This window comes from Homarus americanus, unplaced genomic scaffold (genome assembly GCF_018991925.1).
Source record: "Homarus americanus isolate GMGI-L3 unplaced genomic scaffold, GMGI_Hamer_2.0 scaffold50564, whole genome shotgun sequence".
NCBI lineage: Eukaryota > Metazoa > Arthropoda > Malacostraca > Decapoda > Nephropidae > Homarus > Homarus americanus.
Genome location: NW_024715014.1, coordinates 5,644,063 through 5,779,888, shown reverse-complemented (window position 1 = coordinate 5,779,888; position 135,826 = coordinate 5,644,063). Strand labels below are relative to the sequence as shown.

The 135,826-nt window shown below is 37.2% G+C and overlaps 3 protein-coding genes across 19 annotated transcripts; all 3 read left to right on the top strand.

Annotated features, from left to right (window-relative positions):
• Window positions 1–16,362: 16,362 nt before the first annotated feature.
• LOC121854165 (serine/threonine-protein kinase Tao-like) lies at window positions 16,363–68,805 on the top strand. 15 transcript variants are annotated; one of them, XM_042348628.1, is made up of 18 exons: window positions 16,363–16,446; window positions 21,929–22,162; window positions 23,619–23,768; window positions 24,978–25,173; window positions 28,579–28,691; window positions 30,272–30,487; window positions 30,726–30,891; window positions 31,600–31,647; window positions 37,422–38,017; window positions 55,010–55,171; window positions 56,557–56,664; window positions 56,978–57,186; window positions 58,169–58,442; window positions 59,298–59,414; window positions 60,210–60,443; window positions 60,690–60,851; window positions 62,119–62,237; window positions 63,527–68,805. In XM_042348628.1, the coding sequence occupies exons 2-18, from the start codon at window positions 22,007–22,009 to the stop codon at window positions 63,621–63,623; spliced, it is 3,123 nt and encodes a 1,040-aa protein (XP_042204562.1). In that variant the 5' UTR covers window positions 16,363–16,446; window positions 21,929–22,006; the 3' UTR covers window positions 63,624–68,805. The 15 variants fall into 15 exon arrangements, with proteins under 15 accessions (XP_042204562.1, XP_042204553.1, XP_042204584.1 ...); XM_042348619.1 differs by lacking the exon at window positions 16,363–16,446 and adding an exon at window positions 16,453–16,690; XM_042348650.1 differs by lacking the exon at window positions 16,363–16,446 and adding an exon at window positions 16,454–16,690 and having other exon boundaries at window positions 30,726–30,879; window positions 37,431–38,017.
• Window positions 68,806–73,664: 4,859 nt separating this feature from the next.
• LOC121854447 lies at window positions 73,665–77,479 on the top strand. 2 transcript variants are annotated; one of them, XM_042349127.1, is made up of 3 exons: window positions 73,665–73,753; window positions 75,583–75,783; window positions 76,962–77,479. In XM_042349127.1, exons 1-3 carry the CDS (start codon window positions 73,748–73,750, stop codon window positions 77,133–77,135), a joined length of 381 nt encoding a protein of 126 aa, XP_042205061.1. In that variant the 5' UTR covers window positions 73,665–73,747; the 3' UTR covers window positions 77,136–77,479. The 2 variants fall into 2 exon arrangements, with proteins under 2 accessions (XP_042205061.1, XP_042205054.1); XM_042349120.1 differs by having other exon boundaries at window positions 76,959–77,479.
• Window positions 77,480–79,109: 1,630 nt separating this feature from the next.
• Window positions 79,110–131,347, top strand: LOC121854159 (serine/threonine-protein kinase ATR-like). 2 transcript variants are annotated; one of them, XM_042348600.1, is made up of 49 exons: window positions 79,110–79,145; window positions 80,020–80,094; window positions 81,420–81,637; window positions 82,475–82,636; window positions 83,382–83,530; window positions 84,817–84,987; window positions 86,557–86,824; window positions 87,036–87,163; window positions 87,816–87,943; window positions 88,440–88,626; window positions 90,645–90,734; window positions 90,938–91,142; window positions 91,918–92,063; window positions 92,943–93,103; window positions 94,321–94,648; window positions 94,995–95,137; window positions 95,663–95,834; window positions 97,733–97,830; window positions 99,166–99,331; window positions 100,262–100,378; window positions 103,358–103,605; window positions 105,303–105,473; window positions 106,079–106,187; window positions 106,628–106,740; window positions 106,846–107,042; window positions 107,490–107,597; window positions 107,770–107,900; window positions 108,092–108,361; window positions 109,314–109,510; window positions 110,637–110,766; window positions 111,177–111,323; window positions 111,475–111,580; window positions 111,900–112,047; window positions 112,575–112,844; window positions 113,555–113,749; window positions 113,986–114,143; window positions 114,931–115,079; window positions 116,993–117,219; window positions 118,447–118,637; window positions 120,265–120,437; window positions 121,917–122,060; window positions 122,686–122,843; window positions 123,800–123,923; window positions 124,575–124,682; window positions 125,873–126,126; window positions 127,099–127,252; window positions 128,180–128,287; window positions 128,546–128,680; window positions 130,188–131,347. In XM_042348600.1, the coding sequence occupies exons 2-49, from the start codon at window positions 80,081–80,083 to the stop codon at window positions 130,359–130,361; spliced, it is 7,848 nt and encodes a 2,615-aa protein (XP_042204534.1). In that variant the 5' UTR covers window positions 79,110–79,145; window positions 80,020–80,080; the 3' UTR covers window positions 130,362–131,347. The 2 variants fall into 2 exon arrangements, 1 of the variants encoding a protein (XP_042204534.1); XR_006086494.1 differs by lacking the exons at window positions 123,800–123,923; window positions 124,575–124,682; window positions 125,873–126,126; ... (2 more) ...; window positions 128,546–128,680; window positions 130,188–131,347 and having other exon boundaries at window positions 120,363–120,437; window positions 122,686–122,823.
• Window positions 131,348–135,826: the final 4,479 nt, after the last annotated feature.

Here is a 135,826-nt window from a genome sequence, read left to right as displayed (position 1 = left end):
TTTAAATGGCACTCAAAATTTCTGGTACTTTTACTTGAGTATGGCTTTTTAATAATTTTAACCCAATACAACCCTAAAGAAAGTGTTACTTGTTTCATGCCACCTAATAATATATTTTTTAATTATTTACTTATTAACCACAGTAAAAGAGTTGTGTGGGTGGGAGCCGAAGGTTACAGTTTTGATGTGGTAAAACACCGTCGCCCGACATTACACTCCATCATTTCTTTCTCAAGCTTTCCACTACCTGCATCTGCTGCTTGTAAGCAAGTTCTTTATTCATGTTGGGCTTATTATTTATTATTTATTTAATTTGTTACACCCCTTGGGGCGGACGACCCTGGGCACAAGTCCATGTGGTCAGACACTAATACATTGGTACTCGTGTCTCGCAGGACACGCTCTGACTTGTGATATGGAGATAATCTTGATATGAATTAAGGATGATGGGAGTTAGCACCCACCACAGCGTGGGTAGCATACAAGAATTAAATCTAAATTAAATTATTACGAATAAGTAGGTAGGGAGGTGATGACAGTGATTAGTGACTCATTCTGTGGTAGGAGCTCCCTGTCCAGTATTCCCTGCTAGAGGAGGACTGTCCAGTACTACAGGTAAGAGAAGAGATGACAAGGGGGTGACTGTCCAGTACTCCTTGCAAGAGGATGACTGTGTCCAGTACTCCTTGCAAGAGGATGACTGTGTCCAGTACTCCTTGCAAGAGGATGACTGTGTCCAGTACTCCTTGCAAGAGGATGACTGTGTCCAGTACTCCTTGCAAGAGGATGACTGTGTCCAGTACTCCTTGCAAGAGGATGACTGTCCAGTACTCCTTGCAAGAGGATGACTGTGTCCAGTACTTGCAAGAGGATGACTGTCCAGTACTACAGGTAAGATGACAAGGGGGTGACTATCCAGTTCTACTGGCAAGAGATGGCGTTGTCCAGTTCTACTGGCAAGAGATGGCGTTGTCCAGTTCTACTGGCAAGAGATGGCGTTGTCCAGTTCTACTGGCAAGAGATGGCGTTGTCCAGTTCTACTGGCAAGAGATGGCGTTGTCCAGTTCTACTGGCAAGAGATGACATCGTCCGATATGCCCAGCAAGAGGTTGACTGCGTTCAGTACTCCCCACAAGAAGCTGACTCCAATACTCAGTTGTAAATTAAGGAAATGTTTTTGAGTACTGTACTCAAGTAACATTTTTGGGTAATTAATTTTTAAATGGCACTCAAAATTTCTGGTACTTTTACTTGAGTATGGTTTTTAATACTTTAACTCCAATACAACTTAAAGAAAGTAAGCTACTTGTTTCATGCCACCTAATAATATATTTTTAATTATTTACTTATTAACCACAGTAAAAAGAGTTGTGTGTGGGTGGAGCCGTAGTTGCCATAGTTTTGATGTGGGTAAACATCAAGCCGCTTCCTCGACATTACATCTACTATTTTCTTTCTCAAGCTTAACACCTCACTATACCTGCATCTGCTGCTTGTAAGTATCTGTTTAATCATGCTGGACATTATTTATTATTTAATTAATTTATTACACCCCAAGGGGTAACAGGCCTACTCACAAGACCATGCGGTCAGACACTAATACATTGGTACTCGTATCTCGCAGGATACGCTCTGACTTGTGATATGGAGATAATCTTGATATGAATTAAGGATGATGGGAGTTAGCACCCACCACAGCGTGGGTAGCATACAAGAATTAAATCTAAATTAAATTATTACGAATAAGTAGGTAGGGAGGTGATGACAGTGATTAGTGACTCATTCTGTGGTAGGAGCTCCCTGTCCAGTATTCCCTGCTAGAGGAGGACTGTCCAGTACTACAGGTAAGAGAAGAGATGACAAGGGGGTGACTGTCCAGTACTCCTTGCAAGAGGATGACTGTGTCCAGTACTCCTTGCAAGAGGATGACTGTGTCCAGTACTCCTTGCAAGAGGATGACTGTGTCCAGTACTCCTTGCAAGAGGATGACTGTCCAGTACTCCTTGCAAGAGGATGACTGTGTCCAGTACTTGCAAGAGGATGACTGTCCAGTACTACAGGTAAGATGACAAGGGGGTGACTATCCAGTTCTACTGGCAAGAGATGGCGTTGTCCAGTTCTACTGGCAAGAGATGGCGTTGTCCAGTTCTACTGGCAAGAGATGACATCGTCCGATATGCCCAGCAAGAGGTTGACTGCGTTCAGTACTCCCCACAAGAAGCTGACTCCAATACTCAGTTGTAAATTAAGGAAATGTTCTTGAGTACTGTACTCAAGTAACATTTTTGGGTAATTAATTTTTAAATGGCACTCAAAATTTCTGGTACTTTTACTTGAGTATGGTTTTTAATACTTTAACTCCAATACAACTTAAAGAAAGTGTTACTTGTTTCATGCCACCTAATAATATATTTTTTAATTATTTACTTATTAACCACAGTAAAAGAGTTGTGTGGGTGGAGCCGTGAAGGTTACAGTTTTGATGTGGGTAAACATCAAGCCGCTTTCCGGACATTACACGACTATTTCTTTCTCAAGCTTTCCACTACCTGCATCTGCTGCTTGTAAGTGTCTCTTTATTCATGTTGGGCTTATTATTTATTATTTATTTAATTTGTTACACCCCTTGGGGCGGACGACCCTGGGCACAAGTCCATGTGGTCAGACACTAATACATTGGTACTCGTGTCTCGCAGGACACGCTCTGACTTGTGATATGGAGATAATCTTGATATGAATTAAGGATGATGGGAGTTAGCACCCACCACAGCGTGGGTAGCATACAAGAATTAAATCTAAATTAAATTATTACGAATAAGTAGGTAGGGAGGTGATGACAGTGATTAGTGACTCATTCTGTGGTAGGAGCTCCCTGTCCAGTATTCCCTGCTAGAGGAGGACTGTCCAGTACTACAGGTAAGAGAAGAGATGACAAGGGGGTGACTGTCCAGTACTCCTTGCAAGAGGATGACTGTGTCCAGTACTCCTTGCAAGAGGATGACTGTGTCCAGCACTCCTTGCAAGAGGATGACTGTCCAGTACTCCCCACAAGAGGATGACTGCATCCAGTACTCCTCACAAGAGGATGACTGTCCAGTACTACAGGTAAGAGATGACAAGGGGGTGACTATCCAGTTCTACTGGCAAGAGATGACGCCGTCCAGTATGCCCAGCAAGAGGTTGACTGCGTTCAGTACTCCCTACAAGATGACTCCAATACTCAGTTGTAAATTAAGGAAATGTTCTTGAGTACTGTACTCAAGTAACATTTTTGTAATTAAGGAAATGTTCTTGAGTACTGTACTCAAGTAACATTTTTGGGTAATTAATTTTTAAATGGCATTCAAAATTTTTGGTACTTTTACTTGAGTATGGTTTTTAATACTTTAACTCCAATACAATTGAAAGAAATTGTTACTCGTTTCATGCCACCTAATAATATATTTTTTAATTATTTACTTATTAACCACAGTAAAAGAGTTGTGTGGGTGGAGCTGTGAAGGGTACGGTGTTGATGTGGGTAAACACCAAGCCGCTTTCCCAACATTGCGCGACTATTTCTTTCTCAAGCTTTCCACTACCTGCATCTGCTTCTTGTAAGTGTCTCTTTATTGATGTTGGGCTTATTATTTATTATTTATTTAATTTGTTACACCCCTTGGGGAGGACGACCCTGGGCTCAAGTTCATGTGGTCAGACACTAATACACTGGTAGTCGTGTCTCGCAGGACACGCTATGACTTGTGATATGGAGACAATCTTGATATGAATTAAGGATGATGGGAGTTAGCACCCACCACAGCATGGGTAGCGTACAAGAATTAAATCTTAAATTAAATTATTATGAATAAGTAAGTTAGTAGGTGGTGACAATAATTAAAAGCTAGGACAGTTCAAACTCTGTCTGATGACTTTTAAAGACACTAATGTTTGCTGAGCCTAAGTATTTGGCCAAGCTACCAATTCCCCTGACTATACATTTTGGAATGATTAGCATAGTAATGATGTTTCACACCTTCAAGAGCTTAGAGCAGTAAGGAAATTTTATTTTGCTGTTCAATCTTTTCCTATACAGCATTCAAATTGTACAATTGGTTGCAAACATCCATAAAGCAGCTGACTTCTGTGGAGACCTTGAAGACAAAACCCAAAACTTTCATATTTTGAAAGTTTGTGATTCGGAACAAGATATGGTGATGGAGAATTACAGAGTTTAGAAAGTACCATATTACAACTTAGGGTATATGAATTATAGAATAGATCTGTCACATTTTGTGATCTTTTATTGTTGTGTTTTGAGTGCTAGTGAATATTTTTAGAAGAACTTGCACTTTCGAGAAACAAAGTGCCAGCTATTATTATTATTTCCAGCCACTTCTTGTGGGTAGGTCACCAGCATATCACCTTTGGGTGAGCGATTCACGATGATAACCTAGCTATCATTGGGAGTCCCAAAGTACTCAACTGAGTTTCAACTCGGTGAGTTCGTGGCTTGGGGTACCACGAACGAAAGGTTTGCCTTTCGGACATTTAACCCTGGTCCGGTCCATGGCCACCTACCTCATCGCGGTGGGCCGGTGAACATGAAATGCTATTCTCTTAAGTCTGAAGATTTTGGAAGATGTCATTTCATGGCCAAAGGGTGGCCATAACTGTTGCATTTATTTTATAAGAATAATAATAATTATTGTCATAATAATTAGTAAAGTACTGTACAGTATATGCAGAGCTTTAGGAAGTCTAGTTTGTCAAATCAGAGTTTGATAAAATTATTTGCATTTTCCATTATTTATATATCATTGGTTTATAATATTAAGAGAGGAATTATCGAGTAAGGCATCTAAATAACCTAATAGATAAGTTGATGAAATGTCAGCAGAATCTGTCTTAGTGAATGAATTACTATTCTAGAGGCCAAAATTTTGGTACAGTATTTAAAATTTTCTTTTATATTAACAGATTTCACTACAACTTTGGCACCAGGTTCTAGAGGACCAGACACCTCGAGAAGAACTAAATGCATCATCTTGAAGAAACATAAACGCAGTTGGCCGGTGTACATAAAATGCCAGTGTCCCAAGAGGATTTTGGAAGGTGTCATTTTATGGGCAAAGGGTGGCCATTACTGTTGCATTTATTTTATAATAATATTCAGTACAGTACAGTATATGCAAAGCATTAAGAAGTCTAGTTTTCTCAAATCAGAGTTTGATCAAATTACTGTATATGCATTTTCTATGATTTATTATCTTTGGTTTACAATATTAAGATGGATTATCTAGTAAGGCATCTAAATTATCTAATAGAGAAATTGATGAAATGTTAGCAGGGTCTGTCTTAGTGAATGGGTTACCATTCTGGAGGCCAAAATTTGGTGCAGTATTAATATTTCTTTTATATTAACATATTTCACTGCAACTAAATTTAGCACCAGGATCTAAAGACTAGGCACCTCAAGAACACTTAATGCAGTATCTTGAAGAAAGAAACATTACCTATATATTTGTGTGTGTGGTCAGCATGCTTGCCTCGCAAGCGAGTAGACCTGGGTTCGATCCCCGGGCAGGGTGACACTATGAGCAAGTTTATTTATGCCATTTGCCTCTGTCTACCCGGCAGTAATTGGGGACCCGGATATTAATCGATTTGCGGATCGTGTTATGGGATAATGGTTAGCCAGTGCAGTTGGCAAGTTGTCCGGTCTTCTCGGACTATTCCTTGACACTGGGTTATGCAGTTCGTTAACTCAAAGTGTGGTTGTTGTGTTGGCGACAGCTTCTACACCTTAAACATTCAAGCCTAGGTGGCCCTAGGACCGGCCATCTTCAATTTCGAGGGCCATCCATTATTATTATTATTTGTGTATAGTATATGGGTATTTAAAATAAAAACAAAAAGAACAAAGACACAAAATACTTAATGAAGAATAGATCTTTTAGGAAATCACTCCCTTTGCCCTATTTAGTTGTTCCACATTATGTTGGTTAAATAATGTAAAGGGCCTAATTAATATTTTCATTAAGCCCAATATTTGAGTACAGTACTGTACATGCATTATGTACTTTAGAAATGCCAATATTCCATTCATTATTCAACTAAACATTTGCTTATTTTCGTGAAAATAAAATACTGTTTTCAAATTTAAAATACTATTACCACAGGTTAATGTCTTAACAGATATACAAATTCCAAAATCTATATTCCTTCATCAGCATATAGGTCACACAGTTACAATATATCAGAATATCTGTACAGTACTGTGTATAAAATGATGAATCAGACTTATTTGATGCCATTGCCTTGAATAATCTTACATAAATAATGTTGCTCAAGCTGGTGAAGAACTGTTTTTCATTAACTTATTATTTAAAGTAGATTCTACAAATTTGAAACAAAGATTTTCTGCCTTTTGTTTAGTTTCTAAGATTTTGTCACCACTTCTGTTGTTCAATGTTATTAGATTATTCAGAGAGACATGGTGCTGACAGATTAAAAAAGTAGTGCTTCTGGAATGCCATCCCCTCGAAAAAAATAAGGGCAGAAACACCGTTCGGTTACAGTCCAACGCAGACCCTCTCGGATAACCAACTCAGGGCCCGAGGGATGACGGTAAAATTTATAAGCCCGTGAAATTGATAGAAACAATGCAGATATGAATGAGTCCGTAAATTCCGAAATGATCTTTACATCATTGTGGCAATAATTGAATTTATAATGTTAATTCTAGTAATAACGCTTCTGAAAAGGGAAAATGCTTATAAATAATGCATATACACCTGTATATGCCTTTTGTTATCCAATTATTAGCGTTAATCATGTTTATTAAGTTAAGTGAAGTTTACATACTTAAGATTAGACAAACCCAAATGAGGTATTCCTGTTAAGCTAGATAAGACAATGTGAAAAGCTGTAAACTTCAATCCTGCAAATATGTGATATAACACTTGTGTTGGCCCCGAATAGGGTAACTATAATAAGAATTGGCCCTCGAAAGGTTTCAAGTTTGACACCACTGACTTAGGTTAACCAACTCGGACTTAAAAGTTAAAGTTTACACATTTTTGCATGAATGATAAAGGTACAATGATAAAAAAGCAGCATAGATTATAAGGGGGAAATTGATTTGTTATTATTTATCTTTTCATTCTATCTTATTAATATATTAATGTACACTATATATATATATATATATATATATATATATATATATATATATATATATATATATATATATATATATATATATATATATATATATATATACAGTATATATATATATATATATATATATATATATATATATATATATATATATATATATATATATACAGTATATATATATATATATATATATATATATATATATATATATATATATATATATATGTATATATATATATATATATATATATATATATATATATATATATATATATATATATATATATATATATATATATATATATATATATATATATATATATATATATATATATATATGTATATATATATATATATATATATATATATATGTATATATATATATATATATATATATATATATATATGTATATATATATATATATATATATATATATATGTATATATATATATATATATATATATATATATATATATATATATATATATATATATATATATATATATATATATATATATATATATATATATATATATATATATATATATATATAATCCTGACAGCTGTCAGGATTATGTCTAGTGACTAGTAACGATTTTAGTTAGCAAATAGACAAACTAAAGCCTAATATGTCACCAGGTCCCAATGAGATAGTTGCCAGAGTATTAAAGGAATGTAAGGAAGAGCTTAGTATGCCCTTCGCAAATTTGTTTAACATATTAAATACAGGTGTAGTGCCAGAATCCTGGAGGATAGTGAATGTAATACAGTATGCCTATTTTCAAGAAGGGAGATAGATCACTCCTCTAACTACTGTCCAATCAGTTTGTTAAACATCAGTTGAAGGCAAATTGCTGGAAGCAATAATTTCAAACCCTATTCGAAATCACCGGGAGAAGCACAAGTTACGAATGTGGATCATTGTTCATTAAGTTCTACTCACATAAACTCATAAAATTCGTCCTTCATACCGATTGAACTCACGGTATTCACTCATTCACACATTTCGTATTTCAGTGAAGAGACATAAAATATATCTCAAACTAATTCCTGAACCTCTTAGTCAGCCACTTGTTTGAAGTGTACAAGGTGGGCCGAGTTAGTAATGTGTGGTGCCGAGTTGGTTATTTAAGATGGGCCAAGTTGAAGGTACACCCACCATTCCATCCCCACAACACCGCTGGTTGTGACTCCAGACCCTGACTAGGAATGGGACCGGAGGAACAATAGCTGTACACCGATTCCTTGTATAGCACGGGGTCCCCCCCCCCCATGTACTAAAAAACGTATTTAATAAAAAGATCTTCTGTAGATAACAGTTGTGATCCTGAACCCTACAATATTTGGGCATACTCCCACCATAAATAATTCTAAGGCTAATCTAAACATTAATACAAACATTCAAAATTTATTAAATGCAGCACACTCACATCAGTACTTGCACCTGAACGTTTCCTATAACAATCTTGAAGCCACATGAGCATTGCCTCGTCCATCTTGAGAACAATGGATCTTTAAGTACATGCACAACATTGATCACAGAATATGTGGAAGTATCGGTAAATACAAGTCTTATTATTTACCCCTTAGACTAGCAGATGGTTATCACTGTTGAATCATTGACAGAAAAACGCCATCCTACAGGAGCAAACGATATCCAACCTTCCATTAGTTAATGATAAAATTTTTCTTATAGCGTGAACACACGATGCTTCTTCACTTACTTGCCTTCATCTTGGGGGCATCTGCCCTGTTTCTTTTTAGTAGGACGAGGCTTAATTACTAAATATCCAATCAAAAAAGCACAAAATAACTGGAATGTATGAGGGTACTTGAGGGAGCATTATTGTTTACAAACAGGCGTCAAACATGTATAGTAAACATTGCGTGAGCCACCTAGCGGCCAGCTCTGACAATATTCGGCACGGCCTGCAAAGTTTGAACTGGCGCACCTCATAACCATTGCAGTGGATTTCTCCCCTACAAACGCTGTTTGTCGCTGAGTAGCCGACTCCACGAATTCCCCAGTGTATGCCTTGTGGTCTAGGTCAACCAGCGCCGCCTTACATGACGGAGGTCAACTACTAAGCCACGCCTACCTCCGCTATTTAAGACCTGACCTCGAGGTGACTACTCTTTTTCTACCTACACCAACCAGCAAGCAACACCACCTCCGCCTGCCTGGCGGTCCTCGCTCCCGCCGGCGAGCATGGCGACCCACAAGCTGGTCCTCCGAGCACCCTCACCAACCAGCTCTCTACATCACGCTTGTAACCACGCTGCCACTTCCCAGCACCAAGCTGCATTGTACATCCAATACAATATGTATACAGTGAGCACATTGTGAGTTTCCTTTCTCCATCCCATCCTGAGTGTGAACACAAACCACCCGTACCCCACACCATAATTAATTATGAGTGCTAATTAAGGTAAATTGCCATTCCAAAGGCCGTGTATAAGCTTTTTTTTAAGGAGTTTAAGTAAGGAACCGGTTTATACATTCTTTCATAATTATTTATAAGCGTGATTATTATTGATTTAACATTGGAAGGAAGTGATTAATGTTACGTTCTGTCTATAAGGTTAACTAGTGTGTTTGTGCATGTAATTCCATTAGTTTACCATAGGAAAATTTTCTAAAAGTATGCATTTATAAGGGGTAAGAAAAAATAGCAAGGATTTTTTGCTGAATCAAAGAAAAAGTAGGTAGTAAACATTAAGTGGTTTCTAGGATATGAGTATAAACAGCAAGTAAAAGAAACTGTTGTTTAAATTCTCGTAGGCTTTGGTAATAGATCAATAATGTAAATGCAGTACAATAGATAGTGAAATTAATCAAGACGATACTCTTTACTTAGTTCATTTTGTTGATTGGGGAATTTATTGATAGATATATATAATTCTGGGTCGTACAATCATCACGCCGACTCGGCGTGATGATTGTAAGTACGTATGGGATATACAGAATTACTCTGCTGAGGACAGGTAAGCTTCCTGGAGGGGAGAAATTCTGACGGGTAACTCATATAAAATCCTTAGAAATTATTTGCTCGAGATATAAATGTTGATCGCCATTTAAATAAGTGGGTTTGTTCAAGTCTTCTTACTTTAGAAAAAAACGTGCTTGATAAAGAATTCGGGCTGGACATTGAGGTTGCAAGGCTGGTTCAGGTTAATTATGACTGGTTCGAGGGCCGAGTTCTAAACAAGCATGAAGACGAGGCGATTTACCTTTTCTCTTTGTGTCCCTGTTTAGGAGAAGCTCGAGAGATTACATAAAATAACTTAATGTATGAAGAAAGCGCTAAAGGAGTCTAAAAGTAATTTTGTTCTAAGTTCTATACACTTAAGTTTTAACCTTCAAGAATTCATCTGCTCCTTCTTTTCTTCACTGAATCATTTGGCTGTGCATTCTTACAAAACAAACAATGGTGATAGTGAATACTGCAAAAACTCAACTGGTTTACTTGTGCCTGCTAGTATGATTCTGTCTCCAATGACAGGTTTACAAAACCAAACAGGTTCAGAAACATCCACACAAAAGAGGAGACAGATCAAGTCTGTCTGTCTGAGGCTGAATGCATAGCCCACCTGACTGATTATCTCAACCCATCTTGTGATAACTGGTGACAGATACCGAGACACATGTGGCGGATGCTGTGGGTTGACTATTCCAACCTGTGTGATTCCTGGTACTTGGCCCACATGACTGACATGATTGGTTGTCTTGCAAATGTATCAGAATCGAGTGTCTGATTGTGCAATTAGCTGACTGTTGCCCGTGATCTTTCACGCAAGATGTACAGTGTGTGTGTGTAACAATTGGTTAAGGCCTAAAATGAGCTGAAAGGTTGATTTCAGAAGGTAATAAGCAAAACAACGGTGCAAATATGGATATGTCAGTGTCCTATTATTATCCTACTATTCTCAAAGGTTTGACCCTTCTAACATTAAACTCATGAGTTTCAACTATGGGTGTATTAACCCTTTAAAGGGCAACAGCGTACTTCGATAATTCATTCTGGCTAATGCAAGACGATTTTATTCACCTGAGAGAAATCCCTGCCCTCTACATGGTTAAAGAGTGCCGAAGAATACGCCTTGCGTCCACAATCATTGCGATACTGGGGTTCGGGACACCACGACTGGCAGACATCATAGTACTGCAAAGTCGTGCTAAACTAGCATACAACATTGAAATGAGTAGGAAATGCTAATTAAAATAGGGGGGGATTTGGGGGAGCTACAATGAACCCCATCCTTAAGGCAAGTACAGTATGTGAGTAATAGAAAGGGTAAAATTGTTGCAGGTGAGTGGTTAGGAGGGGCTCAAGGAGGGTAAGTGGCTGGGTTGATTGATGGATGGACCCTGTCACCAGTGACCCGGGTGGCTGATAATGGCATCGTGGGCACGGCTTGATCTCAGGTAGTGGCACATCACCTAACAGTGTGATCTCGGACCTACAATGAAAAGGGAAGGAGAGGCACGGGGTGAGCCATTTTTTATTTTTTAATGGGGAATAACCCACCCGGACACAGATCACCAATCCACAACGGGGGGTGATATATATTAGAGGAGAAAATGGGTATGTTAATCTACACGAAAATGCCTAAAAACCAGTTTTGGGAGTGAGATTGTAAGAGGATGGAAACACAGAAGGCAGAGTATTCCACAGTTTGGCTGTGACGAAAGGATATACTATATCGGGTTATTCTAGGGTGATCGACATCCACACAGAAACTGTGAGCACCGTGGGTAAGACGAGTGCTAAGAACCCACTGCCTTGCCAGCGGTACACAGGCTGCCAAAGTCACCGAACACTGCCCGTTAAAAGTACCTGTAAAAGAGAGTGAAGCAATATTGCGGCGAAGAGAAAGGGAATAGATATTATTAACCAAAGGAGAAGAGTTAATAAGACTAAATGCCTTTGATTCCACCCTATCTAACAGTTGGACAGAAGAACCACTCCAGATATGAAAGCAGTACTCCAAGTTAGGACGAATGAATCTCTTTCAAACCTGAAGCAACTGCTCAGGAGTGAAGTAGCTTTGGCATCTGTACAACGTTCCCAGCTTTTAGGAAGCAACTTTAGCAATGTTGTGGATGTGTCTGTAGTGAATTTCTCCCCTACAAACGCTGTTTGTCGCTGAGTAGCCGATCCCGCGAATTCCCCAGTGTATGCCTCGTGGTCTAGGTCAACCAGCGCCGCCTTACATGACGGAGGTCAACTACTAAGCCACGCCTACCTCCGCTATTTAAGACCTGACCTCGTGGTGACCACCCTCTTTTCTACCTACACCAACCAGCCAGCAACACCTCCTCCTCCTGCCTGGCGGTCCTCGCTCCCGCCGGAGAGCATGGCGACCCACAAGCTGTCCTCCTCTGAGCGCCCTCACCAACCAGCTCTCTCTACATCACGCTTGTAACCACGCTGCCACTTCCCAGCACCAAGCTGCATTGTATATTCAATACAACATGTATACAGAGAGCACATTGTGAGTTTCCTTTCTCCATCCCATCCTGAGTGTGAACCCAAATAACTGCGACCCCACATGTCTTCCTTGACACAACAACCCTTAAATGCAAATTAAAGATCAAATGAAACCAGTACCACCACAGCCGTCGATTTAAGGTCAAACAATAGTGAGTATACTGCCACTAGAGTGGTATGTGTTATATAATATTTTGTCTCACACCTAGTAATCATAAAAAGTGAGGTGAGTGATGGGGTGTGGGGCGTACAAGGCGTGGACAAGGACTGCGGCCACTTTGCTCCCCTGTACACTGGCCTGAGCCACAAGGCCGAACGCGAAAGTAAAATACAGGAGTGAGGCGGCCAGAACACCGGTGTATATGGGGCAAGAAACTGTGGGTGACCCCCATACTTAGTGACCTAATTGTCACACATCCCCCTTCTCTATTATCTAACAACTTAATTTTATATACAATAATTAATCATCCATGTTGGAAATAACGCTTCTTGTCCGATCAGCGAAGTTAAGCAATGTTGGGTCGGTTAGTACTTGGATGGATGACAGCCTGGCCCTACGAACTGCAGATGCTGGTGGCATAAGGACTGTTGGAAACAAGCTTCTCATGGGTTTTTCAGCTGTCCTTGGTCTTATTACCTGAATGTAAATTATTATTATAACAAAGACTACTGTAAGTGAGCGGTGTTTACAAAATTCATAGCAGAAGCACCTGAAATAGAAAAGTGAATGATAATACCCATTTTTATATTAGTGTGTGTGAAGGATTTATGTGAGCTGTGTGACCTCCGACTGTAAGGTTACTTGTAGTGAAATGCACCGTGTGGGTATTCTGAACAGCTGAGACAGTACATCTCAGAACGCACTACTCAGTCGAATGTACAATCTCGTTCAAGATTCTTCGAATATTGCTGGAGAGAGCTGGCAAATCAAGGCCGTTTGTTTACTATAGTGCGTAGTATAATAATCCGAAACAACAAAGCCCAACCATTACATTAAGCAACGGGGAACTAAGTACAGTAACCAATCACTGTCGACAGCAGTGTTCGAAGAATCTTGAACGAGACTACATATCCGGAGCTGGCAGACGCCCGCCCCACAAGGGGTCACAGGCTCACAGCTCAAGGTTGAAGAAGTCAACAAGCCCAGAAAACTGAGGGCAAACTTTTTCGGAGTGAGAGTTGTGAACTCTTGGAACAATCTGCCAGTGTTGTGACGGCACCGAGTGTGAGCTCATTCAAGGCCAGACTTGACCAACACTGGAGCAGGTTCAGATACACTCAGGAGCCGGTGCATTCCTAGTACTTGCCAACAGTGCGTAACAGAGACGTGACCAACTGCCCAAGCGGCTAGCGAGCCAATCAGTCGCGAAGAGGATGAAAGTAAGAGTAAAGTAAAAAGTAGGCGTTGAGATATATCGGTTACGGTCGATCACGTTCAGTGTTAGCCGGGGAAATGTGACACACACATACATAGCATGAGCGATCATGAGTCAGTTTCAGTGTCATTTGTCATATGCCACTTAACCAATGACCAACACTAGTCCCACAACACCAGAGCCAGATGGAGACAGCCTCTGAGAGCAACAGTGGAATGTAAAGTCGTGTCCAGAGGACCTTAAGGGCCCAAGAGGCTAGGTCATTCCTAGGCTGAACGTGTTCAGTCAGGTCATCGAGGCTAGCTTAATTTAACCTCCCGTTAATCTATTTAATCTACTCCTGATGGTGCAGCGGGAGCGCTCTTGCATTTCACCAATACAGCATCTATCGTGTCCCGGGTTCAGTCCCTGGCTCGAGTCAGATTTGAGAGGGATTTCAATCTGTGCCATTCAGTGTGACCCGAAGAAACATTGCAGGCTTTTTTTCCCGGGAACAGGTACTCTGGTTTCCTCCTCAGATTGAAAAAAATCACGAGTTCAGAAAATTGTTATGGCAAACTTTTTTGGAGTGAGTTATAAGCTCTAGGAATAACTTGCCTGAGAGTGTTGTGACGGCACCGAATGTGAACTCATTGAAGACCAGACTTGACCTACACTGGTGGAGATTCAGATACATTGTGTAGCCTTGTACCTGACCGAACGGCCCAAGGGCTAACGTTAGGCTGATGAGTGGCGAAGAGGATAAAGTTCATTAACACTGGACAAGGACTGTCGTTTCACTGTAACAAAGAACAGACCAAACGCCCGAATAATAATAATAATAATAATAATAATTCATAGTAAATAAAATTTATAATAAAAAAATAAATAAATGAAAATTATAAAAAAATAAATAAATGAAAATTATAAAAAAATAATAATAACAACACTAATAATAAAAATAATAAAGAAATACAAAAATTGAAGAAAGATCAAAAGTGAGAAATAATATATGTATGTTGTGTTGTCAATAGTAAGAGAAACAATTGAAACCCTGCAATTGTGTGTAAATGAGGCAGAAAGTCAGATCAGTAACTTGGGACTTGGTCACAATTTTCGTGATGCCATATGGCAGCAGGGTCTACCATTGCTAGTGAGGTCTTCATAAGAAAACGGTTACTTTCGTGGCTGAAAGGAATGAAAAGTGAACTTCGGGCAATATTGCGACAAAGAAAGCTCTCTGCACTGATCTTTAATGTGCCTAAAAAGTGATAAACTTCGTAACTTATAAGTTGATGACATCGTCAATGACTTTGCTCTCCAAATATCACGATAGAGGCTAGCCAACCAATTAGTGGCGAAGAGGATAAATACAGTAAAACAAGTAAAAACGAATCCACTAACATAAATTATGTAAATTACAATGGTGCTTCCACTTAGTAAGTGCTGCTGTTTAATTGCTCGTGTGTTACTGTAGATTAAAAGTTTTCATAAAATCATAAATTATTTTCATATGTATTATTTCATAATGCAACTATTCTTATTGCAAGATGTAAGCTTCAGTTGGGTCAATAGTTTTTTAGTGGCGCCTTCGCTATGTATTCTGAATATGCAAATATAATTATTTGATATTTATGTATAGCATTCATTGTTCCTTCTGTTAGTATAATGCACTTTTTTGATAATGCTATGGGACCTCTTAACCTTGACCATGTCATACTCTGGCCCTGATTGTTTGTATTGCTGCACTATGTATACGTGCTGAATCAGTACGAACTTGTATGGCGATTTACTGAATATCTATCTATCTATCTGGCTGAGTTCTGACTTTTTTTTTATCTAATTTTCCACCTTAACGAATCTCACGTTTGTACTGGAAAACTGTGTTTGGGAGAACAGGTATGTCAGATTAATGTAAGCAGTTTATTAAACGGTATTCAAACCTATAGTCCAATATCGAGTTAGGCACCACCAATATACAGTACATCATGAATTGTGTGATAGCCTTTTTATCACTCTAATTCAGCCCACTGTTACCTTACAAGTGACTATTATCTTTCGGCATTTTTGGTATTCATTGTATCCCTGAAACATCCACTACTTTTTTTATTTTATTTCACGAGTGTATCAAAATTATATACTAGTTATGTATACAGTACTTTGACCTATTTTCTGGTAAACATTTTATTATCATCCCTCGTACAAAAATAATTAAAATTATATCCTAAATATTATACTAATGTTTCCATATAATATAAACCAATAGAATAAACATATGAAAGTAAAGAATAACAGCACATATTAAGAGATATATCACTGAGTTCATATATTAGAGGTTAGTGGCAGTAACCATGTCTCCTGTACGGTACTGCCTCATCAAGTGACTCAGCTGCGCATGCGCTAACAGACGCCATTTCGTTCTGATCTGTGAGAGAGAGTGAGTAAAACAATTAACATTCGTGCTTGATTTCGGCGTAATACGTAATGGATTGGATATTCCTTGAAATGTGGATCTGTTAAATAGTTGAGGTATCAGAAAATGCCCCAGCCCATCATACCAGAGGAACTACAAGAAGAGAAATATTGACGGGAGGTTGTGTTTTGGCTTAGTGGGGAGGTCTTAGGAGGGGGTGGTCCGTCAATTTTAGCCGTATAACTCCTGCAGGGGGTTCACAGATGCGGTAAGAAAGTAAATTAATACATTTTTCGGTAGGTTAAGATTATATTTGTACCTTACTACTGATTATAGTGCTGTACAGTCACCCAGGAAAGGTTCAGTGATAAGGTGTACAAATGGAAGCCCTCGAAACGATTTCCTGTTTAGTATACCATTTTGATGTTTCTTATGAGATGAAACACTTCTCTATTGGTCATCCCAGAGCTGTGTATGTATTACTGTTGATGAGAGATATCTTAACTCTGGGGTTTGAGTTTTGGTTGATTGTGAGTGGTGAAGTTAATTGTGACAGGTGAATTCTTGAACCAGGCTGTCAAGATGGTTATGTTACAATTACCAGATTTTTTTATATGATCTTCAGAAAATATGTGTCATTATGATTAGTTATTTATATTGAGGTAAGAGAAATGTTGCACTGTGTTCATGGGCAGTGACTCTCCTTGGTCCAAGTATTATTAGTGAAGCTGCTGTCAGCTGGTGAAGTAAATTGTTGGGAAGTAAGAAAGTCAATACTGGTTGTTAAGGGAGACATAGTGTTTTATGTAGTGGAGTTATTACTTGATGATCTTTCTTCATGGGAAACCTAAGTTGAGAAATTAATAGATTACTTACTATTGTTTTGAAACAAAAGCAAAGATGAAATATGAAATAAGCATCCTATATATATATATATATATATATATATATATATATATATATATATATATATATATATATATATATATATATATATATATATATATATATATATATATATCACACGGGAAAATGGAAACAATTGAGTACCTTAGCTTTCGTCTTTATTCAAGACATCTTCAGAGTTGCCTCTGAAGATGTCTTGAATAAAGACGAAAGCTAAGGTACTCCGTTGTTTCCATTTTCCCGTGTGATTTTATCAAGATTTATCTTATCCACGTTTTCATTGTGGATTTACATGATATATATATATATATATATATATATGCTGAGGTATATATTACTCTAGGTATTATTTTAGTTTTGGTCATCCAGGGAATCTTAAGAATTTAGGTTAGGTTAGGCTAGATCAAAATCATTCAAAAACCGCCAGAAAAAACTAGAGTTGGCAAAAACTAAAATTTTACCTTACTCTACAAAGGGTGATATGTTTTCCAGGTTTTTGTTTTGTAACTAAATTTTGGTATTGTTACTGTACTGTGTGTGTGAAGTTATTTCCAACGTTGTTGTCCATTAGGCATATCTTGTGATCAAGGACTGTTACTTCTGTCAGTTAATGGACAATGAATTTTTCTTTTGATTTCTTAAAAAGACGTTTGTTTTCCATATTTGTTATAATTGATATACTCTGTACATCTAGTGGTAGAGTATGGAGAAATAGCCTGAATATAAGAGCTGGTAAGCAGGCTGTGTATCTGGGTACCCAGGCTAAGTGTATAATACAGTACAGCTTCTGTACAGTATTATTGTTGACTAATTCTAAACCTCACTGTGTTTATTACATTTTTATTGAGTTTTATAGTTCTGTGTATGATTCTGCCTCTGTTAATTTTTTTTTTAATTAATTAGGAGTGAAGGTTTGGTTAAGTTAGATTAGATATAGTTCCCTTTCAAGTTATCATAAACGTTACATAAATCTGGTGGAATCAGGATAAAGTACCCAGCTACACAAGCTCTTCCAAATCTGTTAGGTTAGGTTGGGTTTGTTTTGCTTGTTTTAAGAGAAGTGCACCACAAGATAGCACATTTGCCTTGGTGGAATAAGAGAGAGAGAGAGTATTATAACTACTGGTGGCAAAGATTCTATTCATGTGTTCATTTTGGATATGTAAAAATAAGTACAGTACTCCCCTTATTTACATATGCACGCATTTGGTTGGTTACTGTGAGAAGACAGACCACAATGTAAAGGAGATTGGCCAATTTACAGCATCATCACCATTTTAATGCTCTTTTAAATAGAGCTACTGTACTTGTTTATCATTGAGGGCAAAGAAAATGAAATCTACATTGTCAGATTGTGTCCCGTACCTGTTGTGAAGTGAAAGAAGAAAAAGCTTTCTCTTAAAGGCTCTATAGAATTTAAGGAGCGATGATAGACAGTGATCAGATGAGATAAGTGCAGGAATTACTTGAAGGCAGTGGACCGTATATTTGTCTGGTCACAGATCCTAATTTACTTCTGCTGTTTGTCTGGCTTTTTTTCCGATGAGTTAAGGCTGATGACAGCATATGCTGGCATTCATGCTGGTTGGTGGAGGCTAATGACATCATTGTCTGGCATTTGTTCTGATTGATGGAGGCTGATGATGTCATTGTCTGGCATTCCTTCTATATATACAAATAAAATTGCAGTATCCAGTTAACTTCAATGCACACAAAATATTAATACCCTGTACAGTACAGCATCAATTTTTCACAGATACTGGAAAATTCCAGATACAGTACTATTAGAGAGTTTCACCTAATTGGGATTCTGGTTAACGGAGATAAACTATTACTTTATTTCCAACAATATCCAAGAAAGGGTGTAGCTACTGACTGTCTTAATTTATCTTATGTTTCGTATCATGAATGACACAATACATTGAGTGCTGTAGTTGAGTTTGATATGATACAGGTTTCTCGGGCTTAATCATAACTGCACAGGGAAAAGAATTAAAAATCAGTGTTGTCATCAGATTCCTGTATTGACAATGAGAATTAAATGGCTAAGATTACAATGTCCAAGCTTCCATCCAATACAGGGATTATTAGTGACCATGCCAGCACAGTGCACCAGAAACAATTAGTCTAGATCTATTTAGGGTTTAAATTTGGTGATGATAGCCACAAAAACCTCAGACACTTTTTCCTCTCATATACCTAACCATAGACAGACTGATTGTAGGCCTCAAGTCCCTTTTTTAAACCTCTTAAAGTTGTCAGCAGTAAGAGGAATCTGAAAACACAAGATAAATTACACTTGTCTGTGTTACAGGAGGAATATTTTTTATTCTCTTGTCCTACTTTGGTATTATGCAACACCTTCATTGTTCCAAGGGACCCAAGTGTTCTTGGTGTGATGAAATGTTGCCCATCATTACTTTGCTGACTGTGTAGGTCTGTAGGGAAAGAAATATTGATAATGTGACTTGTTAGTAAACTGTATATACAAGAGATACACCATCTGTGTCCACGGTGGTTGTCAAGCTTTGGTGCCATAAAAGTTTAACCCTTTCACTATGGGGACGCCACTTTTAATATTATTTGGTTAACGCCAGACAATTTTATTAAGGTCAGGGGTGACACCGTACACAAAAGGTTAATGTGATTGCAATGCTTCTTTGTTTTGGTTTGTTGGTTATTCAGACATTATTTATGTATTATTATTTATGAGTACAGTATTCCCTTAAAGCTCGCTGGGATTAGGTAAAATGGACCCCTTGAGAAAGCAAAATCTGCGAGTTTTTCATGCCAGTCTCAGGAGTGCAAAATATATATACAGCTCCTCCCCGACTTACTACCTTACTTGACTTACGATCACCCGCACTTACGACCTGCCTCAGCCGTACCAAAATTTTGTCAAATTACGTATTTTCGAGTCCCAACGTCGGTGATTGCGCTGTGTACTGACTAAATTTTCGTTTGTAATTCACTTTAAAATGGCTGGCAAGCTTAAAAGTGAGAGTTTTGTGGTGCTGAAAAGAAAAAGAGACACCCATTTTAGATTTTCTATGTATTATTTAAGCATTTTTGACTTATGACCTGGATTTTGGTCCCTAACCCCGTCGTAAGTCGGGGAGGAGATGTAAATAGCTATATGCACACGTATAACAACACTATGTACTGCATGCATAAGACAATATAATAAATATGAAAAAAAAAAAAAAATAAACATGAAATAACACTGTATGGACATTAGGTCCACACAGTGTAGTTGTGGTGGTGAGACACATGATAGCATATAGCCAGAGATTTGGCTTTACCAGTACAGTAGGCTATTAAATCTGCTAAAGTCTTTTTCCAAAATATACCTTGTTAATTATAGGGTGCATCTTATGACCTGGGAAATATGGTGGTCTGTACCATCCTGTAGTGTTGACTCACCTTGATACCTGGCACACAGTCTCAGATTTATTTTATTTATTTTCCATGGTAATCCGTGAGTTTCCGAGGGACGCAAGGTTTAAAATCGAGAGCTTTAAGGGAATACTGTACATAGGTCACCTGGGATGTAATGGTTTGCATACTCAGCTTGCAATGGAGGGATCCTGGGTTGGATCCCCTTGAAGGGTGAAACTATGAGCCAGTTTCTTTATGCCATTTCGCCTGGACTACCTAGTAGTAATCAGTTGGTGGATTGTGTTCCAGGGTAATGGTTAGCCAATGCAGCTCGCACAGTGTACAGTCTTATTAGATAATTCCTTGACATTGGATCATACAAATCATTAATTCAGGGTTTGGTTGTTGTGTCTGTAACATTTCAACACCTGAAAAAGATTAATGCGTAAGTGGCCTTAAACATTAGGGGCATTAATTACTGTATGTCATTATCATGCAGACCTAGAGTCACCTAACACAGACAGCAAGATATTGGATAGGTATACGCAGATATTTTGTTTGACTCGTTATATTGTGAGTGAGGATTTTGCTATTATCTTAATACTGTACTGTACTGTGCTAACTCAAACCGGGTATCACAAAAGTATTCCTCAGTGGAAAGCTTTTATGCATGTGACATCTGTCTTAATCTTTGTCGAATTTTAGTACTTTACTATACAGGGGACCCCCAGGTTTGCGGATTTTTATTTCGCGGCCCTCTATTATTCGCGGATGACACCCTGGATGTACCCAAGAATGTCTGTGGGTAGTTTTAAAGTTGCCGATATTTTTGCGGCTGGGGCAGGGAGCCATTTGTTCTAGAGACAGTAATTTCCTTTACCTGTATTGTAAATATGTGTGCGTGTGTAGACACACACACAAAACACATACAAATAAATAATTATTGGAAAATCGTCTCACAAATACTGTAATCAGAAACAAATTTATTAAAAATGTGACAATCTACCCTCAAGTCCATGCTTTATAACTTTATGACTAAAGCAATATACTGTACTATTGTGTAACCTGAAAATGGTTAGTTTTATATGTCAAAATGTAAATATTAGCTCCATTTTTATGATACCGTACACTATTTTTGTTTGTAGCTCATGGTGAATATCAGCTTCTCATGTAATTATCATCTTTGTATAGAAGCTAATCACTAATTGATATGAATTTTCAGATGCAAGTTGTGTGGTGAGTGATGTAACCTGAAGGTGAACGTAGCCGCTGCGTTAGCCTCGGCTGCCTCGTCCCAAAGATGGCCACTCTCTCTCGGCCTGGGAGCCTCCGTAATCCTGAGGTGGCTGACTTGTTTGAGCGAGAGGACCCGGAGAGATTATTTGATGACCTACGTGAAATTGGCCATGGCAGTTTTGGAGCAGTATATTATGCACGCCATGTCTCGTCAAAAGAGGTATTTTTTTTTTTTTTCAATTGTCTAAGGTTACCTAAAATGATTCTCGCAGCTAGGGCATTAATCTGATTATTGTACAGTACTACAGTGAAACCTCTTTTTAATCATCTATATATATGGAGATGGAGGTCTGTTAAATTGAGGGTCCATTAGATGTGAAACATGAATCTATGATTCTGATGTGACAAATAAGAGCTAACTGCTCATTCCAGCACAGTGTGGATTGTGTTCACAAATCCATGAACCAGTGCACAGCCCAGTCTAGGACATATTGCAGCAGGGGGACCAAATCTTTGCAGTCATGGTGCAGTGTGTTTGGATATGCATTGTTCCAGTGGTTCATTGCTTTGATTCTCACATTGGAGTGATTAAGCCAGTATGTAGGATACTCAAGGTTTACTGTGTACTTTTCTCTGATTTGCTGTGACAGCCAGTTACCATAAGTTAAATTGTAGCAATGGGGAACACAAGTAGATGCAGCAGAGGCAGATCTGGGGGGGGGACCCCCACTTTTCACCAGAAAATTCCAATACTTTTTTCTTTAAAGCAGTATTTTACTGAGGCATCTTTGTGTAGGAAAAAGTAATTACTTTTGACCTCAGAATATCTCCTAATATCAAGTGCACATGGCTTCAAAATGCTCATGATATTGGTCAGATTTCCGAAATTTTTCTGGGGGACTTACAGTGCCCCCCCCTCCCCTCCCTAGCTGGGTGGGCTCGCTGTGCTCACCATGTTCCCCTACCCACAACTTCTTTGACCCCCCCTTTTAATACTCCTGGATCTGCCCCTGTGTAGTACTCTTTCTCTCTAAATCTAGGTTACTCTACACATCTTGTTAGCCCATTGTAGGTGAGAGTACAGTACGTGTAGTTGTAAAGCTCTATTCTGAGAAAGGCATCTTGCAGGATTAAACAAGATGTTCACTTTATATACATTTGGTTTTCTTAGCAGTTCTGTGCTCTAGTGTTTCAGGGATGAAGATCTCTAAGACTTTACTGCCCAGGTCTTGAGCCTGGATACAATATACTCTTTCATAGGCTTATTATGAGCATGGAACAGTATTTGATTATATAATGATAAAATGTAGGTGGATAGTCTTTGATTACCTCAGAGTCTTGCTAGCTGTTCCCACCCTGTGGATTGGCATTAGAAAGGGCATCCAGCCATAAAACTATGTTTTAGTGTGCTTGATGGCAACCCAGAGCTTTGCCCATCCTCTGGCCTTGCAATAGTGGGCAGGGGGGATCCCATTCTGGTTTTTCCCAACAGCTGCAATCAGGTAATTGCGGCTAGTACACACAAGTGTGGAAAATGGGCATAAAGCATTGGTGAATATGATGATGTAAGTATTCTTTATTTAACATTCTTAATCATTATTCACAATTTGTGTATTATTTAATGTTATCGATTTCAAATCTGATTTTAAGAAATGTGTTTAATTGTTCCCTTTTAGGTGGTGGCAATTAAGAAAATGTCATATAATGGAAAACAAAGTGCAGAGAAGTGGCAAGACATTCTAAAAGAAATTAGATTCCTACGCAGTCTCCGTCACCCCAACACTGTTACCTATAAGGGTTGCTACTTAAAGGAATCAACAGTATGGGTAAGTTCAAATAACTGTTACAAATAGAATTATTCTTATTTGTTCTTTTGCAGTGTAACTTCTTTAAAATCATCATGAAACAAACTTGTGTATTACACTATTCACTAGTTTTAGGGCTTTTACTACTTGTTGGTAGACTGCTGGAAGGGTACTGGTATATGGGCTAATGCCCTGAAGTTTGTGACAGTTCAGCCATTCACCATTGGAGTTACAGATCATATGAGTGCTTGTTTTTCATTATTTTGTTACCTTCAAAACCATTAAAAAATAGGATATTTGAGCTTGTACCAATATGTTTAGGATATGGGGATGAAAATGGTTGCTTTTGACGTAGTCCTTACTGATCACATTGAATTAACCCCAAGGCTTCAGGTCATGTCATATGACGTTTTGATCTTTTACTCACACATGAGCCACCCAGTCTCTTCTCAGCTTCTGTGAAGTACCTAGGAGTCTTGCCCATGCACCTGACTCACTTCACCATGTGTTTCTACCCCCCCTCCCCCCCAGCTCATGTCTAGTATTGTGATAAATTACTGGAGTAGTAATAATTATTATTAATAGTGTAAATAGTAATAATATAGTAACACAAGTGTCCTTTACTTCATACTGCCTATAAATTACGTAGTGTTGTTTACTTGGTAATATTGTGTCACTCATGCCACTTCACGAACATTAACTCTTCCTAGCTCATGTTGCTAACCTGTGGTAAGGACATACCGTAGTATTTATTTCCTGTTTATATCAAGCACGACCAGTTTGTAAGACTAGAATTGTTTTTTATTTGTTTTTTAAATGTTCCTGAATATACCCGCGTGGGAGGGGATGCCGACCATAGCCCGAAGCCCAGGAGCTAAAGGTGGTTTGAGGTCTTGGCATTGTCATTATTTGTACTGGACTTGCACCATTGTGTTGAGAAACTAAATAAAGAAAGACTTAAGATTTGTATTGGTAGCTAGCAGGGAGTTATATGAAAAGTATGATCAAAATGTGTGATTTAGCCGGTACTCGAATTAGTGGAGGCCGAGTTAGTGAGACTAGTGTACTGTAATTCCATATACTGTATCTACAGTCTGTATTTTTCTTCTGGTGGGTAAATTATTTGAAATATGGGGATATTATTGTTCAGTGGGAGACTTAAGGTTTGGGATGACAGACATACAACCCATTGGAGACTAAAGTAAAGAATCACTATCTTGTCTTTTACAGTTGGTAATGGAGTACTGCTTAGGTTCAGCCTCAGACATCATTGAAGTACACCGACAGCCTCTACGAGAAGAGGAAATCAGTGCCATCTGTGAAGGCTGCCTTCAGGGTCTCTCATATTTGCATTCCTTAGGAAAAATTCACCGTGATGTAAAAGCTGGCAACATTCTTCTTACTGAAAATGGCACAGTCAAACTAGGTAAGTTTTCTGTAAAGTGAATTTTCAAATGTATTATTGCAGGTACAGTAATAAGTTTTGTTTATTTATTTCATCTTGGTTTTCTGACATTTCATAATTATGGCAGTGATAGATCACTATTGGAAGTATGGTGAAAGAAGATTAGTATGCAGTTAAAAAAGGGTTGGGAACCCTGCCATTATCAGCTAATTTAGTTTATTTACTGTACACTATATGTGTTGTTTAGTTTGTTGAGAAAGGACCAGGAACAAAACATTAGGGCAAGTGTGAAAATCAAAGCCCTTGGGGGAAAATCAGGCATTTTGGGTGATGAAACTAAGAGTATTGATATTTACCAAGAACATTGAAAGTGCTCTCTGCCTAGTTTCTGTGTGTAACTGTAAGAAGATGAAAACAAGTTCCCATGGGATCAAATTTTCTGTGGAAGATACAAAGGAGACCAATGAGGTAGTGAATTCGTGCTTCACTGGGGATTCAGAATTTGGTGTTTCAGAGCCATAAAAATTGATGCTAAAAATGACTGTGACAGAAAAATTCTCCTCTCCTGAGAACATTGTTATCAAGGGCATTATTGAAAAGAATAAATGAACTAAAGAATGACTGAGAAAGGCTGTTTATTTTTCCTTTGCCTTAAAAATGTCAGAGGCACAAGCAAATTTGCATTGCTGAAAAGCTGTCTCTTGAAGTTTGTATCCATGTTGATAAAAAGGTTGAATGCAGATTCTCAGTGAATTATATTACTGTTGTTCAAAGTTTAATTGGCATATTACATCACAATGTCCAAAGATGGATGAATGACCAACTTGTGTCTTCTGTGTTGGAACCCCTGCCCTTCCCTTGATATGCCTCATGAATTGGTTAACCATTTTGCTTTTAGCAGTGTCCTGTGGTGATCTTTCTGCATCTGGGGGTGATTGAGTCAGATAATAACAATGAGTTGCTCTTCCCAAGACACATTCATTATTGTGTGTTCCCAGATACTCAGGAACAGGAACAAAGGGGTGGTGGAATGGCATTGATGTATTCCCTGGCCTTATCAAACACTGGGTAAGTACTTGACCTGATGACTTAATTGTGTCTTCCTTTGAGTCTATGGAAGTTGCCATTAACCTTCACCACCAAATTGTTAACTTAAGAGTGGTCATGGCACTGACTGAAAGTTTGTAGAACAATTAGTTCTTTCCCTGAGTCTTTTAAAATAAAAATAGGAAACTGTTTATAACTTCAAATAATTTGTTTGGACCTTTGTTCAAGCCCAGTTCTACTGAGTTTCTGGAGTTGATAGATCTCGACAACTTTTTAAATCGTGTCTGTTGCCATGGAAGTCTCGAGTCGTAGCTTAGACCTAGTTTTATCTTAGGGTGACTTTCTTGTGAGGACGTAGTCCTGTAATCTTAAGCAGCTTCAGAAGAGTGAAATCAGGAGAGGAAACTAAATCCTTTACAGTTCAACCATAAACATTTCTCTCTCTTGCGATGTTGACAGACTGTATCATATCATTTCCCTCATTTCAAGTGGTTTGAACAATCAGACCTGGAGAGAGAGAGAAAAAACGATACCATGCCGAAGCCTACATGGGAGGCTTAGCTTTTTGAAATGAAGTCATGTGATTAGTCGGAATATCCTGTTAAACTGGAATTTTCAACTTTTTGAAAGTCTGTTTTATGTGGGGCTGCAGTGTGGGTAGTAGGTGGAGTTCATGTGTTCCTGGACGGGGTTTGACTAAGCTAGTTCCCACCCAGGAGGTAAACAGTGGAAAGAAATCTTATTTCTTCATTAGAGCTTTACTATGTGTGCATCATTATCACCAGTTAGATTCATTTGAATGAATTAAGTTAAAGGCAAAGTCTGAGTGGTTTTGGGAGTCTACAGGCCTTGGCAGAAAGATGAAGGATATCAGACGGTAAAACTTGGGTACTAAATTTTGTATGATAATATGTTTTGTATTGTAACTTCCCAGATTAGCTCTTTTGGGAAGTCCCTTTAATCCTTTAAATTATTATCACCCCCTCCCCCCATCACTGCTTCCTTTCTCCTTGTCCCCTTGCACTCTACCAGTGGATTGTCATTTCTCTTATGCAATACCCATATAAGTAATTTAAGGCAATGAACTCGTATATAAAGCATACGGGTATATTGTTGCAAGTTCCATTCTTGAATTTCCAGTTACAAATAAAAATTGAGGTACAGTCTTTTGAACATCCAGTCCCAGTAAAATAACTTCATCGTCCCCATTTGTTATTCATTTTGATAGGGCATATTTTTGCCAGAGCGGTGTGTTCAGTTGAACACAGTGTTTTGTTTTATAATGTACCGTATAGGTTTACTGTGTAAACACTGTGTCGTGAATGATCACTTCTCACTATGAAAATACATAGTGTTAGGATCACCTCGTCTTAAAACCTGCACGTTGAAAACTGGTGAGGAAAATAGCACAATTGTTATTGGCTGCAGACAACTGTAATTAAACTTGAGAGATGTTAAGTTTACAGTAGGGTTGTTTGACTATTTGATCCATGTGCCTTTTAAAGCATCAGTTGGATCATGGTTGAGCTAATGTTTCCAGACCCTGATTTATGGCAACTGTTACCTGAACCCTTTAAAATGCTTTCCTCTGCCTAAGAAGTCATATAACCCTATGCATTCAATCATTTGTTTTTTCTCTGTATTTCTGTAAACAGGACGATGTTTTTTACTACAATACTTGTTTCATTTATATTTGGTACATTAAAAACTTTCATGACACATCAAGTGGGATTTTAGTGTGATTAGAACTGGTGAATTAGCATCTGTTTTTAATTTGTGGAATTTCCATAGACTGTGACTATTGGGACACTGTTAAGGAATATATATTTCTGTGCAACTATTAACTATCCTTTTTTTTTATACATTCACAGCCTACAATGGTAAACTGTCATGTTGTTAATTATGTTTATTGACTCATTTTATAATTGGTATTTTTAAACAATTGTTCTTATATAAGATGATTCACACAACTTTTGCTCATCTCTTAAGTTGCTATTTGTTTGGTTGTACAATTGGGATTTCTCAGTTACTAAAATACCAAGCACCTCATGTGGTACTTTATGACTTGATCATGTTATGTATATATTTAGGATCGGTACTTTTATGTGTTTACAAAGTTACATTCACCCAATCCTTTCATACACTATCCTCATTACTTTCTCACATACTGCTTCAAACTATGTCATTACTGTAGATATTTCCAGACTTTCTTGGCTCATTCTAGGGATTTCTACCTTATGCTGTCATCTTCATTGATTCTTTGTCCCCATTATAACTATCCATTTAATTCTTGTAGTTCAGGGGATTCCTTGCTGAATAGTGATGGTAGGTCAGGTCTCGGGGACGTTCACTGTATTTTATTGTATATTTTCTTTGCAGCGGATTTTGGTAGTGCAAGTATTGCATCTCCTGCCAATAGTTTTGTCGGAACACCATACTGGATGGCTCCTGAGGTCATTTTGGCTATGGATGAAGGACAGTATGATGGAAAGGTGAGGTTTTGTGTTGATGTAATCCAGCATTAGGCATTAGTACAGTTTTTTGGAAAGATATTTTGTATGTATTTAACAAGGCTAAAAATGTCAGTCTTATTCACCCATGGAAAAATTATTGTTCTCTCACAAAACATCTACTTCCCTCGCATTTAAAGTTTATTCCATTCCATTCTCTGTTTATTTACTCGTCGGTCTCTTTTTTTTTTTTTTTTGTATGCTGGATCAAGACGTATAGGATCCTCAAAGAAAGGGGAATAATAGTGATAATGGTGCACGTCAAGTGTGGAAGGTGGCAGAAAAGGAGCTAAGACAACATAAATATCTTGTCTTGCTATTCAGTTTGTATATGCTGTATACAAAGTGAATCCTTGTGTGCACCTCTATTATTATTATTAAAGTATTAATATTATTATTGGCATCAAGTATAAAATTACTCTACTGTTCATAATCCACAATCATTCTTTGGACTTTATCTAATTTGTCACTTGTAAATCTCACTGACTCCCATGTACAGTATAGTCCATCTCTCTCTCTCTCTATGGTGGTCTCATTTTCATAAATTTTACTAATCCTTATTTTCTTGTTATATCTTAATACCTTTCTCAATGAAATTTTCAAACAACCATAATATTTCTCAAAGTAACCATAATTCTTTCTCACAGTCTTGATCTGTGATTACAGGACCACTTCTATACACCAGAATTCTCTCTTTTTGTACTCTCTGGGGTGCTTCAGAAAATCCAGCATCAGTCTGGATGGTTTGTGTGTTTGTATGTGCGGTTGAATGTCTGTGTGGGTGTATCACTCGGCACATGTATAGTACTGTATACCCAATATTGGTGTGCTACAACACCCTTTCTTCCCACGTCCATGTACTGGGTGGAGTGAGCCAGCACGTACCCGACCACAATAATAACAAACACCAGACTGACCAAGCGTGGAGCACAGTGCAGCAAGTGTTAACCATGTGGTCAAATATGTTTCATGGGAAGAAAATGTGGGAGATATTTTGAATCCAACAGGAAGAGGCAAGTTAGAGGCATTAAGGCTCAAGAACAATATTTGTTTTGAATAAATCCAGAAATAATGAGAAATTGAAGTGAATGAAACATCACATGGAACTGAGGAGGGTTTGCTTAGGTATTAGACACATACGGTAGTGAGAAAATAGAAGGCGAACGATGGGTCAAAGAGTGTACGATACACACAATTGGAGGGAGGGGGAAGACCAAGGAGTTGTGCTAAAGTGGGGTGGTGGACATGTGGGATGCAGCACTTTGTGTAAAAGGTCAAAGAATATGGTGTTAATTTGTCTTTGTAGATGGGTGTGCTTGTGATGGGTTATACCAGGTGGTGAGAAGTGACACTAATAAACTAGACACCGTAGATATCTAGGGGACTTGTTTAGAAATAGGACATGTAAATAAACTGCTGTGAAGAAAATAATTTTAATAATCTTGACCATGATGAATCAGTTTGTCTCAGTATATATGTTGTGGATTATTTATCGTACAATATTAATATATATATATATATCCACGATGATGAAATCTATCAAATTTTATTATTTTAAACAGGTGGATGTATGGTCCCTAGGCATCACATGCATAGAACTGGCCGAGCGCAAACCGCCCTACTTCAACATGAATGCCATGAGTGCCTTGTACCACATTGCCCAAAATGATGCCCCAAAAATGTCTGCTCCAGAGTGGTCAAAAGATTTCCAACACTTTGTTGAGTCTTGCCTTCAGAAATCTCCACCAGATCGACCTACCTCGGCCAGGCTCCTCTCTGTAAGTACTGTACTGTATTGAACATCTAGAATGAGGATGTTTTGTTATCGTGTTTTGGCCTTGGTATTTGTTACATTCTGTATGTTCAGATTGGCAATATGATAATATTTACTTAGAGAAAGATTTGTAATCGTCATGATGAATGAATGTAGTTTAAGATTTAATTGTGTCTAAATAATATTAATTTCTTTATAATATATTTGGTACATTTCACTAACGAGTCACTCTTACTCTGCAGCACGAGTTCATTTTGAGACATCGGTCACCTCACATCATCTTGGATCTAATTGCTCGTACCAAGAAAGCCGTTCGTGAGTTTGATAATCTGAACTATCGAAAAATGAAAAAAATCCTCCTGTACGAAACGGAGAGCCAGCAGGGGGACGTAGAAGGTGAGCCTGAAGGTATAAATACTTGGAGATTTGTACTGTCTGTTTATATATTTATGAAGATTATCTTATCTGTCTTGTAGTTATTTAAAGGAGTATACAGATGAAGCTCAGGGAAAACTGTATTTTAATTTTCAGTGATTTTGCTGTACCTATGCACGAAGCATGTGTGTCATTTTTAGGGTAATTGATTTGTGTTTCTTCCAAACTCTTCCATTTTATTTTCTTGAATTATCAAGAAATTAGAAATTTAAATTATATTTATTTCTGTTAGATAAAGCAGCTATAATTAAGGAAGTGCTATATTTTTTCTTAGGGAATTTAGACATATAAAACTGAAATTTGAAAATCTGTGGATAGTGTACTTTTAAAATTTGTATGAATCAATTCACTAATTTGCTAAAACTTAATATTGGTTTTGAAATACACATTTGATATAAGTGTTGCCAATGGGAGTAATAGTAATGTAGATGTATTTTCTTAATTGTGTTTGATATTTATTACAAGTAAGTGAATATGAAATGCATGATGTAAATTAAACTTTAGATTCATATGGTGGCTTTTTAATTTGTATGTTGCATATCTAGAGCATTGTTTAATGGAAATTTTATAAGGTGTGATTTATTTGTTTAAGAGAAAGAGTTAGCATTCCTTTGTAAAAATTTACTGATGGTTGTAAACTGTTTCATGCAACTCGGTACCTCCATTTCCCCTCCCCTCGAGACCCTGTTACGGGTCGAGTGCGGGTCCCCTCTTGGCATTCCATCCTGGGTAAGATGCTAGATTGCACAAGTTCAGCTGGGCGGGAAAAAACTGGCTCAATTAACATTTGTGATGGGTTATATAAACAGCATGATTGGTAGTCAACTGGGCAGTGTTGTTAATTTAGATTTAACTTTCGTATCAGGTTCTTACTACACCTGTTAAGAAAAATTAAATCCTACTCATTTTAAAATATTGAAAATAGAAAAAAATTTTATCTTCATAATAATTTGATTCACCAACAATCCATAATACTTCAGTTCTTATTAAAACATACTGTAACCTCTTTAATGGATTTTGAAGTAAGGTCACATAATATAAAAGTTACTGCTGGAAAGGTCTTATCAATGCATTTATTTTGAACATTGTTTTCATTTTGTCTCGTGACTTCTTGTTTTACTCCTAGGTCACCCATGGTGTGATGCCAGTTTGATCTTCCAAGAATTTTGGTTAGTGACATGTCCAAATTTTAAAGACCAGCATAAGAAAGCAGTCGTACTTTTTTCCACATACTGTATGTGATAGAGGCCTATTCACTGATGTGCAGCCAATCAAGAGTAGGTTTACAAGATATAATTCACTTGTTTGAGGTGATATGCTCTAAGTATTGTTTAAAAACCTTTCTTGGAATACATTATAGCAGTGCCAGCTGATTAAACTAGATTTCTGTGGTCAAATCTCTATAAAGTACAGTATGGTATCAAAACCCCTCCTATGCTTATCAAAGAAACCTACTTCAATTTCTTGGTTTTGATATTAAAGCAAAAGGACTTTTACGTTATCTGTGTATGATTCATAATTTATTTGTAATGCTCATTTCAATTACAAATTTGTCCAAGAAAATGGCCTTCCAGTAATCATTGATGGTTGTGAGTAGCAGACAACAATTGATGATTTATGAGAAATGGTTTATGTTTCTTTTGAGATGGAGCATTGCTGATTATAATTCTTTGGGCCAGTTTGTCCCGTCCACTGCTGATGCTTGATAATCACACTGGCCACATGCCTCACTTAGAGTACCTGGCTCTGCATATGTGAGGAGTACACAAAATTACACCCAGTGCCTTACATCTTACTGTATATTTGTGTAAGTTTATTCAATCAATGAATGAAACATATTGGGCAAGGATAGTTGTACATAATCATAATTGTAAAAAGATTAAGTTAAATATGAGTTGCCTGTATTTCTTGAATAAAGTGTGAGATTAGTATATGAAAACATGGAAAATATGACAACAATTATAATGAGGATTGAAATGCATGTCTAATGTAGTTAGTTAAGTTCAAGGGTTGTTTGGTAAAGAGGTGAGTAAAGTACTTCATTTTGTTAATGTGTAAGCATTAAGGACGATATTTCATTTAGAAAGTATGGCAAAGGTTCAGGTAACAGAATGCACTACATTAAGACTTCACACTATTAGACGAATTCAAGTTGAAACCAAGTCATTAATTCAAATTAGTCTGCCTTTGGTAGCAACAATAGTAAATTATTATACCCTACAGTACTGTTCTGTCAACTGTAATGGCTACCTGTAGTTTGGTGTTAAGGCTAATGATGTGGGCATAATTCTTTAGAAACAGTATTTATAATGGATATACTAAAACCTTGATGCAGTAACATTACATTATGAAATGGCTCACACAATGCTCATATCACTCAAAGTAATGATGTAATTCTATACTTATCTAAGAAGAAGGGTTACATCATAAGACCTTGTACGGTGGCAAAAATAAGAACCAGAGTGTAGGGCATCAATCATACCTAGCAAGGCCTGTAGCCAACGAGAGTCCGTGTATTCTACTATTAACAGGTTGTGAGATATATTAAGGCATATAGTTTGGGGAGTGCTCTGGTTGGTGGAGGAGAGTGTATGGTTGTCACAGGGTGAAGAGGTGTGATTTTTTTTTTAATATATACAGGAATTAGCCCACACAGGTCACTGACCCACATCGGGACCTGGGGGGCGAAAATGTAGTAATAATAATAATAATACTGTAGTAATAATAATAATACTGTAATAATAATACTGTAAAAATAATTCATAGTAAATAAAATTTATAATATGGCACGAAATACAAAATTGAAAATAAAATACTACTGATAATAATATTAAGAGAAACAATTGAGACCCTGCAATTGTGTGTAAATGAGGCAGAAAGTCAAATCAGCAACCTGGGACTTGATCACAATTTTCGTGATGCCATATGACAGCAGCGTCTACCATTAGACAACACATTATGCTTTCAATATCTTCCCAGGCGGTAGTACCTCCCTGTTTGGTAGCTGCCTACTACATCAAATAATGCTGAGGGGATTGTCAGATTGGTATAAGTCTTGTGGGGTTGTCAAGTCACTGAAAGACCTGTACAAGTGGTTTGGTGATAGTGATAGAGGAAAGTGTTGGTGATCTAGATGATTGGTGTTGGTGTTGATGTAAATGGTTGGTGGTGGTATTGATGTAAATGGTTGATGGTGTAGATGGTTGGTGGTGTTAGGGGTTTGTGGTACAAATGGTTGGTGGTTCTGATGGTTAGTGACATTCTTAGTGCAATTTGTTTATGGTTCAGATGTAAAATAAATTTTTCAGGGATGCAAAGTGGGGGGGGGGGTCTGCTTCAGTTGTTTATTCATAGATACATTTCAGTTTTGATTTATGAACACACCTTAGCATATAGATTGCTTTCATTTCTCTGGATTCACACATAAAAAATTGACATTTTACCACTCTTGTATTTGTCATTTCTCTGTATTTATGGCATCATGGGAAGACCCCTTGTGCACCATGTGAAGGAAGCAAGGCCTTTACCAAAGCACTTTATTGCTGTACAAGAATTGTTGAGCTTTTAAAGGGTCATAGCCACTTAACCCAACCTGGTTCCTGGTGAGCCAATAAAAGAGCACGGTTAACAGCATAACTTCCGACCTTATTGAAGACTGGTTTGTGAGTTGTTTTATTTTTTGGGAATGAAATTTGAGTTAAGAACTGGAGAGTAAAGGCTGCAAGAGACCTTACAGCATGGAGAGCTGCCATCAGGGAATCACAGCTAATCCCTGCTAGCATGGAAAATGACCATAAGATGTTGAAGATCATGGTGATTGATAAGGGAGTGATGGCAGCATTTGAAATACTGTATACCATCTACGGTTGACATTACTGTGTCTCATTTGCTTGAAGCAACTTCTGGGCCAAATACTGGTAGTTCTTTACACTTGCCTAAACCTAACGCCAGCCCCTCCTTTAACAGAAAAACAATTTAATAGTGGTAGACTATATACTCAGTTTCATATAATAGAGATTATGGAATTTAGTTATTCATATACTGTAATATTATTGCATTACTGACTGTAGTGCAGTACAGTAATTTAAAAATATAACATAAAAGTGCTTAGTATCAAAGAAAAAGTATTAAATATCCAAAAATTTGATAAGGAAACCCTGACCAAGAATTTGGATTTCCTGATAATCAAGTGTACCATATAAAATGTGCATTATGATGGCCGAGAAACTGTGACATCATTAATGTATTACAGTGGTCCCTCGGTTAACGAGCACAATCCGTTCTAGAAGGTTGCTCGTTAACTGAAACCATTGTTTCAATGGGTTTTTGGGTAATTGGTTCCAGCTCACCGAAAATTGCCTAAATTCAACAAAAAAGGTAGAAAAGTTCACTTACTTTGAGGTGTGTATGTAGAAGGCTCCTGGATGATGATGATGATGATGATGGGAATTAGAATGGGGGTGGAGGAGAAGGGAGAAGAGAAGGCATTGGGGAGGAAGAGAGGTCACCCCATGGTGCCATTTCACCCATAAAATTTTAGTTCTCTTGGTGTAATTCAAGATTATTTTCTTTAAATCAACACTGCACTGCATTATATATTGTCAATATGTAAAATAAATTTCAAAATGACCAATAATTTGCTTGCAAACACAGAAAAAAGCGTTTAGTTGAAGAGAGTCTCGAGCAAGATGTTACCTCCACTGAAAAGACACAAAGACTGACGCCTGTATGGGGTGTTGAGAGGCTGGATGGCGAGCATAAAACTAGTTTCATTACCTTCAATTATGTTCAATAATTGTTAAAAGGACTAAAAAAATTAATATTAAACTTTTAAAATTATTGAATAGTATAAACTTCTTGATATTTGCTAAAATGGTAAGGAATTTAAGCCCTAGAACCGATTACTGTATTGGCGGACTAATACTACAGCTGGTGGACCGCCAAATGCAAGCGAAAACATGTTCAGGTCGGCTCGTAAGAAACTCGTTAATTGAGGGATTGCTCGTTAACCGAGGTTAAGAATCTTATGGAAGGTAACTCGTTAACCGAGGTACCACTGTACAGTATTTTATGTATATTCTGTACATGGGGGGATCATCCTCATAAGGGACAGAACTTGCTTGAATAAGTCTGGTATAAGGTTGAATTGTTGAGCACAGTTTTGGCTTTAAGCCAATTTAAGGAAACAAAAAATATATTTTTACCAGTTGCAATTTTCTCTGTTGGCTTGGCGAATTGGCTAGGAATTAACATACCTTGGTAACATTGCTGATGTCGCATTCCAGCTTGAACAAAAATATATTTTTACCAGTTGCAATTTTCTCTGCCTTATCAATCCATATATACTTTTTAACTTCAGCCATCATCTTGGTGTCATAGGTTTTTGAGTTGAAAAGAAAAAACCGTACTTTACAGTAATATGTTACAAACAAAAAACTAGGCAACAGTGAACCAGACAAATTACTGTTACAATGGACTGGCCAGTAGTCATCAAGGAAACAAACTTATGCACTGTATGCACTTCTTATTGTAGATTCAGTTGAAGTTTTATAGCAGTGGTCTATCCTCTCTCTAATGTAAATAGATAGAAGCATTATTCAACAGAACTATGACCTCTCACCCAGTGCAGTACGTATATATTTACAGTGAGAGCCTATTAAAATAAATGTTATTTTTAGAAGAATGGGGTAAAGCCAAGCTCCAGTATTTCAGAATCTGATAAAGTGAAGTCTTATTGTATGTAGTGGTTACAGATGAAGATGGTCTGCTGAGAAGGTTGTGGAGTAAAAAGGATGTAATAAGAAGATAAAGAAGGGTCTGTGAGTAAAAGTAAAAGAGGAAGTGGTGAAAAAATAAGAGCTGAAAAATAAAGATTAGATGGTAAAAAGTTTACATTAAATTTAAGGGTCAGTTGAGAGAAGATTGTTGTGATTAACATGAGGTGTTGATTGTTTTGGAAGGAAATAGTAAGGGAGTGATTTGTGTAGTTATGATAGGGAGGCACAGCAGAGTAATTTGGGAAGATGGATCTGTACTTGGTAACGTTATGTAAAAGAGAAGGCTGCACGAATGGAGTATCTTGGGAAGGACAAGTGTGTAGACGTGGTAAGGAATTGATCGGTGTACCTGAAATAGAGTTGGAAGATAAGGATTTTAATTCATTGGTAGTTGTGTACTGTAGTTGTTGACTTCCATTGTCATTTTTCATAATTGTTAATAGATGTAATTCAGTTTTATTCCATTATGCATGTGCTGCTGCTTAATTATTGTATTAGTTACTGTACTCAGATCACAATTTGTACCACACCTGTATTTTGGTAATCGTTTCAGTAGATGAATATTTTTTATGAATTATACTGAATGTTGACTAAATATATTCAGACCTCTGATAATTGGAATATGTACATAAGATCAATATTCTTAGATAATTTTCTTTTACTGATTGAGTTAGTAAGTATGGTAGGTAGGAGATAGAATAACATTGAACCTTTACTGACTCACAGACTCCACAGAGGAGGACCCAGCGGGAGGCGACAGCAGCAAGAGCAACAGCATCACGTCAGAGAAGTCAGTCATATCAGCCGGGGTCAGTCAGTCGTCCCAGTCCCAGTCATCCTCCACCAACTCCCTCCATCATCATCATTTACTCCACCAGCCCCATCATCCATACCAAACACAGTCTCAACCCATTTTACAACATTCACCATATATTGCCCCTCCAGTACCACCACATCATCATCATCCTTCACATCATCATCATCAGTCACACTATTCACCACAGCCACAGCATCATGCACTTCCATATCACCATCAATCTACCACACCGTCACTTTCGCCATCTCCGTCATCGTCATCTTTACATCAAACAGATTTAGGTATACCCAATAATAATCACCATCCATTAACACCACCATCTACACATATACCACCATCAGCCATTGACACCACTACCATTTCCTCCATCACTAGTACCAATGCAACAGCCTCCACCACCCCAACCCTTCTGCTTCAGCTTCCGGGGCAGAATGCTCCCTCCACCACTACCAACAACAACGCCACCAACAACGCGTCTTCTACTGTCAAGTCGCGTCGTGGACGGGTAGGCGGCTCCTCCCCTTTGCCTTCCACCACTCACGTTGCCACCTGCTCGCTAGCTTGGACGGTGCACCATACTCCCAAATTAACTCACATTTTTATTAACACAACTGTTGCCAGACTAACCAGCCAGTCCATCAGCTGCCTGGCAGTTTGTAGTTGCTAAATGCTAACCAACTGTAAAGCTGGATGGATTGACCTGCTTTTCAGTTTGCACCCTTACTCACTAACATGAAAAGGAAGGGAAATTATAATAACTTAATATTCATTGTCTGTAAATATAAGCTTTCATGGTTTCCTTGTGCAAAGTACCATAACCACAATTTTCTCAATTGCATTATTGCAATGCTTTCTTTTCTTACCTATGCAGCTCTTAATCAAATTCAAGTGCACTTCTGATGAGGAAAGTAATTTGGAGCAATGAATTATTTCATTAAAAATGAATGATATTTTAAGCACTTTAGATAGAATTACTAGACATGGTAAAAACAACGGTTTGCCAATAATATGTTAGTGAGCTTATTTATACACTTACAAGTGGCTAATTGATATATCATTATCAATAATGTTCAGAGTAGGATTAGTTTTATATTATTCCAGTATCCCAGTTGAGCTAAATTATTTTCATATGGATGCTTTTCATACTCTCTAGATTTCTTCTGTCAAAAGCCCTTAAAATTTCAACAAACTGAAAATTAGCAAAATTAAATTACAATTATCATTTGTAATAGTTCTTGAATGATGGGGCAATAGTTCAAGCAGTCCCTGCAGACAAGAAACTAAAACATTAGCAGTCATTACCCTTTGCTGCTCAGTATTTCCCTCCCTGGTTCCCCCTGACTTAAAAAATTGTTGTACATAGACGTAGAAGCCCTTAGATGGTTCTTCCCTTTATAGTGAGAATATAGATTTCAGTAATGCTGAAAAATAGAGCTTTCATACTTGCCTTGTAATGTGCTTTCCGTGCCATAATCTCAGGATACTGCATCTTTGAACGGCATTTCCTAAGCCTTTTGTAGGTAGTGAAGTGCTTGTTTTTAAAGAAGGACTATAGTCTGTTTTGATCGTTGCTAAAGTGCCTGCTTTCAGTTCATATAAAAATCTTCGTTAGGTTTTGCTATGAATGCAATTCCAGAGTCAGCTGAATGTGTGCTCAAAGTCTTCTCACTAACATGTTTTGGTTGCTGTTTAGCTGCACATCTGATGTTAATTGTGTGTATCACGGGCTTAATTATTGCTTCTTCTGAATGCCCAACTCTCAATAAGCGTATGAGTAGAAGGTGGCTGGAGGCAAATTGGGGAGTGGAGTGTTTAGGCTTGTGTCTGGGTTTGGTGGATGTATTGCAGGAGACCTTTGGGCTTTCCCTACATTCCCTAGTTGAAAATAACTAGATGGTGCTTTAATGACAATAGTATGGGAGATATGTTAATGCTCGTAAGCTTCATATGTCAGCAAGGGTCCTCCACACTGTGATGTTGGTGTTCAGTTATTAGTACTATTGTGAAAAGTATTTGGTAACTTATTTGTTCTTGGAAATATAGATTAAAATAAACAATTGTTACGTAGCATTAAGTGCACTTCGTTATTTTATCGCCACAGTGGAATTTATACTTAATAGGCATTGTAATCTGTTAGTGATATTCTAATAACAGATGAATATTAATAGATTCTCATTTAACAAGTTTTATCAATTATATATTTAAACAGTCCATAAATAATGTACCGTACCATTTTTCAAGTATGGTAATAGTTTTCGTGTAGCCGTTGTACTGTTCATTATTATTTTCTTTATCTAAATTGATAAATTTCAGTCTCTCTCTTTTTGTTTTAACTAAGTTTTGCTAGACGCGTTGGTGAAGTGGGCGTGGTTGTCATGTGGAGGCTAACTCACTTTAACCTAAGCTTATGCACATGGGATTTTTGCTATAATCCCAAATTGTGCCCAATTAAATTTAATTGTGTAAATCAAAACATTGCAAAATTTGAAGACCATGTAAACAGGTCCAGTTTCATTGTATTTTAATACATTATTTTTAGTGGTAAGTATTTTTTTACATGAGTTCCATTATTTTTATTGATTAATTGAGCACAATTTAAAGGTATAGCAATTCTGTGTATAACTAGAGCCTGCCTTGTCTATTAGGAATTTTACTTGCAGGAAAAATTTCTTTTTATTCTTTAAGTTTGCAGCATCCACTAAAGTTTTGACAAAGTGATGGGTTAATTATACAGTATACATTAAAACACTCCTCATGTATTAAGAAATTTGTTTGTACTGTAGTGGAATTTTTTTTTGGAGATGTTCTTTGGTATAATTGTTTTATGATTGGGAAATTACTCAATATTTTCTTTTATAAGAAAATTAGTGGCTAGTTAACTGGTTAATTTAGCTGCTAGCACTTTGACAAGCAGGAACATTTGCCGGTAAGCAAGTGTAGGGGTGTGGGGACGATTAATCACAGTCTACTATTGCAGTGCATGGCTCTGGGGAAGCATTTTGGTATTGTCATGTGCATGCATTGCACATAATTATATCATGTGTTTAATTTGTATAATGTATTGATAGCAAGTGTTTTGGCCATGGATAATTAATCCACATATATAGCTTTTGACTCGCTCACTATCTTTAGCCCCAAAACAACTGATTTTTTTTATATTTGAGGAACTGTTGTACTTTCATATATTGTTTTCGTGTCAGGGAGGGTTGTCTAGAGAAACAGGGATATATGGTAAGGACAGAAATTGTCTCGGCAAGTGTAGCCTATTGGAAAAGTGGAATAAAGTAGGGAAGGACAAAATAGCTCAATAATGGAAAGAACAGAGGTATAAAGTGGGAAAACAGTATTAACTGAAAGGAAAATTGTAGTGGTTATCATATGACAAACTAACAAGTGGTTCAAGAAAAGAATGAGATCAGTGGAAGAAGGGCAGCCAGTTAAATGACGTGGATCCCCTGCCCTCTCAGTGAGTGATGTAAAAGTTGTCTGGAAACTAAAAGGGTAACTTCCAAGAACTCCAAATTTATCTAACCTGATTGACATGCGAGGTTTGCCTGTAGCAGGTGGGTCCCGAGACTCATTAGGCACTACCTTTAAGTGGTGACTGTCGTTCCTAATATACTCCCCTTTTTAAGGACTATGGTTGCAGTGGAAATATATGACTAATTAGTGGAATATATTCAAGGGTTTATTTAGGTTATCAAATGATAGACTTAGTAGGTAATAAATGAGTGCAACATTATGGGCTTTGTCATAAAATGGGATATGAGAGGCAGTTCTTCATTATTTTATTTACACGGTCTTGGTGGGTCAGGGGATACAACCTGTGTAAATCATCAGCTGACTACCTGTAATCATAAGTTAGTAAAATTTGCTCATCTATAAGTTTTCTGCAAAAATTTGTGGAAGTGTAAATGTGGTGTACGGCATATGAAAGGGTGATGCGTATGTGGCAATAGGGTTTTGCACTGTTTACTTTGTCTGTCCCACATATATGGTGTCAATTTTGTGAAATCAGTTTCTTCCTCTCTTTTTGCTTGAATTATTTCTTCTTTTTTTGTATTCTGGATACATGTAATGTAGTGAATTTTTAGTGAAAGTGTCCAAGTGTTAAAAGTGGAAATTCTTTTCCATTGATTCTGTATCTTAAATTAGTGAAATCAACTTTTATACCAAGATGGTTTAGCTTCAAAAAGACTGTCCATTCATCCATCCCTCTGTACCACCAATAGGGTGTCTATAGTTTGTAGTCAACTCCTTTCACATATTTCATGTAATATATTATTTTATTCCTCTGGCCAAAGGAGTACAGTACAGTGGTCAGCATGTCTGTTTGTCTGTTAAGTAATTTTTTGAAAGATTTTTCTCTTTATTGGGGGAAGAAATTTGGTGGCTACTTTTATTCCCCATAGCTCTTGAGGAGTTTGTCCTTCATGGTGTAGTGTTAGTACAGGAGGGAACTGGATTACCTAAAGAAGACCTGCACTATTCAGTAGGGTCACTGTGGACAACACCCTTCTTATATTTGACCTGGGATAAAGCCCAGGACATGGTAAGAGGTTAGCACTGTTTAACCAAATTGACTTTCTGTGTAATAAGTTTGTAAAATAATTTTTTTGTCAGGTTTCATTGGAATTTCATACCTTTTTCTGCTGTTGTTGTATATAAATGTTTTATGAGTGTGACAAGATTTAGCTTAAATAGTTTGTCACTGCTCTTGTGGGTGATACAGACTGGAGAGAAAGAGACGGCGGGCAAGTGTGTTTAAGGGTTTAGGAATAGAAAGGGAATTAACCTGGTGGAGGTGCTGTCAAAGGAATGGTCTAGTAATAGCAAACTCCTTATGAAATGGAAGTCACGGAAGTGGTAATAGCATGATTGAAAGTGACTTGGTAACTGTTAAAAGCAGCTAATAAAGGATAGTGAGAGACTGCAATGCTGCTGTTGGAGGTAACCTGTAATAACCTCAACTTAGACTGCTGAATTTTTTAAATAAGAATTAGGAAGGGAAACCAGAAGCCAAGGTTAAGGTGAAAAGGGATAAGGTAGTGGAAATATATTAGAGACTGGAGGAAGAAGTGTAGGAGAAAACTGGGATAATTAGAGGAAATTAGAATGGAGATGGAGAGAGAATGAGCAACTTTCAGGAAGGTTTTGTGGGTACAGCTGAAGACATGTGTAACAATGTCTTTGAAACCATAGAAAGGGAAAAGAATGAATAATGAAGCACAAGCAGTGTTATAGAAGAACAAAGTTGGGGGAGATTGGACAAAGGATGTGAGGAGGAAGCATTTGTACCTGAACCAGGGTTAAATGGAGCGAATTAGTGCAGTGAAGAGAGCAGTATATAGAGCAAAAGATGAGAGAGAGAACTGTATGAAGAGACTGAGGGAAATTGTCATGAGATGGATATCATTGTTAACCCCTTGTGTGTGGGGGTCTATGTGCTGAATAAAATCGCCAGGCTTTAACCAAATAAAATATTAAAAGTGGCACCCTGTAGTTAAGGACAACAAGGAGAAGATAGTAGTTTGTGGAGTGGAGAAGGGATGTATCAAAGATCTGTTTAACCATCAAGGGCAAGAGTGAAGAGGTTGGTAGAGGTGATGGAAATAATAATACAGTAATAAGGGAAGTGGAAAGGGCACTTCAAAAGATGGCGAATGAGAAGGCTGCTGGAAGTAATGACCTCACTATGGAGATGATGTGAGCAGCCGAGTGAAAAGGATTTAAGTGATGTTTCTTTTTTTTATTTTTTTTATAGAGATATATTGGTAGAATGTGGGAAGGGATTGCTAATTTCAACATGGAAAAATATGGGAGACATACAGTATCACTAGTTCATTACACAGCCAGTCATTGAAGTTGCTGGAGTGGATCTTGTACAGGAACCCCCAGTTTAACAATGGGGTTGCATTCCTGAAAACCTAACACTAAGCTAAATTATCGCTGAACGAGGGATAACAGCAAAGCACGTAGGGCGAGCAAGTTCAAATGGTAGGTCGGTAAACACTGAGTACGGTACTCCCTCTCTTTTAAGTGAATTTGTTATGAACATTTTTTAAGTTAAATGATTGATTTTATTAACACCGAAAATTCATTATCACCGATGTGGTACAGAGTTAAATGATTTAGTGAGCACAATGTGAACCTAATTTGAAGAAATTTCAAATTGCCCATGTCAAAAATGAACATTGCGCTGAGTGAATGCCATGATGTTACATTGGCGGAGGGAGCACTGCTGGGCTCACGACACAGTTTTAGCCCTCTACCTCCACACACACACACACACACACACACACACACGTACACACACACACACGTACACACACACACGTTCACTTCCCACACATATACACCAATGCCCTTCATTTTTCTTATTTTATAGTTTTATATTATATTTTCTTTATTTCTAAGCAACGTTAGAGATTGTAATGTTTTTTTTTTTATGACGTAGCGATTGTAACATGCAAAGTCATCTTACAGGCGACCTCATCACCAGTTTTTCCTCCTTCCTCGTGACTCAAACTATTGCTAAACCGAATTTTCACCTAACATTCAGCGGGAAAGGATGTCAAAAAATTTTATCGCTAAACCGAATTAACATTAAACGAAGGATACCTGTATCTGAGAATGTGGAGAACCAGTAAGGATAGAGAATGGAAAGAGGGATGGATGTTGAACTGTTCATAGTAATACAAATAGAGAAGACAAGGGACTCCAGAAGAGATGAGGCTCTTGGGTTTGTTGACCTGGAAAAGGCATACAATAGTCCATTAAGAAAATTGGCATTTGGAGTTATAATGTGGTTTGGAGGTGGGGGAACCTGTGTTGAAGGTGCAAGAGGCAACGTATAAGGAGGGAGAATTTTGTGAGGAGTTTGACGTTGGCTATAGGGTGGGTAGTGCCTTAAACCACCTCTTGTTAATGTGGTAATGGAATTAATTGGTAGGAAGAGGACTGAGCAGGGTATAAAAACATGAAAAAGAAGGGAACTACAGGGGCCTAAATTTGTTAGATTAGGTTATGAAAATTGTGGAAAGAGTGATTGAGGAATAGGTAGGGAGAGAGAGAGTGGATATAAACAATTGTGGTTTATGCTAGGTAGGGGGACAGCAGTTAATAATTATGGTCAGACAACTACAACAGAAAATATTTAGGGAAGGAGAGAAGACTGTACTTCATATTTGTAAACTTAGAGAAAGTGTTTGACATGGTACAGCAGGAAATAGTGAAGTGGGCAGTGAGAAAGCCTTATTTGAGTGGCTATGGCATTACGGTATATGAGGGCTCAGAGGCACTGTGAGAGTAAATGGCGAGGAGTGAAGAATTTGAGGGGAAGTAAGAGATCATAAGCAGTATGAGGGGACTTCACGACTAGTCTGCCATGGGACCTGATGGCTGCTGGTGATGTAGTATTGAAGAGACTGCAGAGAAATAAAAAAAAATGGAAGGAAGAAATAGACTTAAGGGTTTGAGAGTAAATAGAGGACAATAAAATTTTGACTGCTGGCATGGGTGGGGAATCCATAATGGGAAGTGGAAAATGGCTTTGTGCTGTCTGTAAGAAAGGTGTTGACAACATCTTAATGATTATAGTGTACAGTGAATGTGGAAGGGGGTACACAAGAGGTGCTGTGGAGTGGATGGCAGACTGCAGAATGTTGCTGACTTAAGTGTTGTGTGTGTGCAGGTATTAATGCTGGAGAAACTCAACATTGGGGATATGTCCCTGGACTGTGTCAGAGAGTTCTGTTACCTTGGTGACATGATCACTGTCTGGTGTGGGTGCTGAAGTGTGCTCACTTGCAAGAGCCAGTAGTGGTTGGAGGATATTTAGGTAGTTTATGCTTTTATTAACATCAAGAGGACCTTTCTTCGACCTGAAAGGAAAGATGATTGTATCTGACATTAGAAGTGTGATGTTGCAAGTCGGTAAAATGGTCAATTAAACAGGATGACATATGCAGGCATTAGCAAACAGAAAAGAGAATGGTGAGTTGAATGAGTAATGTGACACTGGGAGACAGGAAACACTGTTCAGAGCTAAAAGGGCATTGGGATTATCGGCAGTTTTGCATTGAGGTAGGTTGAGATGGTTTGGGCAGGTGGAGAGAATGGATGAGACTATACAGGTCAAGAGATGCATGATACTTAAATGTGGAGGGGAGAAGATCCGGGTGTAAGCCAAGAATGACAAGGAAAGAGGTTGTAAGAAATAACAAAGGAATTAGTAACCTGGCAAGAGGCTCCAAGAGACCATGGTACTGTGGGTGGCAAGCGTGGTAAATGGCTGTTGTTGATGAGATAGCCACTGCCAGGATAAGACCTCATTTTCATATGAGTTATTTTCTTTATTCACATAATATTTTTATTATAATTTGCACATTTTCTAAATACAGGTAGAGTAATTCCTTTATATTCATGAAATTAAGCCTTAAGGAAGGTTAGAGCATTATTTCTAGTGGGGTATAGGATCCAGGAGTATTGATTGTGATGATCAAATTATTCTGCTCTGTGATTACTTTGCCTCTTTTGATGAAAGTTCTTCCTGTAGTCTAGTATATCTTGGTCTTGGATACAGTACTGTGTGTTTAGGTCTGAGTTTGTAGTGCTGTTTGTTCCTTGTTGCTTCCATCAGGGTTTGTAGAGTTGTATGTGTGGAGAACCAGAGTGGTGACAGACTTACAGCTCTTGCTTTTTGGCAACTGATTAACTAATGCTTTCCACTTCTTACGGACTGTAGGTAAGTTGAGAGAAATCCTCTCCTGTAATTCTCTAATTTTCTAACTGAGTTTTTGGGGTACAGGTAGATCACATTTGTACGAGTGGAGGGATTCAGGAGCCCTGGGATATCAGCTTGCAAGCCTGGCAACTCCATAATAAGCTGCCTGATCCATGCATGTTATAAATTGACATTTCAATATCAGTCCTTCATATTTTTCTCTTAATTTGTTCAGGTTTAAGTATTGTACTCACCCTTTAATTTTATTTTATTTATTTATTTTTTTTTATTTTAGAATGACGTCTGTTAGAATATTTATCTTGTCTTATTGATCTTAAGTCTTCTGCTCAACATCTTCAAGGTTAAGGTGTAATGTGTTTACCTATATCCATGGACACTAAAATATTTCTGAGCATGTTATTAAACATTGAAGTTCATAATTGCATAATATTTTAAGTTTAAAGACCAGCTCATGTCCTGAATTTTTTTTTATCGTAGATCATTGTAAGATACTTACTATATTATTCAGTTAAGTAATGTAAATATCTTACATTAATTAGCTGCAGGATATTGTGTCATTCAACTGCACTTGATCAAACCAAGAATTTTCATCACCTGGACACTATCTGATCCTTTGGCACTGTTTTGAAAAGATAAAAAAATCAGAAAGAATCTGATGTATTGCAATATTAATCCAGTCTTTTCAATAAGTACCTTGTGAGACCATTTGGTCCATTTAGACACTGCACAAAAATTTTAAAATGTTAGAATATTATAGATAAGAACAAATAGTGGTCCTGTCAGCTGGGTTGTCACATGATAGTTAAATGTTCTTGTGGGATGTGGCTCACCCTGATGGATACCTCTCACCTCAACCATTCTTTTGTTTATTAACTTTGTATGCACACTTTGCACTAGTGGTGTTGTATTCGCCTTTTTTTTTTTATATAGTACAGGTTGACAACCCTTTATCCGAAATTCTGAAAACCGAAAGTTTTTTTGTGGAGCAATTTTTTTTTATTATTTTTTTGTTTTTATTTTTTTATTTATTTTTTTTAACAGGGATTAGCCCACCCAGGCATAGATCACTGACCCACATCGGGGCCTGGTGGGCGAAAATGTAATATTAATACTAATTATAATAATAATAATTATTCATAGTAAATAAAAAAATTAATAAAAAATCCATCAAAATAAAATAATAATAACAATAACAATACAAAGAAAATATAATAATAAAATTAATAATAATAATAATAACAATAATACTGTATTAATAAAATAATAATAATAATAAAGAAATACAAGAATGAAAAAAAATAAAAAGTGAGAAACACGACCTAGACCTATGAATTATTATTATTATTATTATTATTATTATTATTATTATTATATTTTTGCTTCCCAGGCCCCAATGTGGGTCAGTGACTTGTGCCTGGGTGGGCTAATATGCATTAAAAATAAATAAATAAATAAATAAAATAAATAAATAAATAAATAACCATTCTGAAAACCGAAAAATTCCGAAATGCCTCTGGCCCCAAGGATTTCGGATAAGGGATTGTCAACCTGTACTGTACTCTCCATATCATCACTAAGCCAAGTCCAGGTGACATTGGTGGTGGTGTTGGTGGCAGCGAAAGGCCAAATGAGTGAATAAGCCTACAAGCTTTGTTGATAAACTGAAGTAGCTACAGCTTCACATGATACACCTTATGCTTTTGGAGGTGTAAACAGGTTAACTCTTACAACTTAATGGTTTTGTATGTTAGTGTTGTGTCATGTCAAGGTGTGTGGTGGCTGAATGGATACAACATTCACCTTGTGTGTTAAGGATTGCTGGTTTTGCTTGATCCTCAAGACCAATTTGCTAGGACTGGGTACCTAACATGACAATTTGGGGAACTGAAGGTATCAAGGGCTTAGTACACAATATTCTCTACCTGCACTGCCCCTAACAGGCCATCAGGCTTTTGTGACCTATTATTCACAATGTTATGTCAGTGTGTTTGTTTATCATATACACTATCATTGAACAGGATACTGTGAATGCATTTCCTGGGAATTCCAGACCCAACTTACCCCAGTCCTTTTTGGTGTAGTACAGTATACTGTATTAAGTTTCACATATTTCATATTACAGTATAGAGAAACATAAGACTTTGCTTGAGTGCAATTTTAAGCAGGTAATGTACTTTAAATATGTACTATACTGTACCCTGTGGTACAGTATTTCATTTACATCAAAATAAAGCAGTTGTATAGTTGAGGGCATCCTGCAAAGATATAAAATTTAGTTCAGTGTTAAAAGAATACCAGTAGGTCCTGTGCATAATGTATAGAGGATCATTTCTGGGAAAGGTTTCTTTAATCTGATTTATGATTTAACTGTGGTTGTCCATTATAGACACTTATTGCAAGTTGACCAAGTCTGTCAAAAGACACAGGGTTGGGGGCAAACCATGTCTTCGCTGCAGTTAGATAATCAACTAGTACATGATCATCATTAACGTTTTACTACCATTATTCATGCATGCACGTGTTATCCACGATTACCTGATGGTAGTTGTTGGGTGAAATCAAAGCAGGATATCCCCAACCCCACATACTCACCACCACAAACCCAGGGCACCAGGCCAGAAAATACAGCAGAGACTAGGGGGATGGACACAGGGATGTTGAAGCAAACTCTTATGGCAGGATTACTTTTCTGATGCAAACCCAGTGTAAAATTATATTGTGCTTATCAGTTTAACCAGAAATCAACATATTAAACTGATTGTGTTGGAATCATTGTGCTGTGGAAAACAAATCTGAGTGTTTTAAATATATTGTACTTGATCTGTGGGTGTACACATTAAAAAAAATTATTGAGCAGGGGGGGGGGGGAGTCTACTGACTTCCGTAATGATTCACACATCACCTGATGTGCCGGGAGGGTTGGTATGCATGCCTGTATGGGCAACAAATATGTAAGGACACCCTCAGGCAAAGACAGCAGGGCTACCACCATAACACAGGACACAACACACATATTCTACTTTCCCTCGTCTGTGGTGTCATATTGCTTCGCACATAATCTGTGCGGTACAGTACTTTTAATCTGTGCGGTACAGTCCTTTTTTTTTACTGTGTACCTCCTCATTCATTGGACCTCTCATTGATCATCATCTGCTTTTTTATATAGTGCATTATACTTATACCTCCTCTCTCAAGAGTCATGATTTCTTATATACTGTGCTGTGCATATACTGTATCTTTACACCTTTTGCATCTGTTAACATAGCTGGCGGCATTGTAGCCATGTTAGACTCGTCACTGTAATATTAAAACTTAAAATTGTAGACATATAAACAGCAATAATGAGAGCATTTAAAGAGCAAAAATTATACAAATTGCTGTACAAAATGCATCACAATCATCCCTGATACTCCCCTTATCACAACAGCATCCTTAGCAACAGTGCTGTGCCACAAACCCTCCAATCTCTCCACACACTCACCACACAGCTTCACTGATGTAAACCTGTGGATACATAAAAATTTATACCTTATGATGATTATTTCTTTTATTGTATTTTTTGCACTCTGTATGAAGGCTTGTGTGTGCATGTAACTAAGGAAAAAAAAAAGAACACTTGCATCTATCCAAAATTATGAGTTGAAAAATAGTTTATACATATGATAACTCCTTATTTTTACTTTTTGTATTGTAAGATTGAGTGTGTGTAACTGAGTAAAGAAAATGACAATTACATATATATACGGTACCCAAAATTATAAGTAAAAAAATAACCATACCATTACATATAGCTCACAGGTGAGAAACGGTTGGAAATATCCTCACTCAGCCCAGGAATTACTTTTGGCACTCATTTTAAATAATTTATTCCATAACATAACACATTTTTAGAGCGTTCTATATACCGGGACTTTAGATATACGATCCCATACCTGTATTCAGTATATTAAGACATTATTGTACCTATAACTGCTGAGGGGAGTCAAGATGGTGTACAGTATATCAGCATGCCAGCAGGAGACACACTAGTAGACATGATATAGACTGTTGTGTGCTGCTGTTTACTCTTACTGTATATTTATGCTCGGTTTAGTTCACAAGCACAGGTAGTCCCCAGTTTATGAAGGGATTCACCTCTCATACAATGAAGCACATTATCCCATAGACTCCCATTATATAAGCCGAGATATATTCCTAGGAAATACGAGTAAAACACTAATAAAATGTGCCCAAAATTTAATTATTATTGTACGTACAGTATAGGTCAAGGGAAGTTACAAGGAAAAAGTTAACTTAATAATACAGGTATCCCTCACTATACGAACGTTTGAGATAGGAAGATTCGCTTATATGAACTACTTAATTGCTACCTCTTTTTTGTGTTACAAAAGCTGCCCTCGCTTATGAATATTGGTCTCGGCTAAACTGTTACTGCTGGTGACATGGCATCATTATATGGCTCATAGCCACTCAAAGATACCCTGTATTTGAAATGGTGTGGGAAAAATCAAAAGTTTTATGTTAATAGGCATCTGGTCCCAAATATATGAGGTATATGCATAGGACTGAAAGAGTTAATACATTTTAGATGTTTCGATCATCTAAATCCTCCCAATCATATTCATTGTCTCCAAGTTGAGGAGATCAGGTGCTAAAGTTACCCGGAGGGGAAGAATGCCCTCAAAAGCTGATAATGTCAAATTGGCTATCATTACACCAAGGCTACAGTCCTCACACATGATATACAGACCGTCCACCATCATTATATTATGTTCTTAACTGGCTGTCATTCAAAATTGGAAGTGACTCATAGAAAATCCATTTGAGGGATTTTCTGTCTACTTTATTTTAATAATTGGCTTTTAAGGAAATTCTTTAATAGCAGTTTGTTGGTATGTTCAGATTGTCAAGTACGTAATCTCTTTAAGGCAATCATGACATGGTGAGACATATACATACAATCATGAGAAATATGTAAGTGTGAAAGTGAGTCCCTGAGGCCATGCTGTACAGTTACATTGGACAAAGTGTAGCATCAAGCTGAAGCAAAGTGTGTGTGGTACCAGTATCTTTGTGGGAACCATTGTGCCCAAACATATCTGGAGACTAATTGTATCTATTCCTGTGGTAACAGTTTATGCTTAGTGACACGAGAAATTCCAAGATTTTTTGTAAACACGCTTGTATCGTGAGTTTAGTCGAGATGTTTGTTAGGAATCTGTTGTTTTTCTGACATTTTAGAAGGAATTCAGGCAACATCCTTCAATTTGGTTTGGCAGCCAGTGAAGAATATACAGTAGTTTAGCAGCCTTTTTTTTGTAATAATGCATTAAGCAAAAAAAGTCTTACCAATATACTCCAGATCCACACTTAGTGTTTAGATTCTTGAGTAGAAATAATGCACTGTTTAAGTATCTTACTGTCTGCTTATGTAGACAGGTAAACTTTGTTGTATAAGTGATGTACAGATGAATGGTGTCATGAAACAAACACTGTTTTTGCCCATTTGTGGGTGTAATTTAAAGTAGTAAGAACACCACGCGAGTTGCATTACTTTTATGTATGGAAATCACTTTCAGAAAAAATAGGAATATTTTGGTGAGAGGTTTTTCTTGGTGCATAATTATTTATACATAATGGTTATGTAACATTAGTATGCGTCCTCATCATTTAAAGATCTCAATACAGTACTCTAGTAAATCATAAAATTTTGAAAATGAAAGTTCAGTTTGTTAATTATGCATTTTATTGTATACTCGCCTCAAAATATCTTTGTGTGAGAATGTGACACAACAGACGAAGGATTTTGACAGCTGTACCGAGACAACAGAAGTCGCGGTGTTCATTTTTAAATTTATTGGACCCCACCATAAAGATATTTTTTGGAGTGAGTGTACAAATAATGCTTTATGAGGGTTGAAAATGTCAGTGACATTGTCTTCATGGTTTAAAAACCCAACCCTTATCCACCTATTATATAATAGATTCACAATTGCTCAATTTTATGATTACCCAACCCTTTTATGGACACTTAAGTCCTTTCAGAAATGAGGGTATTTGTCTACAATATCTTGAATTACTTCAGTTTCAAGTGAAGTTAAACTATACACAGTACAGTACTGTACTCTCCTCCACATTAAAATAATTTATATTATGTTTGTGTTCAGTATTATGTTTTAATAGTTTAATATTGTACAGTACTGTATTTATGTTAATATTGAAGGAGCAGAGATAGTTCTGGTGTTGACCATGTCTCACAACTTTCAGTGCACCATAAACTGACACTCGGTCACCATTTTTAATAGGTTGGATGGCATGCTTTGTTTTTTATATTTTTAATTATCCTCCATACATTTGCTTCATAGGCACTAATATGTGTATTTAATGAATATATTCAATCGTGTACAGTATTACCTTGCTTACTGGTAACAACTCGCAGACGTAGGAGTTTAATGTCAGAAGTAAAAGCTAAATGGGAAGTGGAGGAAGTTTTAAGACTTCCCCTGGATATTTTTTTTCTGAAGACTATTTCAAACTTTTTGGTTGTATTAATTGCAACTTGAGATTGATTGGATTTGTTTAGTTTCTCTAGTGTGTCTGGAGGTGTTTATTTAGGATCAGTACCCACTTTGGTTTTCAAACTGTCTATGCTGCTTGTCAGCTGAAGCTGTAAATTCTGAAGGATTAACTTCTTGGAGGGGTCCATGATACTGTAACACCAGATCTGTTCAGTAAGAGAGCTGCTCTGACCTTTTAGTAGGTAGGATCAACTCTTACCTTGGAGCATTATGTCATTTCAGTCCTGGAGCTTTGGTAGTACGTTCCTCCCCGCCCTTTGGTTTTTGCTGGCTTTGGATTACAAGAGCAGCCAGAAGTTCCATTTTCTAGTGGACCTCATTGCCAGGTGGCTCAGATTTCCCCACCTTCCTTTGGGGTTGGTGTCTCCTTATCTGGAATTGATGTGTTTCCAGTTTGTATAACTGGATTTCCATGAATTTGTAGTGAGTGGAGCCTTGCCCTGGAATAATGGTCATCAATTAGATACCAGCTCAAAACAGACTTTCAGCCTTCTTTCCCCTATGCCTTCCATTGGCAACAGTCTTACCTGCCCACTCATTTGAGGTTAACAGTATAGGGGAGAAGGATGGTTGATCATTTAGTTAATAATTAAGAGGTCAACCCTGGCAAATACTTAGGGCAGGTCACAGGGGCAAAGAATCCCAAATAATTTTCACATTAAAACTGGTTTGGCTGTGGCTCCCACCAGAGAAATGAATTGCTGGGTCAGTCTTAATTTTTTCTCTAGAGCTTCTTTAGAAATGAACAGTTGTTAATAAACATGACAGTAGTTCGTGTTATGGACGAAGATAAAGTTTTTGTTATTGCTGTATTGACTGACTTTTTTTATGCATTAAATGTCTTATGTGCACAAATTATAGATTCCTGCTATGGTTATATGTGTAGCTAAGTAATCAAGCTCTGTTAGGTTTTTAGTTCATTTGGATGGACTGTTGCATTGGTTGGTTATCTTCATATGTTTGTCTGTATATTTTATGCTTTTAATTATTTGCTAATTTTTTTTAAAACTTTGTACAGTAGTTAGGTTCCTTGAATGATCCCTTTCAGAATTGTGCCCAATTGTGGTGATGATAATGATTGTTGTAAATGCAAAATAATCAGGAGAATTGTGCCATTTTAAAGGAATTGTAACTGTTTTTAACTATTAAATGTTTTTGATTATGTTAATTACAAATATTAAATAACTAACAGAAAATATCATGTGTAAATTTTCTGTTTCATTCTGATGTTAAAACCATATTGTTTTTCATATGTTGTGTGGAATGTATTTATTGTGTTGTTTATAATACCCAGTACTGTACATTAATTTAATGAGTTATACAGTATAACAGGATACTTGAGAAAACACACACAATACTGTACAGTAGATAATACCTGGTGGTTGATGTTTGTAATTTCTTATATCAAATGATACAAGGAAAAGTTGCTCATACAGAAAGGTTGCTTTAATTTTTTCTTTTCAGATTAGATGTTTGATGGCTTTAAGAAATTATTTTACTGAAGATTTTGTTTTGACTGTTACTGTAGTTCATTTTTAATCATCTTCATATCATTTACTGTCAGTGGGAGGATATAACCTTGTTTCTAAAGTCATTCTCAGAAATATTGTTAGACTTAAGTTGAAATTCATTAACTTTGATAGATGCATCATGCCCTTTCCTTTCCTCACAACTACCCAATATTTAGGGTACTAGTTGAAAACTATTTTGTTGTTCATATATATATAATGGTTGGAAAACAAATAACTTCACTCTGTTTGGCCCTGTTGAAGTTTGTGCTTTGGGGTGTAAAGGATTTGGCTTGATGAATCTTACTTAACCTGTCATGACTTGTACTGTACATTAGCTTTATAATTCATGTGTATGGTGTGGAAGTGCTATATATATACTGTATATATAAACTGTATCAGTATTATGATGTGGATAAAATTCAGTATTCTGAATCACAAAAATAATTTGTTGTGTAATAAAAAAAATCACCAGATTTAAATTTCAGGTGTGTATTTTAAAAGTAAAATGAAAATTGATTTTTTATTTTAATATTTATATAACTTCATTATAATCTCATTAATAATATGGAGTTTTAAGTGTATTCAACCTATCATATCATTAACTACTTGAAGTTAGTGACTGTCATTGGTCCAATCTAAAGTCATATTTTGATGCAATACAGCCTGGTGGCAATGTTGGGGAAGCAAGCACCAGCAACTTTGCTACCATAAAGACGACGTCCATTGTCAGCAAGCAGCAGAAAGAACATCTTCAGGAAGACATGCACGCTGCCATGTCCGGGTACAAGCGCATGCGGCAGGAGCACCAACGAGCGCAGGCTAAGGTACTGTAGTAGATGCTTTGTTTTGCTGACACAGTTTCAGTAATGGTGATAATTAATGTAATATTAAGACAAAAGTAACCCTCTTGATAGCTGGAAACAAAAAGTTATGCCAAATAAGTTGAGGAATGGCCATTTCCCCCATAAGGTCACAGGACATTGTTTTAAAGAAAATAAAATTGATGTACAGTACCTGTACTAATGCATTTTAAATTACACAGCATTTAAATCCAGTCTTCTGTGTCATAGGTAATTTGGGATTTAGTACCATTGGCAGCTGGGCACTGGTGCCATTCTCATGTGGTTTAGGTATTTTTGTTATTCATGCATACCTAGGTTCTGGCAGTTACCCTTAAGCTTATAACATAGGATGCCAAGTAGAGGGTTCTGTTGTCCTTAGACTGGCCTTCCAACATCAGCCAGATTTTATTTGTTTAATTATTGGGATAAAAAAAATCTTCTCCCTATCACACCAAGAGGGTGACTTATGCAGTAGCTGCTCTCTAAAGGCAGGGGGGGTGGGGGGGTTGGTATACTGTAGAGCAGAGTCTACCCATTTAACACCAGAAATAGTGTGCATATAGTCTGCCATATTGATTTCTTGCTAACCCACCATTTTCATTTAATTTCTTGCTGACAGTCCTATAGGGCAGGTGCATCAGACTAGCCGTACCCTGTTCTGTTTATTCAGTACAATAAACTCTCATATTTACAGAATTTCTCATCAATGTGACAAAAAAATAAAGGACCTTTCATCATTTTTAACACAGGGATCTCCATGTCAAAATTTTGTGTAATATTTCTATGGTGAGGGGCACCAATATCTCCTGTCATTAATTACAACCTGATCTTTGCTACATCAAGTACATTACAGTATACTTCAGCAGTTACTGCATCATTATAAAGTCCATCATTAATAGCCTATATGGGGGAATGGATGATTGTTGATAATAGAGAGAACGTTTAATGTGGAGAAACTACAGGCTGGACATTTGTAGTACACAGTTAGTACAGTATTTAAAACAATTGGATCTATGGAAATATGAATTATACACAACCTCTGGAGATTTGATTCCCTTGCACGACAACAGTGTGATGAAATCTGCTTGGCTATGGGCTCTTCTAGGGAATTAAACTCCAAGATCAATCATTAGTATATTCAGAATCATTACAGCTTTAATGTACAGTACACATATTTCTTGGTTAACAAACTTTCACTCAGTACCTGTACATCCCATTTTTACACTTCACCAATTACAGAACACCTGTTAAGAATATTAGAAAGTAATGTTTTAAGATTATGTTGAATATTAAGTGTAAGAATATTCAATCAGATTATTTCAATAATTTACTTAACTATGATAATTGTTTCCTTTCATAATTATTAGCTGGAGGAGAAATGTCGTGTTGAGATGGAGAATCACAAGCACATGCTGGACAAGGAGTATGAGGTTTTGCTCACACAGTTCAGCAAGGAGCTTGAGAAACTCAGACAGGTGAGATACAATAACTTTTGCATGATAATAACTAGATTTGGAAGGGCAGCTACATGAGGCTTTCCTAATATTTACCTCATTTCATTACTAAGATATATTTGCCAGTGCCTCGATTCAATGAAGGCGAGTATTTTTTCTTTATCAAATGTTATATACTGTATATATATAATGTTATATGTGTGTTTGGGGGAGTTAATAATTTATTTAAAGCTCATTGAAGCTGGTTATAGAAAATTAAAATGTTATGATTTCACTAGTATTTTGTTAACAAGTTAGAGAAGATCACTCATTAATGCCTTCTTTTATTGTCCAGAAACACGAAAAGGAGCAAGAGAAGAAGTTAGATGTGTGTTCGATAGCGGAAAAGAACCTTCAAAAGGATATAACCGGTAGACATTGTAATGAGCTTAAGCAATTCCAGTCACAGTACAAGAAGCAGTACAAGGAGAATATAGAAAAGTGGAAGAAAGAACACTCGCAAGATCCTAATACACCCAAAAGACAGAAAGAAGCACAGCTCCAGTATGTATATATATTTTTTCTCTTTCTTAAGCTTGACACCTTTTGCCTGGCAGCTTTCATAACTGCACTAACCAGTTGGGCAGTTTTGCCAACACCCTCCATAACAACCATCACCCTCAAAAGAGAGATGAGAAACAAAGGTTACCCCTCAAGAAGCAGAAGGTCCAATCAGAACAAAATTACTTTGCCAGTACCACATGCCACTACTATTGGTAGCCTTCTTTGATTTCAAGGCCAAAAACTAAATATTTGACCCATTTTGACACTTCAAGAGATATTTGGCCAGGATTATACTGTAGCCTTAGGTAAGACATTATTTTGTCTCATTTATAGTATATCATTTCATAAGCTTTATTTTCATTTTTGTACAACTCTCTTTGAGTCAACTGTTGTAATTGAAGTGGCTGTTGTTAACGCTGTCATCTGTCACCCACCTGAGGGGTAATAGTGGACATTATTTCAATGACTATGCATTAATAGGCCCTGGAGCTACTCTTTTATGACTTGATGTGGGTGTATGTCAGCTAGTGGTATCAGGAAAAAATGTCAGCTGTAGTTTGGGGGCCACAGGTACCACCCCGTTTGAGGTTATGAGCAGTCCTGCATATGAAGTACCTAACCCTACTTATACCTGAGGTATTTTAAATGTTCTAATAAGTCCTGTCTATTGGATAGTCATTGGCTTTAATCTCCCCCTTTGAAGGTGATGGGTAACTGTAATAATGAGAACTACCTGGTTGTGGGGTCTTCTAAAATTGTGTTTTTATTTTTAAATTACTTAATAGTTGTCATTCATTGGCTTGTCCCTTCTATATCTTCATACCTTATTGTCCTCACAATATTTTTTCTGAATAAGTTACAAAGCTTTGGATATTTTAACTCATTCATATGTAAAAATAATATATTTTAGATAAATTTTAGGAATAATTTTTTTTCTCTTCAAATTTAATACATTTTAATAAAGGTGCCTTTTATTTGATAGGAACCAGAAGGAATACCTTAAAGCCTCTGAACGACAAGAAGAACAAAAGTTAGTGCAACAACAAGCAGAATACATTCAACTAGAAATGCGAAAGTTCCGTCGACGTAGCATCTTGACATACTACGTCAAAGAACAATCTCTCCTCAAAGAGGAGCTTATCAAGAGACAACAACAGTTGGAGGCAGCTCACTCAATGCTTCTAAGACACCATCAGTTAACACAGGATCTGGAATATCGGCAACAAAGAGCTATTCACGCTTTAAAGGAGGAGCAGGTAAATTTATAATGTTTTTGGTTGATAGCAAATTTGAATAACCCGTAGGTGGTCAGTTAACCAAAGTCGTGCCGATATGGTTAAATATATTCCACATTTCTTGTGTTGGCTAAAACAACCTCAAAGGACCCCCAAAATCACATGGTAACAATGAAAAGCTCACCTATAAGCTCCTAACCTGGTTTAAAGGTCCTGGGCAGTCAGGCATTGCCATGTGCTCAGTGTTGTTCAGAGGTGCCAGCATGTCTGCAACCACTTCCACTTCCACATTTTTCTTTCTGGAACATGGGGTTGATTTGGTATTTTTTCAGCTTCGTCTTAAAATTATCCTTATACCTTTTCCGCTGCCAGTCAGCGTTACTTTTACCATTCGTTAGGTGACTGTAAAGTAGCTGCTTTGGCAGCCTACTGTCATCCATGTGGGTAAGGTGCCCAGTCCAATGTAGTTATTCATGAATAATGGTAGCCTCGATGCTCCTACAGTTGGTGTCAGCGAGAATACTGGCATTTGTTCTCTTGTCTTCCCAGTTAAGTCGGAGGATGGAACATAGACTACATTAATGAAAGTTTTCAAGTGCCTTGAGGTGCCTCCTGTATGTGAACCATGTCTCACTGCCATATAGCAGGGTGAGGAGGACCACTGCTCGATATCCGTATAACTTTGAAGATAATTTCAGATCTGTACAGCTGAAGATACGTGTACAGTCTTCCAAAGGCTTGAGGTGAACATCTGATCCAATGTTGAATCTCTTCATCGATGTCCGCAGTGGTGATGTGTGTGTGCGTGAGAGAAAGAAAGAGACTATATGTTTGTTTGTGTATATATATATTTATATTTATTTATTTATTTTTCAGATGAACAAACAACACCAAACAGAATTAAGCAGCCAACATGAGTACATGAAGAGAGTTGAGAGAGAGCTCCGGAAAAAACACGCTTTACAACAAAAGCAACAGCCAAAGAGTTTAAAAGTAAGATTAGATAAATTGTGTTGTTCTGTAATGTTTGGTTTGCTATACTTCATGGTTCACAATTCTGTGTTGGTACATGGCACAGTGGATGTGTCTTTTAATATGATTTGAAGAAAAAATAAATACGTATTTCAATTTAAAAGGAAAGTAAAATGACTCGAGAAATACGACATTGGATTAACTTTACTTAGTACAACTGATATTCTAAGATTGAGTTCATTACTCATCACTTTGTTGTAATACAATACTGTACAGAAATACCTCACTATTCGCAACCCTGCTTAAATGCAATTGATATTTTAACACCTCTGTTCAATATTTGCAAGGCATATCCTATTTATTATCAAATGAAAAATTACAATACCCTTCAGTAATATTTCAAACTGGGCCGGTTAGCCACAGCTTTCATATTCCAATGCAAGGCCCAATTTACACATGAGAGTTTTGGGAAATTTTAAAACTGATTTTAGCCATCACACAGTGGTAAATGGTGTTAATTTTTCAACATTGTAAAACTGATCGATCCATCATATAACGGTCAACACCTGGAATTGGTTCGTGTAAAATTATGGTAATGAGATGATGTAACTGAGAATGAAGTAATGATGATAGAGATGACAGATGGATAGAAATTTCTTCATGTTGAATTGTTTTGTATTGTAATACAGTACTGTACTTGATGGAAAATTGGATAAATTTTATTGTTACTTTTCTTAAAATCTATCCTAGCAATAACTCTTATGACCAAAGAAACAATATACATAGGAATGTTTATAACTGAAATTCCCATTGCAGCAAAAAGAAATAGAGATACGTCGTCAGTTCCGTGATACTATCAACATACAACGTCAGCAATATAAAGAGTATAAGGCACAAATTCTTGCCAAAACTCCAAAAGAGGATCAGCGAGCCATCATCAAGAGGTTGAAGGAAGATCAGCGACGGAAATTGGCTATGTTGGGTGACCAGTATGAACAATCCATTGCCGAGATGCTTCAGAGACAGTCACTGAAACTTGATGAAAGTCAAGTAAGTTTTACATAACAAAGTCGCTGTTTTTTGTGTAAAGTTTAAATGAAACAATTATACAGTACCTATATAGAATTTCATTTGGAAATTTTTACCGTAATTCAATCATTTAAGTTAATATGTTTAAGAATGCAGTAGTGTAAAAGGAAATATATCAAAATAGTCTTGAAAATATAGATTGCAGAGTTTTCAAGCAAATTATAGCTTGCTACAGGGTAGTGTTGCAAATGTTTGTCTATGTTGCAGGTAGTGGAACAGCAGCAGTTAACAGAGAAGCTGGAGAGAGAATTGGATATGTTGGCAGAATACCAAACACGCAATCGCCAACAAGCAGAGGCTCAACGTAACCGTGAAAAGAGGGAATTAGACGAGAGAGTAGCACTCAGGAGAACTTTATTACAACAGAAGGTTTGTTGATCACAAATATTATAGGCAGTTAAGATTAAAATTAAAGAAAGCTAAAAAAATATACAACTTAAGTTGTCTTTGTTCCAAATAGAGTTTTAAAAGTGTTTAACCCTTTTGCCCCGGGCTAGGGTGCCGCTGGCCGTGTCCCCCCACTCGGGGGTAAATCGAGAAAAATCTAAACTTTTCCAAAAATATTTTTTAACCTTTGTAAATGATAAAACAATGAAAACGATGTAAGGAAAACTATATATTGACCCTCTAGAAACTTCCCTGTGGCCACACTGGCGAGGAAGATAAAGGGACAGTGTTGTTTTGACAGCTGACGCTCCTGGTCACTACGAACTTAGCGGTCATTTTCTGCTTGCTTTTGTTTCCAGGATGGCCAGTAATTCATATATTTACTGATTATAATACTTATTTCCTATAAATAATTAATTTAGAATATTTTATTTTCATTATTTTTCTTAAAAAGTGCTCGGCAACATACACACAGTCGGTCGCTAGGTTGTCTGGCTGTCTTTGTGTTTGGTAGAGCAAGTAATGCATAAAATAATAATAATTCCACATATAAATACATTTATAACATAATCATAGCATTATTTTCCAGTAATACTACACTACAATACAACTACACTACTTTTAGCAATATTACTTTGATACAACATTATAAAATGAACAAACAATGAAAATGAAACAAACAAAAGTAGGTAATTATGTTCAGGAAGCTTCCCTGTGGCTGAGTGTGTGGCGCGACAGGCAAATAGTCACACTGGAACCTGATAACCCGCGCTGGACATTTAAACAGTGGCGGGAAAAGGCGCACATTCTGGAACGTCACCCGGGGCGCACTGGGCGGGCGTCCTGGAACGTCACCTGGGGCGTAAGGGTTAATAAATCACAGGTTTAAAAGATTAAATGACTTTTTAGTTGGAATTTTAAGTTTGAAGGGTGACAAAATGTCAAATTATACTGTCACTGTAGAACTTTAATATACGTGATTTTATTTCTTTTAAAATTTTAGTTTGAAGTAGCTTTTAAGAATACATTTTAAGTAGGACAAATTTAATAAGCATATAGCTTAAAGGTTCTGCAAGGTTTGTTATGTAGAAGTGGTCTTAAAGAGGAATTGTGACGTGTAATTAATGCTACAAAGGGAATCATTAGAATATTATGCTGAAGATAAAGAATTGGTGAACCAGTGACTGAGATCTAAAGGCTTTATGTGAGACCATATATAATAAAATTAATAATCTAAATTGTTTTGCAGATGGCTGAGGAAACTGCACGATTCCAACACGAGCGACATGAGCGGATACGGCTGATGCAAGAGAAACAGACTCGAGAATTAGAAGAATTTGATAATGAATCCTTAAGGCAGGGATTTAGGTAAGAAAGTTCATTCATGTCTCGTTGACTAAAGAAATTTGTTGCTTGGCGCCTCCGAAACCTCACTAATTTATTACCTCTTGAACTTTATTTACTGTACTTAGGTCTTATGGGAAACATGGGAACAATTCCACACCCTGTTACTCATCAGTCATGTATATACAGTGCATACAGTAGTTGCTTCACCTCCTTTAAGACCATAATACACCCAATCTTTATATTTCATGTACAATATAAATCATACTAACATCTATGAAATTAACATTCACCATGACACCGACTCTTTTATGCATCATACTGGCACACCATTTCTACCTGCCCTCCTTTCACTGTTAGGCTCCTTCATCCCCACCACTGGTCATAAGTGAGCAGCATTACCTCACTTGTTCTACTCCTACAATGCCTCACATTTTATTAATCCAAGTGGAATGTAAAAAAATATATACAGGGGGGGGGGGGTCCCCAACATATGAACGAGGTTAAACTTTAAATTTTGAGTAATTTATTTACCTGCTGACTTTTTTTTCACTTTCATGTACCGTATTTTGTCATTCTATTTCTTCTTTTCTCTTAAATTAAGTGATTTTAGATGTATATAAGGACTTAGGCTATGATATAGTGGGATCTTAAACATTGTTCTGTAAGTACGGTATGCACATAGCATGTCTTCCAACTTGCGTACATTTCCTACTTAAAAGCGCCCTCAGGAATTTGAGTGACCCAGAGTCCCCGATTTGTTGAATTAACCTAAATAAGCAAAAGTTCATCAAATTGATGCTATACCGTTACCTTTGCTACCCATGGCTTTCTGCGTAAGCTATAGCTGGCTGCATTTCAACCAATCACGTAAGCGATAACTGTGCACACGAGACCCGCGTGAAATGGGACCCCACTGCATTTTTTTTTACATAAACACCACTATGCTGATTCCTATGTTTGCACATGCTCTCCATAAATTATGGTCCTGCCTCAACAAGACATCAACTACAGTACTACTTTGTTGTTCTCCCTTGACACCTGGTCTAAGAAAAATTATTTGTGAGCATTGCAAAGGCCCAGGTGACCCCAGTGTCTGCATGAGCTCCATGTGACCCTGGGTTGGGGAACCTTTGATATAGAGTGTGAAGTGAAGAGAAATAAAGTGGAATGAATTTTCAAGATGAATTGTTACACATGCTCTACAGGAAAACCTCATTGAACCTTCAATTATCTGTTTTCTATAAATCAGTTTATGGGATAAATTTTCTAAATATCATTTAAACATTTATTCTTACTTTATCTTTTTTCAGTGCACTGCAAATAGTGGACTCTTCAAATGAACGGTGGCCAGAAGAATTCAACGTGTCGGCATCCATGCTTTCCTTATCCCTCCAACCTAACCACTGAGTAACTGGTTGATTCCTAGCTAGCTGTAGAAGCTGTAAACATTTGACAACCCTCTTCTCTCTAGGCTATATTGTTTTCCAGGTACGAATATAAATTTGAGCTCTTTGTAATATGTAATTAGCCTTATTTATGGAATACTAATGTCACCTTCATATTTATTTGTTGTAAATCCAGATAATGGTTAGGATTTCCAAAGTCTGGTCCATGTACGGCCGGAGAATTTCCGTAGATGCCCGGGCCCCAAAGGTGCTCTTGTGGCCGCAATGCCAGTGTGCTTTAGAATCCCTATCTCCCATTAAAAGAAGTTGGATTGGAGTTTCTTTGGTGAGCAAGATTGGTTGAGTTAACACAAACTTCTGTCTAAATGAAATGCCTGCTGCTTGCAAGATAGGTAAATGGTCAGAATTCAGCATTTGGTATTATATAATTCTCAGAATTTTTAATTTCATAAAATATAAATACTTCTGTCAAGTAACTGCTGTAGACATGGCTAACTTTCTCTCATGTATATACTGTAAGTGAAACTTTTAAAGAGACCAGTAAGTGTGAGCGTGGGAAGGTGTAATGCCAAGGACATTTTCCCCACTCGGCAGGAAAGACGGCCTTATTGATATACCATCTTCCTCCTGCATTTACTGTTCGCTTCATATATGTTGGTCTTGTCATAAATTATAATATGGGTGCAACTGTTTTAAGTTTGCTACCCAGAAATTCTTATAAATCAGTGAAACACAGGAACTAAACGCTAGGGTTCTGTCGATGATCACTGCAAGCACAGATTCGCCTTTCACTAATACTCCTATCTTCAGCATATTAATCACAGTCTAGGGAGGATTCCATAAGTTGAGGTAAAATGTTATTCCAAGTAATTTCCTCCAGTATAGGCAAACCCCAGTATTCTATCTTCTCTGCACTGGAAGCGAAGCAAAGTCTGATGGTCTCGGTTGAAAGTAGAGAAGCCCTCTTTGCTCAATATCATGTAATGAGATCAGTGAATTGGAGCCAGTAGTTGTAAGCCAGGAAGGTTCATGTTTATGCATTGTCAGTAGGAAAGTTTGCCATATTGATAATTTCATCTGCTGCTCATAAATCTCTGGTCTTGTCCCATGTAAGTTACCTTCTGACTTTGTATGAATATATAATCATTATTATTTGTGGCCTGGTCAGTCATTATGAGCCTTTGAGGTAAATCCACTCTTAGGCTCATATCCATGTATTTTTAATACAAAATGGATAAGACTCGTGCTGCATGTTCTCATTATGACCACAGTTAAATTAGCTGGTTTTGAAAGAATGTAAACAGTGTCCAGGAAGTTTTTCCCTAGTCAGATGAAGATCATATAATCCTCATCAGCAAGAGAAACTGTTTATTATTTATTATTAACCTCTCTGTTTCCCTTAGAGGTAATGATATGACTTTTTTTCATTTATTTGTTTTTGACAGTTATTGGGGATCATATCCCTATTTCACTATACGTATGTCAATATACATTTTAACTTTTAGATTCATTTACATTATTATGGATAGAAGTGTTCTTGGAACTGTATGGCTCATTGTTGCTGACTTTTTCACAAATATTTAGAGTCACTTCAAGGTCCTGCAATGCTCTTACATTTGAGAGCAAAAGCATGTGGTCCATAGTGTATTTGTGTAAAATGCCAACAACTTGGTATGTGGCTTAGCACAAAATTACCTTTCATTGTAGCTTGGACAAATGGAAATAAATTGCTTGATTTCAAGACTGGTATACCCTCAGAAGTAATTAATCTGAATTTGGTGCCAGTAATTATGGCAGAGTATTTTGTTTTTCCAAATCAATTTAGCTCACAGGTGCAGTGTTTAATTTGAATAATTTAGAGGCTGCCTTTCAACCAGTAATACATGGACCTTGCTTTAAATAAAAATAAAAAGATGTTGGGCACCATGAAGGCTGCTACATACAGTATTTTAAAATTTTCACTTCCCATTAGAGAGGCGAAATTGTTTGAGTTTGCTAAGCCACTTGCTCCCCCAAGAGGCATCTGCTTGAAAATGCTTTCACACCCTTGTATGGTCACTACAAGGAACAATATATTTCATAAATTAGCCTGTGGGAAAATGAACGTGGAAGCTTTCAGACTTTGAAAGAGTGAATTTTACAGTTTCACCCTTTCCTTTAATTTTTGGATAATTGAATAAAAATTTTCTTCTTTTGTCCCCTTCTCGTATCTATGATCACAAAGCTGAAATCTTTCACTTGTTGACATTTGGTTCTGTGAGCATGAGTGTCAAGAAGGAATTCATTTTCCCAAAAACTTTTCTGACCCAGCAGCATCATTGGTTTCACCCACCATGATTCCTGGTCGGCTTAATTGCAGACATTCTCAGCCTTTAGGTAGGCCTAGGCAAGTTGTTTGTATGTTGCATCATTCCAACCTTTTAATGCGTGAGTGAATTGTAAAACCTTTGTTCTTGTTTTTAATTTTTTTTATGTAATTGTAACTCGAGGTAATGTACCATTGTTTTAATGCTCAAGTTTATAAAGTCAGAATATTAAAATGTTTCCAACAACAAAAAGTATATGGACAGTGTTTTTAGGGACATTATTTAGTTTTTGGAAACAAAAAAAAATAAATATATATATATATATGATTGCAACTCCCAAAAAATAGTCACTTAATATGACAAAGTGTAAACTGGTTGTATTGGCCAAAAACAATGTTTACCAAAGCAGGTTTTTGTTCAGCAACCGGTTTAAAATCTCATGTAGATTCAGCACTTACATAAAATTGCATGCTTGAATTTTCAAAAGAGAGAGAGCAGTATTAAATTGCAAACTTGAAATTGTTAGTTAGTCAGTGTGTGTGCCTGAGGATTAAACAGTTGAATGTGTGTTTCTGGATGTATGAGATGGGTTAAATAGTCCCAAAATCATAAATAACCATATCTATTTTTCTTCTTTTGTCAGCTACTCTATATGGAAACCTCTTCAAATTTTGAAATTAAAAAAAGAATATAGTGTAAGATTCTATCATCAGTCAAAATTTGTATTTATTCTGTATTGCATTGTAGTTAGATATGTTACTTTATGATCCCAATGAGACCAAATGTGTTTATTAGCTGCTGAGATGTTCCTGGGTCATGGACTAGGTATACACAAACCTCACACCACACATGTGCAGTATGTCTAGTTCCAATCTTGCTGTTTCTTGCCTCGATGTAATTGTTTCATTTATTTCTCCATGTCCTTTATTACACGTACATTGTAAAGTATTGTACACGTTATTTTATGTACACTTGATATTACTTATTTCTGCTATCGTATTGATTATGATTTCTCAATATTTTTTTTTCATATTTGCATCCCTAACATCAGTTTTTAGTTTTCTAATTGTTCATAATGTCATATGAATTATTTTTTTTTTATGCAACTAAGTTGCATCATTGTTCTTTTTTATACAGTTGCTTGTATTGTCTTTCCCTTGCATCTTCAACATAATTATGATTAATATTTGTGATAATCAGTGATACTGATCCTTGGATATGACCCAGTTGAATCTTGGTCATATTCCCTGTAAGGTCCACAGGAAATACTGCTCTATCTAAATAGAGAATGAAGGTTCATTATTGATGGTCATGTCACAAGGGCAAACCATTATTAACTTTTCCCTCTACCTTTTCTGACTCACTGCATTCATGTGTTTCTTTATACATTGTAGTTATGGACTTACCATCATAACATCTGAGTGAAAGGACCCTTTGTTTCTCTTGGATGCCGCATTCCACATGTTCCCTCCCACCCCCTCTCCTGTTCTTTATATGGCAATTCAAATAAAAACAAATATATTGATAACCCAGGTGAGAGAGTAAGAGGTTTTTGAAAAAATGTGTATATATGATATACCATGTATGTTGTTATTAACTTATTACAGTCACTGAGGTTACCCACCACCCTGTATCAGATGTAGCTTTTTCAGTAAAAGCAAATTATATTTAGTTTAATAAAGCAATCAACAGTGTTGTAGGATTCAACTTAAGCATGACTAGTGAGCTACCTACCTTATATGGTTGGTAAAAGATGACTGTGTAACACCAGATGTACTGGGTAGGAGATGTGTTCAGTGGGACATCTCCAGATTTCTCCACAGATGGTGAGGTATTGCTGTATTCCATCATGCACACTCTTCTCAACAACAGGTCTCAGCTCTAGGATCATCCTTAGTGTTCAGTGTAACTTTTGTTATGACTAGGTATCGACCCTAGATCTACCTCTTTACATAGACCCTTCCTCTCATGATAGTCTTTATTCAGAATCCACATTATCTTGCCAATATTTTTTTACTTTTGCTAATCTTTATACTCAGTATCTCCTAAATTTTTTATTTCTACTGCCACTTTATTCCTGATTGACTTATCATTATTTCCTTACTGTCATATTATACTGTTTTTATACTGGTATCATATTAATTTTTAATAAAATTAGCTCCGTATATAAACCTCTTCTGAAGCTATTATGCTTTTCTTTGCAAGTTAATCTAATCTCTTTATGTACATAATTCCATGGATCTTCTAGAATCCCTGCTGTGCCTGTCAGTACCTCTCTTGTAACACCACTTTTAACCTTTGCAGTTGTTATTCTTTTTAGACATCACCTTATCCCACTTTTACTCTTTCTATATTTCTTTAACCACTCTACTGAACTTTACAACCTTTTTCATGTTGTAGATTCATTCATGTCCCTTAACCCTCCTCTGTTTAGAGATTCCAGGTAAATAAAAGAAGAAAGTCATAAGTATTAGCGGCGTTACAAACATGTGGTATGATCCAGGCATATCAAGATTGCATTTACCACCCACCTTGATAATATATGGCATCTGACTGCATACTACTTCATGGGTAGGTCATTTCCATATCCAAAGTACATATGTGATGAGATATCTAGGTCTAGTTGTTATAAAAGAGTGCAGTCACAATGCCCTTCCAAGACCTGGGCTTCAGTGCAAGAACCAGCCTCCCAGATGTTTGGTGCTCATGTGTAGTGTCCAGTTGGATGCCCCCTCACGTTGATACTGTATTTGTGAATTCCACTCTAATTCAGACGAGTGAGGATGCATTTTTGTATGGGTCTCTGTGTTTGTAATGTTACAAAAAATTCTGTGTCTGTATATATTATAAGAAAATACATGATGCTTCCAAAACTAATTGTACTTTTTCCATCCCAACATAAACCTAACCTTATTGAATACTACTTTGAGTGAATATACTTTACTGTACTATAGTATTTTCATGCCAACTTGGCCCTCAAGTCATGCCCACTCTTCTATAAAAATAGGAGATTGGTTCATAGAAAATGTTCGTGTAGCTGTCCATTTATTCAAACTAAATATGTTCACAATTGGTAAGCAGCTGTTTAACAGCTCTGCTTACCAATTGTGAACATATTTAGCTTGATTAAATGGACAGTTATACGAACAATTTCTATGAACCAATCGGCTATTTGTAGTTATAGACGAGGGTTAGGTTAGTGTGGAAATAGTACAGGTTATTATGTACAGGAATACTTGCTATTTGCAACCCTGCTTATGCATAATTGATATTTTAACACCCTTATTCGATATTTGCAAAGTATACAAGTACAGGAGGTCCTTGTTATAAGAGTATTCACTATCCAATGTTTCGCAGTTATGTGGTCATCTTTTTGTGACCATCCATGTAAAATGTTTCCGCATTTAAGTGGATTCCACTCTATGCTTGGAGATGAAGCAATGCATTGAATTTAGATTTTCAATTCAATTAAGACACAATTTGGCCTCCATCTTAGTGTCGGTAAAATTCTTATAACTTCCCGCCACAAGGAGATTTTAGTTCAAGAACCTTTTGGACTACAGATAGTCTGTAGCACTGTTGACAAGTGTTAGGCATGTACTGTACTGTATTGGTTCTAGAACTCCAGTGCTGGTTAAATAGCCTTAATAAATATAAATCTCCGTCATAACTGTTATTAGAAACTTGTGTTGCCCATCACTGTGAGGGTTCCACATGTAGGGGTGGGAATACTACTCCTGTGAGGAACTGTACATGTTGAATTTTCTTTACTTCACTACAAGACATACACACATACAGCCCAAGTGACGTGTGAAAAAAGGTTCAGTGAAAAGAAAACATGGATGGAAATGAATAATAGGCAGTCATGCAAGGGGGGGGGTGGGGCTAGGTACTGCACAGCTGCTACAATACGTGTTAGAATCGACCGCCATTGTTCCTTTTCTTTATTCAAGTCTTGCAACATGCGAGTATATATGGTATTCATTGAAAATAACCTTTTCACTTCCATCCATTTAGTTAAGGTGAATAAGTGTTCATTTGATGACTCGAGAATTTAGTCTTTCACTAAAATGCTTGTAATAGCACAGCTTTCTTGTACTGTACTACTTTGTGCTACATTTAACTGCATAATTACGGAGCGGGAGGTTCCTGGTGTGAATCTGGTGTCTTTCTACAAATTATGTCTGGGATTATACCGGTACCTTGTACTGTACAGTATTTCTCCAAAGCTAGGATCGAATTATACAAGAAGTACCGGTATATGAAAAACTCGCAATTCTTTAACAAAATCAGGGGTCGAACTACTTAATTATGAGATCAGTTTATGCACGAGTAATACGGCAATAACAACTTGCGCTACATTCATAAAAATTACTCAAGTGGTTTTAAGTTGATATATGTCACTGTATTCAAGTGTGTCACATTACCCCTCTGCTAAACTGATTAAAAATTTTATTTAATTCTATTTTTTTCATGCACGAGTATATGATGCTTGAGAGTGTCCTTCCTGGAAATTTTTTGCCCACATTCATCACATTTATAGTTTTTAACACCACAGTGAACAGCAAGAATATCGCCCGTATTATTAAACAACATCTTCCCTTGAATAGGGTCGTCGTGTTTCAACCCGAGTTTTAAACTAAATGCATCCTCAGGGACAGTACTATACTTCACGGGTGGTGTGACAGTAAAATTAACTAATTCCAATAAAATAAATGTATAATATTGGAGTTAGTTAATTTTACCGCCACACCACCCCGTTAAGTACTGTACTGCGGTGTCCCTCAGGACTCGTTTAGTTTAAAACTCTGGTTGAAACGCGACGACCCTCTTCAAGGGAAGATATTGTTTAATAATTCATGCGTAAGACTCTTCAGATTGTTAGAATACTTTTACTTTTATCCCCTTCAGGCCTTCACCACTGATCGCTCGTTAGCCACTTCGGCGATCGGTCACGCCAATAAGGTTAGAATAAGCCAGTTAGGTTAGGTCAGTTAGGTCAGCATAATTCAATTAAGATAGAGAGAGCATTCATTAGTGAGTCAAAATGTCCTTACGAATATTAGCAGGTTAATAAATGATCAACTATATCTTGTTCACTGTTTTTTGTAAGTTCGAGCACAGCCGCATCTCAGCTTTCCTACCATTGTTGTAGACGGAGAGGAACGAAGAGGTTGCGGGGAGGAGGGGAACAATACCTTGCCCACCCAGGCCTGTTGTGCTGCCGCCTTTGTTAAACTTGAAGGAATCACTATTGTTCACTAATTAAAGTGTAATGCTAGCTTTTGAAGGCAGGGGGGATCATTATCGCTCTATTTTGTATGCACACCGGAAAAACACTTTGTATTGAAAATATTTGTGTTGTATGTATTTACATGTTCTGTATTATTATTTTGTAAGTGGTTTGAAACAATTTTGTGCCATCTAATTTGCATTTATATTGTTTATGGATCTTTTACTTTTATCCCCTTCACCACTGATCGGCTTGTTAGCCACTTGGGCGATCGGTCACGTCTCTGATTACTTTTCCTTTTCATTTATCTTCTTCACCATTTAGTCAAGCTGTACTATTATGTATTGATTTAGGTATTTATTGTATGATTTGTGTATTATCACAAGGCACATATTTACAGTCAGTTATAAGTTCTAACAAATTTATAATGATAAAGACGCATTCAGTATTTCTACCGTTTTCTGGGTCTGTGTTCCTGTCGTGGCCGGGTGGTGGTAGGTGCCCTCACAGTATTCTGGACTTGCGGCTTCTTTAATCTTGAGCTGTGATACAGAAGACAGGGTCTAAAATATCTTCTGCGATAACAAGAGAACTAGTTAACTGAACTTACCACATGTATATTACTGAAAAGATGAGGTCGATTGAGTGTCTTTAAAAATCCAATTTCCAAATCCTTAAAAAAAAATGAGGTCGCTAGCTAGTTCCTATTGGCGTTATCTGATACTCAGTACCTCAGCTGATGTTTCCTTGCCCTGATGTCTTGTCTAGATGATGCCTACCTGATATGTGTGGGAGTGGTGTGTGTGGGGAGAGGGGGTCAGTGTAGGTGGGTGGGTGTGTATATGTATGTTTGTTTTATTCATAATATGGGTATATTTAAAGCGTGTTTGTTTGTAGTGTGTGTGTGGATAATACTTGTTTATACGGAGGCTGGTAAAAACTGTATATGTCCTTGTATTTCGTTATGTGTTTATGAGTGTTGATGTAATTTCTTGCGTGTTTTTATAAGTGTGTTTGCTTATTTGTGTGTATATATCTGCCATTGTTAGCGTGTTTACCTTGTGTGTGTGTGTGGGTGGGGGGGGTTGTCTACATGTATGTGTGTTTGGTTTTGTATACTGTATGTGTCTTATCTATTTGTGTATGATTTTTATTTTTTTTTTGCTTATGGAATTTGTGTTTGTTATTTGAGTGTGTTTGTTATTGGTGTTGATGTGTTTGCATGTGGGCGTGTTTATTAGTGATTGTATTTACTTGTTTGCATAAAGTTGTATTTGCTTGCATGTGTTCATTTATTTGTGTGTGTGTGTGTGTGTGTGTGTGTGTGTGTGTGTATCTTTATTTGTTTGCTGTGTGGGTGTGAGAGAATGTGTGTATGTTTGTAATCTTTGTTTACTTTGAGGTTGGTAAAGGCTGTCTCATTCAGGTGGAGTTGGAGGGACCTTCATCTTCCTCGCACCATTGATGTTTTATGTTTCTCACTAATTATAAGACCGAGGGGAGGAGGAGAGAAGAGAAGGGAGGAAGGGAAAGGAGGGAAGCGGGGGAGATGAAAAAGGGGGAGGGAAGAAATAAGAAAAAAAAGGAAGGAAGGAGGGGAGGAAGTGGATAAAAATGGGAAAGGGAAGAGAGAGAGATGGGAAGGGAAAGATGCTTAGGTCCTTCCACTACACATTTTCATATCCTATGAAAAAAGTTTTAAGACTTAAAAGTTTTACGGTCAAACTTTTTGAAAAAATGCAGATTATTAAAGACGTCGAATGATCAACAATTGTATATATTTTTTTCTAAGTTCAACACCAAAACATAATTTACGTGTATCAGTCTACAGTATATTTCCCTATCCATATCTTAAGTGATAATAGTGATAATTACACTTGAAATTATTCGTTAGTACGGTATACACTGATGTAGGTTATGTACAGTTATACATCTGTAGTTCATGTAACACAATACACTGTATCCAAAGCGTGCTAACCTTCTGGGGACCATTGGACAATTATTGGGAAGATCAAGATGTGTAGTCACACAACCCTGAAGATAGGTGCTAGGCTGCTTGTACCACTAATCTTGAGTATACTGTGTAGATGCACACAGGGACGAAGAAACTGCTTTAATAGACATACATACATACATACATACATACAGTCTTTAGCTTGACTTTGAGAAGCGCATATTATTATTACTAGTAGAACTGTAATACTATCGGTAATAATAATGATAATAATAATATATTATTCTCATTCTTGCTGTACTTATTCTTTTTATTTTCACCAAATCTTTTTGGAAAGTTTACCCTTTATCAAATATAAAATTCAGTTACGTAATATGTAATCTGGTCACAACACATGATACATCTCTACATTTCCAATTGGCCAGGAAGGCATGGAAGATACTATGGTGAATATGATTGGTGTAGCAAGACAGGGAGGCGGGACTCGGTAGTTTTCTGCGCTAGTGTGGGTGGCGCACGAGGGCGGGCCTGACAGGGAGATAAGGTAAACCGGCTGGGGTGGGCAGCCTCACTTGAGCTGAGTGTCTGTCACCTGCACCATCTACAGGTCGTACTCCCCTCTACGCTCCACCATGAAGGTCAGCTCTACCTTTACCTGTGCCATAGCTTCATGTTAACACAGTGTTAGTAGTTGGCAAGTTAGGACCGTATTATGCCAAGGGCCTACGAAAGTTAGGGAGCCAAGGATTTTGGGTTCCAGAGTACCGAGGGATCTCCACGAAATTTATTTACTTTTACTTTTATCCTCTTCACCACTGATCGGCTCGTTAGCCGCTTGGGCGATCGGTCACGTCTCTGTTATGCACTGTTGGCAAGTACTGGGCATGTACCGGCTCCTGAATGTACCTGAACCTGCTCCAGTGTTGGTCAAGTCTGGTCTTGAAAGAGCTCACACTCGGTGCCGTCACAACACTCTGGCAGATTGTTCCAAGAATTCACAATTCTCACTCCGAGAAAGTTTGCCCTCGCAGCATTCTGGACTTTTGGCTTCTTCAATCTTGAGCTGTGACCCCTTATGGGGCGAGCGTCCGCCAACTCTAGACATGGGCACTTGACTTAGCAGTGCCCTCTGATATATTTATACATCTCAATTAGGTCACCCCTTGCCCGTCTTTAGTATAAGCTTGGCAGTTGCAGGCACTCTAATCTCTCTGGATAGCTGAGGTGCGGGCACCAGTCTGGTGGCCCTCCTTTGGACATTTTCAATCAACTGACAATCTCTAGCATGTCTCGGGGACCAGACGGGGTGATAGTACTCCAGACGGGGAAGAACCTCACTCTTGAAGATAATTTAGTTGCTTGATTCACCTGTAAGTGAGCGATGTGTTCAAGCGGCCGCCACAACCCAGCCCATGTTAACGGGTAAGTTCTGCTAAAACTTTCCCAGTCGACGCTGAATCTTGCTGACATAACCTTGATGAGTGGACCCGACATGAAGTAAACCTTAGACAACTTGTGTTATACTATATGGTATAAGTTAGGTAAAGGAACCATAGTTGTTTCATTGATGGGTTAGATTGTGTTAGCCTTAAAGAAAGGAAGCGCCTGCATTCTTTCTCGAAGAAATAACACAGGAACTTAAGGTTACGACGATTTTACTCCATTCCAATTTAGATTTTATTGGATGAGCCTTATGACTTAAACTATTGAATTGTTTTATAAAAAGAGAGAACTCCGAACTCAAACAAAACACCGAAGACTTCCCTTATGATAGCTGTGAAATTAGTCCATGATTTGACCAAGGTGTTTCATATGACAACTTTCACCTCATTGTCTTAGGTTTACGCTTTGTTTTTTGCTTGTTCCCCTGGTAAAAATTATACTTTTTTGTCGTTAAAGTAAGCAGATTGGCAAAAATCCTGTGAAGAATAGTATGGAAGGAGACTAATTACATGGTTAAAATGATACCATGTTGTGGATAGTGTACAAAAATGACTATACGCCCCACTTAGGGAAGCTTAACATTATACAGTAAAGTTGTTGAGAAGAAATTTTCAGCTTGATTCAGTTGGATTATATAAATGTGCACCACATCCGTCCACTTGTCTTTTCCTCCTTAATAACTCTTTTGCTCCATATGTTGCAAACATATTTATAGACAGTACAGTACCACTATTTGTGACAATCATGAACCGATATTAGCTGAAAATTACCCATCGAAAATAATTTGCTAAAGTTAGATAAGTGAGGTTGGGTTTGGTTGGCTCGTTTTCCCGTTCTGCAATTGCCAATGGAAATGGTCGGCGAATTGATAATTACCAGTCGGTATTCTTATATATTTTTTCCATCTTCTTAGTACTGTATTGAATGTATTATATGAGTGTGAAAAAATGTCTGTAATATGCTACACTGCGGGCGGAAGTATGTAGACCCTAATGTCACTTGTATTATTGTGTTTGTTGTACAGGACTATCAGGTTGGTGTGGCGGTGGTGGGGGTACTGATAGTGGCCATGCTAGGGAGGGCGGCAGGTCACCCCGGGTCCTCCCTCACTCACATGGATGATGACCAAGGAGTCAAGCGAGGCTTCTGGTATAAGCGAGCTCCCCTTCTTCATCGCGACCAACACTACGACGACGATGACGACACGGACGATTATCCAACCCAGGTGACGCCACCGCCTTATTCCTTGATATTATTGTAGAAAGAATAATTATTAATCACAATGTTTAAGGGTATCTAGGTTAAGTAACTCTTGTGTCAGTTTCGTAGTTTGAAGTTTGTCTCGATTCCACACACACACACCTACTCAGAGAAGAGGTTACGTACAATGAGTGACCCCACATTGTATCAGTTTAGGCAAATAACAGGAGACCCACTAATCCCCCACCACACCTCCACCACAAACACTTTGCAGAAAACTTTTAACCTTAGACCACTGACAAATCTATGTTAAATAATATCAGTTTTGTATTGACTCTCACTATGGTATATAGAATTTGTCTCTAATTAGACCTGATTCAACCAGAAGTGTTTGTGACAACAAGAGAGTTATACACATTTATAGCCTACTGTTGTTCCAAGTCATGGCATAATTATTATCCCTAATATGGATGAAAACTGACTACGTTCTGCTGTTGTCCTAATATCATACTAGTGTTGTTTTATCTAAGTTGTTATGCTTTCCTAGTTTGACACACATAATTTCCATTACAAATCCTACATGGAATACAATACTGTAAACGTTTCCATTAGGCCACATGTCAGTCATTTGAGTCATACTTGAAAACGACATTAATGTTCATTAATTTAAAGAGCCTGAACCAGTGAGACAAATACCTTGTAAGGTAGAGACAAAATATTCATAAATGTAATATTTTGCCAAGTGTGGGTATAATAAAATAATTTTTTAACTGGTTCAATCCTGGGGCACTCCAGTCTACCCAGCTGCAAAGGGGCACCCAACTTTACAAGTTGGAGAGGTCAAGGTGTTCGAATGCAGTGCCGGCCACACTGTCTCCTTGTGTACTGAAGGCTTATTAGTTATTATTACAGTGTGTGGTACAGTATCGACATTGACCAAAACGGTAGATCATGCTTATGGAGCCCACTTTCACACTACCCGTATCTGTACTAATTTTCTTGACCTTTCAACATTTCTCCTTATTTCACTAGACTCCGTAGCACTACAGGTTTAAAGACCAACCAACTAATTACAATATATATATATATATATATAATATATATATATATATATATATATATATATATATATATATATATATATATATATATATATATATATATATATATATTAACATGGGGTTGTGTGGTTGTCGCCAGCAGGCACTGTGGAAGCACTGGGCATCACCAGACAAGCGAGGGTTCGGGTCCATGATGCCAGCCTACCTGGTACACCTCTACCGCCCGGCTCAGCCTCTTCTCAACCCCGCCGCCCTTTTCACCTCCACCAGGCGAAATTCTGAGCGGGACAAGATTGATTACAGCAGTCAGGGATAGGTGACGCCCCATCCCTCAACCACAAGGGAAAACTTCATGATATGGTACAAGACTAATAAAGCCGGTGCTTCCCTGTTGGACTCTACCAAGTCCTCACCCAGGCATGATATCACCAGGAACTCCGGGTCTTTGTGTCCATTGCGGAAGCAATTGTATTCCATATGACTTTCTGACATATTTTAGACACTTGAATCACAACTATAAATTGTGAAATGTGTTTTTCTACAAGGAAAAAATGAATCATACATAGGTGTTCTCAACATTTTCCCATAAATATAACGAGAAGTAATAAAACAAAATGAATCATGTACATCTAATATATAAAGAAGCTTTTAAAGTTGAAACATTGTTTCATTGTGTTCTTTTCCTAGCACAGTATGTGAGGGCTATGGTGTCCCGGGTGGTCCTACGACACGCTAAACGCAATTATGGTGACACTGTTTCCTCCCATTATCCCAGATGACACCATGACCCACAACCATAACGAGGTGCTGGTGACAAACTTGTATAATCCTTCATAAATTATTATTCTGAAAACCTTAATTTAATTGAGTAAATATGAGTTGGTGAGGAGACATGACAATGAAACATAGTATTCACTCACACATGGACAAAGTTGTTACAAATAAACAAGGAGACGAGGCAAATTATAATAAAAAAAATATTCTCACTCATATAACAGAAGATAGTGGGTCTAATGATAATAATAAGTAAATATAATTCAATAATATTAAAGATACTACATTGAATGTAATATCTTAGACAATACTGTATTACTTTTACTTTTATCCACTTCGCGACTGATCGGCACGTTAGCCGCTTGGGCGATCGGTCACGTCTCTGTCACGCACTGTTGGCAAGTACTGGGCATGTACCGGCTCCTGAATGTACATGAACCTGCTCCAGTGTTGGTCAAGTCTGGTCTTGAAAGAGCTCACACTCGGTGCCGTCACAAGACTTTCTGGTAGATTGTTCCAAGGGTTCACAACTCTCACTCTGAAAAAGTTTGCCCTCACAGTTTTCTGGACCTGCGGCTTCTTCAATCTTGAGCTGTGACCCCTTGTGGGGCGAGCGTCCGCCAGCTCCAAGTAAGGACACTCGACTGAGTAGAGCCCCTTGAGATGCTTATACATCTCAGTTAGGTCACCCCTTACCTGTCTGTAGTATAAGCTAGACAAGTTCAGGCGCTCCAATCTCTTGGGGTGCAGGCACCAGTCTGGTGGCCCTCCTTTGAACATTTTCAACTGACAGTCCCTAGTATATCTCGGGGACCAGACGGGGTGACAGCACTCCATATGGGGAAGCACTTCACTCTTGAAGATCGTTACGACCTTCTTATAAGACCCAATAATTTATTTGCCTGATTTAACTTGTTCTCGCAATGGCCCGAGAACTCATTGTCAACATACACACCTACTGTACTGTAGATCCTTCTCACATTCAGTCTCAAATAGTGCAGTTTCTTCATCCCGTTGGGACATATGACACGCCTCCTTACCGTTGGTACGCCCCAGGTGCATCCTCTTACACTTCGTGACATTGAATCTCAGCAGCCATTTCTTCGACCATTATTGGAGCTCACAGAGATCTTTCTGCAGCTCTTCACAGTCCGCATGGTTATTAACGGACGTAAAATCACGAGCGCCTTGTTTAGGTCTCTAAACATTTTATAGGGCAAGGGGTTTCTTTCAGCTGAATAAAATAGTCCGACGTTAGCCAGGTTAAAACACCTAAGTGTGAGGCTGCTCTCCTGTGTGTGCTCCTCATAATGTGAGTGTTGTATAAGATATTAAATTAGAATCAAAGTTGTTACTATTTATTTTCATATATAATTGAAAGAAATGGCAAATGAGTTAAATATAGATCGATTCATGTATTTATTTTAAAGATCAAAATCTTTAAGTGTACAAGTATAGCAGAAGTAAGTCTTCACAACCTGGAGTTAATGATCAGCTGGCGCGCGAAGGTTTATAAACCTGACACAGGAGGAGGGAGACTGGCTAGTGTTAGGTGAAGGTTATTTTGGATTTTTTCTGGTTATTTGATTGGCAAATTTTAAGCATAATTAATGAATGAGGTATTCACTGTGCAAGAGAGTAGCCTGACTCAAAGGCAAACTTTAGAAGGTTACCTGAAGTACTGTACAGTATGTTAATTACCTGTCTGTAGTACTGTCGCCCCGTCTGGTCCCCGAGATATGCTAGAGACTGTCAATTGATTTAAAGTCAATGGATATTGCCGTGACCGGCTAAGCTCCTACTGACGCTATTTTACCGTGAGTGCACTCTGATTGGCTAATCGTCCATTACCGACAAAAATGACAGGTCTTCTGAATAGAATATGAGGACTCAGTGCTTTCATCGGGTTCCAAATCAGTTGGAATCATACTCTCTTTATGGTTGTCTCTGGACACTAGATATAAATCAAACCCATAGCTGGGGGGAGGCCTTAATAAAGTACTGCTCCCCTAAAAATAAAAAGATTCTACCCAGTCAATACTACTGTATTTACAGTATCTTGATATTTTCCAGCAAATATCATAAGCTGAAAAATAGTCAGTATATACAAAGAGTTTTGTTCTAAGAATCCACAACTCATCAACCACCCTTAACTTTATATTGTTCAGTGTGTCTTGTAACATGTAATTACAGAACTTCATTTATAACCAAAGTGTAGGATATCAATTATAATGGAAGATTTGATTCAGGCGTGAAGGAAAGTGTTAAGATACCCCCTGACCACCTTTATGTGCACCATATTGTTTCCCTGGGTTCTTTTTCATTACCTTCCCATTCCAATTTTGCTCCATAAAATTTGAGCCCCCCTCCCCCCAGAAAAAGCTGGCCGGTAAATGAAGAATGTTTAAGAAAACTTATTCTTTCAGGTTGAATCAGCAGCAGCACAGCAGTTTACTTTAAGAAGATGCACCCACCATAGATGCCAGGATGGCAGAAAATATGTATGTAACCTTGTTGTATGAAAGGTTTCCAATGCAGTACAGTATAGTACAGTACAATACTCTACAGTAGTTTCCATCTTGTGAATGTCTATTACATCATTGCAGTCAAACATTAGCCTGAATGATGAAAATTTTAAATTTTTCTTAATTTAAGGGACAATTGAACTTACTTTGCACTCTATGATTCATCATCAACATTTTACAGTTACTTTCCATGATTACCTGATGGCAGCTCTTCATGCTGCACAGTCTCTTGCAGTCCCTATTGTTAGACTCTAATATCTTTTCTTATAACCTCTTCTTATATCATTCTTGGCCTGCCCTTGACTCCTCCCCTCCACATAAACAGTACTACTGTATATGCTAGCTTTATTGGGTCTTCTTTTATTGACTTTCTTCTCTTTCGGGGGAGGTTTATTGGTCCTTAAAGTTGGATTTGATTCCTGGATGATGTAGGTACTGTACTCTTCCCAGCAGTGAATCCCAGTCCCAGTTGTTGGTGTTCATGAACATATGTTTATTTATAACCATTTTAATGCCAGTTTCAAGATGTTTAGTTATGTTTTCAAATAATCACAATTTCATTTTATAAATTAAAGCCCAGACTAATAAATATTGAAGTTATAACCGTGGTAACATTATAAGATATTCTTATTACCACCATGCTATTGTACTATTCCGTAAGTTACTAAATGTTACATAATACTTCCTTGAGATAAATGTATAGTATATATCAGGTGCCTAAAAGAGAGCCCAGGTTCTCAACTGGCTCAGCCATGTTAATATTGTTATTATTATCCACTCTGTATCTGTGTTTTTTTGGCTAAATAAACTGTTTCAATTCATGCCCAGTATTTGCCAACAGTGCGTGACAGAGACGTGACCGATCGCCCAAGCGGCTAACAAGCCGATCAGTGGCGAAGAGGATAAAAGTAATTCAATTCAATTCAATATGATTCGTAATTAATTATTCTTTAAAAGAATTTGTTGGAGTGATTTTCTGTTAGATTATGTCTGAGGGAGTTTATGATTAGGGTCTTATCCTCATGTCTCTACTTGTCTCATTTATATAAAGTCTTAGATGGAGTAATAGGTATTAAACTCAATGGTTGTAACATACAGTACAACAAGTACTGGATATAGAAATTCATAGACATACAGTACTGTACAATACAAGAAACTAATCATGCTGTCAGGAGTTTAACTCACTTTAATAGTACAGTACTGCAAGTTTCTTTTGCTATACATTTTCATAAAAAAAGTTTGTAAGCATCAGTTTTTTAATACATTCATTTATTTTACTTCTAAATTTTTTCTCTTTCCAGGTCTGATAGCCAAAACACAGCTTTGCGAGACAAATTTGTTTCTGTGGTTGGATCAGTATTTGCAAGTGGCGATGAAGCAAATATTTTAACACTCTTGACTTCATTAACAAATGTATGTCGACGTGATGAGTGGCTGCTGGTTGTGCCTACCTCTACTGGCACCACTAGTAATGATGACCAGATCGTTACTGATACTTCAGACAGACATAAAGCATCAGGTAGGAAATTTGATTAATCTTGAAAATAGTGTACAGTACTGTAGTCTGACTTTTCCATCACATAATTGGTCATTCATGAGATCAGTGCAGAGCCCATGTAAAAAAAGAATTGTGGATTTTGACCTAACCATTGTGAAGATACTGAACTAATTTACAAAGTTGAAAATAATGAGAAAAAGGGGGCAATGTCACAAATTAATCCCGAGTTAATAAACACAGTCATCCATATATACTGTGTTATCTCTCTTCACCAAGACTCGCTGTACAGGTGTAGGTATATAGCTCTTGTTTTGTGTTAATTCACTTTACGTAATTTCAGTTTCGTGATAAAAATTTGTTGACACACTTTCTCACTATATGTTAGGTTGAAATTCGGTTTAGTAATAGCTCGACTCACTGGGAAGGGGAAAAACTGAGTATGAGGTGGTCTGTGAGAGCATGGTGCCATTGTTACATGTAATGAAACTATGAATGTTGTGGAAAAATCATTACAATTCTGTTACTCTAATGTGGCATAGAAATAAAGAAATATAATGCAAAACTATAAAATAAGAGAAATGAAGAGCATGCATTGTATGCGTGGGAAGTAAAGGTAAGTGGTGGCAGTGAGCTGTAACTGCATCGCTGACTCGCCACCCACCCGTGCTTCCTCCCCAATGTGACGTCATGGCATACACTCACACACTTCTCAGAGTCAGCTGGGTGACTGCTCGGCTGAACTGTGTCGGGTCGCCCAGAGGATGGTTTGAGTGTGGAAGGAGCTATTTTTTTTTTACATAAAATATGTGCTTTTGTATTTTATAATGTGCTGTGTATAGATTGTTGTATTTTTTGCAGAATTCACTTGCTGGCTGCTGGCAGAACTAGTAACAGTGAATGGATCAGCAGTGGTGTGTGAGGCCAACATTAACCTTCAAGTTACCATCATGCGTCTACTAGCTACTCGAAATCCCCAGCTATTTTCTTCTGTCATCAAAGATTATGTAGATATTGGCTTAGGTATGATATCATAGTCCCATGGAACATTCAGTACAAACAATTATTAGAGTTATTAGAATTTAATTAAAAATCAGGTACAGATTTATTATTATTTTTGATAATTTAAAGAACCATTCTGTATTTGATAACTACAGAATCTTCCCTCTATAGTTGTCAAATACAGTATGGTTCTTCCTCCTCTGTTTTGTAGCAAATACATGAGACAGATGGACACTACAGTACCAGTTTATTGATGATGTGAGCTTATCTCTGATCTCTGTACACAAGACCCTACCCTTGATCCAAGATAATTCATGATGATTCTCATGAGGCCCAATATTTGGTAGAGAGTGTTAATAGGGAGTGTATACACTGTTAGGATGGTAGGAATACAGGGGATCCTTGTTATGCATTGTACCGATATACAGTGCCTCATTTCACATATATTTCGCTAATAAGTATAGGAAGAAATCTTCATTATATGTCTTTGTTACAAAAGCTATTTTATCCATTTTTAGAAGGCTGCCTCTTTTCAGTAGTTTTTCTTTTACTCATTGTTTGGCAACCACCATAATAATGAGGTGAGGGAATGGAAGGAGATGATGCACTTCTTAAAGCTGTTTACAGTTGTATTTAATTATAATTCCCCTTTTTACTGAGAATTATGGCTAAGACAACCATGATTGAGGATATTCTTGAATATTTTTGTTTAACTCAAAATATTTCTAAGTGTTTGTATCATATATTTTTATTCATACGTTTACAGAAGGAAAAGAAGTTCTCTTTGATGGAGGAACAGTTTCATGTCAGTGCTTCTCATCTGTAGTGAATAGGAACAATGCTCAACCAGTACCTAAGACTATTGTATTTACTGATGATTCACAGCTTGAACATATTCTCATCAACATCATTATGGTAAGTTACCTGAAATTTATTTTTTCTGGGTTGTCTGTGAGTCTTTAAATTCATTCATTCATCCATGCTCATGGGTTCCACTATGTCTTATTAAAGGTTATGCATACATTGTTGTGCATTATGTACTGTATTTTGTTTTGACTTTGACCTTGCCATGCCATCTCATATTTTGGGTTTCAACCTATAGACAAAGTGGATAAGACATGTGTCACTTGATACAGACTTACTCATCAAATAGGACATCAGGGTCAGCTCTCTTATTTTTTATTTTCAACTGTAATTATTGTAAACTAAAATGGGATGGATCATCTTAACATCAAGTATCACTTATAAAAAGGGATCAAAGAATGTAGACGACTCTGTATCTATATCTCTAAAGAACTTACTCATTCTTCAAACTTTTTTGAGAGAATAGGATAAGGGAAAAGTGTCCATGCCATCCCTTTATGACATTATCCACACTTCCAAAGTGCTGTTTGTTTTCCCATCTTATGAAGCCATTTAATTAATTCCTGTTTACTTTTTGAGTTTTTATCATTGACTATTCTCTCTACTCTGTGACTTCACACCCCAATCATCCCATATCTTTTTACCTCACTAAAACTGTCGCTTCATTCCATTTTACTCATGTAGGTCAAGGTCAGAAGGACTGCCATCTCCTCATGGCTTCTTTACCTAGGTCCTAAGATTCCCTTACAGGTGCCTTTCTCCCTCATACTACTTTCTCACTGATAGCTTTTTCTATTGGGGTGTGTTTTAGCAGTACCAAGCTCAAGTCTTTAAATTATATAACCACCTTCAGTATATCACCTCTCCTTGCAGTTCATCAAAATTAATGGCAAGTACCTAACTTCCTCCACACAAATAACATCACCTAACATTTCCAGTGTTTATTTTTATCTTTCCTTTGTTGCTCACTGTTTATAATTCAGTTACCATCTTTTGTAATTAGGTATCAGAGATATGTATTTTGATTTTGTTAAAGTTTTCTCTTGTTCTATTATGGGCAGTACACTGAAACTGAATGGCCTGCTGGGCTTGTGACAAGTTAATTGTGGTTTGGGGCTGTTTGAAACATCAGGCTGTATTCATAAAACTTTCTCCTGCAGGCCAGACTGTGTGCTGACAATCTGTGCAGCCAGTTCAGATCAGTAGCTTGTTCACTTACTCTCTGTATGGTTGACTCAGAATGGCAGCATTATCATTGCCATGCTAGTCTTATGGTTTGAAAAGATATCATATAGTGAAGAGATGACAAGCTCACAAGTCATGTCCATTCTTTTCAGGTGATAGGAGACTTAGGAGACTACTTGTGTCACTGGGTTGGACCTCTTCATGATCAAATATGGCTCCTTGTTACTACTTGTTTAGAGGGAGGAGACATCAACCTCAAGGCTGCCTCTCTCTCCACCATCTCATGCCTTTTGGACATATGTGGGTTACCCAAGGCCATTGAAGTAAGCATCTTTATATATTTTGTATATCATGCACAATATAAGTAGTAACATGTCATTGGCTCACTATAATTTTAAGTATTATGTTGGAGGACAAAAAAAAATTATGTTAAAGTTGGAATCCTGGGAATTATTAAAAATTAGTAAATGCAGAATAAAATTAGTTTTAACAAGAGAGTTTAAAGGTAATAAATAATAAATATAAACATGTAGGATCTAATTTTGTGTTGAATGTGACATTTTGAATTCTTCCAAGGCCTTTAGTGTTATGGGATATAGTATCAGGGGCAGAGTCAAGAATAACATAGACTCTCCTCTCAGTTGCTTCTCATATATATATTTTTTCAACCTATATAACAGATGTGTTCTGTTATATTGAGAGATGTATGGATGAACACTGTGCTCGTACAGTTAAAGTTAGAAAAGAGAATAAAAGAACAAAGATTGAGCAAAACTATAAAGAAATACAGTAATGTAAAATTCCATTTTTGCCAAGTGGATTGGGACTGAATTCATTCTGTATAAATGGGTTTTCCTTTAAGCTGGAAATGGGTAGTACAGTATTCCCATAAAATATGAATAACCTTGGAAAATAAAGATGTATTATTAGATCTTTCTGTCATTAAAATATATGTAAACAGTATATAATTACAGTACTGTAGCTTATTTTTATATACAATACACACTGGACCCTTGATAAAGTACGATATTATTTTATTTTATAATTTTTTTTTTTTTTTACAGGGATTAGCCCACCCTGGCACAGGTCACTGACCCACATTGGGGCCTGGGGGGCGAAAATGTAATAATAATAATAATTCATAGTAAATAAAATTTATAATAAAATATAAAAATAAAAATAAAATAATAATGATAATAATAATAATAATAATAATAACTCTTTAATAATAATAATAATAATAATAATAATAATAATAATAATAATAATAAAGAGCCTCAAATACAAAAATGAAAAGATCAAAAGTGAGAAACAATATATGTATGTTGTGTTGTCAATTGTAAGAGAAACAATTGAGACCCTGCAATTGTGTGTAAATGAGGCAGAAAGTCAGATCAGCAACCTGGAACTTGGGCACAATTTTTCTGATGTCATATGTGCAGCAGGGTCCACCATTAGACAATACATTATGCTTCCAATATCTTCCCAGGCAGTAGTACCTCCCTGTTTGTTAGCTACCTACTACCTATTAGGTTCCTGAACTCCTCGATCATATGGGAAATAGGGGTTTAGGTTCTTGTCTCTGACGTACAGTACTATTGTTGGTACAGTATTTATTTATACATATAAATACTTACTCTATACAGTACTGTATACTCTGTTGTTACTGATTTTTGTTGTACATTACTGTATTTGTTAAGATGCATTGCCTTAACAGCTACTACACTGAATGACCCTGCTCTTAATATTGTTTTCTGTGTGATCCCTGCTGTCTAACAACAAACATTCCAATTTTTTAATTAACTCATTGAAGGTAAAGTACAGTATAAATTATTGTATGAAATGTATTATGTTATCACAATTTAATGCTGCTTTCATTCTCACTCTTACAGAGGCAAGATTATTTGATTCAGTGTATTGGAGCAACAGTCTTGTTAATTACCGATGAATCTTATGTAGTGGAAGAGGTTAGTGTTCGTGTAAGAAAGGAAACCAGAACAGCTTGCCAAGTTGAAGGGAATGATTTTGAAGATTGTCTGGCTCGTGTCATACTCAATCTGCAGCAATACATCTCTCATCTGATCCATCTCTTCAAAGAAGAGTTTCTTTTAATGCTCTCAAAGTGTCTCAACAAACCAAATGTGTTGGAAAAGATGTCAGGTAAGATATGTTTAGAATAAAACTGAAAGGTACCTGGTACTGTATTCAACAAAGATGGCCTTTTTTATCCTGATTTTTCAGGCTGGCCTCTATTCTTGTCATAACCTAGTACAATGTGACTTAAGCTACCATCCTGACATTAACTAATTTGGCATACTCAATTTTTTGCTGTAGCTACTTATGGTATGTCTGCAATTTTGTACATTTATAGGGTTGTTGAGGAAAGCTGTTCTCCAGTGTTTTACCATGTTAGTGGACATGCTGGGCACATCTCCTCACCTAAAGAAAGCTACCACTGCTCTTCACACTTGTGTCACTCACAGTCTTCTAGTACCTGAGGTGAGTAAGTTAGTACTGACCAGAGAATACACTGTCAAGCTGGGAGGAACTGTTAACTCTTACTAGGCTAAATAATATATGAAAGCTTCATTTATTTGTAGTAAAGATTGTGAATGTGACTTTGAGATTGCCATTGGCTTGGCTAATAAAATTTGATAACTACTATATGTAAAGATGATAACTACTGCAACTTAACCACTCATTAAGAGCAAACGTCTAGGCTTATCTTGTAAATATACCTTGTATACCCTGCAGGTAGTAGCATTTATGCCTCTGCCATAAACCAGCATCTTTACTAACTTTGGTAATGAACTTACTGGTGAGTTCAGCCTTATCATCCATAGGGGTAAAGGTTAGCGATCTATTAAGGTGAACATAATAGGCCTTCTTGATGTCATCCAGCATTAGGACATAGGGCCTGATAAAGAGGCATGGTGAGTGTTTTTCAGAGGATGTGGAGTGTCATCAAGTGCTCATTGATCCCAACAGTTATTTTGGTAAGTCAGCATGTGATATTATTGGAAAAAGTATTTACTGTCAGCTAAGTTTCTTTATACTGTATAAAGATATAAATTTTTTTGCAAATATTTATATTATATAGTATAATAAAGGCACAGAAGGAACCATATTACTGAATTTTGATAAATTACAGGTTTCGAACACCATACTGAGGAAGTTGTTACTAGAAGAACTACTTAAGGAGTTACCAACAAATATTTTGGACAACCAACATCAGGAATTATCTGAAACTCAGGCACGGAAGCGAAGATTTTCAGAAATGTGAGTTTCTGCATTACACTCTTGTTTTTAATGATCTGTACACAAAGTTAAGTCCTATCTTAGCTTTAGGAAATTGTTCAGGGATTTGTTAAGATAAGGTTTACAAAGACACTTTATGAAATGTAAATGAAAAGACTTACGTCTTGCCTAAAGCAACAATAAAGGGGTACTGTACTGTACTGTATTACCCATACAGTACAGTACATCATACTCCTTGATGTAATGGGTGTTTTATTTCATATTTTAGTCTATTATTTAAGGTGATAGCTGTTAACAGATTTTGTCCAAAAGCAAATACAGAAATACCTCACTATTTGCTTTAATGATAATACTATTTTCTGTTTTAAGCTTAATTCTACTTTTTATGACACAAGCAAGTTCATTCATTTGCCAGCCACATTTAGGGACAGATCTGCCTTCTGTGGTCCAGTGCCAGTTTTATCTGCATGGTCAGTATTATGCAGAGATTTATTTATGAATGTTTACTTTTCACCAGAGAATCACCAAGACCCTCTGTGAGTGTCATGAACCTAAGCAAGTGGTGGAAGATGACCTTACAGAAGTTGACTACCACATTTGTAGAATGGTCTGAAACTACTTCTCTGCTGCTTGGTCAAGTTGAAGCTGCTTGTGAAATTATCTCATGTGCAGGATGGATTGCTGCCAAAACTGAACAGTCAGAGGTAATTTTTTTGTCCACCTTTGTCAGAATAGTGTTGAGTTACAGGCTGTTTGTCTCTTCATAATGGTAAAAGTTTTTGTCATTACCCTTAAGCCATTCCAACATGTGAGGCCATATCTGATAGATCCATGGACCATAGATTTACTCTCCACTCACGCATTCCTTGATCCTTTGGCGTTCATGTCCGGGAGCTGGTATACAGACTGTCACTTCCTCAAGTCCCGGTCACCCCAGTGAAAGTGCCGACTGTGGCCCCATGGGACCTGCCAGAGGTGCACTTCTGTTGTTACTTCCAAGGGAGTAAGGCTGATGTTAATGAAGTGATGGCCAGGATGTATTTCCAGGAACATGCAACTCGGCAAGATGGCTCCAAATCCGATGCTGGTGTTGGGTTTGGAGCCATCTTTGCTGATTTTAGCTGCAGTGGAGGACTTATCACCTTTGCATATATTTTTACTGCAAAGCTCTCTGCTATGTGCCTAGCCCTTAAAGAAATCAGCACCCATAAGTTGGGAGTTCCACTGTCTTCTCTGGAATCTTTTAATCCCATCCACCCTCTCATTTTATATATTTTTAACTAGCTAATGGTCCTCTGTCGGCAGAGCCATGTGGATTTCTGTTGGGTTCCTGCTCATATGTCTATACGAGGTAATGAGAGAGCTGACGAGGTGGCCAAGTCTGCTGCCTCTCGTCATGTCCCTTTATGCTTCCTCCCTCACAGATATTTCTTCCCTGCAGTCAGGTCAGCCATCCAGACATCCTGGCAGCTACAATGGGACAATTTATCCGTTCCCAACAAGTTGCGAGAGATTACAAAAAGGGTCTATCCATGGGAATATCCTTGGATTCCCTGCCACTATATAGTAAGACTGCCCTTACCCGTCTATGTGTTGGACATACTCACCTCACTCACAGTTTCTTAATGGCCAGAGGACCACAGCCCTATTGTGATGACTGCCTGGTGCCACTGACTGTGAGACACTTGCTGGTAGAGTGTCCCAGTCATGGGGACTTGAGGAGTCATTTTTTTGCCGAGTGCCGGCAGGAGGATGGATCTTTCTCCATCTCACAGGTGCTCAGTGAGAGAAGTTCAGTACCTGATGGTGAACTTTAAATTTGTAATTGTAATAAAGGTACTTACCTGTTTGTAATTTTAAATAAATACAGGATTTTATATGATTTTAAATTTGATATTTAAACTTAATTGGATTTTAGTGTACTGATGAACAGTGTAGAGTGTATTAAGACAACTATATGAAGGTATACAAAATTTCTCCACACTGTGCTGGACATGTCTACCTTGAAGGCTTATAAGAAACATATTGTAAAAATTGGTAAGAAACCAGAACTAATAGATTTCAATTAGGTCATCATACATAATATGATTAACAGTTATTACATGCATCCAGCTTGTGGGCAGGTAGATCCTTGTCACTCATGCTTGGTGGGAAGGCATTTCATTATACCTTTGCTGCCCTTGGCAAATACTCTAAGGCCATGTCAGAGATGTCATATGTGTACACACACCACCAGAAAGACAACACCAAACCAGCTGAAATGATACGAGGCATGTTCTATCTGAGTGGACAAAGTACCACTAAAGTCAAAATTGAGATTTATTCACAAAAGGATAGGGAAACCACCTCTATCCTGAGAGAGACTCAATTACTCAGAAAGGAAGTGGCTAATATGGTCGATTTTGCTATTAAGTAAAACTACCTATGCGGGGTGGGATGGCAGTGAGGGTGGCGGGCGGTTGATCACAGAGAGGAAAGTGCCAGAGGTCTCCATATTTTTTTTCTGCTGCTTTGTCCACTCTGGTCGTACTCACCTCATATATGTACCAGAAATATTCAATTCCTCTATGTGCTAAATGTGAAAGTCTTTTATACTGTCTTAAGGTAGAACTTTCATTATACATTCATATAAAATCATATCTTAATTTTATAATCACCATTGCCTGAACTCATGAAAAATGGATATTATATAATAAAAATCTCATATGTTCTGGATTTGTAGGTTTGCCTCCGGTTCTTCCCTGATTCCTGGCTTCAAGTAGCTACAGACTCCATAACCTCTGTTATGATGAATACAGAAGATACCAGTCAGGTAAGGATAACTATGTAGTCTGAGTTTAGAACATTTGATATGAGTAATATAATGTTTATGAGAGTTTTCATATTTTGCCTCTAATAAATTAGTTAGTACTGTTGATATACATGAATTGGTTTATGTACTCACTGCATTCCATTATTTATTTGCGATAACTTTTTGTGTTTGTTATGGTAATATTAATGTTATCCTTAAACCAGGTGATTGGAATGTTGGAGCTTATATGGAACCTAGCGTGGGCAGCAGGTATTACTGAGGTTAACAGCCAAAAAATACAGCTGTGCCATTCATGGTTAGCCTTAGCAACTTTGCCATGGATGGCTTCTGAAGTCAGCTTGATGGACCTGAAACCTATCAACATCAAACAGTTTCCTACTTGGTCATCAAAGCTGAAGTGGATTAATGGTAGGATTTTTCACTTTTTGTGAAAATTTCTTTCTCTTATGAACTTATGTCTTTCTTTAGTGGCTTGTATGTTGTCCCACCAAGGTTAAGAGAAATTATAAATGTCTTATGCATTCTTCTTCAGATAAACCTAATTACAGTGGAGTCTTGATAAATCATGAAATATAAATTCACATTCTTAAATTCGGGGGTACCTATATTACTGGTTTTTTAATAGTGCCGGCTCATCATTTACTCTTGGGACACAGTTGTCTCAGTACATACATTTCTCAATCCACCTATATTGCTTTCTTTGTATGCACTACTCTGTGCTTCATCATTTATTGTTGTACTTACTGATTTATCACTCATATATCTGAAATACTCCATCCTCCACTTTTTATCCATCCAAGTTCACATTTATATTCTCTGTTTCCCAGATCTACTTACTACGGTATATCACTTTTCTGTTGCTCACATTAACTATCAACTTTCTCTCGTCACACACTTCTCTAAAGTAACTCACAAACACTTGTAATTTTTTCTTTTGAATCTCCCAAGCACAGGAGCTGATTCATCTCTATTTTACATCCCATACTATTCATAAATCTTAAGTCTCTCTCTTTCACTCCTGGTTTCACTTCTCTTAGTACAGTACTCCAGCCATGGCTACACTGTACAGTATTAAGCAAACGTGGTGGTGATCTAACACTTCCTTGACATAGTTCTATTGTCACTGTGAACCAGAATCAGTATTTTCACTTTCTCTGTTTTCCAATTATTTCTTCGTTTTTAGATTATAAAGTGAAATCCAAGAGTTTAGCCACTGTTGCCATCATGTGTGAAGGTATAGCTCCAAGATGGCGGTGTCATGTTATCCGTGCTGCCATCAGTGAGCGAGACCCTCCAGTTATGTTAGAGATGGCACGCTGGTTTCCTGTGGTAAGTATTCTATGACCTTTAGTTCTTTTTCTGTAGCAATGAAACTGAGGGGAGTTTTAAGGTATAAATAGATGCCATATATTAGAATGGTGCAAATTATTGTTGGTCATGGATGAAGAGTTAGGAGTGATAATGAATGAATAAAATAGTAATTCATACTTTTTAAATTGAATTGCTGCTGTGATGGTGAAAGGAAGCCAATTGCTTTTCTAATCTCTCCTTTGTTTCCAATTAGTTTGTTCTTTATCAAACATTGTTCTGGTGTTAGTGTGGGAGGAAACTGGAGTACCCAGAGAAAGCCTGCTATGTACAGGAGGGTGACAATTAGATAACATACTTTTCACATTTTAATAGGATCAAACTTATGATATGGAAGTGAGAGGCAAGTGTGCCACCACTGTACCAGCAACATGTTTTCTAGTAAAGTACTTACAAATGCTGATAAAAGCTTTCTTTAAAATGATTCAAAGTGAGAATAATTAATTGTAGAAAGTTGTCTGTGGTGATGTGAATGTCTTACCATTTTTGAAAATCCTGGAATCAGGATCCTACAAGAGGAGTAAAGATGCTTATAAGCAAGGCATAGAAAGTACTGTACCCGATTTCATCATACATTGACTTTGTAAAGAAAAATGTACTGATGAGGTTTCCCACAGGAGTTTATGCCAATTAAGGAATTTGTTGTGCTCTGTTTCCTACTGAGCATTAAAAGTAGACTTATCTATTTGGGATGTGTGTGTAAAGAAAATTGCCATAGGAAACTAAGAGAATACCAATTTTTTGAGTGAGAGGGAGTAAATGCATGGGGAATTTGAAAGAAAGATAAGAAAAAAATTGCAAAGGTCTCAGATTTGTAAATATGTGTTTTCTTATTATTAGATGGTTCATCAGCTGGGTGGTGCAGGTGGTCAACAACTGGTAGGAGAAGTTATCGGCTCAGTACTTCACTCCCCAGATATCAAAACAGTCCTGGCTGGAGCAGAATCTCTTCAACAACTGCTGTGCGCCCTTCTTAGCCTTACAACTATTAAATTTTATCGGTAAGCCTTTATGATGTTTGTCAGGGACGTATAGTAATTGTGACTTGCCTTTCAAAGTACAGTAGTCAGTGGGAAGAAACAAAGAATCACTTAAATCCCATGTTGAAGCCTCACGGGTAGACATGTGGCTCGTGGAAGCTACCCCAGTATTGTCAGCATATTTCTCATCCTTATCACTTAAATTCCCGAAGATTCACTAGTTAAATCTCGAGGAAAGTCACTGTCTTCACTTGTATCACTGTCACTATGCATTGGGGGGGGGGGGTTCATCCATGTTTCCAAAATCATATGTAATGGCATCAGTTTCCTCCTGCATGGGACATCTCACAAGGGGATGCAGCATGGCTATGGTTCGGCCATTACTTATGGGCGAGAGGTCTACACCTCCTCAGGGCAGTTTCCAAAAGCCTCCACAAAGATGCTAAGAAAATACAAAAGGGAAATTTAAATTGGGCCTGTGAGAAATATATCACAATAGAATGGTGCAACCCTCTGTACTATATCTGGTCCAGGATATGTCCACAAAGGGTTAATCACCACATGTCCCACTGAAAGCTCTGGTGCTGCCATCTTGATTTTGACATTCTAAATTTAATTTTTCAGCAAATGCCATTGAGAATGGAGCTCCACAGTCTGGCACTCCTTTGGATTTCATATTTATAACAAAATGCTGAGTGTCTTGCCTTTGTTATGACACATTATGATTTTTACTTGAAGCACCACAGTTTCTGATATTATCAGCTGAATTAGATAATTTTAAGGTCTACTGTTGTATTAAGCTCTCTGAGCCTAATTAGCCTTTATCCTGAGGAAGATAGCCTTCCAGCGCCTGGCTAGTGATGAAAGTTTATTAGCACTGTTTATATGTGGTTTTTGCAAGGTAAGGCTGGGCCTTGATCTTGATTTGAGCTGTCTTAAGGCCTTAGGAAAACTGAAAGTTAGTTGCTGGCTGGGGGTTTGTTGGATAACAAGGAGTGATTGGTTAACATACAGTATTTCCATGTTATATCTCTTTTTCACATGTTAGATGGTGTGGGGGATTAACAGGCTTACATTATATTTTTGGAATTAAATGATTTGTAAGTAATTCAGAGGGTCTGTAGCTAGCTCAGATAGGTTTATTTTGATCAATAATGAGTTCCCTAGATATTTGGGTTATATTGAGTGTAAAGAGTTGGGTATTAATGTCATATGGTGATTATAAATTTAATTTACAGACAAGAAAAGGAGGACAAGAAACCCTATTCAGGTATATTGGAGTGTAGAGTTTGCCATAACTCCAGCTCCATCAATAAGTTGAACACTCAGCGTGTTGACCCCACATTAGTGTCCAGATTCTTGGAGCTGTTAAATCATGCAGAAGCAGATATTGTTATTGCACTGATAGAAGCCCTCCCAGCAGTAGTCTCCCATACAACAGTTAACAGTCAGATGATGAACCAGTACCTGTTACTTCTCACTCACCAGAACAAGACTGTAGTCACTGCCTTCTGTAAACAACTTCCAACTCTTGTTTGCTGCCAAGGCCAGAATCCATCAATTCAGGTAAAGTTCTTTGTGTCTTGTTTTGATTTTTATAAAGTTGTTTATAGAAACATGCTGATACAGTCGTATTAAATGAATTTATGAGGAATTTTTTATTTAATTTTATTTGATCGGGAATACTTTTAATTTTGAATAATAAAGTCTTGTTGAAGGATAGGACAAATGTTAATAATGTAGAATTAATGATCAGTGGAGCTGTATATTGTATATTTCTAAAAAATTATATCTTATTGTGATGTTCATAAAGTACTGTGGGAGTGAGTGAATAAGTCATTGAAGATAAACCTGCATTTTATATAAAGGTTGATGTGATTATTTACACTACATAATTTTGTTTTACAACCAGGACCCAAAGAATGCAATGATGTCAAAGGAAGGAGAAGCTCTTCTTTCATTTTTTAATGACTTAATGAAGAAGAATAGTACCAGTGTGACAACATCCAGTAAACCACTGCTGGCCATTTTGGAGGCTTCACACCATCTAGTGAAGTAAGATATGACTTACTCTATATTGATGGAATATATGAGTGAAACATCTTGGAATTTTGATGTTTCTTGAAATTACACTTTTGTTTTGCTTTATCAAACTTTTTGATGTTATATTGTAAGATGTTTGAAATTAAGAACAAATACACACACATAATTCCTTTATTTGTCATCATTCATTCAACCTCATACCAGTAGCTGTAATATTGTACTTTTCTGTGAGCTGGAACCAATTACCTAATAGACACTCCATCCCACAAATTCCATGTTTTGTGTATCACAGGAAATCAGTGCCCTTCCTGATCCATATGGGGCACTAAATTTGTGTTATTTCATGATAATTTTAGAAAGTACAGGTTGAAATGTATATTTAATTTTCATGCTTTAAATTGAAATCATCTAAGTTGTTGTATTTTTGTTAACAAATTACTTTTGAACTCTTGGTGTAAAAGATTCTTATTACATAGTTATAAGAACTTCAGGGAATAATTTTGAACTTTTTCTGTAATTAAAAAAAAAAATTCACAGGTATCCACTTGGAGGGTTAGCAGGGGGGATGTTAGTGTTGTTGCTTCGGTGTCTTGTCCAGACAGACAGGATAGTAACTGCTCAGGCTCATCTGGAAATCCATTCCTTAGCTAAATCTTTAAGGCTCACTCTCAAGGACCTCTACATAAGACATAGACAGTCTCTAGCACAGGTGAGTCACACAAGTTCTGAAATTCTGTTGTAGTCATTTGTCCAGTGATTTAGGAACTGGATGGATGTAGATATACAGAGTGTACACATTGAAGTGAAATAACTTTAAAGCTTTATAAATTTTTATTGAATAATGCAAACAGAGGAATATTCACATATTATTTGGGTACATTAAGGTAAGTTAGTGTAAACACTCAACATGTGCATCATTCGCAGCACGGACTAAGTCACAGTGGGCTATAACTGCTTCACCGACTTGCCACCCAACTGTGCTCCCCCCCCCCCATATGTGATGTCATGGTACACACACACACATTCCAACACCTCACCTGCGGTGTTCCCCAGGGGACCATGATGGGACCACTGTGCTTTCTCATCCTGATCAACGACGCTCTATCGGACACTCCTCACAGGTGGAAGTACGTGGATGACTGCACTGTGGGGGTTTCAGTGGACAACACCGCACAAGACTACTCATCGCTACAAGGCACCCTGGACAGGCTACAGGCATGGACCACGGAGAACAAGGTCACCATCAACCACACCAAAACCGTGGTCATGCACATCAATACCGCCACCACTCCAGTGCAAGCCCCAGCAGTCACAGTGAGTGCCCATCCTCTCCAGCTGGTGCAGTCTGCCAAACTCCTGGGTGTAACCATAGACAACAAACTTGACTGGAAGGCCCATGTAAATAACACAGTCAAGGCAGCCTCGTATCGTCTCTACATGCTACGACGACTTAGGTCACTTGGGACACCCACGCCAGAGCTGAGGACCATCTACAACGCCTTTATTCTCCCCAAACTAACGTATGCGTCACCAGCCTGGTCGTCTTCTCTCAACTCCACCCAACAACGTCAGCTAGAGAAGGTACAGAAAAGGGCCTGCAGAATCATGCTCGGCGCAGAATACTCCGGCTACACCAACACTCTCTCCACCCTGGAAATGCCATCCCTCAGTGACCCACCACCACCGAGCACTGGAAAGGTTTGGCAGGGGACTACTGCACCACCCTCGTCATCGCCACTTCCTGCCACCTGCAGCCCCCCACCCAACTTGCGCAGTCCGCCACTACAACAAAATTCAGCCCATAAGAGCCCGCACCGTAGATATAAGAACAGCACCATCCCATCTATTGTTAAAATAATAAACAACTCCTGATTTATGTACTGTACAGCCCTGTAAATGTATTCAATGCATATTATATCATTATGTCTAAATCAAATGTAAGTCTGTATATTTTCAGCCACCGGCTGCAACTCTATTAATAAACCGTTTATTATTATTATTACACACACACACACACATGCCTATGAGTCAGCTGAACTGTGTTGTGTCACCCAGAGGATGGCGTGAGTGTTTGTTTGTACATTTAAGATGTTCATGTGGTACTGTAGGTTAAATTATTGCCAAGGTGTTCTTCCCTCTCTCGCACGGATTCAATGAACATCTCCCAGGTGTTCACGCTCATAAAGTTTTTCTTTACTGGTGAATTTTACCGCAATCATAAGAGGAAAATTAGTTGCAGTGCTCATGGTGGTGAGAGCGAGAAAAAGAAAACAGCGCATACTTGTACTGTGAGAACTTTTGAAGATAAAGTCGAGGTATTAGACTTACTAAGGAGTGGTGTATTGAACTCTGAAACTGTACATTGGTTACCACACTTGTGCGGGGATACCAGGAACATAACCCTCGCTTGCTCTGAGACCCTACTGTATACATAAAAACCTATAAGGTTTCAAAGTTGTTTTATTTCAATGAGGACACCCTGTATATATTCAGTAAATATCCTTATGATTGATTGTTCTGTAAATAGTTGGTATTTTTATTCATATTTAAATTAATAAATCTAAAAAATATTCTTGTATGACCTTTTTATTTTGTTTCTTCTTGAAGGTGTTGTCAGAGGTTATTAACCCAGGAGAAGTTGGTATAACGCTGAGCCATGTTGCAGAGGTGTTTAGGTGGCCAAGCTCAACTTCCAACAGTAAGAGGTATGTTTATATCTTCTTTTAGATGAGGATTCAGATAATACTGTACAGCTTTTAAGATATGTTCAGGTACAGCAAAATAGGATGCAAAGCTTTTCATTGAAGATATTTTACTTTACAACAACACAACTCATAGCACTCCTTTAACTCAAGAAATATGTAGGTCAGGTTCTTTGTGATATCATGAGTAATTGATTCTTTTTTAACTTTGATAACATAACTATAGTATTTGTTTAAGCTTAATACTGTATGGCCTAACATAAGTGCAGCCTCATTTATGTATTTTGTGGATTACATTATTTTTTGTGTATTGCAAAATGGTGGTTTAAATCCCTCATTTTGGGTTATTAATTCAGAGGCAACCCAGGAGGATTTATTTCATATTTAACTAGATAGCACCTCAAAAGCCATCAGATGAGCCTGGCAGAAAAGTATAGGCATCCCTCAAGTTATAGAAAGACTTACTACAATCCTCAAAAGTTTTACATAACTCAAAACCCATTTTTCCATTGATTTATATTATACAAGCTGTCCCAATCCCATGAATTTATATCAGTACTTCAGGAGTTTATTTTTTAAGTCATTTCCAGTAAAAAATATTCTATGAACATGGGTCCAATTCTCAATGGTTATGGAACTGTGGTTACTTGAACTTTGAAGCTAAAGAGTAGTTTGCTCATAATTAAGGTGTTTTTTTTTAGTGTGTGCTACAAATTTATACCAGTGGTTCAGTCTACAATAAATTTTCAAAATGGCCACCTTCAGCTTGATATATATATTCTAAAAGATGTCAAGGGCTACTGCTGTTTGATTGGTTAATTTAATACAGTACAGTATATGAAGAATGAGAAGATAAGCAGTAAAGTGCCCTCCATAGAAAGAATACAGGGGGTGTAATCATGATCACTGGGTAAATTTTTATTTTAAGGTGTTTGAGAATATCTGTACAGGTACTGTTTTCATTTCTATTAAAAAATGCTATTATTTTGATGAGGGAAATGTAATGATTATTTTGAAGTCTTGGATTTTAAATTTTTCTGTGAAGTTGAATGAAGTTTAGCATCTTTCCATAAAGAAGAAATGCTGAAGTGTATGGAAGTAGTCTGAAGGTTTTGGACAAAACAGGAAAAATTCAGTAGAGCACTTGAGTACAAGCAACAGAATTTCATCTGGGTCAGGAGCCTTTTAAATTTTTCAAATGTCCATGATATGTTTTATGTGCTGTGTTTTAATTTTAAATATCTTCAGATCCAGTAATCATCCTTTTCATCTTTCTTCAGGGATGAGTTAGAGATTTCTCATGAACAAAATCTAATGTTGCACTTCTTATTTCTTTAGGAGTCAAATGAACAGTAAACTGGGGTCATTCATTAGCAGCCAGATTCATCACTTGCTGCCTGTCTTAGCAGTTCGGGCATCACAGGAGTCCAGGCCTGGATTTCTCCAAGAGCTAGCAGCATGTCTTGGACTTCGTCTTCGTGACATTCTTATTGATCATTTCCAGGTATTGTTGCTGCTGCTGGTCAAATTATGATACATTTATTACTGATTATGCTACTTGAGCCCAACACTTACCGTCTTTCTTCACTTCATGGTGCTCTTTACTTGTCGTTTGTGTGGGTACTTTATCTGGCCTCTCACCCTTGATTACGTTTGCCAGTTATCCAATAATTTTTTCACCCCTTCTAATTTACTCAAACATAATACTGTGCACCTTTAAGTTTATGATGGAACATACTGTAATACTTAGTTTTAACAGCGGATCTCCCCTGTTGGACGACAGAAACTCAGATGTACAACAGCCAACTTTAATTTTGTGGAAAAAGCATATACACCTGTGACAAGTACAGAAAACACACAAATAGTCCCCAAAAATGTTCACACTCTTTGTTATGTATAGGGATATAACAGGTGTAGCTCAGCAGAGGTAGAATTAGTCACAGATATAATTCATGAAGAAGGAACATGTGGTTGACAAATGACGACTTAACAACAAGAGGAGAGAGACATAATACTGACATGTGTATTAAAACAGCATCTCAGTGGTAATATAATCTCAATAATATTTCACACTTAAAATTTTTCAGTATTATCACCCAATGTTTTGACTCTCAGGGCATTTTCCATGAACATAACCCTCGTAATTTTAATTGTGGTTTAATAATATGGTGAAAAGAAAACAGTAGATTCAGTTGGAACCTAAGAAATCATTTCATTCAACAATGAACTCTTAATTAATAATTCTGTTCTGTTAGATAGTCTCATATTCTTCATAATTATTGTCAGTATACTGTAGTATAGAAAATAATTAATTAATGTCAATAAAAATACAGTACATGCAAGTTTGTGTATGATTTAAAATACTTTACCATAAATATGGAAAGTTAAAAAGCATGAAGAAGTTTATTTTTTATTCAGGTTAACTTTCTTTCAGCACATCTTGGCACACTTGGTATTCCAACACTCAGAGAAAGAGCAAGAAGCAGTGTTGAACTTTATTGCTACAACAACTGATATTCAAATTTATAATATCAGGCAGTGTTCTGTACAGGTTTGTTATAAGTTGTCTCTTTTTGCTTAAAGGGCTTGTATATATATATATATATATATATATATATATATATATATATATATATATATATATATATATATATATATATATATATATATATATATATATATATATATATATATATATATATATATATATACAGTGGCCCCTCGGTTAACGAACTCAATCCGTTCCAGAAGGTCGTTCGTTAACCGAAACGTTCGTTAACCGAAACCATTGTTTCAATGGGTTTTTGGGTAATTGGTTCCAGCTCACCGAAAATTTCCTAACTTCAACAAAAATGGCGGAAAAATTTACTTACTTTGAGGTGTGTATGTAGAAGGCTCCTGGATGATGGTGATGATGTGCATTTGAAGTGGGAGGTGCAGGAGGAGAAGGGAGAAGAGAAGGAAGTGGAGGTGGAGGAGAAGCATTTTACTGCTTCTTGGAAGGTGAGTCACCTTCCATGAAAATGTCAGGAACCTCTGGACTGACAGATTCTCCACCATGAACATCCTCTCTCCTTCTTGAAGTGGAAGGCTGAGGGCTAGCATCTTGTTCCCTCTGCCTTTTACTGAAGAAAGTGTCAATTGTGGTCTGTGGGGCATCTGTCCTCCTCACCATTAACTTATGTTTAAAGAAGGAGACCACTGAGTCCTCAACATGACACAAAGCTAGTTCAGTTTTTTCCACTTCTGGGTGCTTTGAAGCCAGTTCCCTGAACTTCTCCCAGTGGTAAATCACATCTTTCAACTGTGTAGCTGACATATGGTCATCACTTTCAATTTCCTCCTCACCACTGTCAGCCTCTACCCGTAACATCTCATCCAGTTCCTTCAAGTCATTAGGAGTAAGTTCCTCCTCATGAGACATCACAAGCTCTTCCACATCCTTCTCCTCCACTTCAAGACCCAATGACTGACCAATGGACACAATCTCCTGGTCCAACTCTGTGTCATCCTCAAATCCCTCAAAATCATGGACTACTGATGGCCACAGTGCTTTCCATGAAGAATTGAGGGTTCTATTGGAGACTTCTTGCCATGATGACACAATCAATTTTACAGCCTCCAGGACGTTGAATTGTGTCTTCCAGAACTGTTTCAGTGTTAGTTCAGGATCAATGGAAGTTGCCTGATGACACCTCCTAAACATTTTCTTCATGTACAACTTCTTGAAGTTGCTGATCACATTCTGGTCCATTGGCTGTATGAGTGATGTAGTGTTTGGAGGCAAAAACAACACTTTCACAAAGTCAAATTTATACTCCAAATTTCTGGCAAGGTCAGGGTCATGACCAGGAGCATTATCCATGAGGAGAAGAGCCTTTACAGGAAGTTTATTGGTGGTTAGGTAGCTCTTGACAGAGGGGCAAAACACATCAATAGCCCATTCATTAAAGAACTGTCTTGTCACCCATGCCTTACGGTTGGACTTCCAATAAACTCCAAGCATTGTTCTTACCACTTTCTGTTGCTTGAACACCCTGGGGTTTTCAGAGTGGTAGACAAGCATAGGCTTCAGTCGGAAATCCCCTGAAGCATTGGCACCAAGCAATAGAGTGAGACGGTCTTTCATGGGTTTATGCCCAGGTAAAGAGGCTTCATCCTTGGTGATGAATGTTCTTTTGGGCATCTTTTTCCAGAACAGCCCAGTTTCGTCAACATTGAAAACTTGCTGTGGAAGATAATTTTCTTCTTCCATCAGTTTTTTAAATTCAATTAAAAACTTTGCTGCCCCTTCTTTATCAGCACTAGCAGCTTCACCATGCCTAACAACACTTAAAATGTCACTTCTTTTCTTAAATTTTTCGAACCAGCCTTTGCTAGCCCGAAAATCTTCAAATTCTGTTCCTGAAGAACTAGGTTGATCTGTCTTTAAATGTTCATAAATCTCCCTGGCTCTTTCACAAATGAAATCACCAGAAACTGAATCACCTTTCATCTGTTTTTCCCTAATCCAGATGATAAGTAACCTCTCAGTTTCTACGATTAGGGATCTACTTTTAAACACTCTTGTAGATTTGTCTCTCACGTTCACTTCCTTAAATTTGTCTTTTTGTGCAAGAATTGTCGACACAGTTGATGCCGACATGCCATATTCTTTGCATAGCGCATTTGATTTAATGCCTTGTTCGTGTTTTTTTATTATTTCCTGCTTCATTTGGATTGAAATAGCTTTTCTTGATCTCTTAGGCCCCATGCTGGATTCAAACAATGGCAACACGTATTTTTCAAAGTTAAACTAGCTGTAAATAAAGAATATTTTCTTTAAAATAACACTGCACTGCACTATATATTGTCAATATGTAAAATAATTTTCAAAATGACCAATAATTTGCTTGGAAACACAGAAAAAAAGCGTTTAGTTGAAGAGAGTCTCAAGCAAGATGTTACCTCCAGTGAAAACAGAGAGAGACTAACGCCTGTTTGCTGTGTTAAGAGGCTGGATGCCGCGCATTAAACTAGTCACTTTACCTTCAATTATGTTCAATAATTGTTAAAATGATTAAAAAATTAATATTAAACTTTTAAAATTATTGAATAGTATAAACTTCTTGATATTTACAAAAATAGTAAGAATTTAAGCCCTAGAACCGATTAATGTATTGGCGGACTGAATACTAAAGCTGGTTGCCCGAGTGCAAGCGTGTTGCTTCGTTAACCGAATTTAAGAATCTTATGGGAGGCAGGTCGTTAACCGAGGCGCTCGTTAACCGAGGGACCACTGTGTGTGTGTGTGTGTGTATATATATATATATATATATATATATATATATATATATATATATATATATATATATATATGTTAAAATCATCTGGTGTTAGGTAGAATAAAATACCAGAGGGATACTTTGCCCTCTAAAGGGATAAGGAACATAAGTCATTAAGTTGCATATTATCATTTTCAAGTTTGTATTTAATACATTTTATTTCTTCCTGTTTCTTTATTAATAGAATATGTTTTTGTCTTTCAAAGAATCAGGTCAATGAATTAGTCCTTGGACTTCATGATCACCGAAGTGCTGTTCTACGAGAATTTTCCCATATGAAGATCATAGGACAGAGCAGTGATCAACAGTGCATCAAAACCAAAGAGAATGGTTCAAATAAGGACAGTGCTGCAGTTCTTGGATCAGACGACATTGCTGAATATCTATCACCACGTCTCCTTGGAATATTAGGATTTCTTGATAGCAAACTTGTGTCTTCATCAACCATGTACAAGTAAGTTTTAAGTGTACTTATTTCCTTGTGGGAAAGGGAAAGGAATTGACTTATTATTGGTTTTAACTCACATAAGTGTAATAGAAACTGAAAAAAAAAATTACTTAAAGCCCTTAGGTCATTGGCTCCTTAATAAATAACACTGTCCTTAATATATTTTTAACATTACAAAATTTTAAATTGTGAACAGTTAGATTGTTATTGTAAAGTAGATAATGTTCACATGTTTTAGTTCTCTACCAATAGTGGTGTCCCACAGTGTTCTGTTCTTTCACCTGCTCTCTTCCTTCTTTTTATCAATGATTTACTTCACACTACAACAAATTCTATCCATTCTTACACTGATGATTCTACTCTTCACTCTTCTTCACATTTTCCCCTTCCCCCTAACTCTCAAACTAGATCTGTTTCAGGAGCTGATATCATTACATCTATCAATGCTGATCTGTGCAGTATCTCCAAATTAGGAGGTAGAAACTTGGTTAAATTCAATAGTAATAAAACTCAGTACAGTATTTACCAATTACACTTTCCAAATTAGATGGTCTCCCACCAATGCTATCATTCTGCCAAATTTTAAAATAGATATGCTAGGCCTCATCATTTCCTGTAATATGTCATTGAAGCCACACATCCTCAACATTGCTAAAGCTGCCTCCTGAAAGCTGGGAATGCTGTACAGATGCCATAGCTACTTCACTCCCGAGCAGTTGCTTCAAGTATACAAGGGAATCATTCTTCCTAACTTGGAGTACTGCTCTCATATCTGGGGTGGCTCTTCTTCTGTCCAACTGTTAGAAAGGGTGGAATCAAAGGCATTTCATCTTATTAACTCTCCTCCTTTAGTTGATAATCTTTCTTCCCTTTCTCTTCGCTGCAGTATTGCTTCACTCTCTCTCTTTTACAGGTACTTTAACGGGCAATGTTCGGTGTATTTGGCATCCTGTGTACCACCGGCAAGGCCGTGGGCTCGTAACACACGTCTTGCCCGCGGTGCCCACCATTTCTCTGTGGATGTCGGTTACACTAGAATAACCCATTATAGTACATCCTTCTTTCCTCACACAGCCAAACTGTGGAATGCTCTGCCTTCTTCTGTGTTTTCACACTCACTTTAAGAAGCTGGTTTTCCAGCATCTTCGTAGTGTAGATTAATAGAACCTTTTCCTTTTCTATTTTTTATTTCTTTTTATTCTTATTTTTTTGCCCCCTAGACCCCGATGTGGGTCGATGACCTGTGCCCGGGTGGGCTGTTCCCCGTAAAAAATAAGGGGACTATACAGAGGCTGTATAGAGCTTTGACAGAATAGGTCTAGTTAATTTGATTTTATATAGCAGGGTAGTCCATGGTTGGCCTTTTTCTTGAGCACCTCAATAAAAGAAAAACAGGACATTTCTGGACGTAGAGGATGGTAGAGTTGACTAAAGTTTGCTGCAAATTGTACAGTGCGTATGTAGAGTAAAGTGAGAGATGCTGTTGGAAGTGGTAGCTTGTGAGATGTTACTGAGAGAGAAGGGTGGAACTAAGATAGAGGTGTAAGCTTTAAATTGATTAATGGAAATGGTTTGAAGTTAATAAAAGTGTGGATGGTCTTTATCCTGGAGGTTTCCATAAGCTGAATAAGATTGTTATGTCAGAAGGTTGCCATACTGTATCATTTGCTGTACATTTTCTTATACAGTATATATTTTTCCAGAGAGAAGCGATCTGCCTTGTGGTCTTTGAGTGATCTGTTGGTTGTAATGGGAAGAAAATACATTTCTCCAGTTTCTCGGAAGGTTTTAGCATCCTTGAAAACAGCTCTGAAGCTGAGAGATGAAGACTTTTATGACATTGGCTGCCATGCTTGGACAAATTTCTTATATAAGTAAGTTTGACATTTTTATAATGTTGTATTATTTGTTTACTGTAATTTGTATATTTGATAAAATATTGATAGTAAAATCATTGTACAGTCTCCCCCAAAAAGTATCATTAGATTTTCCGTCGTTACAATTTGAAACACTAGACGAAATGCTTTGACATGATCCCCAGTGTATCATGATAAGATGGTATGCCTGCTGGCCATATCAGCAACAGCTAGAAATGGGAACAGGATTGGGGGAGGTAGTTGTCCTTCAATGAAAAACTAGATACTTAAGTATAACATGAAATTCATTAAGCTATATTAATGTATATATTGTGCTAAGTGGAAGCAATGCATACCTAAGTGGCCAGATACTGTATTAGCTTGTCTGCCAGGTATCTGGTCCATCTGTAATAAAATGGGATATGAAAATCAATCCTTCATTTGTTACTCTAATGTTAACTCTTTTTGAGACAATCTTCATCATTTTTTACTGTATATTATACATTTGTTTCAAAATATGATAAATTTATTGAGCGGTATATCTGTTCATTTATTTATTTTACTGTACAGTATGTCCAGATTGTTGACATAGCTTGTTTTTAATTGTTTTTTTCTCATTGTAGCTTGGATGAGTGCACACTGGAGGGGCTACTAGAAGAAGTAGTTGTGGTTGTGACGCCTCTTGTGAGGGTACGACCCAAGGAGATGGCGCCAGTCCTGAACCACATCTTGGTAATGTCTTGATTTTGCAGGGAGGTGCTGAATATTTGTAGACACTATGTGCACTATGTTGATAGATGAGTTGGTTTGTGTTAAGATAGTTTGTTGTGGGAAGAATGGATGAATAATAACAGATGATGGGAAAATTAATGTTAAGGCGATTGCACTAGTTTTTGGACACTCTATATTAACTAGGAAAATGCCTAGAAATACTGTAAGCCTCTTCCTGCTTTGGAGCAAGCTGCTGGACAGGTGATGGTCTCATATGCTTAGTAATAGGAAAAAAAAAGCAACTGCACTTTTATAATGCTACAGTGGTTATGAAATGATTACAACATAATTCTCATATTTTATATTTTGTAAGTACTAATGCTTTGTTTGTAAATGTTGCTGATTCTATTAATGTGGCTCTTGTAATCATGTTTTATATTCATTTAAGAAACCTGTTGCAGTTGGAGATGCCTTCAATAAAACCACTTCTTGGGTACTTACCTCTTCTTCCCGATGATGTAGCTCTCTCCCAAGTTAATCAAGCCATCGTGGAGCGTCAGTTGAGAGTTAAATGGTAAGGTTAAGTTGTTCTCTTAAAGCTTGATTAAGAATAATGTATTCCAGAAAGTGTCTGTACTATGAAGGTGATACTGAATTAAGATTACTTTTCCTCATACAGTGGCAACACACAAGAAGTTATAGAGGTACTCTCATCTTTACTTCGTGGCCTCAATCATGAGAGTCTTGATGTGAGACTGAATGCCCTGACTCGTCTCCGACATACACTACAACACAACCAAGATGCTGTCCATCGTCTAACAATAGACGCTGATAATGTGCATCCAACTATATCAGAGTTATTTAGTATTCTTTTAGGTGAGGTCATTCCTTTCAATACCTGTAGTGTATAATTATATTTAATGCTTGGAGTTAATACAGTAAATCCTGCCTTGTCCACAAGGGTCAGCATCATGAATTTTACATTAATATTACCGGTACTTCTGGGAAATAGCAAATCAGGAGGATACTTTTGTTAAGAAGACAGTGCATAAGGGAGAGATGAAGGCTGTCCCATCTCAAACTTTGTTCACTTTATACTGTCTGCATAATGTCATCTTTCTTATTTACACATTATTTTCGCTCTTTGTCACTTTAATGTTGATGTTATTATAATGACCTTGTAATAATTTGTACAGACAGACTCTGCCTATTTTATAGTTCATTTACATCAGATAAGCAGTTTTGTATCCTTTGTTTTTAAGACAATACATTTTTGAGAGCTGAAAAAGAATTATATTTTGAATATTAGCATTACAACTACAGGTCAGTGCCGTGAGCTGGAGGAGGAAGTTCAGATAGCAGTAGCAGAATGTTTAGGTCTCTTGGGTGCAATAGACCCCAGTCGTCTCTACACACATGCCAACATTAAAGGTGAGGAAACATTACCAGATTTTGAATTTAAAAATGTTTGTTCTCCTTAAAGTTCAAAACTAAAGAACATTAGAAAACATCTTCAAGCCTTGTAAGTGGTGCTGTAATTTTCAGCATTTTGAAATTTAGAATTTACCCTTTCTACAGTATTTTTATTTATTTTTTCTTTCAGAGGAACTAAATGAGATCCACCTCAACATTGAAACAGAGTCTTTCATTGTACAGCTGGTCACAGAGTTAGGACGAGCTTTTTTGGCTGCCACTAATGCTAACACCCAGACTTGTGCATCATATGCTATGCAGGTAGGTGTGTGATGTACCTTCTCAAGGCAACGTAGAATGTGGTGTGTGGGTGTGCAGAATTTTTTTGAAAAGTTTATTCAACTAAAGTGGTAAACTTAAGATGTAACTCGTGTTATGTTGTTCATAAGTTTTGAATGTTGAAATTTTTTTACAAGGGATTTTTCTTTTCTTTCATATTTATTGTTATAAAGGAAGTGACTCGTCTTTATGGCATCCGAGAAAAGGGAAGTGAAGGAGCATCACCAGTAGGGTCAAGAGCCTGGGAACAGCTGGGGTACCACCTACAAGAAATCATTTACCCACTTTTGTCTTCCAAGTACATCGTGGCAACAAGTGCTGGTAGATCATCTGTCCTCCCATCTCCTATTTATGGGAGTTCTCAGGCACAGTCCTTCCACCAGTGGCTCACCAACTGGGCATGTTTTCTTGTTGATATGCTCAAGGGAAAGACAGCCAGTCAGGTCAGTTGCACACTCTTAAACTTTTGTTTTATTTTTCATTGTTAACATGTACTTATACCCATACTAGTCCTTGCATGATAAATATAATCTTATCTTGACTTCCATTTTTTGTTTAAATGTGTAATTATAAATGAGCAACTGCTCATCCTACCTTCACAGAGAGGTTGAATCTTTCTAGTTTTAAGGTCAGTAATTCATAGGTCAAAGGAACTTAATAATAACAGTAAAGTCTTTTCCACCATCTACTTGGAAATTGTTTCATAAAAGGGACTGTGCAAATTCCCCTTTAGCACATTAACTGAGTGACCACCTCATCATGTTTGACCATGTCATCACTAGTACTGTAGCTAATCTGTAAAACAAATATTGTAGCTGGACTGATCAAATTTAAAATAAAAAGAGTTCCACAGGAAATGTGTGTTGTTATGCAATATAGAAAGATCTATGGACTTGGATGGCGTAGTGACATTATACATTTCATTTGGATACCCTTCTCTTTTTAGAAATGAGTGTAGCTATAAGTTGCAAAGATTAGCTAGTTTTATAGACCAAATGTTGTGGTCAAACATGAATTTGTCCATTTTTGTTCATGCACTACAGAGCCATTCATTCATTCATTTCAGCTGCCTGCTCGGCATGACAATATAACTGTGTTGTTTACCTTGGCTTATCAGACATCACACAGAAGCATTTAATTGGATTATCATTCTCTCTCTCTCTCTCTCTCTCTTCTTTGCACTTTTTACAGGTTTTATAACATTAGTTCTCAACCTTTATACAATTACTTGAGCATCATATTGTCAGCAATTAACATTTTGTCTCTTGGCAGGATAAATTGGTTGCTGTGGAAAGCATATCTCCCCTATTTCTACAAAAATATTAGTTTTTGTGCATTTTATCTTAGATTACCTGATTCAGTATTGTATCTTGTTCAGCATTTTTTTCCCCCCAGATATTCAATGTATGTAAGCCAATTCTTCGTCGTGACACAACCACTGCCATGTACCTTCTACCTTCTATCCTTGTATGTGTACTACGAGAATCAGCTGACCACCACAATCAAATTCTAACGGAGGTTCTTGCAGTTATGAGTCAAATGCAAGAAAAACAGAAGAAGGAAGACACAGTTGCACTATCACCAGAGTTCAAGTAATTCTTTTCTCTTCTTTTAAGTCTAAATGGATGGATTGTTGCACTTATCATTTCTGTTTGTAAACTTTTCAAAATCTTATCCAACAAAAGCTAATGTTATCCAAGATGAGTGGCATTTATAGAAACAGAAAAAACCTCAAACATCCTCTTGTTCAAAGTTACTTCTGTGGTTTTGCTAAAATTGTAGGTACAGGGTGTTTCAAAAGGCTTGGTGTCATTTTCATTGGATTTTTAGGGACACTTATTGGTTCCTTATATTTTTCTATTTAAGATTATACTTTAGAGTGATGGGAAATTATCTTCATGTTTCATAAGACGACAGTAAATATGCAGGGGCAGATCCAGGGGGATGCTGGGGTCCGGAACCCCCCTTTTCATCAGAAAATTCCAAGACATTTTCTTTAATGCAGTATTGTACTCAGGCAGTTTTGTGTAGTAAAAAGTAATTACTGTAGATGTAGTACAGTATGTGAGAGATTGATAATGCTTTGCTAGATAGTGTGTACCTGTGTGACCATCAATCTAGCTTGGGTAATGTTAATTCTCAGAGCCAATGACACCAGCTTCCAGGCAGACTATGTAGGTGATTCAAACTCACCTGACTAAAAATGTCATTAAACATATAAGTTTTGATTTTTTCTTCGAAAACTTCATCCTTGCCATTATATTTTAGCACAGGTGTATATTTGAGTATTACCAAATCTATGGATTCTTGCATAAAACTTGACTAATAAAATTTTTAACTTGTATTATTTGTGTAGGAAAGGGATTGAATATCATCCTCGGAATTTCTATTGTATGTGTGAATTCAACAGCATAGATGCATATGTGATGCCATGAGTGGTAGTTGTTGCCTGGATATAATACTACTAGTTGAAGGCTGCTACAGGTGCACTCTTTAATAACCCTGACACATGACTTATGATATAATTTGCAACTCCTTTATTCATAAGTTAATAAGCTTGACCATTACAGAATACAAAATTCTCTTTCTCTTTAGATGATATACAAGTACACTGTCAGCACCTCTACACACCTTCATGTACTGTATCTAACTTATTTGGAGTTTTAATGACTTATTATGCCTCCTTTAACATATATTCTGTTTCATTTTTTTAAATAGGCACTTAGCTGTTCAGACAGTATTCTCAGCCTTGGACTACCTTAGTAAGTGGGCTCAGAAGCAAAGACAAATGGAAAGTGTTGGGAAGAAGGGTCGAGGAGCCTTCACACCCTCTGCAGAACTACAACAGGTATAGTTGTTGTTATTGTGCCCAAGTTTACTGATGATGTAAGAGACTCTCCCTCGTTTCTTTTGGAGGGTAGTATCATTTTTTCTTTGGAAATGAGTACTGTACATCAGAAAAATCTTACAAGAACAATTGTGGCTTGTGAGTAAACAGGAGTACAACATAAAGAACTTGGTCACATCCAGTTGTTGGGACATGTATGGGTAAAGGTGCTGCCATCGTCCTATTACTGTAGTTTAGTTTAGTGTACATTACTCATTTACAGTACAGGTATCCCTCAATATATGAATGCTCGAGATACAAAAAATTTAGTCTAAAGAGGGTTAGGCTTATTTTATAGGAATAATTCTTCAGTAGATCAATGTTTATTTGTTATACATCTTAAATGTATTTTGCTTTGATAACCCCTGCAGGTGACTGATTTCCTTGAGAAGATTCCTGGTAATCTACTGGCGCAGACATCATTCAAGTGCCAAGCATATTCTCGTGCCCTTCTGCACATCGAAGCTTATCTGAAGGATAACGCAAATGATCTGAAGGAACATCTCCGCTTCCTTCAGGTACAGTATATACAATCTCTTGTTCTACCTCATGTAGATGGGAAGAAGAATAACACTGATAAAAGTACAGGAAATTATGGACTTGATTATTGAAGTGATTTGAAGCTTCTACAGAATATATTAATGTCCATGTTATCTTTCTATCCGGCAGTGTATCTACGTGTCACTGGATGAGCCCGATGGTGTTGCTGGCGTGGCAGCCATCAGACGGGAGGACACGTCTTTAGATGAACAAGTTATTGAGTATGAAGCAACAGGTAATGATCCTAAAGTTTAACACAAATTTATTGTTTGAATTAGTGAAATATTAAGTCACACACAGTATAGTGTTGTGATCATCAGTGCATATGTGGAACATCTTTTTTGTATGTTTGATTAAAGAAGTTCATATACAGCTGCAGTTTTTGTGGCTGATTTATTGACAACTTATCCTGCATCTGTTATACATATTTTTAAGAATTAACTCATGAACCATTTTGTAGTAAAAGACCTTCTGTTCTATTGTAAAATAAACATAACCACAATGACAATTGATATCATTTTGCAGAATTAATTCTTCATATAACCCCTTCCCAGGTCGTTTACAAGATGCCTTAGGATGTTATGAACGTTTGTGCGTCTCTCAAGGGTCAGAAGAGGTTTACAAGGGGCTGTTGGAATGCTACTTAAGTTTGGATCAGCCTCATTCAGTCCTCAACATAACCCATGGGCTACTTGCCAACAGGTGATCATCTTAATACACATGTGTAAACTGAATGTTTTATCATCTGGTTGACCAAGTGGCAGGAGCTGAATCAGGGTCTTATAACCACCATGGTCCACACTCCGTACTTGTTCTTGGTAGAGGCAGTAATATTAGTTTTAAGTGTCCAGTAATAAAATTGCTAGTTTTTGTTATTGCATTTGGGGACATGGGACAAATCAAAATCTTAGAAACATTTTTCTTTCAATGCTATTAAGTACAGTAGCAATAAACGGGTCCTAAATTCTGATTTCAGTACATAATCATGCATTGGCAACAATAAGGGCATCCATATGTAAAACATTCTTCAAATTTACCTGATGGCAATTGAGACATCATGCCATCAGGTAAGGACATATATCCCCACCATGCAAGCATTGAAAATGCCTGTAATTATTATGATCATGAATCATATGAATTCTAAAATAAAGGTTGTATAATATACCAATCATTATTTTAAGTGATGGTGGCAAGATTTTCTTTCATGTAGTATTTGTTATAAATCTTAGGCCTGAATTGGAAGCCTCATTGAATAAGTACCGCGTTGAGGCCGCTTGGAGACTTGGCCAGTGGGATCAACTTGAGAAAGTCCTTGAAACAAACCCCAGTCAAGCATCTTGGGGCGTAGGCGTTGGGCAGATCCTTCTTGCAGTTCGAGGACGAGACTCTGCAGCATACCAGAATAGTCTGCGTCGACTAAGAACTCAACAGATCGCCTCACTTTCAGCAGCAAGTATGGAGAAGTGGGCTTACCAGAGAGCCTATCCACACATTCTTAGGTGAGAAAAAAAACTGATTAGTTTCTGGCCAGAGAATGTTCTGGCCAGAGAATGATATAAGCTAAGAATGCAACCGTACTATTAAATCAGGAATTTGTGATTTTCCTCTTTTTTTTTTTTAGGGGTGGCAAAAAAATAATAACCAAAGCATTTCAGCTTCTTAGAGTAGTCCACCATCATATGTAGTAATATAAGTATAGATTGCCTCAGTTGTATTTCCATTCATGTCCATTATACTCTTGTAGACATAAGTAGTTTAGCACAGTTACCCTTAAATGATGCTGTACTGTAGTTTATAAGGGGTAAGGAAACGTAACTGAGCCGTGCATTAGTCCCAGGTATCTAAGTGTTAAACCCACATAAACATCCCAGACCTATGGCTATAGTTTAAAAGCTACCCAGTTGTAGTCTCAGCCATAACTTGGGATTTCAGAATCAGTCTTTCATAGTTGACTATTTTAAGGTTCAGCTAAATTGTTCAGTTATGTTTAACACTTAATTTGGAATCACCAGCTGCCAAGCCAGCCATTATCCCTGATATAAAACTAATTATACTGTACATGTAATTATCCTTTATTCCTGTACTTTATATACTGTACTGGTATTGTAATTCTTATTAATCTTACCACGTATCAAAACTGCAAACTTGATGACAAATTCAAAAATTTACTTAATTAATATGAAAATTCTCATTGTGAAATAAATTTTAGACTTCACATGTTGACGGAACTGGAAGAAATGGTATCAGGTTTACTACTGTTTAACCAAACAAATGAGACCAAGAGCAAGTTAGATCTTCACCATCAACCCCTTAATCTTAATGAGCTGACTGAAAGATGGGACAAACGACTAGGCTTGGTCCAAACATCTCATCGATACCTAGAACCTATTCTCAGTTTCCGAAGGTAAGTAAACCAAGACGTCTTTTCTCTTATGCATAACCATAAACCAGGAGACAGTGTTGGTTTTGTCTGATCTCAAGGTGCTCATATTCTTCTTATTATTATTTACTATTATTATTATTATTATTATTATTATTATTATTATTATTATTATTATTATTATTATTATTATTATTATTATCATCAGTAATATTATTAAATAAGTTAAATGATTTAGATTCTTTCAAAATTCATTCTAGAACACTATTGGAACTTGGCCGAGAGTGGGTGCAACAGAGCAACCCAGCTCAGAGTTCTGCACTGGCTGCACAGCTGGAGCGTACGTGGCTCCATAGTGCTAAGGTGGCACGCAAGTCAGGATACACTCAACAGGGAGAGTGGGCTCTTCTTGGGGCAGGTCAGTAGCTGAAATATTATACTCTACAGTACTCATCATTGGTTATAAATGTTGATACAATCTGTATTTTTGATCAGTCTCTCTTTTTCTTCTTGCATGAACTGTGTTGTGTACAGTACAACCACAAAATCTACAAATCAGTTATTTGGGAGTCTCAGAAAACTAACACCTCTGAAAAATTATAAAGAAATTGTAAACAAATGATCACTCCTGCCAGTCCTCACTTTATGATAGGGAGGCTTTCTTCAGAAAATGATGGGTAATGTGATAGGTTACACTGTATAGTGAAGTGCAGTGTTGTAGGGGGTTGATATTCACACACATTACACAACCAAAGCTGACCAAACTAAATACTGTCAGTCCTCAGTTTATGAACTTGATGTGTTCTGAAAATGTGTTTGTAAATAGAATAAATAAATTTCATTGAAATAATGTGATGAATAATTAATTGGTGCCAGACCCAAGAGAAAACCACATTTTTAAAATAAAAGCTTTACCGGTAATTAATATGCAGTTATCAAAATATAAATGAATAAATTGTTATTATAGAGAGTAAATAATAATAGTACATCACAGTGCAGTATGTAATTTTTGTTTTTCACCAAATGAAATTAATGAATGATAAGTGTAAAACTACAAAACTGCACAAACCAAGTATGGTGTCACTCAAACAAAGCAAAGGCTTTAAGGTAGGACACTTGTGTACAGTATGCCCATGCAGTGATTGTTTTCCCACGTTCAGGTAATGTGAAATAGTCCTCATGTTTTTCCTTAAAATCTACTTTAGGATTTGGTCGTGACGTATTTGTTGAACGAGCAAAGTGGCACTGGGTGAAGGGAGAACATCATCAAGCTGTGACCACCCTTCATCGTGGTATTGAAAAGTTCTTCCCCTCTTCAGAGAGCTACAAAGGGGCTGTCGGTGAGGACACTGAGGTAAGATCACAGTACATTAGAACCTCACTAATTTGGCTTCCACTAATTCAAAGTACATTTTTCACTTGGGCAAAATATCTGAAATTTTGAACAGTTTCCAGCCACTTGAACAAAATATTTGAAGTTTATATGAAATCTCCCCATACAGTCCAAGTCGTCAGCAGGTTGGAACAGTCAGTTTCCCTTTGTGTGATCCTACTATACTCTGTTCATTTAAGGTAGACATCTGGGACGAAAGAAAGGATGTTCATGATTGGCGGACACAACCTGGTTAAAGGAGGGGTAGGAGTGTCACGATGTAGGGGCCAATTTGGTTACCTACCACTCACCGCTAGTGAAACACTTGTCTTAGGCACAGAGCTCTACTATCTTTTTCCACCCTTGTCCGCTCATTATCTTTTAATTTCTTAGGGTTTCAGTCACTAATAGTGTTATGTTTAATACATTTTACTAATTGTACATTCAGGATTTAGTAACAAATAATTCAGGTACAAATCATTATAGTGAATTAACAAACCTTCATTTACAAGTGTTCCATTGCATGCTTGTGTTAGTGTGGTTTACCCAATTTCATTGAAAAACACCTGTGGCCATCAATTGGTAATAGCTTGTTCATTACCACCACTATGTCATCCTTCTCCATTATAAGTGCTCTACCACTTCACATTCTTATGTCTAAACCCAAGTTCTCAAACAACTTTCCACAGTGTTGTCCTCCCACCTTCAAACTTCACTGGATTTTCCTTCACTTTTTCTCGTAAAATGATAGAATTTCTTTCCTGATGCACTCATTGTCAAATTTTCTAGCTTTTTCTGTACTACGCGTACTTTCTTGGCGTTATGTACCGTAATCGGGTAATGATGTGGAGTGGGCTTCACACTCAGATGCCTGTTGCTTTAGTCTCTGCACCGTGCTGAACAACATTTGCGTGGCCTGAGCAGTTTTCTTGGTGACCTCTGTGCTAGAATTGGCTCCCCATTATGCAATATGCATTCATGATGACATTGCAAGATTGACTTAAAATTTTTGCCCACTGACTTTGCCTACCAGCAGCAATATCTATTGACATGTTGACATGGATAGCGGTGATATCCCTGTTATCCGGAACAATTGATGTCGAGCTCTTCCAGGTATGAGAGATTTCCGAGTCATGAGACGACTCAAACCCAGAAGAATCCCACATCCCCAGAATGTTTCTAGGTGCTAGGGAAAGTGTTCCAAGAGTCTAAACTTTGCATCTCATTTTGACTCTAAACTACATATCTCATCGCTCTCCCAATACATTTAGACTGCGGGCATGTGCAAAAATATTTTGGGCTAGCAAAAAAATGTATGAACTATTCTTCACAGTATCTATTCTAATTGTGTTAGAGAGATGAATTTGATACCATAATGATTTTGAATAAATTCTCTACAGGATTGTTCCAATAAAATATCCTTAAACAAAATATTTTGACATGATAAAATGATGGGGATTCAATTCTTTTATGATTTATTTTTTTAAGAAATGTTAATACAGGTTTTGGAATCTATAAAATTAGCTCTAATTAAGTTAGAACTTTTTTGACCTGAATAATCCTGAATGGTTTATATAAAAGTTTGGTTAAATAAATTTATTTAAAAAAACAAAAAATCTGTAAGATATAGGCATGTCAGGCATGAATGGAGCTATGTGCCACAGCGAAGACAGTGAAATTGTCCACTCTGCACTGAGAATACTGAAAAAAAAATACACTCCTTGTATCACTGTAAAAAAAAATCATATAGGTACTCCTACTGTACAGTAAACACTACACAACGTGAGTTTACATAAAGTATACCTTGAGCCTGTTAGAAATATGTGATCAGGTTTCAGATGTTAAAGCGGTTAAAGATGTTAAATTTGTAAATAATGTTCTGATGTAATTGCTAGGAAAAACGACAGACTTGTGGACGTGCCAAACTACTCCTTGCAAGGTATTCCGAGGAATCAGCCACACTGGAGGTGAATGCGGTGAAGCAGTATTATCGTGATGCATGTGAGATGAACAAACAGTGGGAAGACGGACACTTCTACTTAGCCATGTATTATGATCGTATACTTGCTTCATTAGATATGAAGGAGAAACCAGTGGATTGGATTCATCATATTGTTCTGAGGTTAGTAATATTGGCTTAATTCACAGTACCATTGAAAATTTTGTAATAATTTTCTTCCTCCTCATTCCTGGTCCAACAAAATATATTCTCACACATCCTGCAGATAATTTTCCTAAAATATATAATACCTAAAGAGAATGAGAAGCAGGTGGCTCCGCATGCAGTACATCAAGTGTGTGCATGTGCTTCATACAACCAACTCATACAGAATTATCATAACTGCTTAAGTTATTTCTGACTTTCTGTCATATTTCCCCAAATCTTCTATCTGAGGTCACTCTGCAACCAACAAAAACTAGGTGATCCCCTAAGCATTATAATTTAGGCTTCATTTTGTCAGTTGATTGCACTTCTCTGAAAATGTTAATTAAGAACTTCTCATTCTGAACTAACTATAACAAACCAGCTAAAGTAAATAGGCTCTCCCCTTTTTCTCAAGATTCTTCCAAAGGCTTTGATCTCACCAAAGCTCAAAAGGGAATACAATGTTCAGATTACTTTGAATTTGTTGAATCAAGCTCAGTTGACTTGACCTGACCTGTTGTTATGTCACCCATTTTTTTTATAAGCTCTTCTTTCATTTGTGGTGGAGGTGTTGTGTGGATTAGTGGATCCCATGTTATTGACCTGGCCTGATGTTATGTAAGGTCACCTATTGTATATAAGCCTCTCTCTATCTCCCTGTAAATTCAGTTGCCTCTGAAGATGTCTTGAATAAAGACAAAAGCTAAGGTGCTCCAGTGTAGTTAGTTGACCGAAAGGTAGCAGTGAACAACACACACGGTGGCAGCAGGACACAAACTGAGCTTATGTAAACAAACCCAACGCGTGGCATGTTTGGCGTGGAATTTAACGAAATCACTCTCGATTTAGTGAAATAGTTCGGTAAATCGAGCCAACATAGCGGAAAACTTGATTTAGCGGAAATTTCAATTTAACGAAAAGGGTTGACTCGAATTACAGTAGTTCGTTATATCAAGAAAATACATATTGTACCTTTTTTTTATTGGCTATAGTGATTTGAGTCATACATGGCACGAGTCCTCTGCAACCATGGAATGTCACAAAGTACAGGTGGATGCCAACTGTATGTGAGTTATCTCGTCCATGCTTGATTATAAAATATGATTTCAGTAATACTGTATACCTTGCAATTTCTGCCTCAGGGGATATAAACTTAGCTTAAGTATTAAGTTCGACAAGAAGGTAACAAACTGCTTCCCGTAGTATCGGGAAATCTCTCCAGTATGGTTGCCGCCACATTTACCAGTCCATGCCAAGAATGTTGGGCCTGTGGCTTGAGTTTGGCACAAGAGTTAGTGAACTTGAGGCAAAGGAAGGAAAGGTGAAAGGTGGCCGAAAGAATATCATCCTTGACAATTACCGTGAAAAGCTGGCCAATCTGAATGCAAATGTTGGTAAGAAAAATTTCTTTTTTTATGGTTATATGATTTTGATTGATATTGAGAACACAACTTTTTTATTTTCTGTATTTTTTGTACAGGTTGAATCCTCGATTTAACGGCATCGACGGGACCTGGACCGTACCGTTAAATCAATGTCTGGGGGGGGGAGCATTACTGATGAAACCATTGCTTCAAGTTTCCAAGATTATCATATTTGTCATAATATTTTAGGTTAGAAATAATAAAAGTTTCAGAGATAGTGATGATATTTATATGGAGTAATTATTTTGTAATAAAAACTATTGAATTTTAACAAATAATTGTTTCCTCTACGTATAATTCACTCAGGATATTATAGTCTACCCGAGTAAAAACGTTTTCTCTACTATACTGTAGAGTCAAAATTACAATACTTTAATGTGGCTTATGAATAAAGAAAATATAATATAAAACTAATAAACAAGAAGTGCTTGGGTGTGTATGTGTGGGAAGTGAACTAATGTGTGGAGGCAGTGAGCACTGAGCTGTAACTGTGTCTCTGTCTCAACACACACACAAATGTCTGAGTCAGCTGTTGACTGCCCAGCTGATCTGTGTTCGATATACTGTATTCATTCATTTTCTTTTCAGTTTTTGCGCCTTGCCTTGTCTGCCACATAAAATAATGTACAGGTAGTTATAATTACTGAATTACTGTGGAAACAAAAATGTTTTCTAAACATGCATACTGTACAGTAACAATAAAGTAAATACCCTGTAATAGTGATAAATAAATGCAACACTGCGAGGGGTGAGGTGACCTGGCGATGATAAACCAGGGTATATGGGGACGCATCATACACTACAATAATATTTATTAAGTTCTGATAAATACACTACATTATTATTTACTATGTGTTCAAGACAGATTCTGTGGTAAGCACCAGCCCTCTTGAGCAGTGACAACAACACTGCTTGAGAGATGGTGGGTAACACTATTAGTGAGAGCGGGTTATTGTTACCACTCTATAAACAAGAGACCGAGAATATACTACAGCACAAAAGCTCATCTGGGATTGAGTGAGGGATTTGGGGGAAAATTAAACATTTGTTGATAATGTTTTATTAACCCAACACCAGATTCTGTAATATTTCAACCTTCTGCACAACGTTCAGGGAACCTTTCTTCTTTGGTTGACTAGCAACTCCAGTAGGGTTTTCTGGTCGCTTAGAGGCCATAATTGATGCAAAGAATGTAGAAATTTAAGGCGATTACACGAGCACAGCACTGGCTGGATTTCAATGCCAAAACGAACCAACCGTGGGAGCGTTACAACAGGTAGAGGAACTAGTGGAAATTACAAGTACAGTAGGCCTAAAAAAATTCACGACCTATAAATTTTGCCAGTAAATGCAGTGCCGTTAAATCGAGGTCCAACCTGAATGACTTGATATTTAATACTGAAGTTCCTAGTTTCTTGACAGTTTAAAGCCATGTGAATTTCTGAGTTTAGTGGTAATTTTAATATGATACAGTACTACAGTTTTGAGAGCTAAAGATATTTTTGATTTGTTAATTTACCATATGAAGGAAATACTTTGTTCATATCACCAAGTCTCATCTCTAACAGTATTCTATTTTTGATGACTGCCTCTACAGGGAATTTGGTGGATCATCTCCCACACTACATGTTCATGACAGCTCTTCCTCAACTGATCTCTCGTATTTGCCACTCTAACAATAGTGTCTTCATACAGTTATGCAAAATAATTGCCACCATGCTGAGCAGTTTCCCACAACAAGCCATGTGGCACATGATTGCTGTATCAAAGGTTTGTGAATTTTCTTTTTCTTTTATCACTATTTTTGTAAGAGTTGACATAGTTATGGACTGCCCTCTGGCATTTTAACTAAAACCAATATGAGCTTTAATATAGTACTGTATAGATAAGTGATTAAGTAGATAGTAGTAGCCTTTATAATGGCCACTACAGTATATCAGAGTTATTGTATCTTTTACACTAGTCACAAACACCTTTCAGTATTACAGTATATATAAAACTGAAAAACTTTTTGCAAATTAAGCATAACTTCTGTGTGTAGAAATCACTGGACATCATCATCTTCATCATTTTGTGGCCATTTTTTACGCTTGCTCGGGTTAGCGGTGATTATCTGATGGCAACACTCCATAATGTATGGTCTCTTGCAGCTTCTCATGTCAGGTTCCTTTCTGAGGTAATTTCTAACAACCTCTCCCTATGTCATGCTTGGCCTTCTCCTAGCTCACCTCTCCTCCACAGTCAAACTCGTGTATCTCTTCATCCAGTAGGTCTCTGTTCTCTCCACATACCCAAGCCATCTGATTCTACCTTAGTGCAAAACCTTGCCTATGCTCTCAATACCCAGCCCTCCTCTCAGCTCTGAACAGTCTCCTAAACTTAGAAATGAATTTAATTGGGAGGCAGAAGTTGAGGGTAAAGTACATGCGGTAAACCCTCAGGATAATGGAATAATTTGGGGAAGGCCATCGTCGCTAAAGCCAAAAAAATATGTTAAAATCAATTGCCCAATAATTATTTCAAAAGGAAAAGGGGGTTTGAATGGACCAGGTTCTTGAAAACCCATTCATTAAGTGAATTTTTGTATAGTGATTAGAAGAACATAGGGAAAAATAGGGTTCTGTTCCCAATGACAAAAAACAATATTATACCCCAAACACATGAAATCGGTTCACAAACAACTAAAAAACCAACCTAATTAATGATAAATAGTACATACTGTATACAACTACTGTAATTTACTACCTAACACATTAAAAACAGTAATAAAATACTGCATGACTTCATTACATTACCTTATGGGAGGACAGTCTGGGCTCACCACAAGGGTGTGCGGATGGGTGGGCTGAGTAAGCAGCCAAACCATGATGTTTCTTGATCATTGTAGGAGATATTACTGTACAGTATTTGTGCTTTGACAATGACACCATAATATTTACATCAGCAGTAACAAATGTGAATACATTGTACAGTACATTATCTGGACGAGATCTTCAAAAAATCTATAGAACTGCTGCAGGGACTAAGGGATAAAATGAGTACTGTAGGTTTCATTGGAGGAGCAGCATGCCAAATATTGTGTAATGGGATCTTTAGTTGGGTAAATGTACTCAGATACATCTAGTATACTTGTACAGTACAGTATCTCTATTTTAGGATTTTGGATGGTGGGTGAATGTTTTCTTTCAGTTTCGCGGTCAGATAAGTTCATGATCCAGGGTGCCAAATTAAACTGGTTTTTTTTTTCAGTCTTCATATCACATGCGAGTAAGAAGATGTATCGAGATTTTTGAAGCAGCAAAGAGAATGAACCCACAGCTATCAAAATTCATCACAGATGCAACTAAATTAGCTGATAAATTTCTTGAACTTTCAAATAAACCTGTGGAGAAGGTCAGTTTTTAGACTGGCAAAACTTTTTCTTACTACTATATGTATATATATAGATATTTCCCATAAATTAAATCTTTTGTAGATTGTCAGAGGAAATGGTTGCAATTATGTCAACTTCAAAAGAAATCACAGAAACAAGTAAAGGTGTACCCCGATAACCAACGCATATAGGGACTGGGAAAAGTCATTGGTTAGTGAGTCAATGGTTATCAAAGCAATTAATCCCACAAGTACATTACAAATTCAGGGGTTAGGAACCGGCCACCCTCTAAAAACTCCCATCTACCCTTGACTTGGGATATATTTCAGTGCTCTGTTTCTGGCTTCAGCAAAGTTCACTTTTTTCTCATCAGATCTTTAGTATTTCTTTCTCAATTAGGAAATGGTCACACTCGCTAGAAGAGGCCGGGGACGTTGGTTTCTGGGGTACACCTGTATTTTAAAATATTTACAACCTTAATACTGTATTTGTCATTAGTATTAAGACTTTTCTGAGGCATTAATATACATTACAGTAAAGTATTAGTTTATATTTTTTAATTTATTACACAAATATTATATAATGTTGCTTTGAAATACAAGAACTTTGAGATGTTACCTTACTTGACACACACTTTACCTACAGGGTGTGCTTCGAGTCAGCCTCAACACCTTGCTTCGTGCCTTTCCTCGGCTCCTGTCTGACACTTCTTTTTCAAATATTATCCTACCCCTTCAGCATCAAATGTTAGTAACACTTCCCACATCCTTTGATGATCTCCACTCTCACAATCCATTTCCAAGGTAAGTTCCTTTATATATATATATATGTTAAGAGCATTGAAGTGTGCTTGGACAGTAAGTGACCCTTGTAGCCAAAGTTGCACTGGCATGAATTTTTCAACTTTCATCATTGGCTCTAATGTAAATAGACCAGCTTTTAATAACAAAATAGCAAGGCTGTCTTTCACTAATCTTTTCATAAATCAAATAAATTATGATAGTTTTATCAATTGTTGAAATATCGAATTTCAGGGTATCATTGACCAAAACAATAAAATTGGTGTACAGTACATTTGACCACTACACAACTATCTGGTGTTTCCAAGTTAAACAAGTGTCCCCACACACACATAGTATGATGCCTGCTGTACCTGATGGTTAACTGGTTAGGTATCGGTGCTTCCTAGGTATTTTAGGGCTGGCTTGGTCCTTTCTCTTTTGCCTGACCTGACATGTACAGATGTGCTTTAAAATAAATAATTTCCTTTATGGTTCAAGAGACTTTGGATTGGTCTAGATATAGATATTCCTGTTACCAAGTCTCACTCAAATGACTGTGCAGGACTGAGGAAGTGCACATCTGAGTGAATTGTCTAGATTCATTCCTACTCTCCTGGGTCAGAAATAGAAGAGCAAAAGCTGAGAGGTATGTGGTAGAAGAGGAGAGAAAATTATTATGTTTTCTGTAACCAGGCAAAGTGAAGTGATCTGTCTTAAGTAAATGTCAACATATTTATCCTTGAAAATCCTTTACTTTAGAATTAATGGGCTTAGATATACATTGGAAAGATAAGCTGCTGATGCATCCTAACTCTTATGGTTAAACATGATGTAGTGGACATTATGGACATGGTTGGGTTCACTTATAACAATCGGTTTACTTTGCCATTATCACAGAAACATTAGAAGAATGAGAGCCATCTTTGTGAATATAAGCTGCTGTTCAGTACTTTCTTAAATAAAATATTTCCTTACAGGGCAGCAGTTTATTTGTCTAGCATTGAGGATCATATAGAAATCATGCAGTCTCTACAACTCCCCAAAAAGATTACACTGCGTGGGTCTGATGGCAAACTTTACATCATGATGTGTAAGCCGAAGGTAAGGTCACGTGGCTAGTTGAGTGGTAGACTGTTGTGACATATGGTACAGTATCTTCAAATATTCAGGTGTTTGTTATCTGGTGTGTCAATTTTTATATGGTGTGCAGTTCCTTCTTATTGTCTGGCATCTGCAGGGATTAACTAATACAGTACAGTATATTCATTTGAGGTTTTATCAGATATTTTTATATGAAGTGGATGAAGTGGATGAAGTGGTACTAGTCACAGTATGTTCATTTGGAGACATTAGGTATTAGATGGTAGTTTCAAATGCCATTTGTATTCCCTGGTCATTACCCATATCAGTGATAGTGGTGGCACACTTGCCTGTCACCAGTGTGGCCTGGACTCAATCCCTGGGCCTTTTGTGATAAGAGTTTTATCCTGTGTGACCCTACTAAAGAGTGTAGATTGTCAAATTGTTACACATTTATCAAGGGAAGCAAAGGTGAACAGCAATAATAAATCTTAAGAAAATACAAAATATGATAATGATGGCTGGCAGTAACAAACAGGAGATTACAACAGGCTAGCAAAATATTTATATATATTTCTCTTTCCCTCAACATTACAGTGTAGAGTGTACTATTTGTTTTACTCTCTTAAAGGTTATATATTCTGGATAAACACAAGCACCATTATTTTTCAGGATGATTTACGTAAGGACTGTCGGCTGATGGAATTCAATAATTTTGTCAACAGATGTCTTTTACGGGATCCTGAGTCCAGGAAACGAGATCTACGGATCAGAACCTATGTGAGTTTTTAACTACCGGGATGTAAATAATAACTTAAAATACTGTACAGCATTATGCTAAAACAGCTATTTTCCATTTTTCCTACTTTCCTCTTTCATTGTCTCACAATTGGTTAAGTTTATTGCAGTAGAATGCTATGACAGGTGGTACTAGTACAAGAATAAAAAAAAAATTCTTGTACTGTATAGCTTTTGCCAAGTTAAGTCACACTTTCAAAGACAGCCCAGCCAGCCACTCTATTGTGTGGACCAACCTTATCATTTGCTTGACAGCTGCCATTTTTTTTTTTTGGCTAGAATTTTTAAGTGATTTCTGAGCAATGCCTTGCTCCCCAGTGAACTGTATCATAACAAAATTTCATGTATTGCAAGGCTCCATATGTTGCTATTGCCATTGGTGGTAGGAGAATGATGGTGGTGGAGGGGATGATGAGAAAGAGTGTTGTTGGTGATAGTTGTGGGAGAACAGTTGTGAGGGAGAGTATTAGTGGTAGTGGTATTGAAACAGTTTATATAGCCAGGAAATACAGATACAGAGTAGATAATATTAACATGGTTGAGCCAGTTGAAAGCCTAAGATCTCTTGTTATGGAAGTATATTGGTGATGGTAGTGGTAGTGAGAAAGTGTTGGTGGTGGTGATGGGATAAAGGGTTGTTGATGATGTTAGTGGGGGTATTGGTTGACTCATTCATTCATTCGCTGTGGTAATTGCATCCCTGGCGGCACAACAGCTTAGGTCATATGCCTCCGAATTAAACTAGAGAGTTGATGGTGGTGATGAGGAAGAGTTTGGTGGGAAAATGGTATTATAGTAATATGAGGAGAAAATGGTGGTGGTAAAGTAGAGTGTTGGTGATTAATGGTTATGGTGGGGGAAAGTGTAGGTTGTGATTAAGAGGTTATTGATGTTCATGGTGGTGAAGAAGAATGGTGTTGGTGGTGAAGAAGAATGGTGTTGGTGGAGAAGAGTGGTTGTAGTGATGGGGAGAATGGTGGTGGTGGATGAGTGGCAATAAACCTTTTTATAGAGTTGTAGGTAACTGGAACAGAAATGAGACTGTCAAGCAAAATATGGAGACAAAGAGGATATATTTTTCATTTTTAAATATGATGATTTTTTATTGTTCATACATGCATTGATATTATAATAGCTAGGATAATGATCGAAATATTAATATTCTTTTCTAGACTGTAGTGCCATTAAATGAAGAATGTGGCTTAATTGAATGGATCCAGAATCTGCATGGTTTACGGCAGATTCTTCATCGCCTTTATAGAGATGCGGGTATATACATGCCAGCCCAGGAGTTGAAACAAAATATGTGTAAAATCGAGACACCATTGGCTACTAAGAGAGAAATATTTTTAAAAACACTGGTCCCACGACATCCTCCAGTCTTTGGAACATGGTTTCTTAGAACGTTCCCTGATCCTCAAGCATGGTAAGTGTTATTATTGTGTATGTTATGTTTGGCATTTACTGTTCCATACTGTATACTGTATTCTTGTTTAGTATGGGTTTATATTTCCAAATTTGTAGGGAAAACTAAGGGGTTCGACTTACATGCAAGTAATATTTTCAAGGGATTAAATTCCATATAACATTTATCTTAAAATATAATTTTTTTTAACTGCTGTACCATAACCTGCAATTCTTTTTCAGCACATGTTACAAAACTTAGCTTCTTGCTCCAACAGTGATGATGCTACCATAGTTCCTTCAGCAAACATATATATTCAACAGAACAGCTACCATTTCCTGAGCAACCATATTCTGTTCTTGCCGTAAACATAAAGCGCTGTCACTCAGAACCTAAGTTGTAAAAATATCAGATTCCACAAAATATTATTTATAAGATTCAATAATATTTTAACCAGACAGTAGAAAATAATTTTACCACTGATCGCTTATCCGAGCCAGGGCTTTACTGAGCCTTATTTATTGAAACCAATACTATACTACTAATTAACTGCATCAGATATTACTGTATATTACTATAGTAATATATTTATTGTGGATGTTGGCTTAGTTTTTCATAATCTTTACTCAGTTTACAATCTTATCTGGTGTCTCATAAGTATAAAATTATTACACTATATACTGTATTTCACTTACTACTCTTATGTGTATTATTGACTTCTGAACATTGTGTAAACCCAGAATTTTGTTAAAAACAGGTTTTGTGGCCTTTTAAGGCTTTCTTTTAAAGGAATGTATCTTGGCTTTTATAATGAGTGTCTATAGGAAACTGTGCTTTGATTTACATTTTTTTTTCAGGAGCAGAAAAACAGTTGAGAGAAACCCTTTTCAGAATACTGTATAACATTATGGTTTATTTGATTCCCATGTTAGATAGGGATTAATAAGTACTACACAGATTTAATTAATTATAAACCGTTTTGTTTCATTTAAGGTTGAGGGCGCGATTAGGCTACTGTCGTACCACAGCTGTAATGTCCATGGTTGGCTACATTCTTGGTTTGGGAGACAGACATGGGGAAAATATTCTCTTTGATGCCTCGTGTGGAGATTCTGTTCATGTGGACTTTAATTGTCTTTTCAATAAGGTGAGTAGCTTTTTAATGATCCACATTCATGATGAAAAGAAATCCTGATGTTGACTTGAATTTTGAGAAAAATTAGATTTTATAATTTTGTCTCAAAAGGTGCCTGGCCCAATGTAGTCATGATTACAGTTACCTGAAGAATAAACATGCAGTAGTCACACAAATAGAACATGAGAATCACTTAGATTAATGATATATGAATGATTGATAGAAAAATAATGAGAGAACTATTACAATATATGCCAACTCATCCTGCCTACCCTACACACTGTACTCAAGTGTCCACACTTCATAACATTTCTTCTCTACACGAGTCACATTTACAAACTTTTGTCCAGTTCCACCTGCATCCATAATTCCTTTGTACAATGAAGAAGAGACAGGATTAGCTGCAGATACTCTGCCTGAAAACTGTCCAAGATAGTAAGAACATGCTAAATTCATACTAATGGCTAACCACATGAAAATGCATACTTGCATATTTGCTAATTAAAAAAACAATTCCTCATGTTTACATTCCCCCAAAAATGCAGCATTGTCACATATCCACTTGGGTACTACATGTATTTAGCTACAGTAAAACCCCTTGTTATCTTGTTTATATCATAACACTGAAAATCAATGATAAATCTTGGGAAGGAACCAGCATCCTAACTTAGTTGCAGTAGCCCAGTCAAACTAATAATGTGAAGTATTTTTCCACTACTTGGTGTCAACTCCTGTTTAGAAAGACTGTCCACTAACGTCCCTGCATCATACAGTACCAACATCACTAACTCTCATTGAAAATAGTACCCACCCATTTTCAATATTTGGCACAGTAGAAGCAAGATATTGAATAAGGTACTTAAGATGTAAGTAAAGTTTCAGTTGTGTAACAGTCTGGAATATCTTCAACAAAATAACTGAACTTCTTTTATCCTTTAGGGTGAAAGCTTTGATTGGCCTGAACGTGTACCATTCCGGCTTACTCACAACATGGTAAATGCAATGGGACCAACAGGTTATGAGGGCATCTATAGAAAGACTTGTGAGGTAAGACATTATACATTAAACCCACAATTTGTGCTGTATTTTATTATACGGTTTTCAGATGTACTGTACCAACTTATCAAAAATTTGGCCCTGGAGGAAATATAATTTTCTTGGAGGCAAGGGATGACCTGCATATGTCTATTCTCTATTCCTCTTTTCTTCTTTTACATTCAGCTTTCATTTAACAGTTTAAAGTTGAGTTTATTCCTTCATTGTATTCTTGAAATGTCACTTGTTTTAGAGCACTTTTAATTTCAGGTTACAATGCGAGTGATGCGAGAGGAACGTGAAGCCCTGATGTCTGTGCTGAGGCCATTTATCTACGATCCTCTTGTGGAATGGTCCCGGGGAGATAAGAGCGCAAAAAATACAGGCGAGATCAATAATGAAAAGGTAAATCGCATCACCCATTTTTTTTTTTTTTTCAAATCCCTTATTGAGTAAAACATCATCTTTCCATGTTCTTATTCATATTTCTCAACTGTATTATGTATGTACCTTTGTTCTATATCTTCATTGTAGTTAGTCCAAAATAAGAGCCATGTCATATTTCCCATCATTACTATGCTGACCTTACCTTGGCCGGTTCTCATAATACAGTACGAGCAGCTTGAGGAGGGTTCCATATCATTAGACTTTTCCCTTGACAATAAAGACCCCAAGTACTGGACTAATTAAGCCTCAGTGATGTCGTTACTCAGATGGAATCTATTATTCGGTCGTCCATATTAGCAGGGAGGCAGAACTGTTCAAAACAACGGTCAGGATATTACACTAACACAGAGTGGCTTATTTCAGCTCGTAATAAATTAGTTGAAGTAAAATAATCATGCTTGTGATATACCTTCAGGAAATTCTGTAGCTTTTTATTTAAAGTGTTAATAGATATAGGTAAGGTTCTAAATTCTAGAACAAACATGTACGTAGGATGGATGCCTTGTGCAGTGTCAGATAAAGTGGATGATGTGGATGTGTACCGTATTCCATATATACTCGTGTACAGTTCATGTTTTTATGATAAAATTTTCATGCAAAACGAAAAGTATTCAACTATATACACATAGTATTTTTGAGGAGTTAGAATTCATTCATTTCCATGGGTCATTTGCAGTTACTAAAAGGGAATGGGTTCCAATCCTATGTTATTCTGTATTGTTGTGATGTAGGCTGGGCTGGCAGCTGCTGTGTTGCTCCACAACCTAAACAATGACCCACCAGATACCAGGATTTTTTTTAATTTTAAATTTTTTTTTCTCCAAGATTTGAGTCATTACTCAGATGTCTGGTACTCAGGGTGCTGACCTGTATTTCCAGCTGTGTTAATCCAGTTTGGGTAAACCTGTTACCCTCCCATTTCCATCTCACGCATTTGTTCAGAATGGAGAAATCAGCGACAGGGGACAAATACCGAAATGGCTAATACAGTAGCAGGAAATTTTTCCCCATAAGAATTAACGGAATGGGGGCTATGTTCCTATTCATCAATGACATCATTCATCTGGTGAAAGAAGGAAAATTTTCTGTCAAGAAAAGTAATGTCATGCACTACAGTACTGTAATATTGAGTTATGTTGAATATGTGACACTACCCCTATGACATCCAAACAAAGAATAAAAAGTTTTTACCTGGATCATTAATCATGGAAAGCACAGGCGATGCTAGTTACATTCTCACCATTATACTCCTTTTAAAACTTCTATCAGTAACTCTATCCCAGATATTCTAGATTTTCTGTCCATCTTACACTCAGGCTCAATGCATGCTCTGGGCCTATGGGGGCTGTGTACCACAGATATTGTGGATTGAAATGCACACAAATCTCATAGACACACATAAGTATATTATATGAATGTTATAGTTCTCAGCATATTTCTAATGATATTGCTTAATCATCCACAGGCCCAGATGCACGTCAGTAACATTGAGCAGCGTCTAAGTGGCCAAATTCGCACCAAGGCTCGACTTCCAAACTTACCTTTATCTGTGGAAGGACAAGTGAATTCCCTCATTGAGGAAGCTACTATTATTGACAATCTTTGCCAAATGTACATTGGATGGGCAGCCTACATGTGATACAACATTGTAATAGAGATCATAATTTTGAATTTATATAATAATTCCAGGATTTATATAAATTCCTTCGAAAACATTAAAGTTTCAGTTATACACAAAGTGCTGAGAATATTTTGACAAGATTAAATTTGTTGGTTTTATTTTATTTTATTTATTTTTCATTGCATTGTATGTCAGTACTGTACAAACTGTAAAGTTAAGCAATAAAGATATGATTTCCAATACTATAACCGAGCTTTGGTGATAAAAACTACCTCTGTAGTGAAATTTTTCTCGAACAAAAACTCAAGCAGACATGTACACTGGACCCTTGCTGATTCAATATTTTGGGATATAATTGAAAAATTTTGTCGTAGATTTAGTGAAAAGATTTCATGATTTTTGTGGGGAAAAAATTAAATGCTCCTGTACATTAAACCCCAGATATAATGGACACCGTCTATAATGGACCTTGGCTTTAACAGACACTCTGACCTGTTCGGACTAGGTTCATGAACAGTGTTACGGAATCATGTCCGTTAAAGTAAAAAATAACGGACTCGGGTCCATTATGGTAAAAAATTATGGACTTGGGGTCTATTCATATGTAAATTATCACAAATATTTACAGTCATACTCCATTTAGCCCTACCCTACATAATGCTGATTCATTATAGAGCTCTTTGGTCCTCTCCTGGAATTATTTTTTATTAGAAAAAAAATTAAATAAAAATAAAAAATATGAAAATTTATAATACAAGGAGGAAGTTACAATACAGAACACTTGGGACTCAGCGACAGCCGCCATGCTTATTTGCAGTCTCTCCTCCAATTAGAGCAATGTACATACTGTACCCATGTACACACAATTAATACACCCAAATATTGCCTGTACACAAATTTAATTAAAATATAAATATATTTCATAAATTACTAGGTACAGTACTGTATAATATTTTCAATACAAGCTGACTAGATATTAAATTAATGTATTTTAATATAAACCTATACATGTGGTACCTGTATTGGTATCAGGAAGACATGTAGTCTATATGTGCACTGTATCACACTGAGCTTATGTTAGTTAACTGGGACCAAGTGTGAAAAGGACTTAGGGTGTGTATGTTCTTAACAACAAACTGTAGTTCTTGGACCATTGTGAGAATAAGATAAATCAAGCAACTAAGCAAGTGGGTCCTATGAGATGGACATGTACATACCTAGATAGTCCATCCCTCATAATGCTCTTCAAAAGTGAAATGCTTCCCCGGTTGGTGTACTGTCACACCATCTGGTCCACGATATATCACCGAGAGTGATAAGAATGCCAGTAGTTACATTGACTATATTATAGGCAGGCAAGGGGTGACACTGTAAGTCTATAAGCACCTCAAAGGACATTATTAGAAGCAAAATAAATGAAGTGTTTGAAAGCAATATATAGGGTAAATAGAACACAGAGAATAAGAAATACAGAAATGAGAAGTAGAAGAAATGAAAGAAGTGTTGGCAGACAGTGGATAAGGGTGTACCAGATGTTATAGACATATTGAGAGAATGGGAAGTGAAAGATTATCTTAAAGAGGTGAATGGTAGCAGAGGAATAGGAGGACCAAGAAGTGAGGGGGTAGGACATCGGGGAAGCAGCAGTGTACGTGAATGAGTAGAGAGCATAGTGTCAAGTCAAGTAATCTTTGGGGAAGAACATACTGCTGATGTGTGATGGTGACTTGTGTGAAGCAACAGATGTAAACCAGAACTAGGCCTTCATGTGGAAAGGGAACATCATAGCAGAGTGCATCCCTTATAGAGTAAGAGTGAACGAAATGACAGCATATGTGTTGCCTATATCCACCCAATGTTAAGCACTTTCAGATATCTTAATGAGTAGACGAGTATATTTCCATTGCAGAAACAAGGTAACTTATTAATTATTGTGAAGGTAATAACTGTGTGTGAAGTTAGTTATATCACTTACACCTTGCAACACATATCTCCAATATAGATCACAAAAAAATTTCTTTGGGAATTTATGAATATTTAGCCTATTACATCAACCTTTTTATAGTTCTGTAAAATTAACAGAAACTAATAGTGTACAGTAATGGGGTACAATGACTGTACAAATGTTACATCCTCCACCTGCTGCTTTTACCTGCTATATCAGTGTCCTTAATGGCATCCACACAGGTGTTTGTTCAGCAGATAATGCAATCTTTCACTAATGGTACTGTCGATCATGGCACTTGATACATGTTAAGTGATCACCACAGCGATAGAGTTTATATAAGAGATAGTTTATCACTGTACAGTACGTTGGGGAAGCGTTCGCTATGACCAATCACAGCCCGGGTAAGTAAAGCATGGACCAATCACCGTTTAAGATAAATTAACAGACGACCAATTGAAGACCAAAAAGGCCGTAAGAGAACCTGTACTAAAAGCCAGAAGTCCTCGGGGTAGATCAGTGTGCTCGGACCTAAACTTGGTTGCCTACAGTATATCATACCAGCACATGGGCCAGTGTACTGTAAGTAAACCATTGTGTTAGTATGTGAACAAGTATTATAAAGTGGGAGTTATAGGTAATTGTTATTTGTATTGAAAAATTTATAAAATTATATTGAGTTTATATTGACTCGAAAATTAGGACTCAAACTAATGTACAGTACTAGGTGTGATGAATATCTATCTTTACAGTGTGGGAAGGGAGGTGGTCAAATGCTGTACCAACCAGTCTGTCTCCTTGTGTACCGATAGTTTAGTATTCAGTATGCTGTATGTGAACTGCCCCCAACGGACCACCAAACCTATGGAACCCATTGTCACCATGGCCGCAACCCATATACTGTACCTTGAGTCTATCATTTATAAGTGTACCTGGGTCTATATCAGTGTAACTGGGTCTTTATCAGTGTACCTGGGTCTATATCAATGTACCAGGAGTAGACAGATATATCGGGGCTACCTTAGACATATACTGACACGTTCAAACATTTTTTGTAAATTTAAAAATTTTATCAGAACTATTTTTACCTTGAACAAGTACATTCCCAGCCGCACCACTGTACCACAAATGTATTTCACCTTAAGATTAACCGTGCTAAGACTAGTCTAACCTAACGTAACCCACTCCCAGAAATCGATGTTTATTCATAAGGTGAAGAAAGCTGAGGGCTAATCTTCACACGATTCCTACAGAATAAATATACTTTATTATGAACTAAACTGTTGTATTGTGTCAAGAACTGAAAGACTGAATTTCAAGATAAAACTGTTTATTATCTAAATTATTTTATCATAAAATTAATGTGTCACGAGATAGATTAATGTATGATGAGCTAAATTACTGCATGTGTTAAATGAGTGCTTCACGAGTATGACTACCAAACATCACAGGTTTCCTCTGGTACTAACAGTGGACACTGAAGGTGGTAACAAGGAACAGACCGGCATCTGGGAGACTAGTGTATATAAATGATATGCCTGAACACTCCTCCATACAAATGTTTGCCGATGATAAGTTATTTCGGGAAATTAAGAACCAAGCGGACTGTGAAGAGCTGCAGAAGGACCTGAGGAATGGTTGGCTGCTGAGATTCAATGTCACAAAAGAGGATGCACCTGACCAACGAAGGAGGCATATGTCCCAACGGGATGAAGAAAATCTAGTTGAGACCCTAGGTGTGTATGTTGACAATGAGCTGAAGTTCTCGGGCCATTGTGAGAAGAAGGTAAATCAGGCAAATAAATTATTGGGTCTTATAAGAAGGTCGTTCAGATATCTAGACGGTCCGTCCCTCGTGACGATCTTCAGGACGGAGTACTACCCCATCTGTTATGTCTGTCAGTTGGTTGAAAATGTTTGGTGCCTGCACTTCGTCAGCTACCCTGAAGATTGGAGCAACTTAGCTTATACTTGATAGTTGAGGTTTATAAGCATCTCAGGGGGCACTACTCAGTTGAGTGTCCTTAAGCCTGCTTCACAGCTCAAGATTGAAGCTTGACAGGACAGAAAGTGTTGTGACGGCTAGCTCTTTCAAGATACCAACACTGGTTGGTAGGTGTTATAACAGTGACAGATGACAAAGTAAACATTATCAGTGGCTTGTTATCATAGTGTCACGAGATAGATTAATGTATGATGAGCTAAATTACTGCATGTGTTAAATGAGTGCTTCACGAGTATGACTACCAAACATCACAGGTTTCCTCTGGTACTAACAGTGGACACTGAAGGTGGTAACAAGGAACAGACCGGCATCTGGGAGACTAATAAGTTGAAATAAGGTATAAATGATAAATTAAATAGATGAGTGTTTCATTTCCAAATATGAAGACATTGTATTCACCTGAAATTTGTAATATTCAGCTCGCTATTTTCTCGACGAGATAAGTTTGTCATTAAGTTTTGTATCGTGCTTGAATGCATTAATATTGATTAACCCTTGGAAAGCCTGTTTTTGGCTTGACAGGACAGCGCTAAGATATGGTTGAGGTGTTATACGTGAAATACAAAGTAAACATTATACTTGTTTTACAATTAGTCATTATCCACTGAACACACAAAAAAATAACTGCAGGAAAAATCACTCACTAATAATTATTTCAATAACCGTCAATCTCCAGCAGTTTTTGAATGCTGCGCAAGTGACTAGATTTTTGCACCCAAGGTCGGCCCCAGCTATGTACGGTCTGTGTAAGGGCCCCCATCACTTGGAGGGGGGGGCCTCCTGAATACAATACTGTATATTGTACTTAGCAAGAACTCATACACACATATTACCTGTAGATCTTTACTGACTGTGTTTAGTGTTAATATTAATGTTTTGTCACCAGATTATGGTAGAGTGATTCACCTTAGCAACACCACTAAATAGCTGCTGCAAACACCTCGTTCTCACCATCTGAAGGACACCACGATACGACACGACACCATGCAATCAGTTTTCACTACATTGAAAGATTTGTCGACAAAGACCCTAAGAAGAAGTCACCCTACAGACAACAGGTGTGAGGTACAAGGTCACCCTCCAAACAACAGGTGTGAAGTACTAGGTCACCCTCCAGACAACAGGTGTGAAGTACTAGGTCACCCTCCAGACAACAGGTGTGAAGTACTAGGTCACCCTCCAGACACCAGGTGTGAAGTACTAGGTCACCCTGAGTCCACAGACAACAGGTGTGAAGTACTAGGTCTCCAGACAACAGGTGTGAAGTACTAGGTCTCCAGACAACAGGTGGCGGTGACAACAGGTATTACTCCAGCTAGACCAAGTCTTCTCTGGCGTGTATTATTCCAGCTAGCCTAGTCTTCTCTGGCATGTATTACTCCAGCCTAGTCTTCTTCTCTGGCATGTATTACTCCAGTCTAGTCTTCTCTGGCATGTATTACTCCAGTCTAGTCTTCTCTGGCGTGTATTACTCCAGTCTAGTCTTCTCTGGCGTGTATTATTCCAGCTAGCCTAGTCTTCTCTGGCGTGTAT

What these genes read in the sequence shown, in the direction of transcription:
- LOC121854159 (XM_042348600.1), top strand. An exon ending in CGTCAGTTGAGAGTTAAATG is followed by an intron (nt 106,741 to 106,845) that starts GTAAGGTTAAGT and finishes TTCCTCATACAG; the next exon opens with TGGCAACACACAAGAAGTTA. An exon ending in TATTGAGTATGAAGCAACAG is followed by an intron (nt 111,581 to 111,899) that starts GTAATGATCCTA and finishes ACCCCTTCCCAG; the next exon opens with GTCGTTTACAAGATGCCTTA.
- LOC121854447 (XM_042349120.1), top strand. An exon ending in CGGACGATTATCCAACCCAG is followed by an intron (nt 75,784 to 76,958) that starts GTGACGCCACCG and finishes GGTTGTCGCCAG; the next exon opens with CAGGCACTGTGGAAGCACTG.
- LOC121854165 (XM_042348628.1), top strand. Translation starts at nt 22,007, where the DNA reads ATGGCCACTCTCTCTCGGCCTGGGAGCCTCCGTAATCCTGAGGTGGCT. An exon ending in TAAAGGAATCAACAGTATGG is followed by an intron (nt 23,769 to 24,977) that starts GTAAGTTCAAAT and finishes TGTCTTTTACAG; the next exon opens with TTGGTAATGGAGTACTGCTT. An exon ending in GAACTTTATTACAACAGAAG is followed by an intron (nt 60,852 to 62,118) that starts GTTTGTTGATCA and finishes ATTGTTTTGCAG; the next exon opens with ATGGCTGAGGAAACTGCACG.